This window comes from Equus quagga, chromosome 3 (assembly GCF_021613505.1).
Source record: "Equus quagga isolate Etosha38 chromosome 3, UCLA_HA_Equagga_1.0, whole genome shotgun sequence".
In the NCBI taxonomy this organism is placed as follows: Eukaryota; Metazoa; Chordata; class Mammalia; order Perissodactyla; family Equidae; genus Equus; species Equus quagga.
In genome coordinates this window covers 102,817,047-102,938,942 of record NC_060269.1, presented here as the reverse complement: position 1 = coordinate 102,938,942, position 121,896 = coordinate 102,817,047, and the positions used below count along the sequence as shown (strand labels likewise).

General features: G+C 35.8%; 1 protein-coding gene across 1 annotated transcript; it reads right to left on the bottom strand.

Moving 5' to 3' along the window:
- Positions 1-680: 680 nt before the first annotated feature.
- LOC124237135 (transmembrane protease serine 11F) lies at positions 681-97,339 on the bottom strand. The gene is made up of 11 exons (XM_046656473.1): positions 97,194-97,339; positions 80,777-80,856; positions 42,104-42,255; positions 37,049-37,167; positions 20,919-20,986; positions 18,750-18,913; positions 16,228-16,266; positions 10,384-10,585; positions 6,893-7,152; positions 5,236-5,378; positions 681-1,285 (listed from the first exon to the last, which is right to left on the bottom strand). Exons 2-11 carry the CDS (start codon positions 80,782-80,784, stop codon positions 1,127-1,129), a joined length of 1,314 nt encoding a protein of 437 aa, XP_046512429.1. The 5' UTR covers positions 80,785-80,856; positions 97,194-97,339; the 3' UTR covers positions 681-1,126.
- Between the last annotated feature and the right edge of the window lie 24,557 nt (positions 97,340-121,896).

Here is a 121,896-nt window from a genome sequence, read left to right as displayed (position 1 = left end):
CTGAACTTTTGGCTGTTTTAAGCCCCAAAGTCATTCATTTATTTGACAAATTAAGTTAATTTGTCTTAAAACTCACAGAGGCATTCCTTTCCATTATAATAAATATTTATACAATGCATAATATATACTAGGCACTGTTCTAAATGCTTTACACAAATCAGCTCTCCCAACCTGACATTCTCACAGACATCTCACCTGTCAGAGAGCTGAAGACTTACAAAAGCTCCAGTTACTATATGTTGATGTAGATATTTCTAAATAAATAATTGAATAGCTCATTCTACCAAAAATCTAAAAAGTGTCTGTCCTGTTCTTAATCATTTGAAACCAACTCTGCTGGCCGAGGTCCCATCAGGTCTTTTTATCCTCCTTGAGCCCACAGAAAAACGCTCCCAGGAGTCTTCTTTATTCTCCTTTTGGCCGAACTCCAATTGATGTATGAATGGCAAGAAGCTGTTAAAGAATAAATCAGCAATGCCTATTAACAACAGAACATGCATCCTGAAGCTGGTGCTTCAGTATAACACAATGTTAACAGCTAGTTCAGATACATTTCAATCTCTCTTAAATGGCAGCTCTTGTGGTGGATAATAATGCTCTGCATCATTACTTCTAAACCCAGATTAGAGATCAAGTTATATCGCAAATTTCATGCTTCTCCATTCTAGCCTTTGAATGTCCATCATCAGTCCTAGAATGCTGAAGCCCAGAACCCTCAGGGAAGACTGCTGTTTCGTGTTTTTGCTAGAAGAATCCAAGTGCTCCGGGTATTATATGAGGTAAGGTTTTGGCAGCTCTTCATATCCTGTGGAAAATGATGTCCCCTGTGTTCCATTGGGGAAAGCCATTTATAAATGTTCATCTTGTTAATAAGCATCACAACAATTTCCCTCGTGAGTGAGAAGTCAGTGCTACCTGTCATTTGCTGTGTCTTCTTCTCTCAGGGTAGAGAGGGTTCAGTCACGTGTACACAAAGACCATCTCATAATTTGAGATTGATCTGAGTCTGAAGGACTTCTTGACATCCAGCAAAAGCACTGATCCAAACCACATGAATATAAATAATATACAATATGTAGGAATTTTATTTTTGTGTGCCATGGGTATAATTCATGGACGATTCACACTAGATACCAGTCTTTGAGGCAATCCAGTCTCGATACTGAGTCACTCTGGTATAGACCCCAGGTTTTTTGGGAAGACCACATGATTGTCCCCAACTTACTATACCGACAAGGTACCAAATGTCACGATTGTCATAAACCAGAGGTCCACCAGAATCACCCTGGAGAGAAAACAAAGACATTTAAAATTAACTCTAATTTAATTCAGTAGGAGGGTCATTGCAATCATCTCTCTTCTACAGAAAAAAATGAAATTGGTACAGAGAACATGCAGCTAGACCAGAGACAGATTATATAATGTTTCTCTCAACTGAGTTAAAATTTTGTGCTAAGCTTTAAAGTGCATTGTTTTGTAGAAAGACTTACACTCATTCATATAAAGTGGTTACATTACTTCTGGCTCAGCATCCTTGGATTTCTTTTGCTAGTTTGATTAGATACTTTATGCATGGTTTAGTAAGCATATATATAAACTATTTAATATGAGGTTAGTATTTGTGCATGCATAGGTGGAAGTTTTCAATGATCTCTTCTGAATATTGTTAGCTTGACTATTTTATGGACCTATTCATGGTCTCCTTTGCTTTTACTCACCTAATTCTAATTTATATTTGCTTGCTGAATTTTATATAAGCTCCCTTAAATCTCTTTTGGAACAAGGAAGCTTAAATAAATAAACAAATATAAATGTAGAGGTTAAAGGTGTGGTCTCAGCAGTTGAACTGCCCAAGTTTCAGGCCCAGCTCTATCGATTACTGGTTGTGTGACCTAGGGTAAGATACTTAACCTCTCTGTGCCTCTTCCACTTCCTTCATTTATTCTTTTAACAACCATTTATTGAGTTCCTACTGTGTGTCCCAGGTATTTTGATGAACATTGAGAATGCAATGATGACCAACAATAAACAGTCCCTATGCTCACAGAACTAGAAATTTAGGTTAAAAAAACAATATTAAATGAGCCCACAAATAAATGCAGAATTGCAACTGTGTTTAGCGCTATAGTAACATCCAACAGGAGAATCTGACTGGTCAGGGAGGTCAGGAAAGTTTCCTGTAATGATGTGTAATTGAGCTGATATCTAAAGGAAGAGGAGTTAACCATGAAAGGGAAGATGTGGATGAAATGTGTTCTAGGTAGAGAGAACACAAGTGCTCTGTGGCATGAAGGAGGCTGGCATATACAAGAGCCTGTAAAAAAAAAAAAAAAAAAAGGTGGGGAGGGGACTAGAGAGAAGATAGCAAGGGTCAAGTGGTTTGTGGTGAGGCTATAGAGGCGGGAGAGACTGGTCCATTCAAAGCCCTGTGGGTCGTTTTGTTTTTTATCTTAAGATAAAACTAAAGGTAAGCCACTGAAGTGTTTTGAGGAGGGGGTTGACATGATCAGATTACATCTTGTTAGAAACCATCCTGGCTTTCATCTGACTAATGCACTGTAGGAGCATAAGAGTGAATGTAAGGAAATAAACTAGATGGCTAATGTGGTTTGTGGTGGTGAGGGACAGGAGGGGAGGGAAGGGGGAAGAAAGAGAGAGAGAGAGAAACAAAAGAAAGATATAAGGAGGTAAAATCCATGGGATTAGGTAATCAATTAGATAAGGGATAAGGAGAGAAAGTTAGAATGGCTTCTAGTCTTCTTGCTTGTTTAACAGAATGACAGAGGATGGCACTCATAGACATACAAAACATAGAAAGAAGATCAGGTAGGGAGGGGAAGAAGAGCAGAATCAGGTGCAACATTTTGAATTTGAGATGACTTTCAGATATCCAAGTGGAGCTGTCAAGTAGAAGTAGAATATGTAAGGGTGGAAATCAAAGCAGAGGTCAGGGCTAAAAGTATAAATTTATTAGTAATCTGCAAGAAGACAGTAATTGAAGCTGTGGAAGAGAATTAGAGCCTCCAGGGAGAAAGTTCAGATTCAAAAGAGGAACAGGTGTGGAATAAATCAAAATCTAATGGCTGAGATTGAGAGAATGAGCTTGAAAAGGAGACAAAGAAGCAGACAGAGAAGTAGAATGAAAATCATTACAAGCCTAGAAAGGCAACAGTTCAAGAAAGAGAGAGTAGTAAGTATTATTAAATGCTTCTAAGAGGAAAAGAAAAAAAAAGAATAGGACCAAAAAACATCTGTTGGAGGTCACTGATGCATCATTGGAAACCTCAGGAAGAGCTATACTGACGAAGTGATAGGGCAGAAACCATATTGTAATGGTTTGAGGCGTTAGTGAGAGGTGAGAAAATTGAGACAATGGGTATAGACATTTTTCCAAATATTTGATGGTAAAGAGATAAAATGGGGTGCTAGCTGGAGGCATTATGGGTCAAGAAAAGAGTTGGTTTATTGTTTTTTTCCTAATTTGATAGATCTGAATAAGGAAGGAGCTAGTTACAAGAGAAGTTTTGACTGTGAAAAGAGATAGACAAAATAATTGCCAGTGTAAGCTTCCCCAAAAGGCCAACAAGAAGAGGAACATGGGCAGAGAAGGGCTCAGCCTTAGAGAAGAGGCAGCTTCTCTGCTGTGACCTAAGCTGAAGGTGGATGAAATGGGTCCAGATGAAGGCAAGTCTGCATGCTTGGTGCTGGGAAGATGGGGAAATTTCCCTCGTATGACTTGTATTTTTGTTTGAAAATTGGGAAACAAAATCATCAGTTAAGAATGAAGAGGTATAAAAAAAACAGAAGTTAAGGAAAGTGGAAAATGTTGGGAGAATTCAGAGAACAGACTTGAAACAAATACACAAAAAGAGTAGGATAGTCCATTTTGTCATCTGGATCCTTTAGTGGAACCAATGTGTTCTATTATATTTTTTCCAGGAGGATTTGACTTCCTGAGTGCAGGCAGAGAGAGAGATTGGATAGTTGAGTTCTTCCAGGTTTGGACCTTTGTAGACAGAAACACTGGAAAGAGAGAGAGCAACAAGTGAGCTCAGGGTATTAGCAAAAGTGATTAAAATGATTAACAGTGAAATCTAAGTTGGACAAATAGATGATGGAAGAAGGGAAAGGATGAACGGAATGTGAGAAAATAGAGAAGCAATGGTCTACAGGTGTCTATGAAGTTGAAGAAAGATATTTTATTCAGTCAACAAATATTTGTGCCAAGCACTATTTTATTTGTTGGTAATACAGTAGTAAATAAAATAGACCTCCCAAATCTGTGCCTTCATGGAGCTTATATTTACATTCTAGTTTAGTGGAGAAGACAGACAATAAACCCAATAAATAAAATATATTGTGTATCGGATGGTGATAAGAGCTAAAGTGAAAAATAAATCAGAGGAGGGGACACAAAGAATTTGTGTGTAGATTGTGTGTATTGGGGGTGAGGGTTCGTAGCTTGGGGTGTAGCAGATCGTGTGGCCAAGGGAGCAGGAGTAGTTGAAAAGCAGGCAGGAAGAAGCGGACAGTTGTTAAATAGAAAGATTTGGGGAATTAGTGTTTTTGGAGTTGGAAGAGTTGTGTGTGACAAAGCTCAAGATGTAACCCTTGAGGAATAGGAGGCTGAGGAGGAGTGAAGATCGCTGGAGGTTAGGAGGTTTAGGAACTGAGAATCCAGCATGTAATGGGTCAGTGGTAATACTGCAGGGCTTGGGATGAAGAGGAAACTGTTTCAGGAGTTGACTTCATTAAAGAATGAGAGGGACAAAGGGGAGGGACCAGGAGGTGGGGGATGAAAACAAGATGCATGAGAGATGACAGAGCTGAATGAAGTGGTCTTCAGAGGAGAGTTTTCTCTCTTTTATTTACAATTTTGTTCAGAAAGTAACAATAAAGCATAAGAGGAATTGTGTGAACTAGAAATAGGGAGCAATGAGCTTTAATATCCTGATCTGTAAAATAGAGATAATTAGAGTACTGCTTCAATCTTGTCATATTAAATAATGTATAAAAAGTGCTTACTACGTGGCTTGGCACACAATAATCACTCAATACAATAATTTTTGTTATTTTTTTAATTATTGGGTTTTGTTTAATATTTTCATTAACAAATAAACTGAGTCCTTGGTGAAATAGATGCCATTTTTTTTTTCAAGGTGAAATATATGTCAAATTTAGAAATAGCTAGTGGAAACTTTCCTTTTAAAGTTTTGACCTTGAGTTTAGACTTACCTTACATGCGTCTACTTTTCCTTCCATGAATCCAGCACATAACATTCCTGGAGTTATCAGGCCATCATACACATCCGTTCTGTTACACACATCAGTGCCTATGGTTTCCACTCTGGCTTGCCGAAGTTTATTTTGTATAGGTCCTATTATACAGACAAACACACACACAAAAATGTGTTCTTTGAATAAAACTGTTATTTAAGACATGAAAGACACATAAATTGTATATTCCTAGGAGCAAAAGCATAAGATTATTTTATTATTAATTATGGCTACTTTTGTTTTCTGTGTCATAAATGTGTACATACAAAGAACCATAAACATGCATGCCCCAATATTATATCACACTTGTGGATCTTCAAAAGCTATTGGAATCCTTAAAACTACATGCAATATTTTATGTGTGTGTACGTGTGTATGCTTTTTTTTTTTCGTGAAGAACGGGTTCATCACACTGATCTTGTCCAATTGGCACATTTTTCCATATAAAGAAGTTGAAACTGAGGGAACTTCACTAATTTCCCAAAAGCTATTCAAGTAGGAACCAGGATATGAACTGCACAGATCTATTTGCCCTACTCTGTGCTGTAGAGTGTTATATAGGGGTGTCTCAAAGCATGGGAAACAGAACGGATGCCCAAGATCTAGCAATTTGACATCCGCACAGAGCAGGGCCAGGGGTTAGGAGGAGAGAATACTGCACAGTTAAGTGCGGGAAGGGAAGGAGCTTAGGGCTCCTGATTGATTGAAGCTGTCGAGGAGTAGCCCTGAGCTAGTGGTAAGGGAAGAGAAGACGAAAGGAGACATAATAACCTCTCAAACCTCAAGTTGAAAATGCATGGAGCATTTGGGAAATATTTCATATAATAGAATTCTGTCAAAAAAAAAGCTAGATTAAAATATATTAGCATTTGTCTCCTAGTTTCTTCAGGATATCCTTGATACAAACTTAAACATTTATTTTCCACTTCAAAACATTCAATTAATCTCTCTCTTTAGAGTGGAATGAACTAATGCCTAGAAATCTTAAGTTCTGGTCCTCAATTTATGAAAGTTTAGAACTGATATCTTTTAACCTCCCTAGGAGGTGGGACAGAGGTAAAGAAATACATATTCAACTAACTCATGAAAATGAAAATTCTCAAAACATTCACAAAGCACTTTATAATCACCATAAATGCTCATTAAAATGAAGAAGGATTTAGACAAAAAAAAAAAGTAAAACTTATCGTTAGATTGTGGTTTGAAGAATATGCTAACCAGCAGTATTTACATCTGGCAAATATACAATTGGAATCATTTACTCCCTTGTGCTCCCATAGCATTCGTCCCTTCTTATAGCATCTACAGCAGCCTGTTCTTTTCTTCTATGTTACCCTCTCCCTTTTCTCACCACTGCTCCACTTAATTGTGAACTTCTCCAGGATAGGGTCCTGACTCCCTTCATTTTTTAACCCACAGACCCCTGTTCTGCTCAGGGCCATACACATTAAAAACATCAACATTATTTTTATGAAAAGTCTAAAGAGAGATTCCCTAAGACATCTTGTCACTTAGGATAATTTGAGACATATGTCTTGATTATTATTTTGACAATTATTGAGACATAATTGTCTCAAGACAAATTATCCTAAGTAAATTAGGTTGAACTACTCACCATCATCTATAACAGATCCAAATCCTGTGACAAAGACACTTGTTTTAGGTGGCAGCCTTATAGATGAATCTGGGAGGCAAACTCTCTGAACTACATTTGAAAACTCAACTCGGGTAGTCAGCTGAGCCAAAGCAATGTCATTTTCGTTTGTTTCTCTGTGGTAATTTTCATGAAGGATAATTTTCTCCACACTTCGTTGCACTGCAGGTGGTGTTATAGTTACACCAAAAGTAGCAATCCATTGACTTGGGTCTTTATTTCTGAAAAAATTAAAGGGTAAGATTTGTGAGATTGAGGCTGTATTTCTCCCCAACTATTGAGATTATGCTCCTAAAAAATCCCTATGGTGAGAGAATTGCAGTTGATGATCTTATGGGAAAAAGATGTTAAAAATATTGATGATACAAGCGAGAGTATGAAAGCCCTTAAAAATATCTTATATTCTCTAAAATTAAAAATAGCACAGGAACTAAATGGAATTTCCATGCTTTATTTGGATTAATAATAGTAATGGGGACTATACAATTAACTTCTAATTTTTCAATTCCTTGTTTATTAGAAACTCTTCAGATTCTATTTCTTTTATAATTTCAATTAAATGTGTAGAAACCAATTTTTATTTGTTTTGGGTATATGCATCTTAAGAGACATTTTCCCTCTGTATCAGATACTCCATCTATTCTTATTTTATGACTCATTTGTCAGCTCTTGTTTAATGGGTCTTACTATGATCTTTGAGACAAGGTAATTTGTCTGCTTCACAAACCTTCAAGTGTACACAGGATGTTTCTTCACCGTAGGCCCATACCTTGCCCTGATATTCAAGGGCTAAGCAGCGCTACCAATATCATGCTGTTAAAGCTCCCACTGGCCTTGGATCTGGCCTCATCAGTGCCTCTTACTATTTTTGAGGCTCTCCCTTCACACGGATGCTTCCCCCCCCCCCCCCGACAAAGTACATCACAAGCAAAATTCTGTGTAGTCCTATCACCTCTTTATCTCCCTATTCTTCCCCAAAGCTCAATTTCCTCTTTTTCTACTTACCCCGTCAAGAATGGCTAGAAATAGACAGAAACTTGACCTTCCCTGTGTAGAAGAAAATTACGTAGAAGGAAATCTCACAGAGGAGAATTCATAAAGGGGATTTCCTCGTTCACGCAGGATTATCGTGTTGGTGAATCATGAACTTTTAAGTGTTGTGAAAAACCTGAAAGATTAGTGGTTTTCCGAGTACTCTGCACTGCCACAGGGATGGGCAGGCAGAGACTGGGTGTGGTGACTGGGAGATTGGGAGTGGGGGGTACTCCTTTCAGCTGTTTTATTTATTTATGCTTTAGAGAAAGATTTTATTCAAAGGAAAAATCTTAGGGCTGAGGAATTCACTTGAAAAATAGAATTCTAGGAGATGCAAAGACTTCAGTCCTTAAGGAACTTGTAAACTGAGTAGACAAAACGGAAATACCCCATCTCTTCATGCATCGTCAACCAGAAAGGAAGCCTCCTGGAACAGGCCCAGTTCAACAGGCTTTGAGGACAAGGGCACTGAGATTCAGAAGTTAAATGGCTTGCCCAGCTGAGTGACATATCCAACTGGTTAATGTCAGAGAGAGATGGCCCAGGTCTCATGATATCCTGTCAAGAACTTTTTCCCCACCTGCACTGTTTCACAAAGACTGTGATCATTTTACATGAACATAAAGGTACTAAGATTTATCTTAAACACGATTTTTAAAAATATACTATTTCTGTAGAAAAAAACATAAAAACTTAAAATCTGTTTGTATAATTGTGATATTGTCTTCAAAGTATCTTGTATTTTTCCTTCACAAAAGAATACTGCATTGTGAAATTACATGAAATTATATCACTACCCAAATTGAACCCTTTCTCTCCAGGATCATCACCTTTCCCAACTCTTTTAGATTATTGTTATCAGTATAAAATATGTATAATGTAGCTCATATTTTAAAATATCTTTCCTTTGAGTCTACAACCACCCTCAACTGTCAAATTTCTCTCTTCCCATTCATTTAAAAACTCCTTGAAAGTGGCTTCTAAACTCACTGCATCCAATACTTCTCCTTATAATCGCTTATGAATTCATTCCCATCTCAATCATATCACCACAATTTCTCTTATCAAGCTCACCAGTTATTTCTATTTGATCAAACTCAATGGCCAACCCCCATGTAGGTCTGTCAGCAAACAAAAGACTACACTGCACCTGCAGAAATGTGTATCTCAATCACTATAGTTTATTTTTTTCACAAAATATTAATAAATTGACCTTCTGGATTCATTTTTCATTTACATAAACAGAGATCAGTTATAAACCAAAATGGATGACACTTCCCAAAACAAGAGTGAAGACTGGAGGACTTTGTAAACATGAAAAAGTCAGAAAGCCTTAAAAAATTAGTGAGAGTCAAGTTGACCTAAGCCGTGATGCTAGTTATTTTGGGGGTTGAAAATATCTATAAGTGAGTTCCTTTTCTCTTCTCTCTTGAGAGAGTGACAGACAATCACCTTAAGTTCATTAGATCATTTTCATTACATATCTGCCCCATAAATAAAGGTGTAGGCATCTTGGAACCATTGTTACCCTTAGAAGGATGGTCAAGAGCTTCCTAGATGCAGCAAAGATAGTTTCCTCAGAAAGCGTATGTGAACAGTGCCACTGGCCAGGGCTTTTTTCAGAGCTTTTGTCTTTTGAGAGTTTAAAAAGAAAACCTTCTGTATCCTGATGGTGACACCTCAGGGAGGAAAGATGGTGTATCTTTGATCTCCTATGGCAACGGGGTGCCTGTGTATGTTTGCGTATGTGAATTACATAGCTGAGTTTTAAGAGCTACAACTGTGAAAGCCCAAGCAGAGAGCCCCTGTCAAGTTGTATATGACCATATTCCATACTGTGAGGGATGTGAGACAGGATGGCAGGTCTCGTTCACCATCCACACACCTCTCTGGTCCACACAAACCCACAGGAGTCCTTGGATAAAGCAATTGGAAGGTAGAGCTTCAAGAGTGATAATTTTGATTTTTTTCTTATTTATGAAGTGATGGTGGATGTTGATAGTGGGAGGATAAATAGATTAACTGAAAAAATACCCAGGACAGAAGTGGCTGAATTTTCTCCTTGAATATGCGGGAGGGTTTAAACTTGTTACAGGTATAGTAGTCAGTCTTTATACTAAACATAGTTTGTGACATGGTAGGGAAGGTAACACTAGTGTCGTGATAATAGAGGAGAATATATGGCAAGAACCACAAGAGCGATACAAACCAAGCATCATAGATATTGAGAGAAGGGAGAGGGGATGAATATGACTGCAGTGGGCATAGAGTAAAAGCATAATGCATTTGGGAACAGAGAATGTCCATCTGGAACGGAGCAGAGGATAAGCTGGTGAGATCTGACTCTTCCCAAACTCTGAACTGATGGCAATTGATAACTCAGAAAAGGAGACTCACAACAGCCCTGGTGAACTTACTTGTGGAAGCAGTGAGCTGCTGTGAGCAGCCACGTGTTACTGATGAGGCTGGCTCCGCACTGATGGCCCGCCCCTATAAGCTGGAGGCTGACCTGCCATGGCCACTCTCCTTCCATAGCTGTTTCCCTTCCTTGGACAATCCTTTCAGTAGAAGAGGATGCTGGTAATGGTATGTTTGAAGATGTCATCCTTATTCCACAGCCTGTCACAGAAATGTATGTTAGCTTGTTTTCATAAAAGGGAGAGGGAAAAAAAGCATATCCTGATTTGCATTGGGTGCAGATGCTTAGACAATCCATTGCACCTGCTTCTCTCTAACTCATTCGTAGTACTCAGGCCCTGAGCTTATTGCATAGGGGTCCTACTGATCCTATTGAGGTTCAGAAGAAATATTTACTAAGATTTCAAGGCATGCAATCCAGGAATTAACTTCTGTCTCTCTATATAAAGCATGTATGGATAGATAAATAGGTAGATAAATAATTTATTGAGCATCAAAAATGTATAGGTCCTTGCTAAGTGCTTTAGATACTTTTCAGATAAGAAAACTCAGCCTTGGAGAGAGACATAAATTACTAGAGGTCATTCAGCTGATAAGTGATAGAGTTGCATATAAAATTAGGAGGCTCCACCTGGAAGTTTGTATTCTTACTGCTCAGAGAGAGTCCGCTACTGAATGCAGGTCATGAATCTGCCTTGATATGAATCTAACTTTTACAGTCTTAAACAATAATGACCTTTTATGGTTTTCTAAAATTTGAAAGACTAGTTTTTAAAAAAATTTTGATTTTCTCATAACAAACCCTCAGTTGATTAGACTTTGAATCGACCTTAAATAAGACTTAAAAGTAAGTTAGGATACTTTATTAATGTACCATTTAATTATTTATATTTTAAGAATATAAGGGTTTTTTTCCCAAAAAGAAGTTTTATTCAGAAACAGGTGAAAAATAGTTTCCTGAAATCATACTTACAAATTCATCCCAATTCCCTCACGATTAAATAGCGTCAGCTTAAAGCAACCATGAAATTGAACAAGTAGGATTTCTAAGCTAGTATGGTGCTATATCAGTAGTGCCTAATACTTCTCCAACTTCCTCTTAAAATATGCATGAAGGTAATAATAATATAAATAATATCTACTAGCTATGAGCCAGGATCTATACATAGTGTAACATATATTTTCTCTAATTTTTATAACAACTCTCTATGTTAGGTGTTACTATCCCCATATTGCAGTTGAAAAATTTGTGTCTATGATATTGTTCAAAGACAAAAGGAGAAAAATCACCAAAAATTATGGAAAGATAAGAAAACATTACAAATTCTGGTAGAAATTTTCTGTAACTGCAATACCAGTGGGTTGGTTTGAAAAGCAACTTTTTGGGGCTGGCCTGGTGGTATAGTGGTTAAGTATATGCACTCTGCTTCAGTGGCCTGGGGTTTGGGGGTTTGGATCCCAGGTGCGGACCTACACACTGCTCATCAAGCCATGCTGTGGAGGCATCTCACATAAAATAGAGGAAGATTGGCACAGATGTTAGCTCAGTGACAATCTTCCTCAAGCAAAAAGAGGAAGATCGGTAACAGGTGTTAGCTCAGGGCCAATCTTCCTCACCAAAAAAAAAAAAGAAAGAAAGAAAGAACGAAAAATAAAAGATAAATAAATAAAAGAAGGAATTTAAAGAAAGAAATCCACTGTGTTTGGATTCTGATTTTAAAAAATATGAAAAGCAACTTCCTGGACAACCCAATCTACATCCTATAAACTAGAACTGTTTGGAGAACCCTAATAAGTTTGACAAAGCCTCTGGCTCAACACTATTGTGATTTCACAGCCCAGGAAGTAAAGCTAAACTGCCCTTGGCCCTAACCAAGCAGAAACTATAGTTGGAACCATCCCATTGTGACTCATCAGCTGTTTTCTTGATGTGTGTGTTCAGAAGCCACAATTTCCAGCACACCATCCTATCTAGGGATACAGGAAAGATGAGAAGTTCTGTGAAAATGTAGTTACCTCATGCAATGGTCTGAATGTGTACTCCCAGAATTTATATGTTGAAATCTTAACTCTTAAAGGTGATAGTATTAGGAGATGGGGCCTTTGGAAGGTGCTTAAGTCATGAGGGTGGAGCCCTTATGAATGAGATTAGTAGCTTATAAAAGAGTCTCCAGAGAGATCTCTATCCCCTGTTCCACCACATGAAGCAACAACAAGAAGTCTGTGAGTGGGAAGAGGGCCCTCACCAGACCATGCTGGCACCCTGATCTCAGACTTCCAGCCTCCAGAACTGTGAGCAATATATTTCTGCTGTTTATAAGCTACCCAATCTATGGCATTTTGTTACAGCACCGAGAAGGAACTAAGACACTTCATGAAAAGCAATTTCAATAGAGACAGGAAGAGCACTGACATCAGTGAGTGCTGGAGCTGGTGGTACAAGGAGGCAGTTTGTGGAATTTTCATGTATTCTGCCTGTAAGAACAGAACTGAAGCCTGCATCTACTGTACAGCATGATTAGGGCCTCCCAAATCAGATGATATATAAACTCAGAAGACAGACATATCTCTAAAAGTGATTTTCTACAAAAAATTTTAGGATAGGTGCTTGGTATCAGCAACAATATGCAAGAAAGCATGACCTTAATAAAACAGAAGCAGACAACCAACCATAAGGGAAAACCTATACTGTGATAAGAGTGAAAAATCACAAATCAAGAAAATCAAAAACAAAAAAATCAAGAAATCACAGAAATGTCATGACGGATAAAATCCACATGAAAGAAGTAAAGAGAAAATGTAACACCATACAACGGAGATAAGCAGTTTTCAGGATTATAGATTTTATAAGATCTTTCAGAATGTGGAGGAAAGTAACTTGAACTGAAACTAGAAATAATGATTGATATGGAGGGCAGAAAATGGATATTCAAACAAAAAGTCATTTGTGTTCCTGAGGAAGAAAAAAAGAACACTTAGAACAGAATCAATTATCAAATTTATAGTGGAAGAACATTTTCCCAGAATGAGAAAAAAACGGTGTATACATTGAAAACATTCATAGTGTCCTAGTCAAAATTCAGCACAAAATACAACCATATCTAGATCTCTTGGCAAAAATGTTGTAGGATAAAGATTCCCTACATTCATCCAGGAACAAAAAAGAAAACAGACATAAGAATAAAAATTGCACCAGCCTTAGACTTCTCTGTAACAAAAACACTAGAAGGAAACAGAATAATGTGTATAGAATTTTTTGGGAAAGTTTATGATCCAATTATAAGACATTGACATAAAGGAAATGGAAAAGATTCTTATGTATACAAGTATTCAGAAAATATACCATTTGTATAATTTTCTGGTTTAAAAGTGACTTGAGGGGCCAGCCTGGTGGTGTAGTGGTTAAGTTTGCGTGATCTGCTTTGGTGGTCCTGCATTCATGGGTTCGGATCCCGGGGGAAGACCTAGCACTGCTTGTCAAGCCGTGCTGCAGTGGCATCCCACGTAAGATAGAGGAAGATTGGCACAGATGTTAGCTCAGTGACAATCTTCATCAAGCAAAAAGAGAAAGATTGGCACAGATGTTAACTCAGTGACAATCTTCATCAAGCAAAAAGAGGAAGATTGGCAACAGATGTTAGCTCAGGGCCAATATCCTCACAAAAAATAAATAAATAAATAAATAAAAGTGACTTGAACAGAATGGCTGTAATTAACAAGACAGGAAATAACAAGTGCTGGAGATAATATGGAGAGAAGGGAACTCTCATACACTGCTGGTGGTAGTACAGACTGGTGCAACCACTATGGAAAACAGTATGGAGAGTCCTCAAAAAATTAAGAATAGAACTACCATACAATTGAGCTATTCCACCGCTGGGTATTTATCCGAAGAACATGAAAACATGAATGCGTAAAGATACATGCACGCCTATGTTCACTGAAGCATTATTCACAACAGCCAAGACTTGGAAGCAACCTAGGTGCCCATCAAGGGACGAATGGATAAAGATGTGGTATATATACATGATGGAATATTACTCAGCCATAAAATAATGATGAAATCTGGCCATTTGTGACAACATGGATGAACCCTGAGGCTATTATACTAAGCGAAATAAGTCAGAGGGAGAAAGTCAAATATATTATGATCTCACTCACAAATACAAGATAAAAATAACAACAAACAATCACATAGAGACAGAGATTGAATTGGTGGTTACAGAGGGGAAGTGGGGAGGGAGGAGGGCAAAAGGAGTGATTAGGCACATGTGTATAGTGATGGATTGTAATTAGTCTGTGGGTGGTGAACATGATGTAATCTACACAGAAATCGAAATATAATGATGTACACCTGAAATTTATATAATGTTATAAACCAAGTTACTGTAATAAAAAAAATACAGGCATATATCCATAAAAAACAAAATAACAGAAGGGGTAAGTTTCAGTTAGAACTAGATAATGAATCCTTTCAAATAAAGATTAAGAACTACGTTAGAGGGGAGCAGAAATTTAAGAGTCACGGAGGGCTTTCCAATCCTTAGATGCAGGTGTCTGGGCTGCAGGGCACGTTCTCAGCTCCATGTCCTTTTTGTCTGGTAGTCTACTTTTGCCCACACAACTTTTATATAATGCTTATTACTATTATCATGTAAAAGTAATAGTAAAGTAATCCATAGTAGTATGTATTTCTTTAAAAAGAAAAAGAAAAAAGAAAAGTGCCTTGAAGATACAATTTAGCAGGCAGAATGGTGAATCTAAATCAAGAGCCAAGAATGGGGAAATAGTAAAAGTATAACAACAGACTTTAGTAATGGGTAAATAATTGTAACTAAGAGGATAAAATGGAACATAATGTTTTGAAAAAGAATATTGATAGAGTATGTAAAGATTAAGCGATAAGTAAAATTGGGAAGCTATTTAACAAAGATTGGAAAATCAATTGAAGTTTACAAAAGGAATCTAAAATGTAAGTTCTTCGTTATGCATGGTTCTTGCTTTATCCTTGAGTTTGATAACTAAAAAATAAAGATTCATATATGGACTAAGCAAGCATAAAGGCAAGCAAGAAGATATAAACAAGAACAAAATGTGTACTATAGACAAAGATAGAACACAATGGAAGACAAATATTTACCAAAAGCCGGAAAACATAAATGAGAAGGACAAATATAGAGTATTGACAATATTTGGAAAAACATTAAATGCAATAGATTACATATAGAGAATACTTATTGTTTTTTAGTGTCCTTACACCATTTTTAATGGACATATATTTATCCACAAAAGACCATAAATATATACTAACGTGGGGGAGGGCAGAAAATGTACATACCAGATATTTCAACAAAAATGTAAGAAAACCGAGAAATTTTAACAGCAGAAAGCCTAACTAGTTACCACGTTAAAACACTCTCTTGAATTGTGAGAGAATATTGAGACATATTTAAAGAAAATATTAAAATGGAATGTTAGAAATATAGTTACATATGTCGTAATATCAAGAATACTACGTAATTCTTTTTTGCCACATTCCATAAGTCACAAAACTTAAAATTGTATTTGGTGGAAATTTATAAATTTAAATGTCTTAAATATTAAAAGTAGTGAACAAAAATAAAAAGACTAAGTGTTTGGTTTACAAAAACATAAGGTAAAAAAAAGCTTGGTATTATTGTGGTAATCATTTTGCAATATATACAAAGATCAAATCATTACGTTTACACCTAAAACTAATACAGTGTTATGTCAATTAAACCTCGATAATAAAAAAAGAACTTCCTAAATTCTACTTCTAACTTTTCTGTGGCTTTTATTCATTATCTTTGCTTTGAACTTACGGCTGTTGAGAAGATTCCTCATCTTTTTGCTGTCGATAGCTGGAAAAACAAAACATGAATTAGTTGGTAGAAAAATGTGTTTCTGTTTTCATGATTTTGTTCAGATGGTCACTATAAGAGATGCTTATTATCCAAAACATCCATATTTCAAGAGGGCATGAGATTTTTCATACCCAAGTAATATATAAATAACCTTCTACTCTGATTTGGTCCAAAACATATAATAAAATATACTCTATTTATACGCTTTAAAATAAAAGAGAGCATTTTGTTTTCTGATTTTTTGCTAAGAAGACAGAAAAAGAAATTAGGAAGTTAAGAAAGTATGATAAAGATAAATGACCTTGATTACTCTCTTGGGAGCTCTAGTATAACTCAAGGAAGCTATCTCCAGTTCCCATCACGATTGGTGTTCACCGTATCAGGTGTACTAGCCTACGTGTGTTAGGCATACTTCTGGCAGCCAGTGTTGAAAGGGCAGCTCCAGGGAACTGAAGGCATCACAGCCCCCTCACAGCCCAATTTCCAGGCCCTTGTCTACCCATGGTAGAAATTCAATCAATGCAAGTTGATGACCTTCTCTCACTGAGGATTCTCCCTCACAGTGAATACGGTGGAAGCAGCTCAGGCAGCAGGCATTAGAGGCATGAAGCTCTCTCATATATAGCCAGTCCAGGGACCCCACCCATGCCGCAGTCTCTCCTCCGCTTTATGCCTCCCTTCTGTGACATCTTTTACCTTTCAAACTTATCTCAGGGTTGGTTTAAGTTCAGTTTCATTGGATTTTTGGTGGTTTGGTGTTTGTTTACTTTGTTTTGCTTATTTGTAAGAAAGAAAATAGAGAAGTATATGATGATTTGCTCAGGAACACTGACTTTCCCAAAATAGAGACATGAGTCTCAAATTCTATTAGAGGTTTCCTGGACATTTCACTTGTCTTTATTTAATGAGAGATATAAATGTGGCAGAAGAAATATATGCAGTGGAATTTTGGTTATGGAGCATGGTCATAGAATACAGTTATGTTGATATTAAAACAGCTTTTATAGTAAAAGTCAGTATACACAACCAAGAAGGCTGAACAATTATTTTTTAAAAATTTAAAATAAGAAACTCTGCAACTTTAACGTGTCTTTTATGATGGATACCTTACTTTAGCACATAGGATCATGCATTAGGGACAATTATATTATCAAGAAATGAGATTTAGTTTGAGATTGCCATTTACAGAGTGCTAGAAAATACCATATTTTACTTTGGAATATAATTAATTAAGTATTGGATACCATACTCTTTCTTATTTCTAATTACTTCATGAAGAAGTTGTCATGATTGTATGTGAGGAATCTATCTCAAAATGTATTTAAAGAATTTTCCTGATTTCTAACAACAAAGAAATTAACTCAAGACAATCTGTTTCTTAAATTCATGGCTGCTGAGAGGGGAAAAGACTTGAAGTCCAAAGAGGAAGCCATATTTTTTGGTATTAAGTCAGCAGTAATTGCACTTGGAAATACTTAACCAGAAGCAATGAACAGAGCTGGAATACCTATTGTGTGTGATTGGCATAGAAAAATAGAAATGATCTCAGCTTAGATTCCAACTAGCTGTGAGGTAATTTTAGTTTCAATTTCCTGACCTTTTGGAACTTCACTTCTACTTTGGGGGGAAAACAAGAAGACAACTTTCCTGATTTTGTTTTCTGAGAAATAAATGAGGAGATGAATGAAAAATTGTTTTAAGTTGGGGGGCTGGCCCCACAGCCAAGTGGTTAAATTTGCGTGCTCTGCTTCGGCGGCCCAAGGTTTGCTGGTTTGCTGGTTTGGATCCTGGGTGCCACCTGCACACTGCTCATCAATCCATGCTGTGGAGGCACCCCACACAGAAGAACTAGAATGACTTACAACGAGGATATACAACTATGTACTGGGGCTTTGGGGAGAAAAAAAAGTGGAAGATTGGCAACAGATGTTAGCTGGGGGCCAATCTTCCTCACCAAAAAGTATACTTAAAAAAAAATTGTTTTAATTTGGAAATAAGCTAGAGAACCTCTTCACAGTTCATGTCAATGGTTCTTTCTGTAGGAGTAAACCTTCATAAAGATGTCTGTTTCTTTGAAACTGTAGAAACTAACCCCTAGAACTAACCCGTAAAGACCTCTGGAAGTCAGAATACCTGTGCTTTTGTTCTGACCCGAAGGCTTGTTAGTTTGATCTCTTACATCTTCCGAGTCTCAGCTTTCTTAAAATGGTGAAAATAATACCTACCCTTTTAAATGATCCAACATGATTATATATGGGAAAAAATTTAGAAACCATAGCAGAAGCCCAAATCAAATATGGAAAAAACTCATAAAACTAAACTTTGCCTCAAAGTGAATTTTTATTTTAGTTTTATTCCACACTGATATATGTATATCAGTGGTGAATTCTTAAAATGAGAGAATACATTGATGTAAATTCTTATGAAAAATAAAGAAGATTGCGAAGGGAGAGAATCACAAAGGTGGTAAAAGAACTTACATGTGAGTGTAAATGATGGTTTGTTTATAGTCAAAGGCAACTGTTTTGTCTTCAGACTTTGATATAAAATCTTTTCAACTTTTTTCTTGATTCGCTCAGCACTATCAGTAGATGGGTATCGAAACATGAGCACCATAAGTATGTTCACACCATTTTTATCTGGACTGAAGAGCAAAAAAGCACATAAATAGAGTAAATAATAAAGCCAATTCTCTAATCATTACATTAATAATTAATGTAATAAATTACATTAATATGTACATAAAAATGTATTAATGTGTAAAAATATTGTTAAGGTTCAGATTAAATTTAAAGAAACATAATGGATGGCAATGTGTATATCAGATTTCTAAATTATCTCTAGAAATACTGGCTAAGGTAGTTAGCTGAAAAAAATTGTTCCCTTGCCTTACTTAGCTCATAGTCTAGAGGAGGTTGTGAGAGGAGGAGTCATCCATGAAATCGTGCTTTACATGCACTTAAATGATTTGTTTTTTCATGCATTCTAAGCCAAATTTGTAACAAATGTCATTATTCTTCAGTAATAGTGTGGCAGAGACAATGCTTCGTGTTCACCAAAACCAGTTGCCTTTGCCTCCTGAGCAGAGCTAGGCTTCCTTCTCTGGCCTCCCTTGAAGGTTATTGAAACTCTGCAGTGAATTCTGGACAATGCATGTGGATAGAAATTATGTACCCCACTTCCAGGCCTGGCCCTGAACACCACCCACACCATTTTCCATGCTTTCACTCTTCTCTTATTTGCTAACCAGATGCAGAAGATCCAGTGGGCAATTCCACAATCCCCACCAGCACCCACATCCCCTGCTGCCACCTCTGACTCTTTGGTCTGTACCATGGAAATGAAAGAAATCTTTATTGTGTTAAACCATTGATATTTTGGAGTTTTGTGGTTAGCTAATATGTTTGATAAATGGATGACTAGAAAATTGTTTGATAAGATGTTCAAATATATAAATTTATACTGTAATATGTACATCTAGAAAGCCTCTAGTTGCCTTTCGAGAATGGATTTAATTTGAAATATATAAAGAAAGAAAGAAGGAAGAAACGGAAGAGGAGGGGCTGGCCCAGTGGCATAATGGTTAAGTTTGTGCACTCCACTTTGGTGGCCCAGAGTTCATGGGTTTGGATCCTGGGCATGGACCTACACACTGCTCATCAAGCCATGTTGTGGTGGCATCCCACATACAAGAAATAGAGGAAGACTGTCATGGGTGTTAGCTCGGGGTGAATCTTCCTCAAGTAAAAAGAGGAAGATTGGCAACAGATGTTAGCTCAGGGCCAATCTTCCTCACCAAAAAAAAAAAAAAAAAAAGGAAGAACGGAAGGAAGGAAAAAAGAAAGAAAGAAGAGAGAGGGAGCAAGAGAGGAGAGAAAGGAAGGAAAACAAAGAAGGAACAAAAGTAGGGAGGGGAAGAGGGAAGGGAAAGAAAAGGCATGGGCTCCTTAGCCATATGTACATTTACTTCACCATCAGAAGTAAAACAGACAAATAAGTACTACAAATATGTGTGTGTGTGTGTGTGTGTGTGTGTATTGATTGAAATCCACAGAAAAAGTTTAAAAACTTTCATCAAAATAGGTAGAAAACAAGATATATTATTCTAGTAAATACCAAGCCTTTTGGACATTCCATAAAAAGCATATTCAGGATGGATTCTAGTAATTTATTTCAGTCTCTGATAACAAGCGTATGTTCAATTTATGTATATTGTCTTTCATCAGAGCATAAAAATAAAAAGGCTTTAGGAATAATAGTAAAAATGCAATGGCATTAAAGGAAAACCTTATTGTAGAGAAAGTCATAGTCTGTTGGGTAGGCTTAAAGTGAGGACAATCAAAAGGCCACTGGCTTAAGTTCTACTTAACCCCTAGCTCAAGGAGCGGGGCGTGTCAGCAGCATCATCCCTCCTCTTCCGGTGCCCTTTCTTTTTTAAAAAATCTACTAACTGACATTGCCTCTTGTCATGGAGCACTTTACATCTTTCTATTGTGACTGGGAAATGGCTAGGTAGTATAAACTGGGCTGCTCAGGATTGATGAAACCTTTGTGTTCCCGCAAAGATTTGCTCAGGGAAGCTGAGTGATTGTGTTAATCAAATACTTGTTAACATTACTGGTTTAAAGTTGCAAACCAAGTTTACATACCTTAATTTGATAACATGAGATTTGATAAACCGACCTCCTTCAGAAGAATGTCGAAATATCCTAGACATCTGATTAGAAAAATTTTAAAATGTAAGTATTAGTCTTAAGAAAAATGTTACTCTTAGTTTTATATAGAGGCTTGAGGCAAAGACAGGGATTTTGGCTTATTCTCAGACATGTGAACTGGTTATTCGCAGTGGTAAGATTAAACCGGGTTCTAATCCTTGTAGAACTGAACAAATTTAACAAAATTTTCAATTTTGCTAAGCCTCTATAAAATGGGATAATAATGATATCTGCCTCATAGAGTTGTTTTGAGGATTAAATGAAATAATGTATATCACAGAATTGACACCTGTCTGGCATATTGTAAACTATTGATAATGTTCATTTTGATTATTGTCAAATGAATTAAAGTATCCATGCTATTTTTTAAGGCAGCATCCTCACTTTTAAGAATGTCCACCCTAAGTTTGCCTTATTCTCAAATACGGCATCTAGTCCACTATGGATATCAGTTTGTGGGTTTCTTCAGTGATTATCCCATTAGTCGAGCATTTGATATAGCATGTAACAACATCTGTTGTATGACTCTGATACCCTCACTTGTTAGTCATCTCTGTGTGGCAGGTAGGCTTTCACAACTGGTACTAGTTTGGGAATAAGTCTCACCACACTCTGTACTAGTCAGCATTTTATTGCTCAGCTTTTCCAGTCTGAACCATTGAAGGATTTTGGATGCTCGGTGCACTGATTTCCTACCGGGACCTGATTCTCAAAAGACTGTTGAGACTCTACCTTACAGACAAAAAAGCCCTGGACTAAGAGTCAGAAATTGTGGGTCCACGCAAGTTTATGTAAGGCCCACTTCCACAGTAAATCTTCCTCCCCAGTTACTACATCCTCTGGGAGGGAGAATATTGCCTCCCTCCCCACAAGATTCCTCCCTCTCCCTGACTCCTCTAAACTAGTAACAATTAGGTAGATTTTACCTCCGAAATACTGAATTTACCTCCCTTGTTTCAATTCCATTGCTTTGGTCTAAAATCATCTCCTTCGAAACTTGTGCTTGGGCCTTTGCAGCAGGCCCCTCACTGACACGTTTATGTGGTTCTAATCTATCTATCTTTCCTCCCCACAGTTGTTCCCTCCGAGTGCTAGCAGCCGGGGTGTTATCTCTAAAGCACAAGTCTATTATGCTCCTGCTTCAAGTCCACTGTCCTCCTCAGTGTGAGCGCCACAATCTGATCCCTTCATTGGCCCTTGCCCCACCCCTACTTCAATGTCTGTTGTCTTATCTACCGAATTACCTGCTCTTTCCTAATCCCACCTAGACTGGTTCACACTCTATGACTTTGCACATGCATTGCCCTCTTCCTAAAATACACTTTTTTCTCAGGCTAATTTCTTCAATGGCAATTCTGCTTTTCTCCAGAAACTCTAGTGGCAATTAAGTTATCTTTGACTTGCCCTCCTCAAACAAAGTTGAACATTCCTTTGTTTGGGGCCACTCTATCATCTTGCACATGATTCTGTTATAGCGATTATCACACTTGTTTACAGCTGTCTTTCTCACTCTAGACTGTGAGCTGTGTGACAGCAGGCAGTGTGTCTGATTCACCTTTGTATCTTCAGTGTTTGGCACACTGCCCTCCCCATGGTAAACCTTCAATGCATGTTTCATGGTTAAATCCATGAATGAATAAATAAGTAAATGAATTAAGAATCAACAACACAGTAAAGAGAAGAAGATAATAACATACGGTTTTGTTTTATCTACAAATCATGTCGCCAAAGGCAAGTAGAAATCTGTGGGAATCTAAAGCTAGGTGGAGCCAGGAGACCCCAGTGGTGACTGCCCCATGGATGGTCATTCCAGGAGTTTGGATCAATTCTGAGTTATGTCACTTATGATTTCACTAAGCTTCTCTGAGTTCATTTTATTCCCATCTCCCAAGGAACAAAGGGAAAATACGATTTTAAGGTCTCCAGCACTTTCTGTAAATGTCCTGGAATTTTGAACTGTGTACATAATGGCACTATGGGAAAGGATCAGGATTCTGTCATATCAGAGTATAAGAAAGTATCAAGAATCTGCTCAAACTAAAACGTGATATTAACAATCTACCCAAAATGGATAGTTTCTGGTATAGTACAGTATTGGTGTGACCACTATTAATAGCTTACATGTATTAAGTCCATGCTACATAGTAGGCGTTGGACTGATTCCTTTGTTTAGACTTAACACCACCTTATGAGGAAAGTATTTTCTTTATTTTCATCAGTCTCATTTTATACATGAAGAAGTTAAGGCTCAAGACACTTAAGTAAACTTGTGGCATAGGAAGTAGAGGTTCTGCATATGAACCCAGGAAATCTGGCTCTAGATCTTGTCTTCTTAAGTACATTAAGTGACATTGACAACCCAGAGTTCCTCATACACTTGACGACAGATGTTCGGGTTGGTGGGAGTAGAAAGGTCCTGGAGCAGAAAACCCCTTAAAGAAGGCCTCAAATACATCTTTTTCCCTGAATCCAAATCTCATAAAAGATAATCTCTGGGGGGGTTGCCTTTTTTCTGCTTCTGAGTTTAATAGAGCTAAGGGAACTGTTCCTCTTCAGACACCTAAGTTTAATTCAAGTTTATGTTTTTCTATTGGGAACTCACTAATATTATATCCAGTCTAAATTACAAAAATTAATTGTATCTTTCCCTTTGTATGGTACAAACCTAAGAATAGATCATTTTACTAGAGATTATTCCATTTAAAACAAGATAATGTCTAAGCTCATGGTAAAATGGGAAAAGAAAAGTTCACCTTAAAATTATATGCCAATTATAGTCATTGGTTTGAATACCAGCATTAAAAAACGTGTTTGAAATATGTGTGGCTCTGACTAATTGTACACCCAGTTACTGTCTTTGGCAAGCATGAGCCTCTGCCTTCCCTCTGGCTGGGAAGTGCACGCAGATTAAGTCCTCATGAAAGATCTGTAGTTACCGGATGCCAGCTAGGGAATCCCTTTCCAGGCCCGCCCATGAAAATAGGTCAGGCAAACTCTGCAGATTTCCTGCTATGCTCAGCGGAATATGTACCAGCAGAGGGCAAATATACCAACAAAACAGATCGCTTTTTCCCTTCCTCTCCAAGGAATCTTCCTGCTAGCTTGAAAGGATTTTTCCTTCCTCTAAACTCCTAAAATAGTCATCATTAGAGTCACATATTTGACAATTATATTCTGCAGTGGGGCAGCTGTCATATTGTTAGATCATCTTGTTAGCTCTTAAATTATTATGTAATTTTTCAGTTTGTATTATTTCCCATGCAAAACTTTCATACATAAACCATTTTATAAACTCCAATAAGGAAGGCAATGTACTATACAGACTTTGGTCTTCTTTGCAGACTTGCAAAAGTAGGTGCCCAATAACATTTTCATTAATTGGTTAATTCTCCAGTTATAGTTAATCTTAAACAACAGTGTGAAGAAAAAGATGCTGGCTTTTGTATCTCTTCATGACTCTTTCACTAAACCCTGTCTCCTTCCATTTTTCTCACTTATTTATTCATTCAACACAATTGATTAGGAGAGTCCTATATTTCAGGCACTGTGACAACACTGGATAAAGACTAGTGGCCAAAAAGTTGGGGTCCCTGGACTCACAGAATAGGGAGATAGACAATAACGAACAAGAACAAATTAATTATAAAAGGCAACTAGTATAGTAAAGTAATATAGGATAATGGCTGGGGGTCTATAATCAAGAAGGGTTCTCTGTGGAGGTGACATTTAAGTGATATCTGAAGGATCAGAAGGAGTAAGCAACCAAAAGAGCAGGGTCATGGGGCAGGCAGAAGGAACAGAAGGTGCAAAGAATCCAAAAGAAGGCCAATATGGGTAGAGAGCAACGAGCAAGAAAGAGAGTGTAGAAGCTGGAGGAATAGTCAGAGCCAAAGCATTCAGGTCCTTGGAGGCCTCTGCAAGGAGTTTGGATTTGATTCTTAGTATATTTGGAAGCCACTTATGAAGTTTTAAGCAGAAGAATAGCATAATGTGTTTTTAAAAGATCATTCTGGTTGCCATGTAGACAGGATATTAGAGGGAACCTGAAGTGGAAGCAGTAATAACTGTGAGCTGCTCATATGAGGGAATAAATGAGCTAGGTCTGGGATGGAGACAGTGAGTTAGAAATAGAAACAGGACTTATAAATGGATTAGACATGAGAATAAGAGAAATGTAGGTATTCTAACAACTAGAGGGACAGAGATGTCATTTGTTGAGTGGAAAATAATAGGAATGAGAGAATGGGAGAGGGAGCAACTTTCAAGAACTGGATTTAGATATGATAACTTTGAGATGCTTGTGAGAGATCCAAGTGGGAATGTCAAGTAGACCACGAAAGGTACAACTCTGGGGTTCAGAGAAATCTGTGTTAGAGATTAAAATTTGGGGATTAGAGCTATTGTATCTCCATCAGTACTTTCCCTTTTTTCTGTTTAGAACCCCTCTTTCCTATAGAGAACTCATTCTATATGGTTCAAATAGAACTAAACTTGCTCCCTTTTCCCATCTCTCATGAGGATGGCACAGTTTTATTCTCTTAGTCACAGTGATTAGTGTAGGGATGGGCAGATGTTCCAAATTTGGCCAACTAGATTGGTTCTTCAAACTTTCCTCCAAGGACTATTATGGAAAACTGTCTTTTCTTCAGTTAATAACCTGGGAAAATGAGAATATAGACTAACTATTAGCTATGTTATCTGCCACATGGAGAATAAATAAGAAGTTAAAATCCTGGAGAAATTGTCTGAGCCTCTGAATCTAGCCATACCTGAAGCTAGATGAATCTCTAGATTTTCCCAACAGTTTTGCTTTTTCTTTCTTCTCTCTTCCTCCTTTCCTTTCCCTTCTCTTCCTTTCCCACCCTCCTTCCCCCTTCCTTCCATTCCTTTTCCCCCACTTCTCTCTCTTTCTTTCTTCCCTTTGACTTGTTCATTGGGTTTCTGCTATTTTCTACCAAAAGTGCCCTATTTATTGTGGGAAAGAAAGATAATTTACAGAGCCACAGAAAAAAGAGAAGCAACGTCAGGATCATGCCTTGGATGATCTGGAGCCTTAGGCCAATGGGAATTTTACTGTCCATAATCACATACAAGCATATAAAATTTTTCTTCTTTCTTAAAAAGCTTCTTAAGAAGCTGAATTCACTTACATGTTGATGAATTGTGATGAAAGAGGAATTGTAGCACATATTTGGTCCCTACCCAAACTGCATTTGCCAGACAGGTGTACTCAACCCCCAGCTTCTATAAGTCTTGATTAGAACAGCTCACACCTGCACTTCTCCAGCGGCCTGTCCTTTCTGACCTGAGCACCCTTCCCAGTGATGTGTGGGAGGTTATGCTCCACCTTCCCTGGGAAGCCCTTGGTGGTATGACACAAACAGCTCAGCCCTCTTACCCCTGGGCAGAACCAACTCTGTGATGTAATTTAGGTTCCAGATCTTCCAGAGAAATCAGGCTGAGGCAGCACTTCTGAAACCAAATCTTGTTCTAGCTGCTTCTGCCCTTTCCTGTTGCCCTCACTTCCTTACAAGTTTTCCTTTTCTTTTTTTTTTTTTTTTTTTTTTGAGGCAGATTATCCCTGAGCTAACATCTGCTGCTAACCCTCCTCTTTTTGCTGAGAAAGACTGGCCCTGAGCTAACATCCGTGCCCGTCTTCCTGCACTTTATATGTGGGATGCCTGCCACAGCATGGCTTGACAAGCTGTGCCAGATGTCCCCAAAGGTGTTTTTATATTGCAAATGTTATGTTCTCTAAATAGAAAAAACAGATAGAAACTTTTTAAAGATAGACTCGCAAATTTAGTTGTTGTTATAGAACATAAGGAGCACAATGAAGAGGGAAGCTGTTATTGAGACATAAGGTTAGAAAGGTGTAGAGTCAACATCTGTAGCCTTTCCATACTGAAAATCCTGCTTAGTGGTGGGAGCCATGGGAATTTTCCAGTCTTCATTTTGGAAATCATCTTTCTATCCAACAATAATAACTGTCATATCATTTACAGTATTAGCTTTTTAGATTATTCTGAGCATTGATTTCCAAAGTGAAGCCAATGTATCATAGAGGTTGTGAAAAGTATCATAACTTCTATTTATATTTATTTTTACATAAACAAAAGTTTTTAGAACACTAGCCCTGAGGTGTGGAATTCTACCAGGAGTGCACTGATTACCTGATGTCTCCAAGGGAAAAGTGGAGATCAGCCTGTTTCAGACTGGTATCTAGCTCTGTGGTAGTCCTAGAATAGGAACTCAGTAATTCCTTCCTGTATTGCATTGAATTAAAAAGTCATACTTCACTTATTAATTTTAACATAATCAAACTAGCAATTCTCAGTATTAAAACAATTATCTTGTTTTAATTACTATTTTAGTCATTTTTAACTCTGCCAATAAAAATGCAGCACATGTCAAACTATAAATCTAGTTGTTAAACAAAACAGTTCCATGAAAAACGCTATCACACATTGGGCTCTGGGATTTTGGATGGGCTTTGGGTCAGAGAAGGACATAAGAGACAATGGCTATCTTTAAACATTTTTGTTGATGCTAACACCAGAGCACCTAAATATATAAAACAAATATTAACAGAAATGTAGGAAGAAATAAATGCAATATAATAATAGTAGAGGATAGAGGATTTCAATACCCCATTTTCAATAATGCATAGATCATCCAGGCAGAAAATCAATAAGGAAAACAGTGGGCTTGAACAAGACTGTAGATCAAATGGACCTAACAGACATATATAGAACATTTCATCCAATAGCAGCAGAATACACATTCTTGTCAAGTGTGTACAGAAGATTCTGTAGAATAGACCATATGTTAGGCCACAAAACAAGTCTTAACAAATTTAAATAGACTGAAATCATATCAAGTATCTTTTTCTGACCACAATGGTATGAAACTAGAAATCAATAATAAAAGGAAAACTGGATTATTCATAAATATGGGAACATAAAACACTACATTCCTGAACAACCAATGGTTCAAAGAAGAAATCAAAAGAGAAAAAAAATCTTCAGACAAATAAATTTGGAAACACAACATACCAAAGCTTATGGGATGCAGAAAAAGCTGTTCTAAGAGGAAAATTTATAGTGATAAACACCTACATTGAGAAAGAAGAAAGTTCTAAAATAAACAACCTAACTTTACACCTCAAGGAACTACAAAAAGAAGAACAAACTAAGCCCAAAGTTAGCAGAAGGAAGGAAATAACAGAGATTGAAGCAGAAATAAATGAAATAAACACTAGAAAACCAATAGAAAAGATCAACAAAACTAAGAGTTTTTGAAAAGGTAAACAAAATTGGCAAACTTTTACCTAGACTAACTAAAAAAAAGAAAGAAAACTCAAATAAATAAAAGCAAATATGAAAGAGGAGACATTACAACTGATACCACAGAAATACAAAGGATCATAAGAGACTATTATGAACAATTATATGCCAACAAATTGGATAACCTAGAAGAAATAGATAAATTCCAAGAAACATGTAACCTACCAAAACTGAGTCATGAAAAAAAGGAAATCTGAACAGACCAATAGGAGAAAAGAGTTTAAATCAGTAATCAATAATCTTCTAACAAAGAAAAGTCCAAGACCAGATGACTTCACTGGTAAACTCTATCAAACATTTAAGGAAGAGTTAACGCCTATCTTTCTCAAACTCTTCCAAAAAGTTGAAGAAGAGAGAATACTTCCAAACTTATTTTATGAGACCAGCATTACCCTGATACCCAAACTAAATAAGAAGACTACAAGAAAAGAAATCTACAGGCCAATATTCCTGATGAACATAGATGCAAAAATCCTAAACAAAATGCTAGCAAACTGAATTCAACAGCACCTGAAAGAATCATTCACCATGATCAAGTGGGATTTATCTCCAGAATGCGAATATGATTCAACATAAGCAAATTGATAAAAGTGATACACCACATTATCAGAATGAAGGATAAAAATCATATGATTATTTCAACAGATGCAGAAAAAGCATTTGACAAAATTCAACATCTTTTCATGATAAAAGCACCCAACAAATTAGGCATGGAAGGAATGTACCTCAACATAATAAAAGCCATATATGATAAGCCCACAGCTAACATCATACTCAGTGGTGAGAACCTGAAATCTTTTCCCCTAATCAGAAACAAGACAAAGACAGCCACTCTCACTATTTCTATTTAACATAATGTTGAAAGTTCTAGTCAGAGCAGTCAAGCAGGAAAATAAATAAATAAGTAAAAGACATCCCAATCAGAAAGAAGGAAGTAAAATTCTCTCTGTTTGCAGATGACATGATCTTATATGTAGAAAATCCTAAAGGTTTCACAAAAAAACTGTTAGAACTGATAAATGAATTCAGTAATGTTGTAGAATACAACTCAAAACACTAAAGTCAGGAACATTTCTGCACACTAACAATGAACTATCTGAAAAAAATTTAAGAAAATCCCACTTACAATAGCATCATAAAGAATAAAATACTTATGAATAAATTTAACCAAGGAGGTGAAAGATCTGTACACTGAAGACTATAAAACACTGATGAAAGTAATTGAAAAAGCCACAAATAAATGGAAAGCTATCCCACGTTCATGGATTGGAAGAATTAATATTGTTAAAAGGTCCATACTACCCAAAGTGATCTATGGATTCAATACAATCCCTATTAAAACTCCAATCGCATTTTTCGCAGATAAAAAAGCAATCCTAAAATTCATATTGAGCCACAAAAAATCCTGAATAGCCAAAAGAATCTTGAGTGAAAAGACTAAAGCTGGCAGCATCACACTTCCTGATTTTAAATTAAATTACAAAGTTATAGTAATAAAAACAGTATGGTGCTGGCATAAAAACAGATATATCGACTAATGGAACAGAATAAGAGTGCCTAGAAATAAACGTACGCATATATGGTCAACTAATCTTCAACAAGGGCACCAAGAATACAAAATGGGAAAATGATAATCTCTTCAATAATGGTCTTGGGAAAACTGATTTTCCACATGCAGAAGAATGAAATTGGACTCTTATTTCACTCCATATACAAAATCAACTCAAAATGGTTTAAAGATTTAAATTTAAGATTTGAAACCATGAAACTCCTGAAAGAAAACATAGGGGGGAATCTTCTTGACTTTGGTCTTGGCAACAATTTTTTTGGATATGACACCAAAAGCAGAAGCAAAAAAATAAAAAATAAACAAGTGGGATTACATCAAACTAAAAAGCTTCTGTACAGCAAAGGAAATCATCAACAGAATGAAAAAGCAACTTATGGAACAGGAGAAAATATTTGCAAATCATAGAGCTGACAATGTGTTAATATCCAAAATATATAAGCAATGCATACAATTTGATAGCATAAAAACAAATAACCTGATTTAAAAATGGACAAAGGACCTCAACAGTCATTTCTCCAAGAAGACATATAAATGGTCAACAGGTATATGGAAAGGTGCTCAATATCACTTAATCATCAGTGATATGCAAATCAAAACCACAGTGAGATATCACCTCATACCTGCTAAAATGACTATTATCAAAAACCCCCAAAAGATAATTGTTGGCAAGGATGTGGAGAAAGGGGAACCTTGGTACACTGTTGGTGGGAATGTGAATTGGTACAGCTATTATAGAAAACAGTATGTAAGTTCCTCAAAAATGAAAAATAGAACTACTATACGATCCAGCAATCTCACTTTTGGGTATTTATCTGAAGAAATTTAAATCAGGATCACTAAGAGATACCTGTACTTCCATGTTTATTGTAGCATTATTCATAATAGTCAAGATATGGAAACAACCTAAATGTTCATGATAGATGAATGGATAAAGAAATGTGGTATATACATATAATGAAATATTATTCAACTTTAAAAAAGAAGGAAATCCTACCATTTGTGACAACATGGATAGATCTAGAGGACATTATACTAAGGGGAATAAGCCAGACACAGAAAGATAATACTATATACTCTCACTTACATGTGGAATCTAAAATAGTCAAACTCATGGAAACAGAGAGTAGAATAGTGATTGCTATAGCCTGGAGGGAGGGGGAAATGGGAAGGTAATGGTCAGAGGGTACAGAGTTTTGGTTCTGCGAGATAAATAAGTTCTGGAGACCTACTATACAGCATGGTGCTAGAGGCAAAGGAATCGTAGCTAACCATACTGTATTGTATACCCAAAACGTGTTAAGAAGGTCGCTCTTACATTGTGTTTTTACCACACAGATGCACACACAAATAATAATAATATAATAAAGAGGGCAGGAGGAAACTTTGGGAGGTGCTGGATATGTTTTTCACCTTAATGGTGATGATGGTTTCACAGGTGTATGCTTCTTCCCCAACTCATCGAGTTCTATACATTAAATATGTACAGCTTTTTGTGTATTAGTCATACCTCTATAAAGTGGTTTAAAAATTTACTGAAGAAGCATGATTTAAACTATTAATAATTTAAAATATTAATAAATTAGTAAAGGTGGATGTAATGCTTTAGTTACCATCTCTTTTGGCCACCAAAAAAAAAAAAAAACTCACTTTCTATTATATCCAGCATTTGACAGACTCCTGGAGTATGGAAGGCACTAAATATTCATTGAAAAAATACATGAGCAAATAAATTGATGGATTGATGGCTTAATGGGTGAAGGAATCAGAGCCTTTGCATTTTCGTCATCATATTCCATAATCACGAAAGTCAAAACCTTGTTTGTTTCGAGAGACACTGAAGGAAGTTTGGAAGGAGTGGAAAGAATTTTTTAAAAAGTAAGGAAACTAGCTGAATAAAAGGGAAGTGAAAGAGGAAGAGAAAACAGCAGTTAAAACTGAAGCAATATAAGAGAAACTTTCTACATTTCTGAGAACGTATTAGCCTAATAGCCTCTGTTGATAAAAGATAAAAGGCCAATAAATTGCTGTCATTTTAAAAGATATTAGAACCAACCAGAAAACTCTGGCTTGCTTATCATGCACAAATCCACTCTGCATAAATATCTTGTTTTTACCATCTTTTGAAAAAAATGAAGTAGAATAAGAAATGGTAAAGAGAAAAGGAAATAAAATATTCAACCATATGGAGGTATTGTCATAGAAGGATTGATTCTGAAAACTAGGCTTTGAAATGATAAACTTGGCATGTAAGTGAAGAGATTTTCACTCAAGATGGCAGACTGACCATATGTCCTCTCCTTTTTTGAAGACACCATTAAAATTATAAAAATAGGGATAAATCCATAACACTTACAAAAATCAAAGAGATTTCTTTAGTAGATGAGAGATTCAACTCATTTCCTGAACTCAGCAAATGAATGAAAAATAATTGATAAAGTAAAGTGGGGAAGACACAGACTAGAACAGAATTCTTACCCTCAGCACTACTGACATTTTGGGCCAGACAATTCTTTGTTGCAGGGAGCTGTTCTGTGACTTGTAGGGTGTTGAGCAGCATTCCAGGCCTTTAGAAACTAGATGCCCTAGAACTCCTCCTCCCAGTGTGACAACCAAAAAAATGTCACAGGAATTGCCAAATATCCTTTGGGGGACAAAATTGCCCCCAGGTAAGCACCGCTGGACCAGACTATGGGTCAAGGGAACTTAGCCAAGAAGAGAGTCCATCTGCTCTAAAATCTCCAGGAGAGACTCAGCCCTTGTAAATACCAAATACAAAAAAAGAGGAGGAGATAAAAAGAGAGAGATTACAAAAGCTAGTCACATTGCTATATGTCAGTAAAAACCAGTTAAAAAAATGTACTTAAAAAGATATCAATTCACAATGCCAAAAATCTAGCACCTAGGATTAAAGCTAACTAAAGATAAAAAAGATTTTTAAGAAAACATTTTAAAGCGTTGTTGAAACACAGTAAACAAGTCTAAATTTATTTCCCTAGATCTCTGAATTTAAAGAAACTTAAGTCAAAATCCCAATATGAAGGTGCGTGTGTGTGTGTGTACATATGTGTTACTTGATATGGAAAAGGAACAGGTCAAGAATAACCCAGATATACCTGAAGAAGATGATGATAATTCCAGGTGTATGGACTGAATAGTGGCCCCTCAAAAAGATATGTCTAACCACATGTGAATATGCCCTTATTTGGCAAAGGGTCTTTGCAGATGTAATTAAGTTAAGGATGTCAGGATGAGACTATCATGGATTATCCAGGAACACCCTGAACCCAATGATAAGTGCCTTTATCAGAGTAGAGAAATATAGAGACCCAAAGGATAAAGTGAGTGAAGATGGAGACAGAGATTACAATATGTAGCCACATGTCAAGGAATGCCTGAAGCCACCAGAAGCTGGATGAGGCAAAAGATTCTTCCCTAGAGACTTCTAAGGCTGTTGATACCTTGATCTCAGATTTCTGGTCTGCATAACTGGGATAGAACAAATTTTTCTTGTTTTAAGTCACTAGTTTTTGGTAATTTGCTACAGTAGCTCTAGGAAACTAATACAACAGGTATCAACACTTATTGTCAGACTGCAGAGGTTAACGCATTATAGTATTGACACAATGAAAAAGAAGGTGATCAGTGGAGCAGATTAGAGAGCCCAGAAACATCCCAACTCATAAATGGAGACTTGATTTGTGGCAGAGATGCCATGACAGATCAGCCAGGAAAGGACTAACTATTCATTAGTGCTGCTAAAATAACTGCTTATGCATATAGGGGGAAAAATGAAATTAAATCCCTAAGACAAACACATGCAAATATCAATTCCATATAGAATAGAAGTTTAAATGAGAGAGAAAAAACAATATATTTTTTTAAGACAATGACATCAAGATCGGAAAGGATTTCTTATACAAACCCAAAGGGTACTAATAATAAAAGAAAGAAATGATGCATTTAACTATATTAAAATTCAGAAACTCTGTTCATTAAAATATATTATAAAGAGAATGAAAAGGCCAGCCACAAAATGGAAAAAGATATTTTCAATACATAAAATGGACAGGAAAGTCATTTCCAAAAAGCTATGTTTCTAAGAATAAATTATAAAAAGACAAAAATACAATAAGAAATGGGCAAAAAATCATGTGTAGGCATTTATAGAGGACAAAATAGAAATGGTTGAAACAATTGATGAACCTTATTAATAATTAGAGAAATGCAAATTAAATCCATAACTTACTATTATACACACATACCAGCTTGGCAAAAATCAATTTATAGAAAATCTTGATGAGGAGGTAGGGTAACATGAACTCTCACTCCCTTCTGGTAGAGGTGCAAATGTCTACAAACCCTTGAAAAAGCATTGGTTGAAATCTGCTAAAGTTGAGTCTGAGCATAGCAAACCCTGTATTCAGCTTATGACATAGAGAGGCTCTTACACATGCAGTAGGAGCCATGTAAGGATATTCATTAGCTACATTGTTCATAACTATAAAAAGTGAAAACAGCCCAAATGTTTGTCAACTATAAAATGAATTAATAAATAGTGGTATATTCTTCCTAGGGCATTCTACAAGAAGTGAAAATAAATGAGCTGTAGTTACATGCATCAACATGTAAAAATCTCAAAAACATAATGTTGAGTGAAAGAATGAAGTCACAGAAGGATATAATATGATTCCATTTACATAAAGTTCAACAGAGACAAAACTGCACAGTATACTATTTGGGGCTAGGTGCATAAGTGATAAAACTATAGAATGATTAAATCCAAATTCAAAATAGTTTTTACTCTGAGGAAGAGAGAGAGAAGAACATTTAGAGGTTTCTGAGGTACTAGTGAAATTCTATTTCCGAAATTGGGTGGTGGGGTCTTGGGTATTTATTTTATAATTGTTCTTTAAGATGTTTTATATGCTTTTAAAAATATGAGAATATCCCAATAAAAGTGAATGAAAGAAAAAAATACAAAATACCAAGATAAATCATTATGAAATTCCAGAAAACTAAAAAAGTAGAGTACAAAATCTTCTAGAGAAAGAATGGATCACCTAAAAAGAAACACAATCACTCCTGAGCAACATGTGGTAGAGTAATAAAAATGAAGCAAGGCCTTGGATGGTCTGAGGGGAAATGATTTTCAATTTAAAGTTTTGCATTCAAATGATCGATTGAATGGAATATAGAATAAAGGATTTTTTCAGCATGAAATAATTCAGAAATTTTACCTCTCATGCACTTTTTATTAGTGAAGGTGCTTGAAGACTTAACCCACCATATCAAGGAAAACACAGGATGCAAGAAGCAATGGCTCTCTCACTTTAGAGCAGTCCTGTTCTGACCCAGGTTTACCTCCGTGAGGTGGACCTACAAAGCAACTAGTTCAAATTGAAGCAGGAAGCATAAAGTTTTTAGAAAGAAGAATTAAGGAAGTAAAGAAATAGTGAGACCTTGGAAATATCTGAAGACACTGTAAAATGGTAGAGGACTTAGGAAAAGAAAGAGCCAATCTATGCAAATTTGTTTCTGGGAGCATTCTTCCTTGAATGACATAAGTGTGGCAACAAACAATAAGTGTTGGTGAGCACGTGAAAAAAGGGAACCCTTGTACACTGCTGGAAGGAATGTGAATTGGTATAACCACTAAGGAAAACAGTATGGAGATTCTTAAAAAAATTAAAAATAGAACTACCATATGATCCAGCAAGTCTACTTCTGAGTATTTATCTGAAGGAAATGAAAACACTAACTCAAAAAGATATATCCACTCCATGTTCACTGCAGCATTATTTGCAGTAGCCAAGACATGGAAGCAATCTAAGTGTTAATGGATGGATAAATGGATAAAGAAAAGGTGGTATATACATACAATGGAATATTATTCAGCCATAAGAAAGAATGAAATTTTGCCATTGTGACAACATGCATGACAAAATTTCATTATTAACAAAGTATAAAAGTATTTGCATTTTATATATATAACTTTTTTTTCTTTTAAGAAGATTAGCCCTGAGCTAACATCTGCTGCCAATCCTCCTCTTTCGCTGAGGAAGACTGGCCCTGAGATAACATCCATGCCCATCTTCCTCTACTTTTTATGTGGGACGCCTGCCACAGCGTGGCTCACCAGGTGGTGCCATGTGCGCACCCGGATCCGAACCAGCAAACCCAGGGCCGCTGAAGTGGAACGTGCGCACTTAACTGCTGCGCCACCAGGCCAACCCCATATATATGTCTTTATATAGGTTGATCCTAAAGATAAATAACCAAATAAAATGTGAATACTTTCCTATGTTGTTAGCAATTCAGAGAAAGGAGAGTACAATGAGTGAAGGATGGGAGTGCTAAAATCCTCATCTTTTAATTAAGAGAAAGTGTCTATAGCTAATTATAAAGAATCACACTAATTCAGTCCCTTTTCTATAGGCCCTTACTTCTTTGTTCCAGAGTAACTTTCATAAGCTTAAAGGAGTACACTCTAGGCTAATAAATTGTGTTTTGCTAAATAAATCTATGGTCTCCATAGACATGATTTTCATAGGACAAAAAATGGAAGAATATTTTATTTAACTTTCTGCTATAATAGGTAATGATTTAGCTTGCCTAACACACTTAAAAAAATTAGAAATACCCCAATAAATGTCTAAGTTTTCAAGAGAAACCAAAATATTTCAGGGGCATAACTAAATTTGACATTGATATCAAGAATTAGACACATACCCTTATATTTTTATTATATGTGATCCTTTAAGTGCTTTTAAAAGCACAATAAAAAAATTATAGGATGAACATACCATTCTTATATTCTTATTTTAAACAAGTTTAAAGATAGTGAGCCAAGAAAAAAATCAAGATTTAAAAATAGAAAGAATATCTGTTTCAACAAACAATTTCCTCAGGTGCTAATTTAATTGTTTGCCTACTCTAACCTACATACAATTTATGGTACATGATATTATTCTAAATATTTTACATATACTAAGTAATTTAATCCTCACAACTGTGTGACCTAGATACTATATTATCCTCATTTTACAGAAGAAAAAAATGAGCCATGGAGTGGCTAAGTTTCTATAATAACCACATTCAAAGGGAGGCAGAAAACATTAATAAACTTGTAAAATTTCTGTGGGGCTTACCATTCTCTCAATCTGATGACTTCTTTCTATAAACTCTCTTGAGTTTCTCATTCCATAATTTTCTTTATATTTTATATTTGTGACTTTAAAAGAGGCAAGGTAATAGAATGACTTATCATCTGAAAGGTAAAAATAAACAAAAAACTCATCCTTAAACATAATCAGTTCCTTATCCCCCACCCCCAGGAAACAGGCTTGCTTCTTACTACAAAAATTATTGTGTATATTTTCAAACATTTTGTAATTTCGTCATTGTACCCAGCTAAAATAGAAAATTCAGGCCTCAAAGTACGCTTTCAGAACACCCTGTTTACAGTGTTTATGCATATCAAAATTTTCACACAGTTGGACAAGCAGTATACTATGGAAAGTAAATATTGAAAGCATTTGCTGACAGTTAGATAAAAATTACCAATTTCCTCAAATTGTAATATAGGTTTTTCACAGCTAAGCTGTATTATGTAGATACATTGAGCAGGCTATCAATTTTATCTCTGCTACTAATAAGCTTATATAAATAGAAGCCTACATTTATCATTTTCACATGCATATATAGATTTGAATCAGGCAGTACCAAAACAAAAGTGGTTAAGAGCATTCCACTGACAGGAGATACAGGAGACATTTTTATAGAGAAGAGGTGGAAGCAAAGCAAGGAAATTATTTGATTGGCTATAGCTTAAGTGGTTGCCTTCTTTGGGAAAGCCTAGTTGACTGTTTGTGATTGGTTGTTCTTGTTTCATTTTCTTGGCTTTGAGTGCATTGACTCTGGCTTGGGTTTTGCTTACATAGGCTACCAAGGTATGAGAGCCACCCCAGTCCAATGACATCCATGTTTAATTATTTTAACAATTGATGACTCCTAAATTTTTATCTCTAGACCAGATCTTTATTTTGAGTTTCAATTCTTTATCAACTTACTTCAGGGGACGATTTGTTGTACATCCAAAAGGCACATTAAATATAATATTTCCAAAGGGAAATAATCTCTTACTATACTCAAACTTGCTTTACTTCCTCTGTTTTCTGTCTTCATGAACAGTTTCATCATCCACATAGTCGCCCAAAGTTTGGTTTCATCATCATTTCCAACATCCAGTCTTTCAGTCTTTAAATTCTATGGATGCAACCCATTATATCCCTCTAATCCTTTATCCCATCCAGAAAAGCTACAGCCTTAATTCAGATCTTCATCAACCACCTAGCTAATGTCTATCCAAAACAAATGGACTTTTCTATTAAAAAAGAAGTCCTCCATCTAAATTCTGTAGCTTAAATGTTGTCATTACAATCTACTTCATCATCCAGACTAGAAATCTTGGGGTAATCTTTGATCTCTTCCAAATTAATCAACAGCTTCTGACAATGTTATCACTTAATTTTCTTTTTTTTTTTGAGGCAGAGTAGCCCTGAACTACCTACTGCCAGTCCTCTTTTTTGCTGAAGAAGACTGGCCCTGAGCTAACATCCATGCCCATCTTCCTGCACTTTATATGTGGGACACGTACACAGCATGGCGTGCCAAACGGTGCCATGTCCACACCCAGGATTCGAACTGGCAAACCCCGGGCCGCCGAGAAGCAGAATGTGCGAACTTAACCACTGCACCACGGGGCTGGCCCCATCACCTAAATTTTTAAAATCTAGTCTCTATTCACAAATTCTACTGCCATCAGTGCTGTAGTTCATTCTCTCATCATTTATTATCCGGAAAATGTAACAGCTTTCTAACTAGTACCCTGCTTCATGTTCTATTTTTCCTAAATCTATTCCCCACATAGTAGCAGAATGATCATTTTAAACAGCAAATATGACAATACAACTTCGCCAATTAAAACACTTCCATTTTTCTCCTTTCACAATGGAAAGAAGTCTCAAATCTTTACGCTGATCTACAAAGGTTTTCCTTGACCTAGATCCTGCCTACCACTTAAGCATATTCTTTGCCACATTCACTTCAAGATTTATTTTAAAACTATAGCAAACTGTTTGGATTTGTCTGCATTCACCATGCTGTTTTCTTTCGCTAAGATTTTGCTTATGTCATTCCTTTCTCCTGAAATGCTCTTTCCCAGGAATGCCCTTTCCACAGATATCTCCATTGCCTAAATTCTATCCATGGCATCACCTCCTATCATAGAAAGTCTCTGGAACATTCAGCCTTAGATAGGGACTTCACAACTGTGCTGCTATTCTATCCCGTGAGGAACTTTGCACTTGCCACAGTATCATAATAATCGATAGATTTTAGTCCACTGGAATGTCAACTCTTTAAGGAAAGTCTTGTGCAATTTTTGCATTTGGAGAGGAGGCACCATTTCAAGTAATATGAGTAAAAACAATGGTACCTTAAGCTTTTGACAAAGCAACGAATTAATTAATAATTATTTCAATATTCAACATTTACTAATTCACAGACTCTGTGCTAATCATCCTAATTTTTAATTTAACTAAATTATTATTTTAAACATTTTTCAGATTATAAGTGCTCTGTCAGAAACTCTGGAATGAACAGAAAAGTATATATAAAAGAATAAAAATGACCTATAACACTAATATCTAGAAGTAACTGATATTATTTTGGCTTTTGTTTCTCCTTCTAAAAATATTGCTTTAATTGACTGAAGTTTGATGAAGTAGAAAAGTAACTTGCCACAGATCGCTCAACTAATATATGGTGGGACTGAGATTAAAATGTTCATTTGACTCTAAATCTCATGAGAGAATATATTCTCTACATTCCTGAGAGTGGAACCAGTCCTGAAGAATGGGAAGACAAAAGATGCTATCCCAATTCAGACTTTACTTGTATGTTCCAAGAAGTCAAACTTTAAAAACAGCTTTATAAAGTGAGCTTCTGGATTTTGTCTTCAAAATATTTCATGCAACTCTTTATAAAACAGATTTGTTTTTACTCCATAACAAAAAATATAATAAGTAGTCCTAAACAATCTTGAAATAATTAATCTGGATCATAAAAATGTTTGTTGAAAAATATAACTTACTATATGATTCTAGGCAACCAAAAAAACAAAAGCCAGACAACCTGCAAACTTAGTGTTTGAATTTTCCTAGTTAATGTCATATTTCCTGTGAATGGTGGTGATTTTATTCATTAATATTAAAAGACCCTCACACAATTACGAAGGTATCGTTAGTAAATATATATGTGTGTATATATGTATTCTATGATATTTTTCATTGCCGGAAGATATTTGCAACACCTACAGCTGACAATGGATGTACATTCAGAATATAGAAAAAACTACCCAAATTAATAAGAAAAGACAGATGACTCAATAAAAAATGGGAAAAGATTTGAACAGGCCCTTCATAAAAACAGGAAATCTAAATGATCAGTTAACACAGGGGTAGGTGCCCAACATCATTAATAATCAGGCAAATACAAATTAAAATTACAATGATAACATTATAAGCTATACCAAATTAGCAAATATATAAAGATATAGCAATAATAAATGTCGGTAAGTATATGGGACAATGGGAACTCCCATACAGCAATCAACAGCTTGGTATTATCCATAAAGTTAAAAAAGCACATGCCCAGTAACCTAGCAATTCTTCATCTACGTATGTCCCCTAGACAAACTCTTGCACGTGTGCCAAGATATACATATAAGAAGGGTCATAGCAATATTATTTTAATGTCTAAAATCTGGAACCACCCAAATGTCCATGTACATTTGAGTAGATTAATAAATTATGGCATTTTAAGACAACAGGATATTAGTCAATGTTGAAAATAAACAGACTAAAGCTACCTACAGCAAGGTGGATGACTCCTGCCACAATATTATGAAGAAACAAGTCTCAAAACATATGTATAATATTTTTATATTTATTTAATGTTAAAACAGGATTTCACTTTTAAATATTTTATTCCGTTTGATTAAACAAAAAAGGAGGATCCAAATGGACATCCTGAGGACAAATAAGAATCCAACAGTTCATTAGTCTTTTTATCATGATGGGTAACAAAATGTTGAGACCATTAATTCTGTCAGGCACTGAATATTTAATAAATAAAACAGAAATTATTTTTTGAAGTGATAGGCCAAAATTTACTGAGTTGTAAATATAAAACCTGAGGAAGAGAAAGAGCAGCCCCAGATATCCAGACATTGGCCTGGTCCTGTCACCTAGGCCTTGGTATTCTCATCTTGAACAGAAACAACTTCACAGAACATCAACATAGACATGACTATACAGATGATGACAAAAGAAGACCATTCCATAGATATACCTGAACTCAGACAAAAACACTGTCCAAATAAACTAACAAAAGAGACAGAATGTCTCCCTATTCTGGCTATTAGGACTGTTGCTCCTCTAACAATTATAGCTCTAGCCTCCCCTCACTGCTTTTGCCTCTCTTCCTGGGAGGTCTTTCAAGTACGGTTTTATTGTTGTGATTCATATGATTCTGTAAAATTTTAGGCAAAGTCTCAGTCACATGTGATTTATAAATACACATACCAAACACAAAGGTCAAGGAATCTTGGTTGACTGTCATTTGGTTTAACTGTGGTACTGACTATCCAGTTTTGCACATAACGTGGAATTAGTTCTGAGTTATCTCTTCTCCCTCCAGTCATGAAACAATCTCTTTTCCTTTCAAAAATAATGTTTGATCTTTAGCCCTTCAAAGATGTTCCTTAAGGTAACTTTTCTCATATCATCAGTTTTTCTTGGGCAACTCATTAATATATTGATTTTGAAAAAAAAGTATGTTAAACTCAGCACATTATATGGTTTGTCTTTATTCTGAAGGTAATCTTTCAGCCTTTCTTTCTCTTTTTAAAATGTGTTTCTTTTAGATATGTCTATTCATGTAATAATGTATATTGCAAGCTTCATTGGCTGGAAATATGTAACACAGAGCTCAATAATGAAGCAAACTATAATTTAACATCAATAAAAGATCAGTAATTAAAATGTTAATATCATGCAAATAGCATTTTTTATACAACAGAAAATTTCAAGATAGTACGTCATGGAGTACTTAGGCAATAGAAATGTGACCTGGATACTTACCCTCAACAACAAAATGAGTAACAATGCCAATTGCAATTCCTATGATTGCTACAATTGCCAATGTGAAAAGAGCTAGTCGTATAGGGTCCCAAAATTGCTGTCTTCTTTGATACTCAACTCGTGGGTAATCATCTTCTGAAAATTCAACTGGTCTGTGATAAGAAAGAAAAAAACAGTAAGACAGTAACAAATTCATTATAGTTCTACTTCATGTCTACTTGCTATATTCCTCGAAAGTAGTTTATACTGCTAAATATCAATAGGATACGTAGATCTTGAAAAGAACGAAAGGTTTTAATTTGTACACCCTCTGCCAACATGCCAATCACAGTATGAGTTTTAGTTAAAGCTCTACTGATGCTGACATTCAAGTGAGAATATCTTCTCACTGGATTCTGTTTGATGTATTGGCAATTTGAAATTTGGGTGGCAAAATACAAAGATTCAATTAAAAGGTAATTTATAAATAACATTTCCATATTTTAAGAAGGGAGTTTTTCGCAGCAAAGTTATATAATAATCTCATCATTTTTACTTGATTAAAAATAAAAGAATTTATTCCAAATACTTTTTTAATGACCTTAAACAATTTCTTAATGCCTTGTTTTAAAAGTAGCAACATTACTTTTGAATACCTGACCATGATTCTTCACATTTTTTATTAGTACCTCCCAGTGAAATCACAAATTATGAATTGTACTTGACGAGTCTCCAATCCCTACTGGAGCTCTTCCTCTCCGCTTGATTCTTAACCTATTCCAACTCGTGCACTACCTCCCCACTCAAAATATCTTATGCCGTTTTAATCACCTTTCTCCAACTTGAAAGTTGGCATTTATATACTTTATTTTCTGAATCCTCAAATAGGATTCAATATTTAATATCTTGGGAGATATTTATGTTTTTGTATTTATAATTTTATCTATCAAATATTACAAGCTTTATTCATTAAGTGACATAATAGAAAGTCCTTAGAATAGTATCTACTACATTATAATAATATTTCAGAAACTGTTCTAGAGCCCACATATATAGTGTGAACTGTGCCAAAACTTTGTACAAGAGGAAACAATTAGCTTTTTGGAGTGCTATGAGTGTCAGAAGATTTTATCAAGAAAGTGACATGACTAAAACTTTGAGTAATAAAAGTTCTCCAGGTATAAAGAAAGGTGGAAAGAACAGAGAGAAAAAAAGGCTAGTGATGTGAACTAGCATTCATTACTAATAGTTAGTACTGGGAGTAAAAATATACACATAAAATACAGCTTTTGCCTCAAAGAATTTACGGTCTCCAAGGTATGTTCACAATTGCAAGTTTTCACAGCACTGCTATCCTAGAAGGAGGAATATGGTAAGGCTGGTGGGTGGACGACCTCATGAGGTATCTCAAAACCCAAAGTAAAGAGCTTGAAATTGCCTCTGCAGGAGATGGGGAGCCAATATGAGTTTTAATCAGATTGAGAATTTAGAATAATCTCAGAGGTATAAATGAGGATGAGGATCAGAGAAAGGGTGCAGAGAGCAAGACCAGTTCAGAGGTCATTTTTAAGTTGCAAGAGAGAAACGATGAGGGCCTGAACTAAGGCAGAGGCAGTAGGCCGAGAGGAGATGGATTTAGCTCCAATTCTCGAGTTTTGTTGATTGCTAAGCTGTGGGACAAGGAAAAGATTAATGGCTCTTTTGTTTCAATGTCCAAGTAAATGATTGTACCTCTAAGCAAGATGAAGACGATTAAATGAAGAGAAAGTGTTTCCAATGTAGACATGAATGTTGTTAATAATGAACAATGTGCTGCCCTTACACTTGGATCTGAGCCAAATGGAAAGTATCCATTTTATGCCCTTTCTTTTGATTTATTTTATTTTAGTTGTGTCACTAACACCCGTTTGCACGACTCTAATAAAGCTAACTGTTAAGGTTGGTACCACACAACCCAGAAAAAACAAAAAGTTAATAACGCCCCTGTGTACAATGTCTTCCTCCGCATCCATAATTGAAGTATCCATTTCCAAAATCTGCAGCATTAAGTATTCTTGATTATTTAGTTTGTGGATATTATGATTGCTGCATTTCTTTTTTATTCTCATTTCCTTTTTTCCTAAGTTTTGTCAATTTGATTGCTGCACCTTGAACCCTTCAAGAAGTAAGAAATGACAAAAATCAAATTCTGTCAGATTTATGGGGGTGATAGCCACGTATCACATCACAGTAATACTGTGTCATAGTAAAGATTTTTTTTAATCATGGTCATATTAAATTTTAAAATGAGTTTTGTCTGATAATCAGCTATTCTCAGTCTGATAGAACTGGAATGTTGACTATCATCTCATGTGGAAGTTGAAATAAGTTTTACCAAATATTCATTTCTGTATTTTGAAGTTAGAGCTAGCAGGAGCAGTTTGCAGACACCAGCTAATTGTAAAGGAAGTGATGTTTACCCTAATTGGGGGAAATAAAGTCATAAAAACTCAACAAAAGTAATCAGAAAATTTGAAGAAATTTGTTGGCTAGGCTGTTGTGAAATGTTTGTGATGAGCATAATAAACACAATGCATTAAAGGCAGTGTTAAGTGTGCAAAAAATTTGAGAATTTGGTATGATAAGTTAGAAAGATTTTTTCAATGTGCAAATGCTTCAAACTTTGAAAAAGACTTTTATTTTGATAACATTAAAAAATTCCTTTATATATTCCTATATGTTCCTTCCAACCTGTACATGACCATTATTTATTCACTTAATCTGAACATGAGTCTGATGCTAAATGGTACTTTGTATTGCATCTATTTAAAAGAGAGCATTAAGCATAAATTTGTTCTTTAGTATTTATTTTTGTAGGGGAAAGGTTGTTGTTTTGGCCTTGTTTTATTTTGTTCCTATTAAAGTAAAATGAAAATAAAAATTAGGAAACATAAATATGAAGAAGGAAAATGCAACTCAAACGTACTCCTCCATTAAAACAATCTTTTTGAAGTTAAATGGAAAATGTTGGTACATGGTGAAAGTGGAGACTGCTTTTTTATGATGGAAATAAACACAGATCAACTAGGTTTAATCCTGATTTTACTAATGTCACTAAGTTAGGTAAACTCTGGAATTCAGTCTTCTTATCCGAAAAGTGAGGAATAAAAGCCTTTTACAGCTTTGTTAGGATCCAAAATAGTACAAATAAATAATATCAGTAAAGAATCCTTCACAGAAGCAAACAGCATTGTTTTGCTCTGTTTTTGGTCTTGTCTTTAAATATAATTCTTCAGATAATCTAACACTTTATAGTAAAGTATATTTCCGTATTTTCTCTAGAGTTATCTGTAATTCAACACAACTAATTTCAAAGTTATCCATGTATGTTACTATTCTTTATAATTTATGAAAATCATTATTTCTAGATGTGTGGCAAAACTAATCATAAACTGATCTATGGATGCATAAACATTAAGAATATAAATCCCTCAGCCTTGGGTGCAAAAATGCTCTGACTAGTTCAGCCGGTTCCACATACCTGCCACTCGGCAGAATTAAAATAAAACCATGATCCTCAGTCTGAAGGCAACAAACCCAGAATATTTAAAATAAAACCTGCTGGGATAATGCCTTATCCTTTAATGCTTCGATGTGGCTATCAAATAAAAATGGCATTGCTATGACATCACATCAGCGTAGTGAAGATGAATAAGATGTCTGTGATCATAAATAAGAAGGTGTAGATTAGGTGGGGAGAGGGGACTACTTAGAAAGAGTGAGTGAGCAAGTCTTCTCTGTGACGGTAAATTATTATGGAGAAGCAGCTATAAACCAGTGAGTATTTCCTGGCTTAAATTTTTTGAGTAAGAGAAATATTTCTGTTTCTTTAGCAGAAAAAATTCCTTTTATATTCCTACAGAGGTAGCCCCTGCTTATATTTTTTCCTGAGTCTAATCATACGCTGCTATTTCATTCTAATGACTTGACTTAGCTAGATATAGCAGACTAACTGCATTATCGAAGACCAAAAAGATCTACACACACAAAAAAAGCTGTCTTACACCTTTCTCTCCAGACAGCCTCACAGATATTCGACAAAGAAAGCAAACATAACCTACAATACCATCCCCTCCGAAGGGCCACCTGCGGGGAAAAGCAATTAAGCCTGAGAGTTATGTCCTCTTTTAGAGGCAGTCTCTTTGATGATAAGTGCTGTAATCATACCTAAATAAATAGGTGAGAAAACTTGCCCCCTCCCAATAACTAGTTGTAATGAGCTCTACAATTAGTATATCAAAGGTGGCTGACCATCGGACACATGAGAATCGCTTATTAGAGAGAGGTTACAGCTAGTTCAGTCGAGCTTTTAAGAAAGTATATTTAAGTAATTGGAATAGAGTTGCTTTCCCAGTTTCTTTTATAGACCTTTTCCGGTTTTTTTTGCTGAGGAAGATTCATCCTGAGCTGACATCTGTTGCCAAGCCTGCTCTTTTTGCTTGAGGAAGATTTGCTCTGAGCTGACATCTGTGCCAGTCTGCCTCTATTTTGCATGTGGGTCGCTGCCATAGCATGGCCACCAGTGAGTGGTGTAGGTCTGTGCCAGGGAACCAAACCCAGGCCACTGAAGCAGAGAGCAGCAAACTTAACCACTAGGCCATGGGGCCAACCCCCAACACAGACCTTTTCTTAAAATGGAGACTTTTATGACAAATTAATTAGGGTTCTAACTAGTGTAGTTTAAGTAGAAGTACGCAGAAGTAGGCCATCTTCATTGTATATTTATGCATTAAATGGCAGGAGTGTCTTCTATGTTAGGCACAATGGGGAGAATGCTATATGATTAAGACATGTGCCAATCCCTCAGGCCTCAACCTAGGTATATCTTTTGATCTTTATTGATCTTAAGATGAGAATCCAGGGGAGAAATCCAGTGAAAATATATGGAAAAGTCATAGTATTTTTGGCTAGATTAAAGAATAATGAATTACAAATAAGTCATGATAATGAAGATATAGTGCCTAAATGATTCTTATTTCAGAATTTTCAGAGTTAATCTATTTGTACCCTTTTAAAGAGTTAAATTGAAATATATGTAAGCATATGTGGTTTGGATGGATTGTACATGTCACAAGAGGACACTCATATGATGGGAGAAATATCCCTAGGCTAGAGCAAAACTTCTTTAATCATCAAACATCACTACCAGGTAATCTCTGGATGGTATAATTAAGGAGTCAGATGGCAAAAGGGTTACGTTTTAAATTCATATTTAGGATTTATTTTCTGCCTGTCTTTTTCTTTGATATGACTTAAGCCACTAATTTGAGACACTTTTTAGCATGTGGTTTGATACAGTACTCGACCTCTTTTAAACTTAATCTCTCAGTGCTTTAGTTTATTCAGTTATAAAATGGGGATTTGACCCAGTTCATTACTGAAATATACGGGCATCACTTCTCCCATTTCTAGATTTCATAATACAGTCAGTGTGGGTGTTTGATTTTCTAAGGTTATAGCACCAGAAAGCATTTATGCTGTAATTGAGTAATTATTTATTGGTTTAGCATTGATTGACTAATTCTCAGCTTCTCTGAGCTAATTAATCTACTGCTTTTCCAGGTCACACTATATAATATAGACATTTCCCAGTCCTTCACGTCTCGACCTAGGTATATTTTTTAAATTGTTGATCTTAATGTGAAAATCCATAGAACAAAGCTGGTTATGTATTATATTTATATAATAGAGTCATTTAATAATAAATATTATTAAAACTACAGTATTTTATTTGTTCATGGCGAGGCATAGCTTAGTCTAAGGCTTGTAAACTCAAGTATCATCTACTTTCGCTGACCTCCAAATTGATTAGAAGTTTTTCCAGCACTTTTTCTCTCCCACAGTCTTATTATGTGACTATTGAGTTCATGGTAAAAGGTCACCAAACTACAAAGTAATAATATGACAATGGATTTTTTCATGTAGAATGTGTCAAGTGTTTCTAGACAAGGCTCGGCTAGTACTCAACTTGGAACGTACCCAGAGCCACTGCTGCATGATCTGGTCAGCAGGATTGTTACATGTCCTTTTCTTACACTTAGTTAAATTCTATTTAAGAATTTTTATAATGTTCCTAATACATTCCAACGCTGGGGATACAAAAATTAAAACAGAAAAGACATAGACTTTGTATTCAAGGGGCTTATGTAGAGTAGAAAGATATAAAACAGTAAAATCGGGGGCCAGCCCAGTGGCGTAGTGGTTAAGTTCACGCACTCCACTTTGCTGGTCCAGGGTTTGCCAGTTTGGATTTCGGGCACGGACCTACTCACTGCTTATCAAACTATGCTGTGGCAGGTGTCCCACATATAAAGTAGAGGAAGATGGGCATGGATGTTAGCTCAGGGCCAATCTTCCTCAGCAAAAAAGAAGAGGATCGGTGGTGGATATTACAGGGCTAATCTTCCTCAAAAAAAAAAAAATAGTAAAATCAATATGGTGTCATAGGGAAAATAATAGATATATCAAGTACTGTGCTAAGAAAACATAGAGGATTGGATAATAGAAGTTGTTTGGAAAAGGGACAGAAATGAGTATAGGAAAGACTTTTCAGATGATGTGACAGCTGAGCTAGCCCTTGAAGGAAAAAGGGAGTTCTCCAGCATGTGATAGTGGTCAAATACATCCTGCACCTGTTACTCCTTGTTTGTAAGCACAAAAACTTCTCATTGTCATAACAGCACCTTTTTAAACGGGAATATGACCATAGAATTTATTTGGAAGTCAAAGAAAACTCACTGATTAGTAGCATTTTCCACTACCACTCAAAAGAAAAATTTATAAAATTGACAAAAGAAAACAATTCACATATTTTGGATAGAAAATGAGAAGTAATATGATTTTAAGAGAATTTGAGAAACCACATTAATGGTTTAAACAGTCTAACTTAGTCCAGTTGATGGTGGTGCAATTCTTTGTGTGAGAAATTTTCTTTGGATTTGATAAGAATTTCAAAGACCAGGAATACAAATCAAAGGACTCTGTCGATAAATGTCCTCGATTTTGTCCAAAAGGCACATGAGGGTACATTCTAAAAATGTCATGATGATAAGTGTCTACAGAAGCATAAGGAACTGGCAAAGTGATGGGTAACTGGGGGAATTTCAAGTATGAGTTAGTCATCAAAATGACTTCCCTATCAGCTAGACATGACTGGTTTGGCAGGCAATGGAGAAGAGAAAATTTGCAGAGTGTGGGCAGAAATTACATAACATTCTGCTCCTTTACTGGACTACATAATAGTTCTATACATGGGGGAGTGGTAGAGAGGAATGTTAATCCTATTAAATCCTATTTACATGGTGCAATAGAATATAAAGGCATATAGGACATTTCACGATATCAGTGATAAGAATTTCATGTGTCTTCCAAAAATTCCTTAAAAAATTTTTTTTAGACCTGTGAATTCTAGATCCAGCATGCAATCTATCCCCCTTTGTAGCTGACCTTTGAAATCATGATTGCAGTTATGTCAGCATCCAGAGGTAAGCTCCTCTCATGCTGTAATATCAGCAAGGTCAGCTCCACCTCTGAAAGCAGTTACACAAGAAACAGTATTTAGTAATTTAATTCTTATGAATATGAGTAACATTTCTATAGTTTCTCTGTGTCCTTAAAAAATATACCAGGCTCTTCAAAATCTTCTGCCTTAAGAAGACTTTATGGTTCCTATGACTGCCAAGCATACTTCTAATAAGACACCTTTTATTTCATTCATTCATTCATCCTATGTTCATGGAGCAGCCACTTGTTTCAGGTGTTGTTTTAGGTAATAGGCATATAGCAGGACAGAGGATATATTCTCTACCTTCACGTTTCTGGTTGGGAAGACAGACAGTGAACAACAAATAAATCTATACATAAATGTAAAGTGTCAAGTAACAGGATAGAGAATAAATGGGGGCGAGGTGAGGTGGGATGGGGTAAGATAAAGGTGATCGGGGGAGACCTCTCTACAAAGGGGGGCATCTAAGTAGAGGCATGAACAAAGTGAAGGATGGAGTCATGCAGATTTCTGAGGGAACAGTAAGTTCAAGTGTCCTGAAGTAGGAGCAAACTGGGTGTGTTTTCAGAAGAGTGAGAAGGTCAGCGTGACCAGAGTGCAGTGAGCAAGCAGAAGTGGGAACAAGACAAGGTCAGAGAGAGTCATGTACCAGATCATAACCTACCAGGTCACAATAAGGACTCCTTTATGGGGTTCTGAGTGAGAAGGGAAGGCATTACAGAGTTTTGATCAGTGAAGTGGAGTGATCCTATTAAAAAGATCACTCTGTGGAGAATACACTGTGGTGGGGGGTGGAGGGAGCATGAAGGAGGGAAGCGGGGAGACTAGTTAGGGAATCGCTGCAATAGTTCAGGAGAGAGATGATGGTGACTTAGACTAGGGTGTTAGTACTGAGGAGATCAGAATATATAATTGGATTCTGGAGAAATTTTGAAGGCAGAACTGACAGACTTTGCTGATGAATTAGTTGCAGAATGTGAGAGAAAGAGAAGAGGTAAGGAGGATTCCAAATTGTTTAGACTGAACAAGAGAAAGCAACATTTTGAAGGTGGTGAGACCCCCTATCTCAAGTTAATGCCTCTATGGAGCACTAATGTATAACACCAATTTAAAACAGCTGTTCTGGATGCCAAGGGGGTATAGAACTCTACCACTATGTAATCACCCCACTGAGAAGCTATTGCAAGAATTAACCACTGCATTTCACACTGACATGTAAACTCTTTATCATAACCCTAAAGCTCCCTTCTGATGGCACCCTCAGCAGCCTGATCTGTCACACAGCCCCTACTGATCTCTCTCACATTTGATTCTCCAGCCTTTACCTGAGAGCATCTTTTCATCTTTCAAGAGTCACCTCTATAAAGAAGTCTTGTCAACATAGGAACTCCTGGGCAGGCTTTGACCCTAAGGAAGGAACTATCAGGTAGGTGGTGGATGTAGACATGAGCCATTTATTCCCTCTCTGTCCCAGGGCTTCCAAAGAGGCAGGAAAGGCTGGGATCTAGAGGAGTTAGTCACTGACAAAAGAACCTGCTTCCTCTGAGACTGGTTGCAGATACAAATGTATTTGTAAGTATAGGGGTAGAGATATGAAGACTCCTTTATGGATTTTACCCAGGAATCCATTCAGAATCTCAGAATTTATAGTCAAACATAATTTATAATTAATCCTCTTCTATCACCAATGCTAAAATCCCCTTTGTTAATTCACTACAATAGTATTGGCCAGCCTATTCTTAAAACTCTTCCTAACTTCCTGAGGGAAGTCCTCTCACCTTTGAGTAACCTGATGATGGTTTTTAGGAATGCATTCCTAAAGTTTGCATCCATGACACTAGCTATATTTCCCTAGGATCATACAAAAGGGAACTAATCCTTCTGTCACATGTAATTCATTCAACAAGTTCTTATTGAGTACCTACTGTGTGCCCAGCACCGTTACAGGCACGGGGTATTCACTGATGAACAAACCTAAGTCTCTGTTGTCACATAAATCAAAATACGGTGAATGTTTCCAGTTTCTTCCACTAGTCACCAAATCCCCTTATTGCCTTGGGAAAACAGGGACATGCTGAGAAAGCATTTTCCATACACCTTCCAAGAATTAAGAAATATTAATAGGAATTATATAACAGATGAATATAAATGATGAAAGCACAGTTTCCTGAGAACTTTATAATTATGCTTTTCTCATTCAGAATTTAAGGCTTTGGCTTTGTTTTATAATCAACCAACTCAGTGATGCTCCTCAAAATTAGAAACAGAGAGCCAAGAGTTTATGCTGAATAAAGTTGTATATTAGTTTGATAATAGCAACACAAAGGAAAGGAGGATGAGTTAGCCAAGGGTTTAAGTACAAAAAAGAAGTTATTTTGTGAGGACTATATAAACATCCTTTAATAAGTGTGACCAATATTATCCAAATCTTTTTGATCACACTCACATGACTTCCTCACTGGGCATATTTCTGTATTTGATCTTAATGTCATTAAAATGTTACAAGGAAACCCTGTACAATTAATTTAAAGTGGGTGAAGTGACCCATCAGATAATGGGCCCTAAGGTAAGAATTTAAATATCTGACTATTCTTGGTACTAAAGAAATGTAAATAACCAACCTTAACATAAATGAGGCACACTCCTCCACATGCATCATAAATATTTATGTGTTTATCAAGTGTTCTCGAGGTAGAAACCCTGAGGGGAAATTCTTTTCAATGCTTACACATGTCTTAACATATTTGTGTCAGCCTGAAGCTTAGATACATTACAGGTCTCTGTGCTTCTTGCCAGAAAGCCTTCATTTCTGGGAATGCCCATGGTTAGTAACACCTCTTTAATGACATGAGTTAATTGAGGTTAACGAACTTCCTTAAAACACACACACACACACACACACCCATTAATGGAGAGAGCAGCAATAGAAAACAAATACGATATTCATTTTAAATGCAAATTTGAATGCAATAAGGGACCTTTGAACTTCAGCAATGTCCACAGATTCACAGCCTTCCTCCCCACTGTTTAGCCCTGGATGTAGGGCACAGTGGAACTAAATCACCAGCAATAGACTGTCTTTCATTATGGCAAATATAAAAGGCATAAAGTTTGTTTTGAGTGACTTCCGTTGAGGTATAGTACAGCATAGTGATTAGAAGCACCCTCTGGAGCCCAGCTGTTCCCCTTGAATCTCCATTTAATGCTTACTAGCTGTGTGACTTTAGGCAAGATACACATCTTCTCTGTACTTTAGGTTTTTTGTCAGCAAAATGGGCATAATAGTATGTACTTCATAAGTGTCTTGTGAAAATAAAATGAGACAATATATATAAAAGTGCTGTAAGTGTTATAAAGGTTTTTGCTGTTATTAAAATGCCACTAACTTTCTGATCTTTATAAAAATCCACTGTTTTCTCAGGAATGATTGAATTCAAATCTTTCCTCCCTTTCAGTACGGCCATTTTATTTTGGTTCTCGCTCCAGTGGAATATTTTTCTGCATCTTATCTGACTTTCTTGCCTTGAAAAATAAAATGGCTCTAGTAGGAGTCCAAGCGTGAGAATGGAGAGAAGTAACTCTTCATGCATTTGTCAAAGACGTAGTATTAAGTCCTCAAAATAACCAAGGCCATTATGCAATTTTATCCTGTTTTTCTTTTCTGCTTTATTTAGGTTGAAGCTTGCCAATCAGAGGCAATTTCTATATAAATTCTGTATTGTATCATGCGTGACACTGTAACATAACTGAACCTCAGCTATTTTCCTTCTCTTTACCTTGTTTGCCTAGACTACTTTTTACAGTCGAAGCTCATACAGCTACTATCACAATTTTCACTCATCTCAGCTTAGTATTTCTGAAATTATTCCTTCTCTTACATTGAATCTCCTGATAAACACATTCTCTTTACAAAAATTTTATGATCACTCTTATGACAACTCAGACATTCTCTCCTGAACAGACTGCTCAATACTTGCAGATACCAGTAGGTTCTACTACTTATTAGCTTTACAACTTCCTGATAACCTTCAGTTCTTTATCTTAAAGATGGAGATGATGGCTCTAATTTTCTGGACTGTATTAAGAGATACTATAAATTAAGTGCTGAGTACAGTGCCTGACAGATAATAGGCAGACAATGAAAGTATTATAATTAGTATTATTTATTACCTTTGAAAAAAGAAATGGCAAGAAATAGGATATATTGAAGTATATGAGGAAGCCATTTAGTGTAAACCTAATTCGGCCTGACTTTGTTTTTTTTCCAAAAAGGCCTGATGTGGCCATTGAGCATGCATTGTATATCTGCTTTAAACATTTACTATGGCCAGAACAAATGCTCTTAAGATAAAGGCGCAACTTCCTCCCACATTGGCATTTCCTTAGGGATAAGCATCTTTCCTTAGGCTAGGAACTGAGTGCCGTGCTCACCTGTTACCACTCAGCTCACCTGTGACCACCCGGCTTGAGACAACAGACCTGCCACCCTGCTGTGTCCACTGAGACAGCAGACCTACCTGCTGTGTCCATCAATCGGTGTGCCGACAGAGCAGTCTCGCGACTATTGTAAAAAGGAGATTTCAATCATGTGTGACACATCCTCTTTGGGGGTATACAACCACTCTGTATACCCTACTTCTTTGGTGCCCTTTCTTCCTTAGGGCCATGGTCCTCACATTTTAGCTTGGAATAAACTCACCCAAATTTTCATTTATAGATTGGTTATGGATTATTTTCGTCAACACCTTGAAACTATAACATAATTCACTCAATGATACTCCCCAAATGCCATCTTGGAGAACGCAGATTTGTGTGATTTCCATGTTGGAACATCTCCTCTTTGCCAAGCATGGTGCTAGGTAGATGATACATTTTATTTCAAATTCATCCAACAAGTCTGTCATGTATTCTTTAATAGCCTCATTTAACAATGAATTAACTAAGACTTAGATTAATTTGGGCAAGGTAAGAATGGCAAGAATTGGGACAGTTTGAATAAAGGACTATGATTCCACATCTTAAATTATTTCTGTACTCTACACATCTTCCTTTGATAATTAAACCCACAGATTTCGATTAAGTTCTGCCTCATTATGTCCTTACTGAACTGTCATAATGGAGTCTTAGCTGTTCTCCTTACTTTCACTTTTTCTCCCCAGCAAACTATCTAATACTCTGTGAACAGAGATATTTTGGAAAATCCTTTTCTGATGGTGTTTTTTCTGCTTACGTGTTATCTCCAGCTGCCTACTGTCTATTGAATTAAACCTAGACGTGCGCTCATAGCTCTAAACCTACCTTTCAGCCACTCAGTTACTATTTGCATTAAAGTTCCCATTAGCTTGCCTACTGGACTATCCTTGATCCCCTGAACATGCCCCGACTCTTTAATGATTCTGCTCAAGCTGTGTCCTCTATCAGGATTGCCCTTTCCTCCCCTTTCCCCACACCCAAAGCCTACCCACCCTTCAAGATGGGTACATTTCTGTGGAGACTTTCTGGATCCCTAGCTAAAAGTGCTCTCTCTCTTCTTAATTCTAAACCTTTTGGGGTTAATATACTTCTATGTTGTGCTCTCCCTACTAAGTATATGTTCCCATAGTGCCCTATACCTCTCCAACCTTAAACTAACAATAAATAACAAAATATTATTATTTTTATTGATTTTAATGTCTTTTTTTCCCCTGACAGGTTGCAAACTCCATAGGGAATAGATAGTACCTATCTTGTTCATGGCTGTATCTCCAGTGTCTAGCACAGTGCCTGATATACAAAGTTGTTCAATAAATATTTCTGAGTGATTACCTAGACATTACGTTATATTTCAATTAATTCTCTGTTATACTAATAATCTCTCATATACTTTCCAAAGTTATGATTTTCTAAAGGGTGGAATCTGTTCCTCTTTACTTCACTCACAGAGTTCATAAATATGTATTAAATATGTTAATAAATCTTTCCTTTACAAAATCTGCTCTATAGGAAATAAAATTTCAGAATATTTACATTTCTAATATTATGCATTAAGTTAAATATTATACAGCTATATTCTTATACTTTGAAGAAAAATATTCTTGATGACTGCTTCTAGATAATAAACTGAGATTTTGCTGGTTAATATTTTATGAAATGTAGTTTGGCACTAAGTTACAAATGCTATAAGGAATAATATATAGTCCCAATAATTTGACTATAATGGAATAAAGGTTTGCAATTCACTAAAACATGTTGATTTGTATAAAAACAAACCCAATAAAGCCTCAGATTCTTCTAATCCTGCTTAAGTTTTACTTTGAATAAACTAATAGTGCTTTTTAAAACAAATTAAGAAGCTCATTTTCCTAAAAATTTCAGAAATAACATTTAGTCTCAATCACTAGTAAGTTACATGGAAATCATCCTTACCACTAAATTAAATTTATACACGTAGGAACTATCTTAGTGTCTTTGTTCTAGATACTATTTGTGTATAATTACATTTTCAAATACTTTATAATTCAAGCTATCTCATTTCTCAGTTATTCTGGCTTAGTAATATTTCACTCACGATCATTAAAAAATTTTATGTCTGCATCTTTACATTGAAAGGCTCTTCTTTTCCTTGAAATACTCCTCCCCCCAGATATCTACATGTCCCATTCCCTCATTTAATTAAGGTGACCACCCAAAAATCATTTCAGAGAGGACTGATTACCTTATAATAGCCCATATCACTTTCTATTCCTTTATTCTTCTTCACTTTTCTTTGTTGTACTTATCATTACCCAAATTATGATATGATATATATTTTCTTCTTCTCTGTCTCCTTCATTAATATTAATTTAATGCCAGCCACATAGTAGATATCAAGTAAATATCTGATGAATAAATGAACTTAACATACTTAACAGTTGCTTTCCTATAAAAAGTAGTTTATTGCTGTTTCAGTATTTTATAACATAAACCTCTTTATCGGTTGAACTACAAGTTTGTGTCAAAGATACATTCAGTTGTTTGCAATTATTTTTCAAATATATACAGAGCTAAAGGAGAGAAATATAGCTGCATAGGATACCTTTCTCAAGGAAAGAAGTTATGTCTCACATTGATTTAACATAATTTTTTGTTCAGCACAGTGAATAAGCATCCAAGAGAAATAACTGCCCTTCTAAATTCACTCAGAAAGATATATTTTAGCTCTAAAAGTTTAACTGGAAGCAGTTTATGGAGTATCTCTGCCTCACAACTTTTGTTGGTACTAGAATGATCCCGAGGAGGATGTCATGACACATGGAAGACTCCTCTTCACAGAGAGACCTTCCCAGCATAGCTTTGGTCACGTGCATTTAAATACTTAAAAATCTAATGTAAAGGGCAGACAAGACTAATAATAAAACTATTGTATCAATGAGCATTTCAGTAAAATTTTTGATACAATAAATTACTAGTTTGAGTTTCACTTTATGGAACTACAGATGGAAATAGGTTAGCCATAGTAATAGTGACATTGAAAACTTGTTCTCTCAGAACCTATTCTATAGATTTATGATAATAATTAAAGAGGCGATGTCATTTTAGTCTCTTTTAGATACATTTCCATTTTATTATTAAAAACAGTCAATGGCAACATAATGACCAGATATTGTAGTGACTTCTGATATTTAAAATGTCTATATACTTGGAAATTAAATAAATTAAATATTTAACAAATGACACACACATTTGAATATTGACCAATAACCAACTAAGCAAGTTTTTAGTGCTCACTTAATGTTCTATTAGTATTCATTGACCGTTCTTTTTTTTCACTGAACAAACAGTCACCTACTATGTGCTCTAGGCTTAAGACTATGTCAGTAAACAAAACAGACGAAAACATCACCCTCATGAAGCTTATAATTAATGTTCTAATAGAGTCAGACATAAATAAATAAATGAGTAATAAATATATATCATTCCTATGGGGAAAATGAAGCAGATTAAGCATAATAGTGAACCAGGTGTCAGGAATAAAACACTTAATACGGTGGTCAAAGAAACTCTCACTGAGAAGCTGACATTTGAGTAAGATCATAATGAAGTGAAGAAACAGAACATACATATGGTAGGGAAATGTTATCTTAGGCAGGGGCAACACCTTGCACCATGACTCTAAAGCAGAAGTGGACCTAGTACGTTTAAGAAACAGCAAGTGGTGGACACAAAAGACAACTTCATTATTTTTAATTGCTTTAAAAGATAATTGATTGTATAAAGAAAAATTAATAGCAACATATTGTGAGGTTTATACACTGTTGGATTTATAACATGAGAAAAAGTAAAACACATGCCAGGAACAGCCCAAGAGATGAAAGAAAAAAACTGAAAGTATACTGCATAAACTTATTATAATATATGAAGTGATATAATATTATTTGAAAGTAAATTGTAATAATTTAAGGATATATGTTATAAATCATTTGGTAGTACTTAAAAATTTTAAGAAGAGGTTATAACTAAAAAGCCAACAGTAGAGATAAAATGGAAAAAAATTAAATAACTGACTAATCCAAAAGAAGGCATAAAAGAGTAATAGGGGAAAAAAAGATCAAACACATATAAAGCAATTAGCAAAACAGATTTAAATCCAACCATATTAATAATTACATGAAATGTGAATATTTTAAAATCCCAATTAAAAAGTAGAGATTGTCAAATTGTATATAAAAATAAGACCCAACTATACACTGTCTACAAGAAACCCACTATATATATAAAGACATAGGTTAAAAATAAAAGGATAGAAAAATTATATGTTAAGTAAACATTAATCAAAATAAAGCTATAATAGCTATAATATTGGACAAAATTGACTTCAAATCAAGGGTGTTAACAAGAATTAAAGAAAGATGATGCATAATGATAACAGGGATCAATTTACCAACATAACAATGATATAATAGTCCTAAATTTGTATGAAACTAATAACCGAGCTTCAAAGCACATGAAGCAAAAACTATTATAATGAAAAAGAGAGCTAGACAAATCCACATGTATAGTTTGAGACATCAACACTCCTTCTCAGTAAATGATAGCATAAGTAGACTGAAAGTCAGAAAAGAAAAAGAGTATCTCGGCAACATTATCAACCATCTTGACCTAGTTGATAATTATAAAGCACTCCACCCAACAACATCATGCATGTTCTCTTCCACTGCATATGAAACATTCACCAAGAAAGAACAAAATCTGGTCCATAAACACACCTCAACAAATTGAAAATAAATTAAATCCTACAAAGCATATTCTCTGACCATAGAATTAAAATACAAGTTGACAACAAAAAGTTATCCAGAAAATCTCCCAAATATTGAGAAGTTAAATAACAAGCTCCTAAGTGTCTTATGGATTAAAAATATATCATAAGGAACTTAGAAAATATTTTAAACTGAAAGCAAATTATCTGCCATACAAAAATTTGGGGGATGCATCTAATGCAATGCTTAGAGAAAATTTTCTGGCTTTAAATTCTTATATTAGAAAATAAGAAAACAATAACCTAGCCTCTACCTTAGGACACTAGAAAAAAAGAAGAGAAAAATAAGCTAAAGAAAAGCAGAAGAAAAGAAATAATAAAGAGCAAAAGTTAACGAAGTTGAAAATAGAAAAACAGTAGAGAAGTGAATAAAAATAAGTTAGTTCTTTATAAAGATGTGTAAAATTGATAAACTTCTAGATAGAATCATCAAGGGGGGAAAAAAAAGAGAGGAAACACAAATTTTCAAGACCAGGAATGAAGGGGGAGATATCATTATAGTTTTTATAATACTGAAAGGACAATAAAGGAATAATCTGAACAACTTTACCAATAAATTTGTTCATGTAGATTAAATGGATAACTTTAAAAAAATATACAAACTATCAAAGCTCATTCAAGAAGATACAATGGTCTGAATATTACATACTTAAAAATAATAACATATTAAACAAACTCTGCCAGAAAATAGAAAAGGAGGGGACACTTCTCATATCTTTTTATGAATCCAGCATTATGCTGATAACAAAACCAGATAAGGACATTCTATTAAAAAAATAGTCAGACCAAAATCCATCTAAACAAATAAGCAAAAATCTTTAATGAAATATTAGCAAATGGAATCCAGAAATACTTAAAACAGATAATACATAAAGACAACTTGCATTTATCCCAGGAATGAAAGGTTAGATTGCAAATTAATCAGTATAACTCCCCCTATTTATAGACCAAAACAAAATTAAACGAAAAAAACCCCACATATGTTCATCTTAATGGATTCATAAAAAGCATTTGACAAAATTCAACATTAACGTACGATAAAAAAAACTTCATTAAACTAGGGGTATAAAAGACCTTTCTCAACAAAGGTCTTCTGAGAAAAATCCTATAGCTGATGTACTCAATGGTGAGAGACTGAATGTTTTCCTCTAAGATTGAGAGCAAAGCAAGGATGTCTGCTCTCATCACTTCTCTTCCTAGGGAGGTCCTAGCCAGGGCAATAAAATAAGAAAAAGAAATTAAAAACATAACAGAATGGAAAGGAATAAACTGCCTTTATTAACATATTATATAGAAAATCCTGAGTACCTACCATAAAGAGATTCGTATGTAAGCTTACAAAGGTCACAGGATAGCAGATCATATACAAAAATCAAACTGCATTTCCATATATTAGCACTGAACAAATGGATATTGAAATTATAAAATAGCACCATATACAATAGCACTAAACACTATGAAATACCTAAGTATGTATCTAGTAAAATTTGTAAAAGATTTATACAAGGAAAAATTTAGAAACATTGATGAAAGAAATCACAGAAAACCTTAAAAATAGAGAGAGAGAGTGACATCAGCAACATGACAGAGTGAGCTATTCCCTTTGTCTCTCTCCCTTTGAGCTACAACTAAATGGACATTCACTGATCAGTGGAGGATACACACACAGCACCTCAGGTCACCTGAGAGATCAGTACAGTTATACATCTGAACGTGGATGGACTACCCCCGGGGAGGTGGTGGAGATAGGTGAGCACTCTCTGGCCCCCAGGGAGCCCAGTACACATGTGTAACTGCTCTCCTGGCTGGAGCACTCATAGCAGCACTGTGGCCCCGAAGGTGAGAGTGCACTTCAGCACAACTTTAGAAACAGGTGACAGCAGCCCAGAACCTCCACGTGATTGCTTTTCCATGTGATGGGAGAGTCTGCAGAGCTGTGAAGTCCACAGGGAGCAGCTCAGGCTTGGACCCAGTGAGGAGGCCTTGCTCACCAAGCACAAAAGCTGGTGTGACCTAGGGGCAGGTAGTGGCAGAGCTGTGAGCCCAGGCAAAAGAGCTCCTGGCTTCCCTGAATGCCCATAGTACTGCTGCAGCCCTGAAGAGGGGAGCACAACTTGGCAGGACTGTAGGAACAGGCGGCAGCAGCCCTGAGCCCCTGTGTGATAACTTTCTCATCCTGTGGGAGAGTCCACAGTCTCACCATGGTCCAGGGAGTGGTACTGGCTCAGACCCAGTGAAGAGGCCCCACCTCCCAAGAACAACAGCTGGTGCGACCTAGGAGCAGGCAGTAGTGGAGCTGCGAGTCCAGGTAAATGAGCTCCTGGATGCCTCAAATGCCCATGGTACTGCTGCAGTCCCAAAGGGAGAAGGGCATCTCAACAGGACTGTGGGAGCAGGCGGCAGCAATCATGAGCCTGCACGTGACTGCTTTTCTATTTGGTAGGAGAGCCCAGAGGGCTGCTGTAATCCCAAGGAGTGGCCTAGGCTTGGACAGGCACAACTGACAGGGATTGTGGTAGGCTCACATTACACAGCTTCTGACAGCTTACTGCCCGCAGCGGCAGTAAGTGGAACCCGTGACCATATCCTATCACTATGTGACAGCACAAATCCAGGCCATCGAATGATCTGAAGAAATATATTAATACTCCAGACCAGAAGGCAAAAGACCAACATCCAGAAATAAATCCCAAAGGCACAGAAATCTACAATCTAAATGACAGGGAATTCAAAACAGACATCATAAAAAAACTCAGTGATTTACAAGAGAATCCAGAAAGACAGTTCAATGAAATCAGGAACAAAATTAATGAACAGAGAGAATTTTTCACAAAAGAGATCAAAACTATAAAACAAAACCAGGGGCTGGCTCCATGGCTGAGTGGTTAAGTTTGCACGCTCTGCTGTGGTGGCCCAGGGTTCGGATTCTGGGCATGGACATGGCACTGCTCATCAGGCCAAGTTGAGGCAGCGTCCCACATCCCACAACTAGAAGGACCTGCAACTAAGATATACAACCATGTACAGCGGGTTTGGGAAGACAAAGCAGAAAAAAAAAGATTGGCAACAGTTGTTAGCTCAGGTTCCAATCTTTAAAAAAAAAAAAAATGAGAAATGTTGGAGATGAAAAACACAATGGATAAGATAAAGAAAAATCTGGAATCCTTAAATAACAGAGCTGATATTATGGAGGATAGAATTAGCAATCTAGAGGATAGGAATACAAAAATGCTTCAGATGGAAGAGGAGAGAGAACTGAGACTAAGAAGGAATGAAGCAATTCTCTGAAAAATATCTGACTCAATTAGGAAATGCAACATAAGAATTATGGGTATTCTGGAGGGAGAAGTGAGAGAGAAGGGAACAGAGAGCTTGTTCAAAGATGTAATGGCTGAGAACTTTCCAAACCTGGAGAAGGAGCGGGAATTACACATAAATGAAGGCAGTAGCACTCCTAATTACATCAGTGTAAAAACACCTTCTCCAAGGTGTACATTAGTAAAGTTGGCAAAAGTTAATGGCAAAGAAAAAACATTAAGGGCAGCAAGGCAGAAGAAAATAACCTATGAAGGAACCTCCATCAGTCTTTCAGTGGATTTCTCAGAAAAACCTTATAGGCCAGGATAGAGTGGCATGATATATTCAAAATTGTGAAAGACAAAAATTTTCAGCCAAGAATACTATATCCAGTGAAAATATCCTACAGATATGATAGAGAAATAAAAACTTTCCCAGATAAACAAAAGCTGATGGAGTTCCTCGCCGCAAGACTCTCCCCTACAAAATTTGATCAAGAAGGCCCTCGTATGTGAAAAAAAAAGAAGAAAGAGTTTACAGAGCCTTGAGCAAGGATAAATAGGCAGACAAAATCAGAAAATTGCACCTCTCTATCAAAACAGATTAACAGACACTTATTTATAACTTTAAAGATGAAGGGAAGGAAAACAGCAAAAATAATCACTTCATTTTAACCACAAATTTATAACACATAATGGAACAAGTTGTGACAACAACAGCAAATTAGAAGGGGAAGAGGAAAGAGATTAAATCTACTTAGAATAAGTAAATAAAAGGCTATCAGAGAATGGACTATCTTATCTGTGAGATATTTTATACAAACCTCACAGTAACCACTAAACAAAAAATCAGAACACAGACACAAGTGATAAATAAAGAGAAAACTCAGAAAACCATCAAAGGGAGCCACCAAACTGAATTGGCAGTCTGAAATACACAGGACAAGAAACAAGAGAAATTCAAAACAACCAGAAAACCAGTGATAAAATGGCAGCATTAAGCCCTCATATATCAATAATTACTCTAAATGTAAATGTATTGAATTCCCCAATCAAAAGACATAGAGTGGCTGGGTGGATTATAAAACAAGATCCAATGGTTTGCTGCTTCTAGGAAACACATCTCAGCTCTAAAGACATCACAGGCTGAGTGAAGGGATGGAAGATGACACTCCAAGATAACAGCAAACAAAAGAAAGCTGGTGTTGCCACACTTATATCAGACAAAGTAGACTTCAAGATAAAAAAGACAATAAGAGACAAAGAGGGGCAGTATATAATGATAAAAGGGACATTCCACCAAGAGGACATAACACTTATAAATATATATGTGCCTAACACAGGAGCACCAAAGTATATAAAGCAACTACTAATTGACCTAAAAGGAGACATTAACAGCAACACAATAATAGTAGGGAACCTTAACACCCCACTGTCATCAATGGATAGATCAACCAGACAGAAAGTCAACAAGGAAATAGTGGAACTAAATAAAAACTAGACCAGAAAACTTAATGTACATATATAGAACACTAGATCCAAAACCAGGAGAATACATATTCTTCTCAAGTGCACATGGAAGATTCTCAAAGATAGACTGTGTTTTGGGAAATAAGGTAAGCCTCAGTGATTTTACGAAGATTGAAATAATATCAAGCACCTTTTCTGACCAAAATGGTATGAAACGACAAGAAAAAGAAATCAACTACAAGAAAAAAGCTGGGAAAGTGACAAACATATGGGGACTAAACAACATGCTACTGAACAATCAATGGATCATGAAGAAATTAAAGAAGAAATCAAAGAACATCTGGAAACAAATGAAAATGAAAATACACCATACCAACTCATATGAGGTACAGCAAAAACAGTTGTAAGAGGTAAATTCATAGCAATAACAGGCCTACCTTAACAAACCAGAAAAATATCAAATAAGCAATCTTAAACTACACCTAACAGAACTAGGAAAAGAAGAACAAACAAAGCTCCAAGTCAGCAGAAGGAGGGAAATAATAAAAATTAGAACAGAAATAAATGAAATTGAAATTAAAAAAAAGTAAAAAGGATCAATGAAACTAAGAGCTGGTTCTTTGAGAAGATAAACAAAATTGACAAACTCTTAGCCATACTCAGTAAGAAAAACGAGAGAAGGCTCAAATAAATAAAATTACAAATGAAAGAGGAGAAATTACAATGGATACAACAGGAATACAAAGGATTATAAGAGAATACTATGAAAAACTATATGCCAACAAATTGTACAATCTAGAAGAAATGGATAAATTCTTAGGCTCATACAACCTCCAAAAACTGAACCAAGAAGAAACAGAGAGCCTGAATAGACTGATGACAAGTAAAGAGATTGAAACAGTAATCAAAAACCTCCCCAAAAATAAAAGTCAAGGACCAGATGGCTTCTCTGGAGAATTCTACCAAACATTCAAAGATTTAGTACCTATCCTTCTCAAACTATTCCAAAAAATTGAAGAAGACAGAATACTTCCTGAGACATTTTATGAGGTCAACATCACCATAGTCCCAAAGCCAGTCAAGGACAATACAAAAAAGGAAAACTACAGGCCAATATTGCTGATGAATATAGATGCAAAAATGCTGAACAAAATATTGGCAAACTGAATACAGCAATACATCAAATGGACCATACACTATGATCAAGTGGGATTTATACCAGGGACACAGGGATGGTTCAACATCCGCAAATCAATCAATGTGATACACCACATTAACAAAATAAGGAATAAAAACCACATGGTCATCTCAATAGATGCTGGAAAAGCATTTGACAAGATCCAACATCCATTTATGATAAAAACTCTCAATATAATGGGTATAAAAGGAAAGTACTTCAACATAATAAAGGCCACATATGACAAACCCGTAGCCAACGTCATACTTGACAGGGAAAGACTGAAAGCCGTCCCTCTGAGAACAGGAATAAGACAAAGGTGCCCACTCTCACCACTCTTATTCAGCATAGTACTGGAGGTTTTGCCCAGAGCAATTAGGCAAGAAAAAGAAGTAAAATTTATCCAAATTGGAAAGGAAGAAGTGAAAGTCTCATTATTTGCAGACAATATGATTTTATATATAGAAAACCCTAATGGATTTCCAATGGATTCTTATCCATTGGAAAACTATATAAGTAATCAACAACTATAGCAAAGTTGCAGGGTACAAAATCAACTTACAAAAATCACTTGCATTTCTATACTCTAACAAAGAACTAACAGAAGAGAACTCAAGAATACAATCCCATTTACAATCACAACAAAAAGATTAAAATATCTAGAAATAAATTTAACCAAAGAGGTGAAAGACCTTTACAATGAAAACTATAAGACATTTTTGAAAGCTATCAATGAGAACATAAAGAAAAGATCTTCCGTGCACATGGATTGAAAGAATTAACATAGTTAAAATGTCCATACTACCTAAAGCAATCTACAGATTCAGTACAATCCCAATCAGAATCCCAATGACATTCTTCACAGAAATAGAACAAAGAAACTTAAAATTCATATGGGGCAAAAAAAGACCCCGAACAGCTACAGCAATCCTGAGAAAAAAGAACAAAGCTGGAGGCATCACAATCCCTGACTTCAAAATATATTACAAAGCTATAATAATCAAAACATCATGGTACTGGCACAAAAATAGACACACAGATCAATGGAACAGAACTGAAAGCCCAGAAATAATACCACACATATGTAGACAGCTAACCTTTGACAAAGGAGCTAAGAACATACAATGGATAATGGAAAGTCTCTTCAGTAAATGGTGTTGGGAAAACTAGACAGCCACATGCAAAGAATGAGGGTAGACCATTATTTCATCACACACAAAAATTAACTCAAAATGGTTTAAACACTTGATAGTAAGACCTGAAACCATAAAACTCCTAGAACAAAATATAGGCAGTATACCCTTTGACATCGTTCTTGTAAGGATCTTTTTGAATATCCTGTCTACTCAGGCAAGGGAAACAAAAGAAAAAACAAACGAACTGGACTTAATCAGACTAAACTGCTTCTGAAAGGCAAAGGAAACCATGAAGAAAATGAAAAGACAACCCACCAACTGGGAGAAAATATTTGCAAATCATATATCTGACAAGGAGTTAATCTCCAAAATATATAAAGAACTTACAGAACTCAACAACAAAAAAACAACCAACCAGATCAAAAAATGAGCAGAGGATAAGAACAGACATTTTTCCAAAGAAGATATGCGGATGGCCAACAGGCACATGAAAAGATTTTCAACATTGCTAATCATCGGGAAATGCACATCAAAACTACAATGAGATATCACCTTACAGCTGTTAGAATGGCTATAATTACTAAGACAAAAAACAACAGTTGTTGGAGAAGATGTGGAGAAAAGGGAACCCTCATACACTGCTGCTGGGAATGCAAACTGGTGCAGCCACTATGGAAAACAGTATGGATATTTCTCAAAAAATTAAAAAGTGAAATACCATATGACCCACCTATTCCACTACTGGGTATTTATCCAAAGAACTTGAAATACACAATTCAAAGACACTTATGCACCCCTATGTTCACTGCAGCATTATTCACAATAGCCAAGATATGGAAGCAACCCAAGTGCCCATGGACTGGTGAATGGATAAAGAAGATGTGGTATATATATATATACAATGTATTACTACTCAGCCATAAAAAAGACAAAAATCCTCCCATTTGCAGCAACATGGATGGAACTTGAGAATATTATGTTAAGAGAGATAAGCCGGACAGAGAAAGACAAACACTATATGATTTCACTCATATGTGGAAAATAAACAAATATATGGACAAAGAGAACAGATTAGTGGTTATCAGAGGGTGGGGGGGGGTAGGGAGTGGGTGGAAGGAGTAAAGGGGCACATATACGTGGTGACTGACAAATAATAATGTACAATTGAAATTTCACAATGTTATATACTATTATGACATCAATAAAAAAAATAGAGAGATAGATCATGTTCATTGATCAGAACACTCAATATTGTTAGTTTGACAACTCTCCCCAAACTGAACTATAGATTTCCAGCAGGAAACAAATATAAATCGCAAAATGTGAGTTCTTCAGGTTTGTTATTCTTTCCTAAAATTGTTTTGGGTATTCTAGGTCATTTGCTTTTCCATATAAATTTCAGAATTGCTTGTTGATTTCTCAAAAAGTCTAAAAATACAAAATTTATAAAGGAAAACATAGAAGAAAGTATCTGTGAGCTTGAAGCAGGAGAAGATTTTTTATATAGGAAACATGCATCTATTAGAATGGCTTAAAGTTTTAATAGAAAATAATTGGAACACTCATACATTGGTGTTGGGAGTGCAAAATGGTACGACCATTTTAGGAAATGGTTTGGCAATTTGTAATAAAGCTAAACATAGGGGTTGGCCCAGTGGTGCAGCGGTTAAGTGCACACATTCCACTTCTTGGCAGCCTGGGGTTCGCCAGTTCGGATCCCGGGTGCAGACATGGCACCGCTTGGCAAGCCATGCTGTGGTAGGTGTCCCACATATAAAGTAGAGGAAGATGGGCATGGATGTTAGCTCAGGGCCAGTCTTCCTCAGCAAAAAGAGGAGGATTGGCAGCAGATGTTATTTCAGGGCTAATCTTCCTTAAAAAAATTTAAAAAAAATAAAAAATAAAAAAGTTAAACATATGCTTATAATATGATTCAAAATTCCCAGTCCTAGATTTTTACCCAAGAGACAGGAAAAATGATTGCCACACAAAGACTAATATATTAATGTTTATGGCAACTTTATTCAAAATCATCAAAAAATTGAATCAACCCAAATATCCATCAAATGCTAAATGGATAAAGAAATTGTGGTATAGCCATGCAATGCACTCCTCCTCAGCAATGAAAAAATAACACGGTATCACACATGCAACAACATGGTTTTATGCTAAGTAAAAGAAGCTAGACACAAAAGGCTAAGTACTGTTTAATTCCATTTATGCAACTTTGTCAAAAAGGCAAAATTATAGGGACAAAAATTAGACCAGTGGTCATTAGGGGCTGCAGCTGGAATAGGGGATTGACTATCAAGAGGCACAGGGAACTTTTTGAGGTGATGAATAGTATATTCTGTATCTTGATTGTGATGATATTTTTACAACTGTATAAATTTGTTAAAACTCATAGAATCGTATAACTAAAACACTAAATTTACTGAAAAGGAAAATTAGGAAGGAAAATCCCATGAATACAAAAGGCAAACCAATCCCCTGGAATACTGTATATCCCCTGGGATACTTCTAGTGACTGCATCCAAGGAAAATGCTAACAAACGCAGAATAGGTCCAAAGAAAGGAAGCTAAAATGATCAAGTGGGTCCTAGAGTTGCCATACGAACACAGAGTAGAAATAGTAGACTCTAATCTAGAATGATTAAGACTAAACACTTCATTATCAAAAACTTGTTCAACAAATCTGAAAATGTTAAAAAGAGTGACCATCCTTTAAACCAGAATTAGGCTAAATACAAAAGAGGACTTCTGACAGATGATACATTTATGAAACTCAATCCAAGAGGTTGTCCCTATAGGAAGTACAGAGGAGAAAAAGAAAATTTGTATATGTTTATAAACATTGAAGCCATAAGTGACAGCTATAAAAAACGTTGTAGCATATTCAGTCTCTGGTGTTGATAACAGGAAGGACATGCAGATTATTATATGTTACATTCCCCATGTTGCCACTGGGAATATGTTGTTAGGCTGGATGAGCTCTTGTGAATGAAATTAATAGCCAGACAAACCTTCAACAAAAATGAGTTACATAAATATAATAAAAGAAGAAGAGCTAATTTTCTTCTGTAACAAATATCTTGGTGGGGTTCATATGTTTCAAGTATCCTTGGAAAATTCTGTGTATATTTTGCTTGCCATTTTTTCATGTTAAGACTCTGTTAAACTAGGACCTTCATTCTTAATAAGACTGTCACTAAGTGAATGGTTCAGCAAGGCTTATGCCATTCCATTTCCACCGACTAAATTATAACAAAGAGAGGAGAGAAAAATCATAAAAACGCTCTTCAGTTAAATCCCGCACTATGGCATGAGGATTTTTCAATGCTTATTCCTTTGAAATATCTGTTTTTGAGACTAGGGGAAACCTATCACTTTCCCAAATGGAGAATAGAAGTTTGTAACCAGAAATCTTTATTTTTCAATTATCTTGAGTATCAAAGGATAAGAAGTTACTCTTAAAGCAAAAGAAACAGTGTCCAGATCATGTTCACAAACTGTACATAGTCAAATTTCTTTTCATATTAGTCCCTTAACATGATGGTGGAGAAAATCTGAACAAGTATTTGCAATGAAAAAGAGAAAGATCTTACCAAAAAAGAAATCTGAGCACGTAAAACCAGTAATATCCAATTATTATTTATTGTTATCTTGAATAAAAAGTTGGGTATCTTCATCCAAAGTCTTTTCTGGCTAGCAATGCCTCTTGGAGTTCTCAATAACCAATTTACTGAATTATAAAAAGAACTATTAATTACCATTGATACTTGGGCAAAAATTCCCTTAAAACACATCGCTATATCTATTTCACCCCAGGTAATATAGTGTCAGTTAAATCCTGATCATTCCACCCCTGGGGCCAAAGGTTGTTCAAGAACCAGCATGAAATTTAATTCTGGCCAATGATATGTGAAGGGAGGTTAGTTGGGAGACTTCTAGGAAAGACATCCTTTCTTCAACAATCAGTCAAACTAAGAGATGGCTCCTTTTCTTTTCCTCTGGACATTGTGCATCGATGTGACACGTGGGACCACTGAAGCTGTCTTGCAACTTGGAGAGGAGTCAACCTGAGAACAAAGCTGAATCACGAAGAACAGCAGAGTGCAGAGATAGAAAGAACCTGGATCTCAAATAATGCATTTGAGCTGCTGTATCAAATAACACTGAGACCAGCCCTGCCTTTGGATTTACTGTTATGTTAAATAATTTGTCTTACTGTTTGTCAGTTTGAGGCTAGTTTTTAATTGCAATTGAAAATATCCAGACTAATACAAATATTTAAACATTGATTCCACAGCCTCAAGTATCTTCACAAATATGGAAGGATTTTTTTTTTAAACTTCAAGAAAGATTTAATTCAAGCTCTATTATAACTCAATTTTTGATAGTTTCAGACAAGGGCTTTTGTATTACATGCGTATAAAAACATTTAAAAAGAATACAATAAACCTACTGAAAAAGGACATTTTGTCTATATTTTATGCAATTTAGAAGCACCCATTCTGTATGCTAATTACAAAATATTTCTAGCAAGTCTTTGAAATCAGGTCTTCAGTTTTATGCTTGGTAAAGAATTCTGACATTTACGTATTCATCAAAAAATAGTAATTGAAAATTTTTACTTGTTGGAGGTGGAATGGTTAGCCATACTCATACAATTTATAGCCTAGGGGGAGATGCAGACATTAAAAAATATTATAAGAATATGTGTATAATTACCATGGTGAAAATGCTAAGAGAAATGCAAGATGCTCTTCAATGCACATAACTGGGAAGTCTTATTTAGAGTAGGGGGGTCAGAGAAGGTTTCCCTGAGGACGTTTAAATCAAAACCCAAAGGAGTATCTAACGAGGTGAAATTTAGAGGGAAAAGCAGCATAGGCACAGGAAGCAGCATGTGTCAGGTGAGTAGAGGTTGGCATGTTCATATACAGAAGTAAGACCGGTGTGGATGAAACACAGTGTGAAAGAGAACAGCCTGAAGTCACTGCAAAGAAATAGGCAAAATCATCCCACAAAAATTTTTGTGTGTGAATGTGCAACATTAGCTTTATAAATCTGGCCAATTTTATAGCATATAAAGCTCATTAAGACACAATGTAAATACACAGAGTTGCATCACATCACTCTGAATATTTTTAAAATTCAGTAATTGTGAAAATGTTGGATATACTCAGTAGTACCAAGGATGCTGTATAGACAAAAGATCTACAAATTATAGAAATACTACCTGTGATGATTATATATAAACATGCTGTTATATTCCTAATATTCTTCTGTCCTTTCCACCTGTATTTTATAATCTATTACACTGTTCAGCCCTTGATTATATGCTTATTTTTCGCTTATGTGTATAAGATTTACTTCTCCAAGATTGTAAGCTCTTGAAGGGCAGAGGTTTGTCTTCCTCTTCTTTTACATTTCCAAAAGGTGCTTGCAAAGCACTTACTTAGAAAATCTTATTGACTTGAAAATTTTCTACTATGAATCACAATAAACCTCAGAATCACAACTTGCCAGCATTTCCTGAAGATGGGGAAGACACAAACCAACTTTTGACACACAATTAAGAACAAAACAACTGCCAGAATCAAATCAAGAATCCCTGGTCTGAGGTTTTTTTGTCCCCCGAGACTGCAGATAAATAATAACACATGTCATCTAACAGTAAGGAGAACAACAATATTTTTCCATTAGGTTTTTGAATTTCAGATCAGGTAACAGTCAAGTCTTTTTGCCTCAAAAATGACCCAGGAATTCTCTTTTCAAATATTTGACATTATAGAAATTGAAAAGGAAAACGCTAAATTACAAGAAAGTGCATATCAAGTCTCACCTCCCCTTCTATGTAACACACCTAGCTTACTGGATCCATCCCTTCCATGTTGATTCTTTGGTTTTGTTTTGTTTTATGAGATAGCCCAATAGCCTCTCAATACATTCTCTAAGTCCATTTCTTCCAACTAAAATAATTTAACTATCCTCTTCCAGCATAGCACAAAATACTTCTTGAGATATCACATTATGCTACTTGTGACTGCATTTGGGAGAATATTTTAAAGGACAAAACAGAATTAAAATAGTCTCACTGACTGAAAAAAAATTCAAAACTGTTAAGCACATCCTCTCCTGACAAATAGTTTGTATATTTGTTAACGTTAAACATTTTTGGTGCGCCATCCCTAAAAAGTCTTCAATATGTTGTCTACTAACCAAAGACAGAGTGACACAAAACGCTAGTTACAACAAATTTGAACTTGCAATAAATACCAGCTCTATTGTATATATATATCACAAATGCCAATCAGAATGTGCTATTACTACACAGTTTCTGGGAAATAAATAATTAAATGCATGAACATGTATTTTAAAATGCAGTTGCTGTCAATAGCAGCCAATATTCTTCTCTTAGTTTCCTTATAATTGTCTGCTATGAAGGTTTGTATTTCAGTGGCATTTTGCAATCCAGTTCAGAGGGAGGAGCTATAATTAAGACATAAATGTCCTAGATAAAGGAGATCAACAATGTTCTCACTTACAACTAATATAATCTGCATATTAAACAAACAAAATTAACATGTCCCAGAATCTTTCTGTCACATTTCTGAAGGGCCATGTGTAAAAGAAGTAATGAGCAGGTTAGAAGGCTTCATACAGAGAAATTTAAGAGCTTCTCATTCCTGGAATTTTCCCTTTGAATGCTGAGTTGCCTTATCATTGCCTAAGGAACTAAAGTTTCATACAACTCAAATACCATTTCATCAGATATATAATTTTTTCAAGTAGCCTATTTTTTGAAGTTCTGAGTATACATTAAGTGACTCACTGATAATTAATTGCTATAATAAAATCATCTAATTCCCAGAAGATATACGATGTAGCTGTGGAATCACATAGAATAACTGAATTTTAACTTCTGAGCTTTTAAAGAAAATTTACGAACTATGGGTACAGCTTTAAACAATGTAAGTATTAAATTTTGTCTTTGTAAGAATATTTAGGGTCCTGTTATTGAATTTCACATTCTGATAGACTCTACTTTGATTCCTGTAAATAGATCTACAGAAATTTACTTCTATATTTGCATGAAAATCCATGAATCAACTTATAGTATTACATTTGGCTACAGATAAAACTCTAAAAAGGAGTTAGAGCCAGAAAAAAAGCTTACTTCATAGCTGTATGCATAATAATAGTCATATTTAATTAAGTATACTGCAAAATTTGGAATCTGGTTTCCATGTATCCTCTCCTATGCAGTTAAGCATTATAAATGCAACATTAGCATATAAATCAAAGAACATACAATTCTAACTGGGAGATTTCATTCTAAATAATATTTATTTCATTTATTCTAATGTATAGATAACATAATTAAAGCAAACAATCCAGTTCCAGGCACCTAGAACAACTCATAATACATAGCCTGTTGAATGAAAGTGCATCTTATTTAAAATTTATTAAATCATTTTCAGAAAGACAATCATAAATATAGCACCTTTTATCTTCATAAGTTTTGAGATATGCTCCCTCAGTTCCTGATCCACCTCAAAAAATTTTTTTTGAGAAAATGTAAATTGATGCTTAAATCTTAACTCTGGCTTACAAATACTAGAAATAGTACCTAGCTCAGCTTATTCAAGTTGGATACCAAGGTAAGATTATAGTACCAGTTAGCTTTACTACATCTCTTGATAATAAACTGCAACTCTCTGTCAGCTGTCCAAATTTCCAACTAATGGAGGGTCTTGAGAGAGTCAGGAAAAATAGATCTCCACAACAGATATACACCCCACTACTAAAAAATCAATTCAATGTCCATAAGTTTGTGAATGAGGAACTTCTCGACAAATAAGCTATATCTTCCATGTTGTCATGGTTTAGTTATAAGTAATGTTTAATGTTCTTTAAAAAGGTTTTATCAGCTAAGCCAGACCCATGGCCTAGTGGTTAAGTTCTGCATGCTCTGCCCTGGCACCCTGGGTTCAGTTCCTGGGCATGCACCTACACCAGTCAGTGGTGGCCATGCTGTGCTGGAGACCCACATGCAAAATAGAGGAAGATTGGCACAGATGTCAGCTCAGGGCGATCTTCCTCAACCAAAAAAATGGAAAGCTGTTACCAGCAAGAGGTTGATGGCAGGTGACCAGCTAACTGAATTGAAATAAGGAAAAATGAATGGTTTTGCCAATTTTGAAGAAGTAGTAAACACTAAGTTCTTGCTGCTCTTGTTGGATCAGGGGATAAAGAACACAAGAGCAGTCCTAAGCAAGAAGCAGTTGCCCAAAAAAAGATGAGTCATGAAAAGCAAGGGATCTAAGTCTGTATTTTCCTCTAAAGAAGCCATATTTCTTGAGTTAAATTTACTGAAAATGTGAAAAGGTGAAGGTGTTTGTCTCAGATATTATATCTGATAATATCTCAAGTACCCAATCACAATATCCCACAAGTTAATAGGTTCTTAAAAGTGATATGATATATAAGCAATGAAGAAAATGAATTGATCTTTCCTCTACCTTACTAATAGCAGAAATGGCAGCCAATACCACCTAAAGCAAAAAAACTTTGAGATAGGAAATGAAAGTATAATCAGGGACTAGTAACCACCAAGGAGAAAGACGATTTATGGAAGGATGAGTGATAAGAGGGAGAGGAAGATAGGTAATAAGGTCATAATGGGGCAGGAAATGCCTCATTGACTTAGTAGTGAAGAGAGCTAAGATGATATCATTGGCATAGTTTCTAGGCAGTGTCTACGATAGTATGTCAAACCCAATCCTTAACAGATCTCCATAATTTGTTCAGGTCTACACATATGACTGAAACCATGAGTTCAGTGTGAAATTATGTATGAAAGTATCAGTAAGCTCAGTATGGGAGTAGCATAACTGACATGAGTTTTAATCTAGTTTTAAAATTTTTATTAAGAGAAAGCTGTAGATTCTTACTTTGTATAGTGTATCTTATTTGACACTGTCACATTGCACTAAAGGTCTCATGCATTTTAGGTTCTTCTCCTTGTTCAAGATTATTTGGCTGATTATGAAAAGAAGCAGTGCAGAGGATATACAAGAATCTGTCAATGAGTGTAAGGAGTGACACAAGACTTAAGGCAGTTATTTGACACCTTGTAGATCTAACGATTAGCCAGACTGTCTTCCCCTTTTTGCTTACAATAGTATCTAGACACACCCTACATTGTTTTGTTTCTATTTTTAGGAGTTAATTCTTGCTGACTTGCTCTATTTTATCTCACCTGTTTGGATGTATGTTAAAAATTCTTTGACATTCTAGTATCTAAGTTAGTATTTTTTAGATAGTATGAAGAATTTTTCAAACGTTTCCTTGGTAGTTTTTAAAATCATGTAATTTTAAAGTTGCATTAGTCATTCTATATATTATATTCTAGGATAAATAAAACAAGACCTGGAAGAGATTTGATAAGTTTCAACAGTATAAAATTTCTTGTATTCAGTCATTTTCAACCTACAAAAAAGGCAATTTCATATAGTTCCCACTAGTAGATCATGCTATTGTATATTTTCTATAGTTATATTTTAAATTAATTTATTTTTATTTGGTATAAAATACCTAAGATGTGAGCTGCTCTCTTCACCCAATGTTAATGTCATGTAAATTGCCTCAAAATAGCCTGTTTTCAAATTTTGAGCATTAATAAGCGATTAATCATAAAATCTTAAAAACTTTGCAAAATAATTTAAAGACGAGTCAATACATTTTAAATACTGACAGCTATAGGGAATCAGTTGAGAGTCAGAGTTTAGTCATATACACTATTGGGAGAAAATATAACGTATAGAATCCAAAACAGCAAATGCAAACATCTCCGATTTGTCTTTGAATTGGCTTTTGAACCTGAATTCTGAATATGAATGTTCCTGAAATGTTAAGGTTTGAAATGCTTCATAATAAGTAATAAAGCCATATAATGATTATACGATTCAAGAATATGAAAACTTCCTTACCATTTATCCCTGAATATCTACCCACCAACCTAACACACCCAACCCCACAGTATTTCAAACACACAACATCCTTTTTAAAGACTACTGCAAATAACTGCTTAAAGCAACACAAACTTACCTTCTTGTTCAAGATACTGGTTTCCATGCTGTCTTCCTACATTTGCTGAATAATATTAAGAGGTCCTATTTAGCTCTTCATAAGGCTTCTTTAAGCACAGTGGGAAACCTTTTCAGTATTTAATGTTTTCAAAATCCAGTTCACACACGACTAGAGGGACCCACAATTAAAGACACACAACTATGTACCAGGGGGATTTGGGGAGAAAAAGAAAAAGAAAAAAAAAAAGGTTGGCGACAGTTGTTAGCTTAGGTGCCAATCTTTAAAAAAAAAAAGCATTTAACAAATTTGGCTTTCATTTATCTACAGATAAAATTAGGCTGTCAAGTGCTATCTGTTTTTAAAAAAAAGCTGGCAGTTATCACTACCAGCATTATCATCAAATCCACTAATTATAAAATAAATGAAGTGAATTAGAAAAACTATTTGGAAAAAAGTACAAAAACTTTACCTCATGCTTATCGCATTTATAATCCACATCCATTTGTTTGTTTAGTTGCTTATCATGCCTCTTCCTTTAGATTGTAAATGCCATAAAAGTTGAGAATGTTTGTTTTATTCATATATGTATCTATGTGTGTATTTGTTTATATGCATGTGATATGTGTATGTATACACATGTCATACACAGTCATGCACCACATAACAAGATTTTGGTCAATGATGGACCACATATACAATGGTGGTCCCATAAGATGAGTACTGTGTAGCCTAGATGTGTAACAGACCATATCATCTAGGTTTCTGTAAGCATACTCTGTGATGTTCCTATAATGATGAAATCGCCTAATGATGCATTTCTTAGAACGTACCCCCATTGTTAAGCGACATGACTGTATATACGCACAACACATATTGTGCATATATACCCTGTATGTAGATGTGTACATATAGTATGTGTGTGTATAGTGTGCTACTAGTACACTATAAGCTAGAATAATAAGCATTTGTTGAATTAACAAATAAATGAAACTGTAAAATCTAGTCTATAAGCATTTATCTGATGCTTTCATCTCTTCTACAATAAATTCTCATCAGCACCACAACATAAGTTTACTTGGAATGAATTCTTTCCACTGTTCAGCTTTTTATTTACCTCCTGAATTACTGTATCTCACATATCTCATAGGCCTTCTTGAATAGATCTGTAATGAAAAATAAACTTGAAATTTTCATTTACGCTTAGCCTTTCCTCTTGTCTCAATATCTGTTGTTTGGTTTTATGCATGTTATCGTAAGTCAGCAGAGAAATGTTGAGAGTCTACAATGGGCCAGGGAATGTGTTCGGCACCGGGAACATACAGAGCTCTCTGCTTAACTGGGGAGAGTTAATTGTAAACAAATAATTAACCTTAGAGAGAAGTGCCAACAGAATTATATAAAATGTGTTATGTAATTTTGAATAGAAAGGCTGTGCTTCACGAATAATTAAGATATAAGATGTGAGGGTAGAAAAAAAATTTCACAGTTACTTTGATTAGAATCTTGAAGGAAGACTATGGGGTCTCGCTGAACATGAGAAGGAATGTTCACTGGAGGCAGAGGAAACAACATGTACATAGGTGGTCTCCCTGCTACTCTGTTCATTTAGTTCTGCAACTGCACCCAGAAGACAGCATAATCTCCAAACTACTCTGGTCCACCCAAATGGTTCTAAATTGTGAATGTTATCATTTCTTCCTCTTGCTTAAATTTTTACTCACTCTCATAATAAAGTTCAGGGATTTTAATCTGGTATGAAAGGCCGTTCATAGTCTGACTGATAACTTGGTTTCATCTGATAATTTCCAACATCTATTTGTGAGTGTGTCTCAAGTCTTACAACCTTTGCAAGGGCTGTGTTCTCTCAGTGCAAAGTACCTCCTTCCTTCTCTTCCCACTAATTCTTACTTGTTTTTTAAGACTAAACTCAATCATTATATATTCAGAGAAGCTTTTATGAGATTGACTGAGCACTCCCACAGCACCCTGTTTATTCTTCTTTTTTTACATTTGTCAGATTTCTGTCATCAGGGTGTGATTTATTGATTTGCCTCTTGCCACTAAGGTCTCTACTTGCCAGCAACTATATCTCTTATCTCTGCTTCACTTGTGGAGGGCACCAGATATGAGGACTAGTGGGAAAAAATCTACGACCTGGGGTAATGTAAATGTTTCTCTAGTGCCTTAAGAAAGTTAAAGTTCTCCATATGAACTAGCTGTTAACTCTTTTGAAATGACAGAATTTAAGTATTCAAAAAGACTTTAAGGCTATCTATAGAAGTATTTTAAAAAATATCTTTGACCATGACTCACAGTACGAAATGTTCTGCATCACAGCACGGTGCACACACATAATCACATACAGTCATGCGCCGCATAACAACTGACCGCAATATGGCTGGAACTGAGTGAAGGTGAGGTTGGAAAGATCAGAGAAGTAGTAGGGAAAGATTAGAGATGATTTTGTACGCCAAGATAAGACTTTGGATTTTATTCTAACTGTGCTGAAATGGTATTTTAAGGTTTGTGCAAGACAGCAACATAATCTGACGAATATTTCAATAAGATCACTCTGATTGTTGTATACAGAAGAGACTGAATGCGGTCAATTACGGAAACAGTGATTCCAGTTAGCAGATAATGCAGTACATATCTAGAACAATAGTTCCACAATATAATACTTACAGGTACTACCTGTGATACAGTAAAAATATAACAAAATTAGTATCAAATATTGTTTCATTATTATTGAATACAACAAAGAAAAAACCAAAATGAATAATACCAAAATAAGCCAAACAATAAGTCAAATAGCTCCATGCTTATTTACGAAAATAATTTCAAGTCTCATTAATAGTGACAACCCACTCCCCATTTATTTTAATGTAAACTAAAAAACATTTGACAGATAAAAGAAGAGAAGTCTTGAGAAGTGAGTAACCTGTTCAGACAAATGAGCACAAAGCTGGATCTGGAACACATTTAAATCTCATGCTAGCATTCTCCACGACACCACAATGAGAAAGACAGAACTTTTGCTAAGAAGCTTTGACACATCTAATTCATTCACTCTTTGAGACTAGATCCCTTGGACGAAATATCTTTACTAATTAATTCAATGAACCACTGCCTAACCTTATCTTATCTCCATGGCACAATCTATATTTTTAAAAATTATTTTATTCAGGTCATAGTGGCTTATAAATTGTGTAAATTTCAGGTGTACATTATTATACTTCAGTTTCTCTGTAGACTTTTCTTTACAAAATATCTGTGTTCAAAATAATACTGATCTGGAATCCAATTGGAAAGGATACTTAAAATGCTCAGAACTATACACTCTGGATCATAGCTGATGAGGCCTCAGTATAGAAATTTCATATGTGTTGACACTGTCAGAGTGGAAAAGTGTGTGAGTGGAAATGATGCCATAAGTTGGGAAGAGGGGAACCAGGCTGATAGAAAAGCTATACCGCAGAATTCTAGAAAAATGAGAATGATAGAACTTCAAGCTCTTTGATAATTCTTTAAAACTGAAATTGTTAGCATACCATATTTACATGAACGTTGGTTAAATATAAAAGTGAGTTTTTCCTACTGCACATTTTGTCTTATTCTTTCCTTATCTTGGTAAATACGAAATATCTTTTCTCATATTTAATAAGTGTATATAATATGCTATATCATGCTATCATGAAAGGATCCATGGGGAAAGCTTTATGCATGAAATGGACAGCTTTCCTCAGGCTCTTGCTGTTATTTGAGAGTAAAGTAGGGAAGGCAAGAACACTCATTTAAGTGTCAGAGCCTAAAGGCTTAAAGTATTTTATTTAATTGAAGACAAAATCAAATGACTGTATAATTATAATTATCACAAAATCATGACTAAGTTTGAAACATTACTCAGTGCAGAACATGTGGGAAATTGGTGTCTGTAGAGAGGTCAAGAACTTCTTTGAGAGGCAAGGTTAGACTAAGCAGGAGTTTGAATGAAATCACTTTCATCAAATATCAGTTATTCATTTCTGAGTCTGTAAAACAATAGCCTGAAATTACCTAAATATAAACATATATACAAATTTCCTTACCTTAAATTCATTAATTGATCAATTATTTTGGAGTTCAATTATGACAAATGTCACACAGAATCTACATTTTGTTAATTTAATAATCTTTTAGATATGAATATTTTAATTTTCATAATTTCATTCATATGATATATACAATAATCCCATTGCTACCATACTTTCTCTTATTTAGCATTAAAGAACTGAAAATTTTAATAGACTCTCCTTTTGCATTTACATTTCAAGTTTTCCCAGAATATACTTCAATGAGCAACATAAGACAAAAATTTATACCCAGCTATTGATCATACTGAAGAAATTAAATGAACTGTATTAAATATTTCATTCTTTGAAGCATAGGTTTTTCTAAATTTTAGATATAATATAGTTAATATATTACTGCATATCATTTCTATTATTTAGAAAGAAAGGACTACATTGGCCCCTTTTGTTTAAAAAAATTCTTACATTTAAAAACAACAAAATAAAACTTTAACACAAAATACAAGAACACACATGAAAAACTCTCATTTTTTAAAGCACTCTCCACCAGCCAATGTCTCTCCTGGATGTCTCAGGACTTGTAAACCTTTGTCCTCGTTGATAACTCACTGAGAAAAGCCGAGTACTTACGCGTACATCGTGGACCCAGGACTAGGGCAGGTTCTATTCAGTCACCATCTGATTTACATCAGCCAGGTAGAGCTGCAAGGCTGGAAAATAATGAGAATCACTTGCGACAAAAAGAAAACAAGTCTGACGGGTTTAGTGACTGAGGCTTGCAGCCTGCATATAACCTGATAAGAACATGATCAATTTTGCGCCAGCCGGTTCCACACGGTGAAGTAATTGTCAATGCCTTCACAAGGAAGCTCCAAGCAGTGGAGGCATACGACACACAGATGTTGATGACTCAGAAGGCCACACTTTTCTGGTTGGGGAGATATGATCAGCATTGAGGTGTGGCTCCAGTTTGTTTAAAGCAACAACAACAACAAAACATTAGAGAACATTGATGGCACTTCTTACTTCTTCATTAGAATAGCATGTCTCCTCTCTTTGAGGGACCCATGAAGTGTGATGGTGTGGAAAAGACCTGGGCTATGGACCAGGGTGCTTGTCTCTTCCACCATGGTGGTGTGACCAGGGGCAAGCTGCTTAGCTCATTGGGACTTATTTTTCTCATAAGTAAAATGGCAGGACTGTATTAGCTTTTTCTAATACTGTCCATTTTAGCTCTAAAGATAACAGACTTTATTGAAAGAATTTATTTACCCCAAAAAAGGCAAAAAATAAAGTTAAAAAAACACTCTCCTTTTCCCCTTTCTCATGATTAGGAATAGCTTAGCTCATCTCAGTGTATGTGAAGTCCCCATTATTTATAGTCACTTTAGATAATTGTATGTATCTACAGAGATTTTGGCCTGAATACATGAACTTCTAATGAAGATCGGTAAAGTTGCAGGATGGATATTACAAATTTAAGGGCTACTTTTAGAGGCTCAGAGCCAGGAGATATTAAAGAAAGAAAAGCCATAAACATGCATATTTGTTGTTCATGCAGAATACCTCTATCTAAAATACTATAAATACAATATGAATCTATATTATATTATAATTTTCGTTATAAAATGCTAAGGCGTTAATATAGAATATATTTGTCAAGACATTTTAAAAATGGAAAAACTGAGGCAGATTGTCATTTTGTATAGTCCTCAACAATATGACAAAAAGACAATATAATTTTGAGAAGAAATAAAAATTTCTGAATAAGTAGTTCACAAAACTTTTATAACAATTTAGCAAAAATAACTTTGCTCTTTGGGGATTCAATTTTTTCAAAAGAAAAAATTGTAAAAATCCAACAAATAATGTGCAAGAAAAATTATATTAATTTTAGTATATGCCTGTAACTCTTTATTATTATTTTCTATATAGTAGTACTTATGTTAGGGAATTAACGTTGTGCAAATATGCTTTTTAAATGGTTTTAATATTAACATTAAAATATATCTCATAACAAATTTTCTCATAATAATTATTTGTTAAAATTCATAAAAATATTCTCAGCTCTTTGTATTAGTAAATAATAATATAGTAGAAAATAAACTCTGTGGCTTAAGTGGAGAAAATTATTCTACACAAGAAGCATGTCCAGGTAAGTACAAGAACCAGCTTTGAGGGTTCCAGAATAAGACACATGGTATCTAAGTATTTCTTCCCTTAGTTAAGAAAATCAGCATTTTCATGTTAAATCATAGAATTGGGAGGAAATATTAAGAGATACAGGAATATTTAAACAGTCAAAGATTGTATTAGAAGCTATCTTATTTTTAGAAGCTCAAAAATAGAGATTCATCTGTCTGCCTCAGGACGTTTCTTAATAAGCCATTCTCTCAAATTATCTTCTGTTTGGTTTTGAAGGTTCTGTTTTTTCTTTTCCCCCTTCTTCTGCTTTCAGTGAATATGTAAAAATAAATAACTCATTTCTATTCTCTGAGGTAATGTCTTTATGATGATGGGATTGTCGTACATCAGGCTCCTAGGTGAGATGCCTGGGTTCAGTTTCTGGTGCTGTCATTAACTACACTGTGAACCTGGGAACGTTCTTAACATTTCTACTTGTTTCTCCCTCTGTAAAATGAGAATAACACTTGTACCTAGTTTAAATGAGATGATAAACGTAAAGGGCTAAAAATAGTGTCCAGCCCATAATGAAGCCCTCGAAAATCATAGATACTTTATTCTCTATCAATTTTTTTTTTCTAGGATTGGCACTATATTGCTAATTGTTTTCAATAAATTTCAAAAGTGGTATTTTCCAAACTCTCCTGTCTATATGGCTCTCTTTTCAGCAACATATTATCTTGAGTTCTTTGCTTTAATTGTAATAAAGACATTGATGTATTAAGTTCTAATGGTAGAATATGAAGATTTTTAAACAAATGTTCTTTATAAGGCTGAATAACTCTACCAGCTAATTCTGAGGGTTGGCAGACATTAGCAATTTTTACTGTAGAAGTGAAATTTTACTACAAGTGAATTTTATTTCATTGGCTTTCAACACCCTCAGCAGACATTGCCACATGTGGGCAGGCACCATAGTGGTTTCTACTGCTGCACTGTTGATTGATTGATCATCAAAGACAATGAGTGTACAATGGAAAATATCAATGGGGAAAAGTCAACACCAGGACATCAAAGGGAAAGGTAAGATAGTCCCAAATTTATCATGTTTCTTCAGTGTCTAAATCAAAAGAAAGCAATAGAAAAAGATAACTTTTGAATAGACTCTATAAAAGGATTGTGTACATTTCCCTATAATTGCAGATTTTATTACAAATTAACTATATTTTATGAGCTTAATAAATAAATGAGTCATCAGCAAAGAAATAATTTAACCTTGTACTTATTAATGGTCTAAGGTTTGAGGGTTGGACTTAAGTTTTACCTTGTACTCATAAGGCAATCAGTGTACTACCTTTCCACTGAAGAAAGATGGTAAGGGTACTTAGTGAAGGATCTCACCCTCCCAAGAGTGAGTACTCAAAGGGTGATAACAGCGAAGGAAGGAGCCACCCTCAAAGGAGATGAGCTACATGGATAAGAATGGATATATCATTAGCCTAAGGAAAAGGAAACCAAACTGAATGAACTTCCTCTAATACGTTATAGAATTAATAGCTATTGTTTGTTCAGAAAACTAAGGCAACAAAAACTGGGAACACTCACCGTTAAGATCAATTCATCTCCATGGATTATTTCCATGTGCTCATTAAATTATGAAACTGAGGAGACCAAAGCATAGTATATTTGTATTTTTTTTTAATCTTAAAGTATAGATCTTGGAGTTGTTCAAGCCAGTGTTCAAGCCAATAATTTTTTTCTTAGATCCTAATTGTTCCCTTTGGAAAACTTTTATTTTTTAGAAAAATATATATTTCACATATAAGAGAAAGAGATCACATTTAAATTATGAATATAAATAGCTTAATTACTTGATTATAACCATCTTCAAAGTTGTAGACATATTCAATTATGTCGTTCAAATATAAAATACTAAAATAATGTCCCTGCTGATAAATATCTGTAACGGTGGCGAAAACAATTTGTCAGTTTTGAGCAGTACAGTCAGGCTTCAGGAATCTACTAATGCGGCACTCTTTGGATGGTCACCTCCTGGTTTTGGAAGTTTCTATTTTCCAATGACGTAATAGCAGAATCAAGTAAACATCAAAGATGAAGAAATATCAATTTTTTATATTGATCCTAGAAATTTTCAAATCCACAAAATTTTACCAAATTTCAGCTTTCATTCTTCATAATAAAGCATTCTCTATATTTAAAATACTGCTACTTAAGTTATTTTACAAGAAATTATAAAATATATTTCTGCATTCTTATGTGTAGAATTCACTTTTTTATACTTTGTGATCCATCTATCATCTACCTAAATGTTGCAAACAGCAGATATGCAAGTGGTCATATTGAAGCCAATTGACTAATATCAGTAGCACTGAGAATCTGTTTCTTTCATTCTTTGAGTGATCTTATCAGAAAATATTTTATCTATAAAATTGTTTAATTCTTGGAAAAAAATTAGTAGGTTCCATTGTATAGAATTCTACATCAACTTCAAGTCAAATTTTTGGAAATTCGTTTGTTATACTTTCAGTATATCTACAGTTGACAGATTATCTTAATGATACTTTCAACTCTGGTTCTTTACGAAGAATAGGTCTTATAGATAATTGGCTTACTGACATCTGTGTTAACTTTTTTCAGATGGTTGAGGAAGTCTAAGAATGTATGTTCCTGGAGTTGTATGGCATAGTCTGTATCTGTTGATTGACTAACACTTGTCATCTTAAAAAAAAGCCCAAAAAAACAAACTTGAGTCTGATCTCCAACTTGAAAAGCAGCTTGAATGCTAAATGGTAGGGTAGTCTGTAAGGTAGGTGGGTAGGTAGGTAGATAGATCTATAGAAAACCAGATAGATAAAGATAGATAATTTCAGGGTTTGGACTAAGTCCAGGGTCCATGTATATGTTTCAGTTGTATTTACTGAAATTTCTAAAAAATTTGTTTCTATGTTTGTGTGTGCATTTTTCTAAGAAAAAGTTTATCATTTTCATCAGATTCACCATAGGTTCTATGAAATAAGACACACTAAGGGACAAATTAAAATAGCAAAAACTTCTTAATACTAAAGTTTCTTCCACCAAAAGAACCTGTCCTAAAAAATTGTCCTCTGGGCATAGTGATAGCATCAAAACCAAATGGCAAAATCACAGATGGTCGATCATATTATTCCAAAGAGTGATATAAGGGAGGGTTTCTCTTTGCCTTTATGGAAAGAGTGTATGTGTTTCTCCATCATCAGAAAGATTTGATAATTAACGCCCTGGATCATTGGAATGGCCAATGTACAAGGAATGGCCATACTCCTGAATAGCAACAAAAATAAACCCTCATACTGAAAAGCTTTCTGGATAGTATGTTTGACATCATCATGCAAAAGTATGAAAGGCATAGCTCATGACTGTGGGTGACATTGCATTTCTTATACATTGATTTCCTTACATCAAACTGATGAACTGGGAACTCCACATCTAGGTTTTGCTTCATTTCCTAAGAAGATGTATCTAATTGTCCAGGAATATTCTTCCTCAAGAACTTATGCATTTCCTGAACTAAAGGAGTCATCGTTGCCTTTCATTCTCCTTGTTGGTGTTTATTCTGCCTTAGGGCCGTGGTATGTTTTCAAGTCATTTTCTACCTGTGCACCATTAATTGTCACAAGGTTATCTGGCAGCTTGCTGGGCCATAAGTAGAAGTTTCATTCTGAGCATTGCCAAAATGCTTTTGCCTGATTGAATCTGCTTCTTTCCTGGAGAGAGGTGTTTTTAACCTTTATTAGTAGCACAATGCTATTGACTTGGTCATCTACGATAGTTTCTTACTTAAGAACACGATGAGGTTACTAGTTGGAAATGGAGCAGCTGAAATCATTTCATCTAGGGAAGTAGGAAAGTCAGCAAAGGTGTGGGATGAACCATAGGAAATAATCACAAGAATCCTATAGCACTGATCCAGTACATCCTAAGATTTCTTCACCAGACATGTGAACTGACACAATCTTTTATAGGCACATAGCTAGATTACTTTTTAGAATAGACAGAGTTAACTGTTGAGAAAGAAAATCTGTAAGAATGCCAGAAATGTGCAAAAAATAAAAAAATCCTTTGTCCTTCTATAATCTCCTTTCTAGGATGAGGGGTGGAAAGAAACATGATCAGGAAGTTAGGGGCCTTGGTGACAGAACTGACTGGCACCTCATAGTTATGTATCTACACAATGTGGATAACATCTCTAGATCTCATAGATAGAAGGAAGGATGAATGAGGAGAGAGAGAGAGAGAATTTCAGAGTTTGGACTAGATCCAGGCTCCACGTATATGTTTCACTTGGATTTACTGAAATTACCATAAAATTTGTATGTATGTGTGTGCATTTTTCTAAGGAAAGGTTTATTGTTTCCATGAGATTCACCATAGGTTCTATGACATAAGACACATTAAGAACTATTGAAACAGATGATCTTTGAGGTCCTATTGATTGATCATACCCTATTAATGTATGTGTTGGAGCCAATCCAGCACTAATCTAATGCTCTGAAAGTTCTTATTTGCTTGACAGTTTGTTCTTCTCTGGAAGGCTCAGGAGAAAGTGCATAGGAAAGGTGATGTGGAAAAAAGTTGTTTCCAAGTTTTCAGGAGAGTCTTGATAATGCATATACCTTTGTACTATGTTTTCTTTCTTTCTTCCTTCTTTTCTTTTCTCTTTCTTTCCTTTTTCTTTCTTTCTATACATGCAATTGTACTATCTTGTGTGGATAAAAATTAATGTTCTAAATGCTAGATTAAAAAGCAAGAGGAGGAGAATCAGGAAGAGAAGAGAGAAGAGAAAAAGGAGAAGACAGAGAAGGAGAAGCAGAAAAAGAAAGACAAGCAAGAGAAGGAAGAACAGGGCTAAAAGGAAAGGAAAAGCAAGAGAAGAAGAAAAAGTCCTGTTTAGACTACAACAGATACATTCTCTTGGTCGCATATTTAAGTTTTCACAAGATCCTTAATGAGGAGACTGTGAAAATTTATGTTAAGATTTTATCATATATCTTACATGGTTGTACTTTTTAATCTTTAAATTATGGAATAGTTATATCTGTATAGTTCTTATTCCAAAATATGTGCTCATCCAAATAATCAAACCTTTTTATCATCTTTAGAAATTCTCAAATTAAGAATTCTTTTAGAAATTAGACTCAAACTTTCATTTATTCATGCATACAGTCCTTAAACAATATTTATTAAGCACTTACTATGTGCCAAACAATGTGCTAATTTCTGAGCACACTGTAGCAAACAAGGTTAATTTTTGTTTGTAAAGACTTTGCAATTGAACAAGAAGACAAATGTGAAGCAAATACTCAGAGTAAAGCATGCTGTGATAGCTAAAGTACAGGGTGCTACAGGAAGATTCCTGACTACTACAATGAAGATTCCAGGACTCAAAGAAGCCAAATGAACATTTTCTGTCAGCAAATCTTCACATACAGTTTTATTTCATTCTTTATTTGAATTAGTTTAATTTAAGTATTACTGACCTTGCATTTCATATCGTTCCTAGTGGGATAGTCTTTAATCTCTGTAAAAGCCTTGTGAGACAGATATGAATATGAATCTGTAGGATCATATCTAGTTTATTCACTTTCATAATTTGTCAGACTAATTCCTAGTCTCAGTTTAATGATTAGGAAGGAAGGATGGGAGAGAAGTATGAAGGAATTTTTATCCAATGCTTTGTTTTATAAATTAGGTACAAAAAGAGCTGAAGGATTCACAAGAGGTTCTGGAAACAGAAGTCCAGTTTTCAAGTGTCAAACCGTATTTATGGCTTCACATTATGTGTTGTTCCCCCAACATTCTTTCAGCTCATGATTATTTAACTTACTTTTAGGTATTACAGTTCCTTAGACTCAAGAGTTTCAGTAAGTATTGATAACTGTGATAATTAAAATTTATCGCTTTATTTCAAATTTTAGCTCTCTGATATCTAAGATAAAACAGGTTTGATTTCAATTTTTTTCCCCTAAAATCTTATGTTGGGGGGAGGGGAGGTGTCACAATGAAATTTCATGTTTTTGCTAGCAATTTTCACTCCATACAGAGAATAAATTTAGAAAGATATGGTGATCAGGTTAAGAAATATTTTGATCCTTTCACTCTTCAATAAATAATATGAATTAAGAAATTTCTCCTAAATTGAATATTTGCAGTTGAATTTCGCAAAATAGGTATACAACTGTGTCATTTACTTCCAGAATTGTTGGTTTTTTCAAATGTGGATTAAATGTGTTCCAATATTTTCCAAGTGGTGTGTATAAGGACACCATGGTGTCTCATTCACATTTTCCTGTTATTTGTTTCTTGGGTAACTTCTCCAAAAGTTTGCTGTGTAACTTTAACTAATAACTTATATTAAGTGTTTAGATGACCTTATCTCACCCACTCATAAACTAATAGACTTTAGTGGAATGCTATAATTTTCATGGGAAGTGTAGTTTCAAATTATATTAAGAAAATTTTCTGAGTCTAAGTTTAGTCTAGGGCTATTAAGGCAATATTGGAAGTAAAACTTGGGAGAGTAACTGGGATATTCTCAAAATTGAATTTTACTCAATTTTTTTCTTATTTAAAAGAACATTTCTATGGAAGGATGTGGTCTGAGACATTCAATCTGGGAACGAAGGCAGAATTAGGGAAATACTTATCTCTATTATCATTTATTGAGTGAAATCATCAATATCATGTTGATATTTAGAGAGCTCAGTTTTCACAGTTTGATATGCCAAGATTCATTGCCCTAAGCTGTGTAGATTTCAGAAGGCAACGTGATTGGTCCTGATAACACTTCTTGACATAGTTCTGTTGATTGTGTTTAAAATAACATCTAGGAAATAATTCCAGCGCTCAGAAATTTCAAAGAATTTCTCCCAAAAGCAAGCTTTGATTTGCCAATTTATGTTCAATTATTGACATTTAGAGTGTATGTAGATTAGTCTGTTTCAATGTCTTCAAAGAGACGGTCTCACATTCCATGAGTGGGATGAGGCACAAGGTCATCAGCAGAGATGTGGGGGAAAACTACAGAACTTATTGTACACATTTTGCTAAATCTAAAGAATATTAAGAAAGAGGCAAAGCATTACTATTGTTTAATGCTTTGATTAAATTGGAATCTTCATTCAGCCTTGGATGTTAGGTCATATGTCACATATGGCATCCTAAATACCTTGAGGAAAGACTAGGGATTCAATTGACAGTGACACTTGACATTTGTTAGATTGCTTTCATCATATTTTGATGTATTGCAATTTATATTTATTTGTTTAAGTGAGTTATTTATGAATAAAATTATCTGGTGTTAGCTAAACTCTCCTCACAAAATGGGAAAGGTTGAGTACAAATAATAAGCAAACAAACAGAAGTTTGACCTATTTGGAAGTATTCACTCTTTCAGTGAAGCATGGCAGAAAGTCCAAGCTTTTGCTTCTAACACTTTTAAATAATAAAATATGTCCAGCCTCCTTCTAAAATATAATTAAACATTAAAGATATGACTAACGTCTCCTTGGATTAATACCCACTCTAACAGTCTCTTCTTTCTCCCCATACCACTCAAAGTTAACCACTGCCATCATTTTGGTGTAACACTCCCAAATGAGAAAGCATGAAGTATGAATATGCTCTACTAACATTTCCCAGTGTACACCTTTTTAAAAACTGTTAGGTGTTTCTCATTTGGAATCAAGCAGACTGAGATATTCCCTTCTTTATCAAATGATATTGGATCTGAGTAATGCAGATCTAATCTACTTTACATTCTTCAGTATTAGCTATATCTCAGGATCTTTGACTGAAAGATAAAATATGTCAAACTGATCAGCACACCATAAGCTCCTAGACAGGAGTTAATCCAAAAGACTATTTTGTGACACAAATACTAAATAAGCATTTATCTTTTCATGGCTTTTAAATTGAAGGAAGTCCTTTAAAACCTCAAGTAGGGCATTCCGATACTAGATCCCCTGGATTTTTTTTTCAAAACAAATTTCTCTTTCGTGAATTAATCCATTCTCATGACTTTGTAGGAACTCCTTTATTAAGAAAACTCCTAAATCTGTATCCCCACTTTACTCCCTCACTGAAGTTGTAGTCCTGTAGATGTCTACTAAGTTTTTGTTTCATTATCTTACCATGACTGCATTCAATCATATATTTAAAAAATATTTTCTTGACCACATACTATGTGCCAGGCACTGTGCCTATTACATTGTAAAGGCTAAAATGGTAAATATGACACCACCCTTCTCTCAGAGAATTTTACAGTCTAGTCAAGTATCTCAAACTCAACAAATCTTTGTGCATCTAAGCTTCTCTGTTTTTGTCAGTGGCACCACCCAACGTCACAACCACCTACACTCAAAATTTGAAAAGTATCTTTGACTCAGTCTTCAATTTCATTTTCTTTTTCCAGTCAATGATTTTGATAATTAGTCTTTCAAATTGTTTCTTTGGTCCATATGTTCCTTCCTCTTCCTAGCCTAGCTTAAACTATTATAACAGCTTTCTATCTAAACTCCGTGACTCTTGTTCTTTTCTCCTTCTAATTCACCTTCATGTTCATTAAAGACTAATTGTCCATAAACATTGCTTTCATCATGTGACTATAAAAAAACTTTTAATGGCTCCCTATTTTCTACGTCATCAAGAATATGCTCAGTGAAATTCAAAATCCCCTAAGAATCAAATTCATCCCAACTTTATTTCCCATGCTACACAGCATCATGAACTTAAATATAATTAAGCTTTCTCAGGCTTAAAATATCTTATATTTATTCTGACTTTGTAATTTGTTTACTATTATCACATCTTCCTTCCCATCAGAGTGTTCTCTCTATTCTTTTCTCTCATTTAAATATGACACCTTGTAAAAGTCCAACCCAATTACCACCTCCTTAATGAAATCTCTGACAGTTTAAGATAGCAGTTTAAAGTGCAGTTCGTGGGTACAGACTGCTTTGATTCAAATTCTTGTTCTGCCACTGACTTTGTGACTTTAGTTAAGTCACTTAATTTCCCTGTGCCTCATTTTCTTCCTCTGTAAAAGAAAGATGAAAATACCATCTATCTTTTAGAAGAGTTATGAGTAGTAATGAAATAATGAATGTAGATGGCTTGGAACAGTAACAAGAGTAATCGCTCAATAAACATTACATGATCATCATCAATAGTTTAGTAGTAGTGATATATTATTCTGGAACTCTTATCCTCTATTAGACTTCTCTAGCACTTATAATCTGTGACACATAATTTAGCCCTTAATGATGTGCAGTTTTGTGTTATTTGCTGTTGTCTTATGTATTCTAGTTTCATCTCTTCTGTCACATTGAAAATCCTAAGGACCAAAAACTGGATCTTTTGCTTCTGAGACGTCTTCTAGTGTCTGATATAGATCCCCGGTAGGTGGCCAATTAACACTCACTGGCTGATTTGTCTTATTCCATTCCAAACTATAATTCACTTTTACCTTTCACATAACTTCTGGAAGTTGGAACTGTGATTCTTTCCCTCTTTTTTACATTGATCTTGGAAGTAAAAAAAAAATTTCTATGTATAAAAATTGTATTGTTAGCTTTCCAGAACTCTTTAAGAACTCTTCACCTTCCTTAGCTACTAAGAAGGAATCTTATAATGAATTATACTTAAGAGAAAAGTGGGATACCCATTCCCTCTCAATACTTTCCTTCAGTTTTTGGTGGCTGATTTAGGTTTTGCAGTGGCTTATATCTGATTCATAAGTGGCTTATAATCTTTACTGATAACTGGATAAAAGAGACTGACTCTAGTATGGAATAACTGGGAACTTCATTGCTGCTCTAAAGCAATGGCGCACCAAGGTGGAGTGATGGGTTGTAGAAACCGTCTATTCTGCATGCAGGAAATGAGGGTGCATTGTCTGTAAAGAATTTTAAAACAAAAGAAAACTGACTAAAGTTGGTGTGGTTATTATTGTCACCATGCATCAGCAATTCTAAACAACATCATTGATAAACTATTCCTCCCCACTGGGAGTGGACTACTCCCACTAATGCTCCACTCCCGCCCTACCTCCTACATCATGCTCTAAACTTATCCTTGTGAGCATTAGATTTTTCCTGGTCAATACTGGGGAGTCTGAGAAATTTTAGTGAAGCTTATTTTCATCCAAAATTTTTACTAAGTCGCACAGTAAAAATACATTTTATATCACAGCACAGTACACACATAGATACATATATATATTTCATAAAACAGTCATCTTTACTACTAGTGGGTAATGACACTGCTTTTGAAAAGTCTTTCTCTAATTTGCTTCTTAGTTGTCGAAATTAGAACTACCAAGAAACTGTTCTAGAATGAGTTTAGTTCCCTTGGGGTCCTGTGAACTACATATAATTCAAAGTTGGAGCTAAACTAGACTTCTGATATTGAGGGGTGAGAATAGAAATTGATTTATTTTCATTGGCCTCTACTCTTCTAGGCATAGACAACAGAGATAACAGTACATGAAAGCCAATGTCCAGGGCGAGGGGTGAGTATCACCAAAAGATTCCCCACCCTTGCTCTTTGGAGTTTCTATTCCCAAGTATGGCCCTGACCTGAGTACCTTCTTTTAATTTCCCCCCAACCCTACTCCCCATCTAAAAACATGCTTATTATTTTCATTAAACTCTGGTCAATTTCTAATTCTATTCCAAATTCACATAACAATGAAGTTCAATAATCTCCATCCCTTCTTAAACCATGTGTTTGTTTCATTCATCTCCAGTGAGTGTACTAATTCCTTCGCTATCTCTCTATCTATGCATGATTCAAGTATTTCTCGCTGGAGGAGTTCCTTTATGCCTGTAGTTCATGAATGAAGCCTGTCGTGGTGCAATGTTGACTGGTCAGGATTTCCTCATGAAAGCTATAGTTAGATGCCTGATTAACAGCCAGTCGAGAAGTTTATGCTTAATGACGCATCTCAAATATTAAAAATTATTCTGTCTTATCTACCCTTTGGTTTAGGATAGAGACAAGTTGTAAATAGGGATTTAATCATCATTATACAATTTCCAGAAATTTATTATAAATCACTAAAATTTTATCAAGTATACTTAGTAAAGATTTAAAAGAGGATGATTTATTTTTAGTTCTACTTGAATAACCATTCAGTTATTTTGTATCAAGTGAGAAGATGACAAACCTGTTTCAATACAGATTGCAGGGGCTGGGTATAGATTAATATGCATACTTTTTCTACTAGCTAGTATTAACGTAGGTTATCATTTCCTCTGAGCCATGGTTTTTCTCATTATTAAAATGAGGGATTTAAATATTATTTGACAATTTTCTGTATGGTCACGATAATATGATATGGCAGGAAATTGTAAAAGGACATTTGTCTACTAACTATAAAGGCTGGTAGGTAAAAATACTATGTCTACATAGAAAATCCAAGCTAATTAAGAGGGAAACTACTAAACTCATTAAAGATTTCAAAATGATTTGATTCAAAAAGTAAATATACCAAACTTAACTTTATCAATATTAGCCAACTGTTAATAATAATAAAATCATTTTTTCAACAAAAGAAAAAGTTATACAATACAACTAGTAATAACCTTAAGAAACGTGCAAGACTTATGTAGAGAAAACTATATATATTTTAAAGAGAAGAAAAATATTGCAAAGATATGCGCAGAAATATTACAAAAGGAAGAGGCACATTTATACGAGGCTAAGATGATTTTTATATGTGAAACCTGGCAACATACAATTATTGAATAAATGTGATATGTTTTTAAATGTGAAAATTCATTTTAGGTTTGAGGGTGGGGAAGGGGAGGAGCAGAGAAGAGAAAAACGACAATGGGCAGAAAACAGTTAAAAAAATGAAAGAAAGCAAGTGAGAGAAGGAACTTAGGAAATTCTGAGGATTAGAGTGTTCAAATGTTCCTTTAGGTATAAACTTCATAATATCCTCAGATCATGACTTTTCAAATGCTTTTTATCTCTAATTTCTCAGAGACTCCGGTTTAGCAATATTACCCAAATAATCACAATATTTCCCCCATTTTTTCTTTTATAAAACAGATACAGTACCAGCAACTAGGACAGTACTATTTGGAAAATTAAAGTTCCAAATTTCATTTTCAGCATCGAATCTTCCCACCTCTGAGTTCATGCCTCAAAACATTAACTTAGTAAAGTTGGTCCCTCCTAGTGGACTGAGGGAGTGCGTGAAAGTGTCAGAGATCCCCGGCTTAGGACTGTGGAACTGCTGTAACATTGCAATTCAACATTTCACAGTCAAGATCAAGGATTTCACATCTCAGAAAGTGGAGGTCTGGAGAAAATAAACAGCAGTATAGTGAAAAGAATATTCAACTGGGAAACCAGACTCCAATTCCAGAATTAGACACATACTAACCTTGTATGTTTTTTTTTTTTATGTTGTTCAATCTGCCTTCTTTTTTTTTTTTTTAGTTTATTTTTTTATTGAGTTAATGATAGGTTACAATCTTGTGTGATTTCAGTTGTACCTTACTAACCTTGTATGTTATCTACTCCTTTCTGGGCCTCTATTTCCATTTCTGCTAAAAGAAAGTTTAGACTACAACATCTCTGAGGTCTTTTTCTATTCTAACATAATTATACTTCCGTGATTTTAATCATGTGATCTATGACACACCTAAGACTATTTGTAGTAGGGTCAAACAAAGTTCTGATCATCAGAATATATATATACTGTTAGAGATACTCAGTGTGATTGTGGAAATGATTGTGTTAAATGCCTGCAGCTGGGAGATGAATGTTAATTAAAACAAAATAAAACAAAAAATACCACCTAGAGCACTAGCATTATGCTTTTTAAAGCTTCTGATCTGCACAATCATTAGATGCATAATCACCATGTTAAGTATGTGATGGACTGAGTCACTGAATGAAAAAAGAACATAACATTTTTCTTATGGGCTTATATATTTTTAAAATCTAGTTTCAAGGCTAATAAACCCCCTACATTCTCCCTTGCAGAGAATTAAACCAGAAGTACTCAGACATTTTGGTCTCATGACAACTTCATACCCTTAAAAATTATTGAGGACCCTAAACAGCTATGGATTACATGGGCCTTCTATAGTAAGAACTATAAAGTATTTATTAATTTAAAATAGAAATGATAAATGATTTAAAAAATAACATTTTTATTTTTTAAAAATTGTATTTTCAAAACATTTTGAATCCTATTTTGCGTCTATCTATCTGCTTTTGAGTTCACTGTATTGCAATGTGTTGTTTTCATTGAAGTGTTTCAGGAAAATTCTGTCTCACACAGAGATGTAGTTGGAAAGAAGGAGGACTATTTTGATAGCCTTTTCAAATAATTGTAGATATTTGATTCTACACCAAAACAGGAAAACTGGTAGATTTTAGAAGTTAATTGCTGCAGTGTAGAATGTGAAACCATATCAATGAAATTTTTTTGTTTTTTTTGTTTTTTTGTTTTTTTTGGAGGAAGATTAGCCCTCAGCTAACTACTGCCAGTCCTCCTCTTTTTGCTGAGGAAGCCTGGCTCTGAGCTAACATCCGTGCCCATCTTCCTCTAGTTTATACGTGGGACGCCTACCACACCATGGCTGCCAAGCAGTGCCATGTCCGCACCCGGGATCCGAACCAGCGAACCCCGGGCCGCCGAGAAGCGGAACGTGCGAACTTAACCGCTGCGCCACCGGGCTGGCCCCTTATCAATGAAATTTTTGTACTTCATTATGTAAAACATCCATCAGCCTCTGTCACACTTTGAGGGCATCTTTTCATGTGTATGAGTCTGTAATGTCACGCATCGGCTAATTACAAAGTATTGGTTCACTTAGTTCACATAGTCATGCAGATGTCCCTAGTGTTGACACGTTTCATTACACAGAATCAAAAAGCCATATTCCGTAATATCAGCACCAACCTCACTATAAAACTCTTTAAGTATTGGGAAGCTGTCAAATTTACAGGAGATTATACAAGTTTTTCAAAATTCTAATTTTTACTTGAAAGGTTGAATTTTATCACAAACAAAAAACTATTGGTTGTTTTCTTTGAAGTGACAGGCTCACTTCATTAATTTTTAATAAATTGTCTGCCAAAAAACTAAGTCTAAATAACCATAACTTGTCTATCAGTTGCTCTTTCAAGTAAAAATGGTGCTATACATTAAATAGTCGCTATTTCAACTCAGATGTCCAAGAACTTTCCTCAAGACAACCAGTGTACTTCAGTATGCAGCCAAGGTGTTTATGCATTCTTTTCATATTGTCACCTAGCATATTTGGAAAGATCTGTACTCAATGGTCAAGATTTAATGAAATTAACGATTTTTACTGCTTCATCAAGAACACTCTTAAGTAAAACTGGATTTCTTTTTTTCTGGAGTGCTTGAAAGTAAAAAATATAACGACTCCTGGTGCAGTTTGGTGCCACTGCCATGATTCACACTAAGGTGCCAGCAGTTTTAACCATCACTGCTTCTGCTTCATTGGTTCAAATGTCCACACACTGAAACCACAAATGGGGTCAGCAGCCCGTGAGAGTCTCAGGGAGCCCCAGGAATCCATGATACACAATTTGAGAAGCAATGAATTAAACTTTTCAAACAAATGCCATTATAAATCTCTGAAGACATTTTTAAATTGACTGGAAGTATATTTCTAAGCAATAAATTGAAATGCCTAATTGTTCACCTTAAGGTCCAAGTAGAGAAAATAAAATTTGAACAGAACAGATTTAAAATGTAAGCACAAGAAGTAGATTAAAAAAATATCATGCCACAGGAAACTATAACGGGGCATAAAGAGAAAAACAAATGAATTTAAGAATATTCATTAATCCTTTTAACCATTGTTTTCCATACCTTATAGCTTATAGTCTTGAAGTAGTTCCATCATTAGATAGCATCTACTTTGTCTGGTAGCCGTTGGAAATGGTCCTAGAATGAAACTGGAATCTTTCCTCCGAGATCCAAAATAGATGAAAGGCAATGCATAGTCAACCTCCTTCTCCCAGGACTTAACACTTTAAATCTGAGGCAGGCATGAGCCACGGTTTCAAAAGGGTTCTTGCCAATCTGAAGCTAGTCACGTGCCATATTTCTTTAGCCAATCATAGGGCCATGCTAAAAACAACAGCTTGTCAACTGAAGCATTTCCTAAGACACCTATTATCACCATTATCATTATCCCTGGCTCTTTTCCAGAGAGCTCTGAGGACATCCCATCAGGTCTTACAGCTTCAATATGTAAAACACTATGCTCACTCATTACAAGGGTTATGCAGTTTGACCAAAGCCTCATAGTAACTCAGAAGTGAAAATATCGATGAAAGAACATGGATATGGGATCCTTATTTCAAGAAATATCTTTTTTCTCTTTCGTATTACTTTATTCTGCTGCAGAAAATGAATAGGAAATATCCTCTGCAGAAATAATTTTTAGAGTATTCTTTACTAGTACATAAAATGGCTTTGTGATTATTAAATATGTGCCAATGAAACATTACAGCATGGAGCTAATATTTATTCAGTTCCTACTATTGCAAGACATGCTTTTAGGCACTAAAGATTTGAAGGATTGAGCAGACAATATTATTACATAAATTAAATTATTCACAGTACCTTTAGTGTTTGACTGAAACATCTAAACCAAAAGGTTATTGAGCAAATACTCCCCCAAAATAATTTGAAGCTACAGTTTGGCTTTAAATTATTACTAATTAACAAATGAGACATGTTCAAACTACTATGCACTATGCTGTCAGTGAGCCTTTGGCGGTAGTAGATTGTATCTAATACTTGAAATGTGAATCAACTCAGAGTTATATGACCTTTATCAACTGCGCATTATAGGGCGACAACTCAGAAACTTTTTGCTGAATCCTGTATCTCCTCCCAACCACTAAATCCTGCAAGTTCTCAGGGCTCCACTGTCAGATATCTTCCCTATCACATCTATTCTCTGACTCTCACACACTTCCTTTGTTTCAGATATTCTCTCTATATCATCATGATTCCTAAACTTACATTTCCAGTCCTGATCTCTTCCCTGAACTCCAGACTTGGCTCTCTAAATCTCTACATACTCACTTGTATTTCATGTAGGCCTCTTATACTTAATATGTCCACAATTTAACAATTAATTCTCCCTTACACTCATAACTGCTTCTTCCCGCTGTTTCCAGTCTCAGTAAGTTGCATCATTCTTCACCTAGTTGGTCGTGACAAAAACCTTGAAGTCATCCTAGGCTCCTCTCCAGGTCCAATCCTTTAGAAAATCCTGGAGTGTCCACCTTCCAATGTATATTGAAATCTGACTCCTTGCCACCATATTCACCAATACATCCCTGATCAGTGATCTGATCATCAGTCATCTGAAATAGTCATGCAGCGCTTAACGATGGGGATGCTTTCTGAGAAATTGTCATTAGGTGATTTCGTCATTGTGAGACCATCATAGAGTGTACTTACACAAACCTAGATGATACAGTCTACGACACATCTAGGCTATATGGTACTAATTTGATGGGACCATGTTGTGGGTGCAGTCTGTAGTTGACTGAAACATCATTACGGAGTGTATGACCGTACTGCATTACCTCCTAACTGGCATCACTGCTTCCACAAATGGCCCCATTCAGTCTCTCCTGTTTACAACGATCAGAGTGATATTATTCAAATATTAGCAGATTATGTTGCTGCCTTGCATAAAAGCCTCAAATACCTTTTCAGCACAGTTAGAATAAAATCCAAAGTCTCATCTTGGCATATAAGAGCATATATAATCTTGCCCTGCTACTTCTCTGATCTTTGATATTTCCAATGTCATCTTCACTCAGTTCCAGCCATATTGTCCTCTCTCTGTAATTTCTATTCTCTCTCCTTTGAAACTCTTGCTACAGATACTTTCAAGACTTGCTCCTTCCCTTCTTTCACATCTCTGCTCAAATGTCACCTCCTCAAAGGGGCTTCTCTGACCATGTTGTCTAAAATAGTGACCCCATCACTCTCTATCCTCAACCTCTGCTTTCTTCTTTTTCTTAGCATTTATAGCTTGTTCTTTCTGTCTCTCTCTATGTATATATGTTATATATATATGTAACATATGTGTGTATATATACATATATATTAATTCAATAATTTATTAGTAGAATGAAAACATGGATTGCCATCTCTCTAGTGCTTGCAACAGTGCTTAGCACATAGTTGTAAATATTGTTGAAGTAATGAATTAATCAATTACTCATGCATATAGACTTTGTACTCAAACGCTATGCAAAATATTTAATTTTTGAGACAGTTTCACTAGCCATACCTAGCGGCCAAGGTTTAAAGAATTCTTTAATAATAAAGCACTGAAACTTAATGCTGGAACTACGTTACATAATATTTACACATTTTATTTACAGTCACGCACCGCATGACGTATTGACAATGATGTTTTGGTCAATGACAGACTGCATATGTGACTGTGTACTATAAGATTAGTACCTTCTAGCCATGTAGTAGGTTATACCATCTAGGTTTGTGTAAGTACACTCTATGATTTTCACACATTGATGAGATTGTCTAACGGCACGTTCCTCAGAATGTATCCTTACTGTTAAGTGAAGCATGACTGTATATACATATGCATATTGCTCTGGTATAGAAGTAAACAAAACCCAGCCAAATGGGAACAAGCAAAGGCTATTTATTCAGAGCTTGCTATAGCAAGGGAGTTAGCCCCCATCATTTGTGTTTAACAGAGACTCAAAGGCAGGCAGAGCAGGGGGAAAGCTGTATAGTGGAAAAAAGGTAAGGCTTCAGGTGTGCCTGATTGGAGGCTGTAAGCATGGAAAAACTGTGGGAGGGCTAAATAGAAGTGAGGAATCCTATTTGATTGGATAGGGGTGTATACTTTGCTTTCTCTGGTTGGTCTTAAGTTGGAAGCAAGAGAAAATATTAGGGAAGTTATCAGTTATTAATCAAGTTCTAGTCATTTGTGGCTGAGTGCTTGTTGTTTGACCTCCTGGACTGAGTTTTGCAGATAGTGGGTTGCCCTTCTGGGCTGGTTGCTAAAGGTAACGGATCAGAGCTACGTTTTTATGCATGGTCTGGCCATTGCCTATTTGTTCTTTGTTTTTTGTTTTTTTTATTGTAGTAACATTGGTTTATAATATTGTATAAATTTCAGGTGTACATCATTATATTTCTATTTCTGTGTAGATTACACCATGTTTACCACCCGAAGACTAATCACAATCCATCACCACACATATGTACCTAATTACACCTTTCTCCCTCCTCCCTCGCCTCTTCTCCTCTGGTAACCATCAATACAATCAGTGTCTTTGTGTGATTATTTGTTGTGTTTGTTGTTGCTTTTATCTTCTACTTACGAGTGAGATCATATGGTATTTGACTTTCTCCCTCTGACTTATTTCACTCAGCATAATACCCTCAAGGATCATCCATGTTGTCACAAATGGTCAGATGTCATCATTTCTTATGGATGAGTAGTATTCTATTGTGTATATATACCACATCTTCTTTATCAATTCATTTCTTGATGGGCACTTAGGTTGGCTATTGTGAATAATGCTGCGATGAACGTAGGGGTTCATGTACCTTTATGCATTCGTGTTTTCACGTTCTTTGGATAAATACTCAGTGGTGGAATAGCTGGATTGCACGGTAGTTCTATTCTTAATTTTTTGAGGAATCTCCATTCTGTTTTCCATAGTGGCTGCACCAGTTTGCACTCCCACCAGCAGTGTATGAGGGTTCCCTTCTCTCCACATCCTTTCCAGCACTTCTTGTTTCCTGTCTTCTTAATTATAGCCATTCTGACCAGAGTGAGGTGATATCTCATTGTAGTTTTGGTTTGAATTTCCCTGATAGTTAATGATGTTGAACATCTTTTCATATGCCTGTTGGCCATCTATATATCTTCTTTGAAGATATGTCTGTTCAGATCTTTTGCTCAATTTTAATTGGGTTGTTAGTCTTTATGGTTGAGATGTATCAGTTCTTTATATATTTTGAATATTAACCTCTTATCAGATATATGGTTTGCAAATATCTTCTCCCAATTGTTAGGTTGTCTTTTTGTTTTGTTGATAGTTTCCTTTTCTTTGCATAAGCTTTTTAGTTTAATGTAGTCCCATTTATTTAGTTTTTCTATTGTTTCCCTTCCCTGGTCAGACATGGCATTTGAAAATATGCTGCTAAGACCAATGTCAAAGAGCATACAGAGTATGTTTTCTTCCAGAAGTTATGGTTTCATGTCTTATATTCAAGTCTTTAATCCATTTTGAGTTAATTTTTGTGAATGATGTAAGATAATGGTCTATGTTGATTCTTTTGCATGTGGCTGTCCAGTTCTCCCAACATGATTTATTGGAGAGACTTTCCTGTCTCCATCGTATGTTCTTGGCTCTCTTGTCAAAAATTTAGCTATCTATAGATGTGTGCGTTTATTTCCGGACTCTTGATTCTGTTCTATTGATCTGTTTGTCTGTTTTTGTGCTGACTCACCCTTTAAAAACACAAGATTCGAAAAGAGGAAAATAGAGCAATATCCTCAAAAATGTAAGAAAATGATGTAGAACCTAGAACTCTATTTTCTAGATATATGATTATTTAAGAAGGAGGAAGAAATGAAGACATTATCATACATTCACTCTCTCTCTCCAGTTCACTTCCTCTAGTAACCCGACTCCAACAATTCTTAGATCCCACTAGGACCTTCAACCTATTGATCCTGTCCCCTTTTCATGATGTTTCACCCATACACAGTCCTCATTTCCATTGTTATTCAGTTTAGATTGTATGGTCCTTCTTTATAAGCACTCCCTTGCATACGCTCTTAACCCTCTTCTTTCTTTAAATTCGTAACACTAACCTTGAGTGGCCCCTGAATGTTATTTAATAATCCTACTATATGTCTCTATTCAATTCTTACTCACACTCTCCTAGACAATTATTTCAGACCTTCTGTTCTTTTCAAATACCTCCTTCTCATTCTCACTCAGCTGATGGCCTTATTATTTATTTTATTGAAGAAGTAGAAGTGAATCAGAAGTGTATTCGTCTGCTCATCTAGTAACTTGCCTTCATCTGAATCTACACATTCTGCCCTTCTTCCCCTTCTGTGGATGCATGGATACATTGTTCTTATCTGAGGCGCTTCCTCTTCAGCCCTAGAGCTGATCCCCACTAGTTTATCAAAGAATGTCATTTTAGCAATTGATGGCCTTTCTCTCTTGCATCAGCAATTTTTCTACTTTGTACTGGATTGTTCCTTTTCGCATACAAACATGTTGGGTAAATCCATTTTTAAGAAAGAAAGAAAATCCTTGACTCCCTTAAGCCATTGCCTCATTTCCTTGCTTCACTTGAGAACAAAATTTCCATAAAGAATTGTTACTTTGTAGTAAGTAAAAAATACAAAAAGAAGAAATGCAAATGACCAATAAACATGGGAAAAAAATCTTAGTAGAAATCAGGGAACTCAATTTAAATTAGAGATACATCATTTGCACTAAATGAGCATTTAAAAAAACTTTTCAATATCAGATCTTAGCACAGAAAAGGGGAGAAGGCAATCTCATATACTGCTGGGAGAAGCATAAACTTTTTTGTTAGGTCTCTCTAAATGTTAACATCATCTTGATTTAAAAATCTATTAAGCCTATGCTCCTCTTTACTTTCCTTGCTTCCTTGCTTTCCTCCTTCCTTTCTTGGTTGCCTCCTTTCTTCCTTCTTTCATAATTCACTGCAAAATCCATTAAGTGGAGCCGTGTGAGGTAGATGTTCATATGCGGCAGCCTAAAGAGAGCCCAGGTGGGATGAGGAGGGCATCCATGCTGAGAGGTGGCAGCCTGGCTTGGGGTTGGAGCCCAGCAGAGTGTGTTCACATGGGGGCTCACAAGTGGGCCATAGTAGGCGGAAGCAGTAGCCTGTCAAGGAATCAGGCAATTTGTTACTCAATGGTAGCTCCAAGAAATAAGGAAATATATTGAGGATAATATAAGCCATGTTTCTGACAGTAGGAAAAGAAAGTTACAAATGTTAAAAGGGAGAAAGTTTGAGTGAACCTTGTGATCTTGCATTGAAATTGGAGGTTTTGGTATAGATTTGAACTTTTCAATATATTAATAGATAAAGAAATATGGATGTAAATATGCATATACATATACATAGGTAGTTATACTTGTAGATATAGAAATACATATATTCTTTAGTTCTGTTCACTAAGAGGGCTTAGGAGTGCAATATCCCAATAGTAATAATCACACCTAGTATTCAGATCTTGGTTTCTAAATACAGTTCTTCACTAAAGTAACCAGGGCTATTGGAGAAATGACTGATTCCAAGGCTGACTCACATAAAGTACAAGATGAGCTTGGAATATTTTTTTCTTCCAGAAAGCACAGAAGTACTCAAAGAATTATAGGAACATGTCAAAAAGGCACAGAATCCAGCATGAAGGGATTCCCAAATCTAGGACAATTTTAGTACAAAATATAACCAGATTATAATCCATTAAATATAATAGGAAGCTACAAGGAATTACTGTTATAAATAACTAAATGAATAAAGAAATGGAGAAAAGAAAGAATTTTTCCTCATAGTGGAATGGCCAACAATGAATGATAAAAGAATGATGACATTAGAAAAATCATCTCTTGGCACTCATTGTAACAGTGATCGATTCAGCCAAAAAACATCAATGGATGCTAAATCTAGTAAGTGAAAAATTGATGAAGAACAGAATGTTTGCATGGACTCAACATATTTCCCACAAATTAGTTATTAGTTACAAAAAATATTACAGTGAAGAAACCTAGCAGATACTTTCTTAATCAAGTTATCAAAATTAATGTGACCAGCAGTGGGCAAAACGAAATTGTGTTCTACTTGATAGAATGTAACAAGAACACAGCAGCACCATTCCTGTGACATTTCAGCCAAAAATGCAAAAACTCAAATGGAGAGAGCTAAAGTTTTCCAAAATGTCATAAAAGTCAAAGAAAACTAGAGAACTCTTCCAGATTGAAGGAGTCTGAACAACTAAATGTAACATATGCTACTGGGTCCCTTTGCTACAATCAATGTGGTTGGGATAACTGATGAAACTTGAATGAATTTGGGAGGTAGTAATGTATTTATGTTGGCTTCCTGATTTTGGTGGTTTTGCTGTATGAGAATAATGTTCTAGTTTGTAAGAAATACACACTATAGTATGTGGGGGTAATTGGACATGATGAGTGCCTATTACAACCAGTGAAGAGAAAACAAAGTTCTTGTGATGTTCTTGCTACCTTTCTCTAATTTTGAGATTAGTTTTTACAAATGAAAAAAAGAAGAAAACCCTAATGAAGATGACACCAAAGAGAAAACCAGAGTCCTCACATTATTTTCCATAACAGGAAGGAGGAAAATATAATCATCTAAAGTTCTGGGAAAGGAATCCACTTGGCTGAGTTTGTAGAAATTGTCTTTCCAAATTAACCCTCAAGAGCAGTTGGTACAATTTTATGTCTGTTAGAAAACTCAGTAAATACTTTTGGATAATTCTGGTTATGCTAATATCTACAGATAAATATCTATTCCATGACTGAGTTATGTAACTATATTAGATTTCCAGACTTGTAGCCGCAGGTTTGAAAATCTTGTTTTAGTATTGCTTGCATCCTCTTAGATCATTAGTCTTCTGTACTTCTTTAGTAATTTAGATTCTATAAACTAGATTCTCAAATGCTTGATAATTTGTCTAAAACAAATATTAATTGTGTCTTTTCTAAATAAATTAAAAAATTCTATTTAAGAAAGAGTATTTGTTTTGTTAAATGGCTATCTCAAGACTTTTGAGTTTATTAAGAAAACAATTTATGATCAAGTGATATTGTTATTATCGTTATTTTATTGTTTACATAAAATTAAAATAAATTAAAAATCAGGAGTGCATCAAAATATTCACTATTTCCTCTTTATTAATTCATGTTTTGCTTGTTTTGTTAACTCCTTCATTCTTTCTTACTGTCTGTTTCTTCTGCATGCATGCTCAAATTATTTGGACTAATTCTCCATTGGGAAATGATGCTTATAAAATACTAAGATCTTTGCGGATGTATGCATGGTTGCCCTTTATTTCTTTTTATATGGTGCATGGTCCCAAAGTTAACTTGAAATTATCTCATAAATGTGACTGAATAGAAATGACAGGTGCAGGGAGAGAGTATGGCTTGAGATTCAGCTCTAAATATTTTCCTCTATTCTTCATTCGTCTATTTTAGGAGATGTGCTGAAATCAACATTTGCTCACTACACTCACGTATGTAAAGAAATGGTTTCTTTCCCTTTGCTGTCAAAAATCCCATCTTTCCCCTAATACTCTCATGCCTTGAGTACTGTGCAGTAGGATTTGAATACCTATGTCTTTTCATTTAAATATTTTCAACTTTTCACTCTCTAATTGATCCATTAGTTTCTTGAATTCAAAGTTCAACTTCCTAATTCCTATTAGGGCTGGTTTAAAGATTTCTCTTTGGGTAAATGTCCATTTTTGTTATATTTTTTTCTTGATTTCTTACTCCTCTCCTGCAACTCTCCAAGATAGTATATTGATGTATAAGTAAACAGTGTTTGTGACCTAAGGCAGTAGAGCAGTGGGGGCATCAGAGTCACAGGGTATGCTCTTGATCCTTGCTGTTGTCTGGTTTGGTCCTTGGACTGGTCAACACTGAGGTATTACTTGTCCTACCTAGCCTGTGGATACCATGACAGCACCCACTGCTGTAGTCTGGTCCTGGCTGTTTGCTCCTGGTCAGAGACTCCCTTCTTTCTGCAGTCCGTTTGAGTCCTGTCTCTGTCAGTCCCAGGGCCCTCTCAGCACCTCCACATTTCATCATAGGGGTACATGGGAATAACCTTTTTCCTTGTACCTGCAGAATAGGCAAGGGGAATAAGCCTCAGGTTTACCTATTCAGCTACCTCCCTCAATGTAATATGCATCATTGCTCTTTTATCAGGCTCAACAAGGCCACATACAAGGCTGCTCCTAGAACTTCATAGCTTCCCCTAGGTATCACAGTTGCAATGTTCTTGGGCTCTCCTGTTCCTATTTTTACTTGCCTCTCTACTCACCCTCGACTTCTACCTCAAGAGGGAGCAGAAGGACATATGCATCTAACTTCTCTTCCTCAACTCTGTTTCTCTCTTTCTCCCCATAATTTACCCAACCAGAAAGAATGAAGTGTTCCTTTCCTATTTTTCTCCAATATAGACTCGCCTTGCTTTGTAACTTCCTTCCCTGGGAAAATAAGCCTCAAAGTTTGGTTGAAAGGAAGGAATATTCTGTCTACGCTATAGAAGAAATTTAATGATCTTGTGTAGTCTTGGCTCTAAAAATGATAATTGGAGGTAAAAGAATTTGGAAAATGCTTTTCTTTCTTGACAAATCTTAGCTTTCAAAGTCATTGCTTTCTCTTAACCAAAAACTAATCCTACTTCAGATTATAAATGTTATATCTGGACCGGCTGAGTGGCGCAGTGGTTAAGTGCACACGTTCCACTTCTGTGGCCTGGAGTTCACCAGTTTGGATCCTGGGTGCAGACATGGCACGACATGGCAAGCCATGCTGTGGTAGGCATCCCACATATAAAGTAGAGGTAGATGGGCATACAAGTTAGCTCAGGGCCAGTCTTCCTTAGCAAAAAGAAGAGGATTGGCAGCAGTTAGCACAGGGCTTACCTTCCTCAACAAACAAAAAAAAAAGTTATATCTTTCTCACAAAATTTCCATTGTAAAAATTTCTAAACCCAAGGCAAACGGATATCCTTGGCATGATAGGGGGTTGTTCATGCACAAAAGAATGCAAAAGACAAAAATACTTTAATGTGATTTTTAAAATGCTATCATATTACATATACTTTGCCATCCTTAATTTCCCACAATACTGTGCTTTTTACAGTAATTGAATCTTCTGGAGAGTAATACTGTCTCCTACTTTTCCTAAAGTTTGGAAATCACTAGATCTCCTAGTTACTTGTTTCCTTCTCCTTTTTTCCTTCCCTTTCCATATCTGGAACCTCACTTGGACATTCTTTTGACCTTTTCAAATCTAGGTTTCCATATTCAAGCATGGTTTACCCTTTGACATATCACTGTAGTCATAGGAAATTCCAATCAAAAAAATTTACTGGAAATAGAATGTTCCAGTATAAAGATCTTGTATTCTGGAACTCTCAGGACTTTTTCTTGAATCATGAGCTCTCATTTTCTTTTCTTTCTTAAAGGCAATAAAGTACATTATTAGATTTATAAAATTATAAGTCTGAATTCAAAAATCATACACATAGAATGTCTTATATAATTATAGTATGTGACAGCCACCACAATATGGATGTGCTTAATTTTTACCTTTATTAGACTACAGGGAAGATTAGTATAAGAAAACAAAATAAGGCTGACATTTATAATATCTTTGGGGTTTTCTCTTACCGGGATCTTAAGTAACACTGAAATATTCTTCAGTGTCTCTTTTAAGGAGTTTTTTTGTGATGAAATTGCATATGACGTATGGCCCTACTGGAATAGTTAAAGGACTCATCATCATTCTCTCATTTTCTCATAGAACAATTATGTTGGACTCATTCAAATCATGAGAAGAGTTGAAATTCACAGATGCAATAGTATCTCCATTTATATAATAAAACATTTTATTAACAACTTTCAACCTTAAATTTGCAATTAGGAGAGCATAATAATTGAGATAAATCTACTTACTGAATTTCTATCATGGGCCAAGTACGTTATTATACTACCTCTAATCTATACAAGAACACTTTGAGGTAAGTATTACTATCTTCCTTTAAAAGATAAAGAAATCAATGCTCAGAAAGAGTATTGACCAAATTCAAAGTCACACAGCTAGTGGGTGGTAGAGCCAAGATTTTAACTTATAGAGATTTGCTTTTTCTGCTATACTATGTTGGCTGTTAATTTGGGGATAAACGTTGATAGATGTTGCTCTGTCCTCTGTACTAAACCTTTTTACATGCTTCCTCTCCAAAATTTAAGCAAGGGCTGTGAAGAGGTGGTTTCAGTGACTGCTAATCCCTCTCACCCCTGCCTCTGCTTCCAGAGATGCAAGAACTGTCAAATGCCAGTGAATGTGGGGCCTCATGGACTCTATCTGGCTGATTTCCTGATGGAAAGAGTTGATTCCTTGGCCTGGATATCATATTCTAAAGGGTAATTTTAAAAAATTCTAATGATTCTCTTGTCTAAAAAGAAGTAATGCCATAGAAAGATGAGTTGAGGAGAAGACAGGGCAGAAAACCAAATGACAAAGCTCTGTCAACCAGTTTAAAAGAAAATGCAACCAAGATAGTAGTTTGGACAGCAAGAGTAAGTTGCAAGTCACAATCCTGGACCCAAGTAATCTACCCTTTGTACTTGCTCTCCATCCCTTCCTGTCCCATTGGCCCTTTTGCCCTCACTCCTTCTTCCCTAGAGCTGCATACCCCCAAAAGTAAGGTTTTTCCTTCAAGCTCTGTTTTCTAGGAAATTCAGACTGAGATAGTTGGTGGTTGTAAGATCCCCTACCTTAGCCTCTCTTCCTAGTATCAAATCCTATTCATCTATGTTAAGCATCTAGCTTACCACCTGCTACATGGAAAGTGCTTAATAATTAGTTAATATCATAATTAGGGAGTTATTGTCAGTGCCCAGATATTGATGCCCAAGAACAATCATTCTTCAGAGAATGCTTGTAACACCTCAGTTGAATGTTTAATTCAAAGTAAAATCACTTTAAGATCCAACCAATTGGTGCTATGTAGCTGATAGAAGATACTGGCATACATATTTACATGCAAAATTAAATATTTAAGAAGAAAAAAAGGGGTGATGAACTACAGTTCAGAAGTAGTTTTGGTTTTAACCAAGATTTTCTGATTTCCTGTTGCTGTACTGAGCATTTTCAGTAGTTTGTTTCCTTTCATCCTCACAAGGCTGTCAAGTGTACTCTATTATTCCCGTTAAACTGGAAAGCAAACTGAGATCAGGAAGGTTGAGTAAACTTCTCAAGCCATAATATGAGTAACAGAATTGGGATTGGAATCCAGTTTTTCTTATTTCCAAGTAGTTTTCTCTTCATTACCTAACAGTACCTCACATTTTTCATTGTATGGGTGCTATTTGCTTTAGTGAATATTTCCTCACCATTGGTGAATACTGCAAAATGGTTGGATATCTTTGATCAACTTAGCTTGAACAGGTAAGAATTAAGAATGGCTTATTCCCCTGCTTCTTTTGTAAGATAATTTCCATAAATAGTTTTTTTCTCACAATGACTGCAATCCTCCATCATGATCTCCTTTCCAGCTTTGTTTGGTCACGGCTGGACCCAGTTTTTGTTCATCCCTTGGATTCTAGACCATAATTTTCTATAGCGTCTTCCTGATAATTCTCCAGAAGATTTCCTGGCACCTACCACACTAGCATAGACCATAGAGGAGGGATTTCAGATTTTGTTGGAGGAAAGCTTGTTGATGTCTTCCTGATGGGGCCATATTATTGTGGAACTCCACCTGCTTGGCCAGCTGGTCCCATTGAGATGGCTGCTCCCAATCCCTCATGAAATTCTCAATCAAGTCCTAACAGCATGTTGACTCACTCTTTTCTTTGAACCACTTGCTTCCTACCTGGGCTCTTCTTTTGCCTCTGAGACATTCTGAAGGTGCACTGGCTTGCCCTGCCGGGTTTGTGAGACTGAAGTCTGCATGTTGACAGGAGGGAAGCATTCACTGATTTCCTTCTTCTCACTAGCTCACCCCATGCAGTGTCGCTGTTGCTATGCATGCTCTCACTACTGTCTTGGGATCTAGCTTCCCCATGGCTGCTGTAAGGGCCAAGTGGTACAAGCTAAAAGAGTGTCACTGTTAATTCACCATAGGTTGAACTTTGTTCAAAGGCAGATAAGAGAAGGTGGATAAATTCTTCTCCCTTTACTCTCCTTGGTCAGACTATTCAAAAACATGGAAATTCATACAGACTTTTTGAAGATATCCCACTAGCTTGATATAAAGCTCCAGCCAGATGGGTAATCTACCCTTTGTACTTGCTCTCCATCCCTTCCTGTTCCATTGGCCCTTTTGCCCTCACTCCTTCTTCCCTAGAGCTGCATACCCCCAAAAGTAAGGTTTTTCCTTCAAGCTCTGTTTTCTAGGAAATTCAGACTGAGATAGTTGGTGGTTGTAAGATCCCCTACCTTAGCCTCTCTTCCTAGTATCAAATCCTATTCATCTTGTTAAAAAGATCAGCAACGGCTTTAAATTGTAGAAACAGAATTTTTGTTGGTTTACTTATAGTTAATTGACTGAGGGATACAAAAAGAACAGGAGAGAGAACCATATTTGCTGGGCTCTAAGAAAGTAGAGGAAGTTGTCCCACTAGGAGAACCATGACAGGTTTCCTGACTAACTTCTGCACTTCATAGGTAATAGGTAGTGTGATGGATGGAGGGGAGTTGCACATGCAACTACTCAAGTCACCAGTAACTGAAAATGTCTTACCTCATCTTCAAGAGGTGAAGTTCAGGATTTTTTAGGGACAGACATAGCAGAAATAATTCTGATGTAGCAATACGTGAGTATATGGATAAATAGGTTATCCACTTGTAATTGTTTATTTGCTTACTATTATGGTTTATATTAGTGCATACTTTTCGTTGATGGCCAAACATCCCGACCAAATTTGCTAATGTAGTGTGTTTAAAGAATAACAGCCAAACTTGAGAGAAGAAAAAATCACAGCACTACCACTATTTCCATTCCTCTCAGAGGAAGAAAATGAACTGAAGGCAACACTATCAAAGTCTTGGGAGAGGGAAGTTCAGACACATAAAAGACTTTAGTGGAGCTATCAACTTTTGCCCTATAATTAGTGGCAATCTAATTGATATGTGTCTGCAAATGTCAGAATAAAGGTCAAGACCCCAATAAAAATGGCGGGGGATCAAATAATGTGACAACAATATTAGAAAAGATCAGATGTCTCCTAACATAATGCTACATATTGCGTACTTTGGGTCACATCCAATTGCTCATCAAATGTTGAGGATGTCTTTTAATGACCTGCTTGCTTAATAGATAAGCACAGATCTTGTTTCTATCATATCTTTAAGCAATCTCATGACACATATTTATTGTCTTACGGAGGCTGAGGTTGCAGGAGTTCAAAATATATTGGTAGTGGATGACTAGCCATCCAAGTGACAGCACACATTACCTAGTTTTAAATAATATGTTAGAGGTTTAACCTGTCTCGAGTTAAGGGGAAGCTCTGATTAATGTCTTTATCATTTGGGAACGGAAATGAATAGCTATGCCACGTACTTATATCTCAAAAGCAATGTTCTTTCATATGTTTAAGTTGCAGCCTTTTAAAACAAACTCTCATCTCCCTCTTATGTGTCTTGTAACTGGGACAATTCTTCAGTGGCATCTCTTATATTAACAAGAAATTCTAATTTCAGGCAAAGAGCCAATGATGACTATAAAGAGAAAGTAGAGTCTTCTGATGCTATTTTAATTTGATTTATTCACTGAGAAGCTGAAAATAGTTGCATATAACATAATCATTTAAGTTGAGACCTGAAGAATGGCATTCTTTGATAAATTTAAAATATCTGTTAATTCCATGACCTTTTTTTTTCTTAAAGATTGGTACGTGAGCTAACAACTGTTGCCAATATTTTCTTTTCTGTGTTTTTCTCCCCAAATCCTCCCAGCACATAGTTGTGTATTTTTAGTTATAGGTCCTCCTAGTTGTGGCATGTGGGACGCCACCTTACCGTGGCCTGACGATTGGTGCCATGTCGTGCCCAGGATCGAACCAGCGAAACCCTTGGCCATGGGAAGCGGAACACATGAACTTAACCACTCAGCCACGGGGCTGGCCCCCCATGACTCTTTTAAATACCATTTTTATTTTATAAATTTTGACAGCATCTCTACATATTTGAAAGTGGTAGGTAATATGTTCAGTTTAAGGCGTTGTTTGGAACACTAACAAATTGGAGGATTCCTTATGATACACATCCTGCTTCTTCCCTTAGGGCTCCAAAGCTGGGAACCACTCCTCTAGATCAACACTATATGTCCAATCCTGTCCCTCCACTCCTTAATGTGCACTCCTTTCCTATCGTACTCAAATGCGCCATGTTCGTTGCTTTGTTCAAGTTCATTAGATCCCTCACCTGAAGTGTCAGCCTTTTCTCACACTCCCTACCTGTCCAAATTCTCCCTTCCCATCAAGGCCTACCTTCGGTAACAATAGATCACCATGGAGTAGGGGATGGAGGTGGGCCCTATGCTAGGTGCTAGGCACGGTGTTAAATGCTTTGTATTCATTATGTTATGTACAAGCCTTGGTACTATTATCATTCCTACTTTGTAGACAAGAACGTGGGGACTTGAGAGTTTAAGAAACTTGCTTAAGGTCGTACAACTGGGCAATGGCAGGAGTGATGACTCTACTGTCCATCCTGTAAACCACTACTCTAGTGTGCCTTCCATGGACCATTCCAGAACAGCTAGTCCATCTTGGTATGATCTTACCGTATCAGAATGCTCACAAAAAGTACGCTTCCCAACTTGGTCCTGCTGTGTTTTGTCCACTAGCATTTCATATATTGTAGTTTATACTTCCCAAGGTTGTAGTCAAAGACTGTATTTTGCATTTGTTGAACAGACTCAATAACATTATTTACTGTTCTGAAAACATGGAAATTCAGAAAATACTGAATGATTAATCACTAAACACAAATCTGATTTTATTTTGTTTTTCCCTGTTTGTGATATTTTTTTTCTCAATAAGTTTAACAAAGCCCTCATCTGCTTTCCAGCCTCATCCTCCACAGCACCTTCAACATTCTCTGCTTAAGAAGGGCCTAACTGCCTGCAGTTCTGCAAATAGGTTGTATTCTGTTATATCTCCAATCCTTTGTATAGATTTTCTCTTTGTATGATATGCCCTCTACTCACTTACTGCAGAAAATAATTTTGACAGTCTGAAAAACTTTAGCTTTTAAATTCAGCTAAAGTGATCTCTCCTCAGAAGAACTGCCTGATCTACTAGAAGTTTTAGGCAGTGTCCATGTGCTCCCATAGTAAAGTCTATATTATACTATTATATACATATTATTTTGAATTATATTCTTGGTTATTTGTCTCCATATGATCTCTGAGAGATGTAGATTGTTTCCTTTTTATCTTTGATTGTGAGCACCTACTACATAGTACCTGACGCAGAGTGTACTTAGTAAATGTTTGCTGAGTGAATGAATGTATCAGGCAATAACATGTTTTTATCCCAAGGACCTAAAGTGTAACAGTTTAAATGCTGGAAAAGAGCCTAAAACCAAGGCAAAGAAATAATAAATGGTTCGCTTTTGTGAAGTGTAGTACTGTGCAAACTGACTCTTCATTTACTTTTATGAAAGGCTCTGTGTCTCTAAATTTATGAACTGTGTTTATAAACAAATTTGGAAGAATATGGGAAAGGAAAACAAACTGGACAGACTCTATGGCCTCTCAAAGACAAAATATCTACTGAATGAACTAAGGTTTTCCCTTTTTGACTAGCGAATAGCTTCTTTGGCTAATGTAATATGCTTGCTATAAATTCTTAGAATACATTCTAAAAGGATTGCATCAAATCCAAAAGGTAATATTCCAGTGTACTCTGCTGATTCTGTAACACCTGGAAGATTGTATTCATTTTTGTGAACCACATTTGAAGAGGAATATTGACAAATGGAAATAGATTCCTAGGATGGTAAACAGTGTGGAGCTTATCTCATACAAGCACTTGACGAAGAAACAAGGTTTCAAAATAAAATTTGAAGGGAATACAAACATTGTTTGAAGAGCTACCTGAGGGAGAGGGATTAATTTTATTGTGTGTCATTCCTGAGGAAAAGGCTAGGACAAATAAGTGGATGGTAGAGAAAGGCAACTCTAAATTCACCAAAGACATAACACACACAGTGAACTTCAGAATGTAGTAGTAGAGTAGAGTGTTGGAGGACCGAGGGGCAGAGTGACCCAGAAGACTCAGGGAGACTCTGGCAGCAGAGGAAAAGGCTTGAAAGAAGAGAAGACAATGGTAATCTCCACTAAAAAAGAAAAAAAAAGTAAGATCTCTCTTACTCTTCTTGGGGAATTAGGGTCTGTTCATTAGGTGGAATCATAGGTTGAATAAAATCCAAAATAAGTAGTAGCCCATGATGACAAAAGAGCTGACAGAGTGTTAGAAAATAGCAACTATAACAAATCATCAGAAAAGCTCCCATCAGTCTGGCTGACAGATGAAGGCAGGAGTTTCAAGAAAACCAAAGTGCACACAATCAGTGGTGCTCTGCAAAGACCTGAGACCTGAGATCTGAGAATAATAGCTCAAGATTTTGCATTCATTTAAAATACTAATGTTGGACTATGTGTATATTATATATAAATATATTTAATTCTTTAAAATAAAAATGTAGCAATAAGTATAATCCTATGATATCATCAGGATTGCTGATAAAGAGGACTACACTAGGATTTTTCACTAAAAATTACACAAATAATAGCTATACACATGCTGCTACATTTTAATAATTTTTCTGGGCCGAAATGGAATGAACAGAATCGAGGAGTCAGGAAATTCCTGCCGTTGGTAGTGTTCAGGCAAAGGAAGGATGATTCTTTCACGGATATTATAGGTGATGGTCCTCAACTGGATGAGAAGTTGAAGTCAGTAACTTTAAATGTTTCTCGTAAATTTATGATTTATATATCTGTGCGTTTTCAGCCAGTTTGTATAAAAAGAGGAGGTGAGTGGCTTATAAGTGGCCTAAAGGTATTAGTAAACATGCATAAATATACTTGTAAGAAGTCTAAGTAGAATTTTTAAGATCTAGTGACATTTTAGAATTGCACACAAGACTATTTTACACACAAGCATTAATGTGTCTGTGTAATCCCTATGCCAGTATTTCAGTCAATGTTTTTTTCCTCTGTATTGCAAAACCCTTAGCAGTTTTTCAGATATTTTAACCTCAGAGAAATATTATACTAGTTCAAAACCAATATTTAGTCTTGGAAAATATCACAGAACCAAGTAGAAAAGCTACTTTTGGAGGGGTAGGGCTGTTTTTCTTTAATTTTGCTTTTATACAAGAGATAATCCGGAAATCCAATTTTTAAAAAATCCATAAAAATTCTCTGAAGAAATCATGAATGCTTCAAAAAGTGCTTTTCACTAGAGTTTGTTAAGTTCACTCCTTCGGCTATTTTACTGTCTTTAACCAAACCTTAACCTGGGAAATATTGTTGAAAGACACTATCCTCTTTATAGCCCTTCACTGGACGAAGTCTTAGGATTTATATAGATCTTTATTTTTTTAAAAACATAAATTTGTACTCTTCTGGTGCAGCTCTCATGAGGAAGTGGACATATGCAATGCATAGCACAAGTGAACAAGTACAGAAGCACAAGGCTACCCTACTGGTATGATCAGTGTACCATTTGATTCAGTATATTAAGGTTCCATTACACTGTTTGGCTCAGAACTTGATGAAAATGGTATAATGAACATATATACATTATTTTAATAGAAGACAGACTTTGGTAAATGTTCTAGCAGATTCAAATGATATGCTATTGAAGAGTGGGAGGAGGAGAGAATACTTTTTACCATGAAGTCTTTTTAGGTGGCATTTTCACTAGGATTGAAGGAAATTCGAATTTTGACTGGCATTTGAGTTGCTAAAGGAGGAACCCACAGTAAGACTGGAAATTTAAATACAATTCAGATTATGAAGGCTTTGAAAGTCAGTTTTAAAAAGTTATGCTTCAGACTGATGTCAGCATCATGGTGGAGTGAGTTGTTCCCTTCGTCTCTCCCTCTAAGTTACAACTAAATTGACATTCATTAACCATCAGAGGATTCTCTGCACAGCACAACAAGACCTCTGAGAGATCCATGCAGCATCTGAATGTGTGTGGTCTGGATCCGTGGGAGGAAGTGGAACTAAGTAAGTGCACCCTTGCCTCTCCCCAGCAGCAGTGAGCCAGGTCACACAGCAGCCAACACATCTATAAGAGGAGGTGGAGACAACCTGCCCTACTCAAATGCTTTCGAAGTTGCAGCCCAGACTGCAGGAGTACCCACTGTGCCATGGGAGCCCCACCAGTGGGAATGCTCTACACTGAGTGGTGGTGGCTCATCCCCTGTGAAGGTGCCTGCCCACTGAGCATAGTGCAAGTGAGAATGTGCCCCACCACTCAGAAGTTACCCAGCCCACGGAGCACAGCAGCCCATGGGACTCACTGACTGGTGGTTCAGCCCCTGTGTAAGCAACCCTCCCACCTAGTATGCAGTATCTCAGCTGGTCCCCTGCCAAGCACAGAAGCCTCACCTATGGTGCCTGATCTGCCCACCTATTGCAGAGGGCCTTCCCACATCAGCACAACCTTCAGAGTGGCTGGAGCCAGCCTGCACCCTGAAGCCACAGAAATTTACAGTCTAAATGACAGAGAATTCAAAATAGTTGTCATAAAGAAACTCAATGTGTTACAAGAAAACTCAGAAAGACAATTCAATGAGTTCAGGAATAAAATTAACGAGCAGAAGAAATACTTCACCAAAGAGATTGAAACTTAAAAAAAAACTAAACAGAAATTCTGGATATGAATAACAAAATTAATGAGATAAAAAATATTCTACAAACCATAAAAAATAGAGCTGATGTTATGGAGGACAAAGTTAGTGGAATAGAGGACAGAAATAAATAAATGCTACAGGTAGAGAAGGAGAGAGAAGTAAGATTTTAAAAAAATGAAGAAATTCTTTGAGAAATATCTGACCAATTGAGAAAAGCAAAGAAGGAGTATAGGTATTCCAGGGGAGAAACAAGGGAGAAAAGAACAGAGAGTTTGTTCAAAGAAGTAATAGCTGAGAACTTCCCAAACCTGTGGAAAGAACTGGACTTAAGTACATGGAGCCAATAGAACTCCTAATTACATTAATGCAAAACGACCTTCTCCAGGGCATATAACAGTAAAATTAGCAGAAGTCAATAACAAAGAAAAATATATTAAGGGCAACAAGGCAAAAGAGAATAAGCTGCAAAGGAACTCCTAATAGGCTTTCAGCACATTTCTCAGCAGAAGTCTTCCAGGCTAAAAGAGAATGGAATGATATATTCAAAATACTGAAAGACACAAACTTTCACCCAAATAATACTCCATCCAGAGAAATTATCCTTCAGATGCAACAGGAGAAATAAAAGCATTCCCAGATAAACAAAACCTGAGGGAGTTCATTGCCACTAGACCTCCCTTACAAGAAATGATGAAGGCAGCCCTCCCACCTGAAACAAAAAAGCAAAAGTTTACAAAACTTTGATCAGGAGATAAATACACAAAATCAGAAAATTGCAGCTCTCTATCAGAACGGATTAGCAAACAATTATAGCATAAAAGATAAAAATAAGGAAAGCATCAAAAATAATTTTAAACACTTAAATTTAGTCACAAACTCACAACACAAAAAAGGAGAATTTGTGACAATAATAATTCAGAAGGGGAAATGGAGAGTGATGGAACCTGCTTAGCCTAATAGAGATACGAGGCTATCAGAAAACAGACTATCTCATCTATGAGATCTTTTATACAAACTTCACAGTAACCACTAAACAAAGAGTGAGAATAGAGCCACAAATCATAAATAAAAATAAAACAATCACAGAAAACCACCACACTGAAATGGCAGTCAGAAATACAAGGGAAGACAGTAACATCAGAATAATGGAGTGAGCTGTTCCCTTCTCTCTCCCCTTTTTGAAATACAACTAAATAGATATTCACTGACCAATGGAGGAAGCCCACACAGCACAACAGGACACCTGAGAGATACATGCAGCTATACATCTGAGGGTGGATGGACTGGCCCCCTGGGAAGTGGCAGAAATAGATGAACATGACTTGCTTTCCCCTGGTAGCCCTGTGCATGCACATGAACACTTTCAACCTGGTTCAAGTGCCCTGAAAGGGGGAATATGCACTGGGGCAGCCATAGGAGGCAGTGGTAACCCTTAGCCTGCACTCGTGTTCCCTCTCCCAGCAGGGAAAGGGAGCCCATTGCACCCCTGTGCTGCCAGGAAGCAGCCATAGCTCAGATTCCAGTGAGGAAGCCCCATCCGCCAAGCACAACAGCCCCATGGGCCACAAACATAGACCACAGCAGATCTACAAGCTCGGGCAAAGGCTTCACAGGTGTGTTCAATCGCTCATAGTGCCACTGAGCCTCCAAAGAGGGAATGTGTCCCAGGCAGCTGTGGGAAGAGGTGCAGCAGCTTTGAGCCCACTTGGGTTCGCTTTCCTGGTGGGGAGGGAAGCCTACCAGGCCCCTGTGCCACCAAGGAGCAGCCCTAGTTCACTTCCCAGTGAAGAAGCACACCTGCCAAGGACAGTCCACACAAGTGCCTGAGTGCACCCCAGGCAGGGGCAAGCACTCATAATACCCCCACAGCTTCCAGCAAATGGGCTGGGGCCAGAAACACTGCTCCTGCTTCCCCCTAGCAGTAACAGGGGGACTCTGCATCCTAAGAATACCACAAATGCCCCAACAAAAGATTACTTCATCAAACACCATGAGAAACTGCAGCAACAATTCAGACCAGAAGGAAAATGACAATTCTCTAGAAACCAACACTGAGGACACAGAAATTTACAACATAAATGACAGAGAATTCAAAATAGCCATCATAAGGAAACTCAACTACTTACAAGAAAACACAGAACAACAATTCAAGGAGCTCAGCAATAAAATGAATCTGGTCACCAAAGATACTGAAACTATAAAAATCATCAAGCAGAAATTCTGGATATGAAAAACACAATTAATGAAATAAAAAATAATCTAGAATCATTAAGAAATAGAACTGATCTTATGGAGGAAAGAATTAGCCTTCTAGAGGAGAAAAATGTAGAAATCCTACAGGTGGAGGAGGAGGCAGAACTAAGATTAAAAAATACCCCAAAGAATTCTTCAAGAAATATCTGACTTAATTAGGAAAAGCAACATAAGAATTATAGGTATTCCAGAGGGAGAAGTGAGGGAGAAAGGAGCAGAGAGCTTATTCAAAGAAATAACTACTGAGAACTTCCCAAACCTAGGGATGGTTTCAGATTTACAAATAAATGAAGCTAATCGAATACGCAACTTCTCCAATGCTAAAAGACCTTTTCCAAGGCATATAATAGTAAAAATGGAAAAATTTCATGGTAAAGAAAAAAGATTAGGAGCAACAAAACAGAAGAAAATAACCTACAAAGGAAACCCTATCAGGCTTTCAGTGGATTTCCTGGCAGAAACCCTAAAGCCTAGGAGAGAATGGCACAACATTCAAAGTACTGAAAGACAAAAACTATTCAATCTATTTACATTTAGAGTGATTATTGTCATATGAGGACTTAATGCTGCCATTTTATCTCTTGTTTTCTGGTTGTTCCATGTTTCCACTGTTTCTCTTCCTTTGTGTTTCTGACTGCCATTTCATTTGGTAGTTTCCTGAGGGAGATTTCTCAGTTTTCTCTCTTTTTGTGAATTGTGGCTCTGCTCTGACTTTTTGTTTAGTGGCTATGATGAGGACTGTATGAAAGCTATTGGAGATGAGATAGTCCGTTTTCTCATAGCCTCTTATCTATGTTAAACTAAGCTTCCCTCTCCCCTTCTGAGTAATTACTGTTACAAATTGTTCTGTTTTTAATTTTGTGAGTTTGTGGCTAAGCTGAAATATTTATCATTATTTTTTATGCTTTCTTTCTCTTTCTATTTTAAGTTGTAGTTGAGTCTTTGCCTCCCTGTTCTCATATAGAGCTTCAGGTTTCTGATCATATCTGTCTATTTATCTCCTTGCTCAGAGCTTTGTAGACTTTTACCTTTTTGTTGCTGTTGTGAGGGTATCTTTAATTATTTCTTGTAGGGGAGGTCTAGTGGCAATGAACTCCCTCAGCTTTTGTTCACCTGGCAAAGCTTTTATTTCTCCATTGTATCTGAAGGAAAGTTTAACTGGATAGAGTATTCTTGGCTGAAAGTTTTTGTCTTTCAGTACTTTGAATGTTGTGCCATTCTCTCCTAGGCTTTAGGGTTTCTGCCAGGAAATCCACTGAAAGCCTGATAGGGTTTCCTTTGTAGGTTATTTTCTTCTGTTTTGTTGCTCCTAATCTTTTTTCTTTACCATGAAATTTTTCCATTTTTACTATTATATGCCTTGGAAAAGGTCTTTTAGCATTGGAGAAGTTGCGTATTCGATTAGCTTCATTTATTTGTAAATCTGAAACCATCCCTAGGTTTGGGAAGTTCTCAGTAGTTATTTCTTTGAATAAGCTCTCTGCTCCTTTCTCCCTCACTTCTCCCTCTGGAATACCTATAATTCTTATGTTGCTTTTCCTAATTAAGTCAGATATTTCTTGAAGAATTCTTTGGGGTATTTTTTAATCTTAGGCCAATCAAAAGACCCAGAATAACTGGACGGATTAAAAAACAAGACCCAACAATATGCTCCCTCCAGGAAACACACCTCAGCTCCAAAGATAAACATAGGTTTAGAGTGAAGGGATGGAAGACAATACTCTAAGCTAATGGACGACAAAAGAAAGGAGGAGTTCCCATACTTTTATAAAATAAAGCAGATTTTAAGATTAAAAAAGACAATAAGAGACAAAGATGGGCAGTATATAATGATAAAAGAGACATTCCAGCAAGAGGACATTATACTTATTAATATATATGCACTTAACACAGGGGCACCAAAGTACATAAAGCAATTATTAACAGACCTAAAGGGAGAAATTAATAGCAACACAATAATAATAGGGGACCTCAACACCCCACTTACTTCAATGGACAGATCATCCAGACAAAAAGTCAACAAGGAAATAGTAGATTTAAATGAAACACTTGACCAGGTGGACTTAATAGATATATAGAGAGCATTCCATCCAAAACCAGCAGAATATACATTATTCTCAAGTGCCCATGGAACATTCTCAAAGAGAGGCCATATGTTGGGTAACAAGGCAAGCCTCAATCAACTGAAGAAGACTGAAATCATCCAATCCATCTTTTCTGACCACAATGCTATGAAGCTAGAAATCAACCACAAGGACAAAACTGGGAAAGTCAGAAATATGTAGAAGCTAAACAACATTGAGCTATTGAACAATCATTGAATCATTGAAAAATTGAAGGGGAAATTAAAAAATTCCTGTAGACAATTGAATATGAAAATACAACATACCAACTTTTATGGGATGGAGCAAAAGCCGTCATAAGAAGGAAATTCATAGTAATACAGACCCACCTCAACCAGCAAGAAAAATCTCAAATAAGTAATCTTAAAATGCACCTAACAGAGTTAGAAAAAGAACAGACAAAGCACAAAGTCAGCAGAAGGAAGGAAATAATAAAAATCAGAGCAGAAATAAATGAAATGGAGACTAAAAAAACAGTGGAAAGGA

Bases quoted from the DNA above. Each gene is read 5' to 3' on its own strand.
- LOC124237135 (XM_046656473.1), bottom strand. The intron at 5,379-6,892 runs GTGAGTAGTTCA...TCTGTATAATAG, and splicing joins TGGATCTGTTATAGATGATG to GACCTATACAAAATAAACTT. The intron at 1,286-5,235 runs GTAAGTCTAAAC...TTTTCTCTCCAG, and splicing joins GAAAAGTAGACGCATGTAAG to GGTGATTCTGGTGGACCTCT.